Genomic DNA, 121896 nt, shown 5'->3' on the forward strand with positions numbered 1-121896 from the left:
TCTGTATTTGAGCTCCCTCTAGTCTTATCTATCATATGAAAAGCAGGTGTATATGGTACTGAAAAAGCCACCTCAAGTACACATAGGCACATCCAGTACAAACTCATTTTCCATATCTTCTCCTGTGTGTTCTAGAATAATACTAGCAATTACACCTGGGATGTAGCATCATTGACATCAGTATCTCTCAGCAGAATCTCTACTCTCGGGATGCTGATGAGCACTTGGCTGACCTAGAAATGACATTAGCCACAATTTCTGCAGAAACCTTCCTTGCTCTGGAGACCACCAACAGATACACTTATCAGCGAATATCTTCAGGTAGGAATATAACACAAGAGCAACTTAAAATAGCTAGCTTGGACAGCAATAAGACAAGATGCAAACATAAAGGGGATCTAAATAGGGAAAGATGAAGTAAAACTCTCCCTCTTTGCAGATGACATGATCTTGTAATTTAAAGAATCCCATGGACTCCACTCACAAATTACTCAAGCTGATTCAAAACTTTGGCAAAGAAACAGGGTATAAAATTTACCCTCAAAAATCAATGGTTTTTTTTCTGTATGCCAACAATGAGAAAAGCATGGCTGAAATTAGGAAAGGAATTCCATTCGTAATAGCCCCACAAAAAATAAAATACCTAGGAATTAACCAAAGAAGTGAAGGACCTCTATAATGAAAACTTTAAAAACCTGAAAAAGGAAATTAAAACAGAACTTAGAAGGTGGCAAAACCACCCATGCTCCTGGATTGGAAGGATCAACATTGTGAAAATAGTAATATTTCCCAAGGCTATCTACAAATTCAATGCGATACCTATCAATACTCCAACCTCATTCTTCAAGGAAATAGAAGAGGCAATCCAAAAATTCATATGAAACAATAAAAGACCCCGAATAGCAAAAACAATCCTTAACAGAAAGAACAGTGCTGGAGGGATATCAATACCAAATTTCAAACTCTACTACAAAGCCATAGTAATCAAAACAGCTTGGTACTAACTCAAGAACAGACCTCAGGACCAATGGAATAGAATTGAAAACCCAGAAATGAACCTAAAGACCTATAGCCATCTAATCTTCGATAAGGGAGCTAAAAAAAATAGAATGGAAGAAAGACAGCCTCTTCAGTATATGGTGCTGGCAAAACTGGTAAACAACTTGTAGAAAACTAAAGCTAGATCCTTATATATCACCCTGCACCAGAATCAACTCCAAATGGATCAAAGACCTCAGAGTCAAAGCAAACACTCTGAAAACAATACAGGAAGGAATAGAAGAAACCCTAGGTCTCCTTGGCACAGGTGGAAATTTTCTTAATAGAGACCCAGAAACACAACAAATCAAAGAAAGGTTGGACAAATGAGATTGTATGAAATTGCAGAACTTCTGCATGGCAAAGGACATAGCTAGCAAGATCAATAGAAAGCCCATGGATTGGGAGAAGATCTTCACTAGCCATACAACGGACAAGGGTCTCATATCTAAAATATACCTGGAGCCGGGCGCTGGTGGCTCACACCTGTAATCCTAACTACTCAGGAGGCTGAGATCTGAGGATCGCGGTTCAAAGCCAGCCCAGGCAGGAAAGACCATGAGACTCCTATCTCCAATAAAAAAAAAAAAAAAACACCAGAAAACCAGAAGTGGTGCTGTGGCTCAAGTGGTAGAGTGCTCACCTTGAGCTGAAGAGCTGAGGGGCAGCACTGAGGCCCAGAGTTCAAGCCCCACAACTGACAAAAAAAAAAAAAAAAAATATATATATATATATATGTGTGTGTGTGTGTGTGTGTGTGTGTGTGTGTGTGTGTGTGTGTGTATACACATATATACACAGAACTCAAAAAATTAAATCCCCCAACAACAAATCCTCAAAGAAACAACTGCCCAATAAATAACTGGGCTAAAGACTTAAAGAGAAACTTCTCTGAAGAGGAAAGAAGGATGGCCAATAGACACATGAAGAAATGCTCAACCTCCCTAGCCATAAAAGAAATGCAAATCAAAACAACATTGAGATACCACCTCACCCCAGTTAGAATGGCTATAATCAAGAAATCTAATAACAGATGCTGGAGGGGATGTGGACAGAAGGGACCCCTACTGCATTGTTGGTGGGAATGTAAACTTGTTAAACCACTTTGGAAAGCAGTATGGAGGTTCCTCTAAAGACTCCACACAGAGCTCCCCTATGACCCAGCAATCCCACTTTGGGGCATTTACCCAAATGATCACAAACAAAACCATACTAAAGCTACCAGCACAACTATGTTTATTGCAGCATTATTTACCATAGCTAAAATATGGAATCAACCCAGATGCCCCTCAGTAGATGAATGGATCAAGAAAATGTGGTATATACACACAATGGAATTCTATGCCTCCATCAGAAAGAATGACATTGCTTCATTTGTTAGGAAATGGAAAGATTTGGAAAAAATTATATTAAGTGAAGTAAGCCAGGCACAAAGAAACATAGTCCCATGGTTTCCCTTATTTGCAATAACTAGTATATGTCTGACACAAGCAGAAAAGGTCAGATAAGCTGATGTTAGGTGAAATGAACGCCAAGATAACTATTCAAATGTTTTTTCTTTCATGCAATTGTTTCTAACATATTTATAAGATGATTTCTTGTTGCTTTGTATGTCCCTCCCCCACGGTATAACCCCTGCTTTCACTGTATTTGATATTGGTATCATTTGTGGAGGGGAAGGGTAAAAACAAATCGTTTAAATAGGGATACAGGTGGACCCATTGCAACAATGAGATGTACAAGTCCTTAGGTCGAAAAACGAACTTTACAACTTTGGGGGGGGGCGAGGAGAAGGGGTGGAGATCGATATGGGGGTGGGGAGGGAGATGGGAAGGGATAGAAAGGGGAAACAAAGGAGGAGGCAACAATGCTTGATAAGAAATGTACTCATTATCTTGCCCATGTAATTGTAACTCCTCTGTACAGTATTTTCATAATAATTTTAAAAAAATCTAGCTTGGTCAGGCGCTAGTGGCTCATACCTGTAATCCTAGCTCCTCAGGAGGCTGAGACCTGAAGATCACAGTTGGAAGACAGCCCATGAGACTCTTATCTCCAATTAACAAGCAAAAAGCTGGACATGGAACTGTGGCTAAAGTGTTAGAGTGCTAGTCTTGAGAAAGAAAAAAAAGCCCGGGGACAGTGCCCAGGCCCTGAATTCAAGCCCAGGACTCACACACACATACACACACACACACACACACACACACACACACACACACACACCATTTAGCTTAATTTTATGTCACTTTTCTTTCCCTTGCTGACAAATGATTTTGCTCTTCATTTTTGCACAACCTAAACCTAAAGTATCTTTTACACAAATGTATAATTCTTTTTTCAGATAAAATATTATAGGTTTATTTAAAACTTAATTCTCACCTTGAGTATGCAAAATACAAACGCCACAAAATGTTTGATTTCTTTTTACGTTGTATATAATATATATAGTAATTGTATATAATAATATATAATTCTTAATTCACAAGTTATTTGTAGTTCTTGATCATTAAAGCCTAACAACATACTTACTATATTTGGCCTGTAACAAAATACACTAATTATTAATGTTTTAAGCAGTTAGTTGCATAATAGCTTATTATGTGGGCAAGAAATGAACATATTCCTCAGACTTGAAGGTAGAGGGAAGCAACTCCCTGATACATCAGATCTGGCTGTGTAAGTCTTCTAAAGGAACTGGCTCAACTCCAGTTCTGTGGGGCCTGAAGCTTCTGGACAGACAGGCAGAAAAGCTGCATTGTGGGTGCCCCCAAGTGGGTAGACTTTGATGTGCACACTGAGGATTTTCAGTCAGAACCTCTAGCATTAGGTCATGTCTACACTGTGTTCTCTGAAATGAGAAAGAGCTTAAAAAGTATATTTCAGTGTATATTTCTCAACATCATATATTAACTAGGACATTATTTAATGTCTTCGTTTACTACAGATAATTTATTTTCTAGCAAATATTTTAGTTGGAAGGTTTTTAAGTGAGGCTGCCTTATGAGCACATAAAGTAGAAAAAGATAAGCTTGACTCTAAAGAAAAAATATAAAGCTTCCTTTGAACACTGGTTTGATCACTTATGATATTGGGAAATCTACTTAACCTTCCTAGATGATTATCTAATTTTTTTAATTTTTATTTTTTTATTGTGAAAATACTGTACAGAGGGGTTACAATTACATGGGCAAGATAATGAGTACATTTCTTATCAAGCATTGTAGCTTCCTCCTTTGTTTCCCCTTTCCATCCCTTCCCATCCTCCCCCCACCCTCCCCACCCAATAATTGTTTATTTGTAATAAAGTAGCAATATTATTATAGGATAATGTTACTGTAGAAGACCCTAACTTGGTAATGCATGGTAGCAATATACATTTATTTTTGTTTTCTTCTTTTTAGTCAACTGTTAGTAAGAATTTTAATCACAAAAGGTTTTTTAAAGCATATGTTAGTTGTACACAGGGATTTCACCCATTTTCACTGTATTCAATGTAGTCTATCAAACCCATTCCATATATGTGTGTGTCTGTGTGTGTGTGTGAGTGTGTGTGTGTGTGTGTGTGCGTGTATGTATATACCCTCTGTTCCCCAATCCCCTTAGAACAATTTCAATAGGTTTCACTGTCTTATTTTCATATGTGTGTATCAAATACTTCAATTAAATTCACCCTTTCTTTTTTAATATATTTAGGAATATCCCATAATGCTATATATTGTATGTGACAATACATGTAATAGGACAGTGTCCAAAATATATAAGTGCTCAGTATCATTCATCATTATTATTTGTAAATATTACTGTTATATACATGTATAACATATATTCAAAGTTATATGTATTCATTATGATATTTTTATATTCAGACTATAGATGCTCCCTAATACCTTTTCAATAAATTCCTTTTGTAATCACCCAGAGGCAACTGAGAAATGAGCAATATATATAATTATAAGATCAATATTAACCAGTAGTTTTCAAAAATGTCAAATCATGATATATGAACCCTTTTGTGTAATTAATATATGCTAATAAAATTTTTACAATTCAATTTTTATAATTTTATAATGTAAAAACTGTCACTAGCATGGAATAAAGAAGGGCTAGTGAAATGTTCTATATTATAATAAAGAGATATAGTATGTGATTTTCTACTGGATCCTAAGTTAGAGAAGAAAAATCCCATACAAGACCTTGTTTGGATAATAGATAAAATTGGAATATGGATTCCAGATTGGATAAAGCTTTAGCTGGGTGCTGGTAGTTCATTCTCTTAATCATAGTTACTCAGGAGGCTGAGATCTGAGGATTGTGGCTCCAAGACAGCTCAGGTGAAAAAGTCCATGATACTCTTTTTTGTTGTTGTTGTTGGTCATGGGGCCTGAACTCTGGGCCTGGGTGCTGTTCCTCAGCTCTTCAGCTCAAGGCTAGCACTCTACCACTTGAGCCACAGCGCCACTTCTGGCTTTTTTCTTTTTGCTTATGTGGTACTGAAGAATCCAACCCAGGGCCTCAGGCATGCAAGGCAAGCGCCCTACCACTGAGCCACCTTCCCAGCCCCCAGGCTGGCTTTGAACCGCAATCCTCAGATCTCAGCCTCCTGAGTAGCTAGGATTATAGGCATGAGCCACCAGCACCTGGCTCCATGACACTCTTATTTCCAGTTAACCACCAAAAAGCTAGAAGTGGAGCTGTGGTCAGGTATCGCACTAGCCTTAAGCAAAAAGCCCAGATAAAGTGCCTAGCCCTAAGTTCAAGCCCCAAGAGCAACATAAAATAATGTTTTATATCAATGTTAAATTGTAACTGTACTGTGGTACTGTAAGGAAATCTTGTTTTTAGGGAACAGGTACAGAAATATTGTAGCACATGATGCAAACAATCTATTTTCAAATGGCTTAGAAAAATTAATAAATATATATATAACAGCCTATATGCATATAGATGCATAGCTGTGTATGGATGCAGATAATACTGTATTGTATATATGATATATAAGGAACATTTAAAATGGGGCTGGGAAGGTGGCTCAGTGGTAGAGTGCTTGCCTTGCATGCCTGAGGCCCTGGATTCGATTCCTCAGCACCACATAAGCAAAAAAGAAAAAAGCCAGAAGTGGCGCTGCAGCTCAAGTGGTAGAGCGCTAGCCTTGAGCTGAAGAGCTGAGGGACAGTGCCCAGGCCCAGAGTTCAGTCCCCACGACCGGACCCAAATAAATAAATAAAAAAGAACATTTAAAATGAAAAAAAAGATATAAAAAGAATTGGTGAAGAGTAAATAGAAAATATTAGTTTTGTTCTCTGTATGAATTTCCTTTTTATTTAAAGATTTTTAGTTTGAAATCTAATTTTTTTTAATTACAGAAAAATTTTAAAAGATAGTAAAATAATCTCTGGAAAAAAATCATCTATCTAGAACTGTGAAACAAATCCATAAAATTACTGCAAATTCTTTAGCAAATAAAGTGTACTGTAGATTAGCTTACCATCTAATCTTCAAAGAACAGCGGAGTATATTAATTGATTTTCATTTCGAAAATTGAGAATTAAAAAAATTACTGAACAAGAAAAGTTATAAACTATAAGAACTCATAAAAGCTTAATTTGTTTCTTGTTATTTTGTTTTGTTAGTAGTGGGGGGAAGGGTTTTGTTTTGTTTTTGTGCCAGTACTGAGGCTTAAACTCAGGGCCTAGGAACTGTCCATTAGCTTTTTCTGCTCAGGCTGACACTCTAACACTTGAGCCACAGATCCACTTCTGTTTTGGGGGGGTTAATTGAAGATAAGAGTCTCTCAAGTTTGTCTGCCAGGGCTAGCTTCAAACCAAAATCCTCCTTTCTCAACCTCCTGAGTCGCTAGTATTGCAAGCATAAACCCCCTCCTGGCAAGAGTTTGATTTGTAAGATGTCATCTCACAGAACAGCCAGTCCAGATCTCTTTCAAAGGTGGGAAATGATCCAAATTCCCTTAAATAGGAATTTCCCACTGTTACTTTATGGGATGGATCTTTCTGTCCTTATTTCCTGATGATTCAAAATTATATATCACTCATTCTGAAAACCGGTAAATAAAGAAAATAGCCTGCTATTTATCATGGCTTTTCTGTTCTAATTGTAATATGAGGTTAAAAATACCCATCTAGTTAACAAGGGAAAATTCTTTGTGAAATAATTTCAGCTGATAAGTGAAAAAAAGACATGATAGGAAAAAGAATGTTATTATTTTTAATTCTAATTGAAATCATGGATTAGGCAATAATTATCAATGAGCACTAAAATCACGAAGTAAAAAGTTAATGGGCACTTGACGATAAATGAGGCTGACCTCACTGATCAATTTTAACATCAGAAGAAAGACAATCAGATATTTGCATTTCCTAAATGGTACCTCCTAATGGAAGTACCCCATCCTATCTGTGTAAGCTATTTTAGTAGGCCTGTAGATCTAACTACCAATTTATTGGAACTCTGATAAACAGGTTAAGTGACATGAAGAAAAATTGCCACCAAAGTTCATAATGTACAAAACTATATGACAACACAATTTTTTCAACTTATGAACTTAAAAGAGGAAGACAAGATAAACTATAGATTAAAACTGAAAAGCATATAAACCAAAAGTAGATAGCCTACAGCTATAATCCTAGCTACTCAGAAGGTAGAGATCTGAGGGTCGTGATCCAAAGCTAGCCCTAGCAGGAGAGTCTGTGAGACTTTACCTCCAATTAACCACCAAAAATGAAACTGGGGCTCAAGTGGTAAAGCCCCAGCCTTGAGTGAAAAGCTCAGTGATGGTACCCAAGCCCTAAGTTAGCTATATGTTTAATGAGACTGAACATAGACCCTGGGTATCTAGGTAAATGGTTCCAGGGAGACATGTTGAGTTAAAAAAAAAAAAAATCTCAGGATGTATGGAGTTCGGTCAGTGTTGCTGATGCTTGATTCATCTTTTCCTATCACGCAACTTCTACTCAAGACAACAAACTTGAAATTTTCACTTTATCACTTAAATGAAATGCATTTGCTTTTATCTTATTTTTTGAGCACTATTTGCTTTGGGGATCTATATTTTTACAAAATTAAAGGTCAAACCAAAATCCTCAAAATCCTCCTGATTTTTTTTTAAAGATCTGAAGAGTGACTGTTGGTTTAGGGTTGCTTTGTTTTGTTCTGTTACAGTTTATGTTATCCAGGCTGGCCTATAACTTATGATGACTTAGTGGTATACACTTGTAACTCTGACTTTTTAGGAGGCAGAGACAGAAAGGTTGCCAGATTTGAGTCTAGAATGAGGAAAATTAAGACTATGAAGAAAGAAAGAAAGAAAGAAAGAAAGAAAGAAAGAAAGAAAGAAAGAAAGAAAGAAAGAAAGAAAGAAAGAAAGAAAGAAAGAAAGAAAGGAAGGAAGGAAGGAAGGAAGGAAGGAAGGAAGGAAGGAAGGAAGGAAGGAAGGAAGGAAGGAAGGAAGGAAGGGAGAGAGAAAGAGAGAGAGAGAAAGAAAGAAAGAGAGAGAGAGAGAAGGAAGGAAGGAAGGAAAAGAAAAAGGAAGAAAGAGAGGGAAGGAGGGAGGGAAATCAAAGGCCTTTATAAAGTTTCATTGGTACTTTAAGTCTTCACTCTGACAGGAAGTCTGTCTGTGATCTTTTGCAGGTAGGAGTTCCCTAGTAGAACAAGTTGAGAAAACTCCCTTAAACAGTCAAGAAGGGCAGAGCATATAGAATCAGACCAAAATCAACCAGGAATAACAGAAAGAATTTGCAATTAACTAATATGTGGTCATACAGAGCACACAGAGCCACTCTCCTGAAATCATGACCTGCTGGCTAAGATGGTCCAAAGCTGAGTAAAAATATAATAGATAGAACAAGCACTTTGCAGATGGGAATTTTCATAACTCAGTGAAGGAATCTAACCTGCTACATTAAAGCCTTTATTTTCCATATGCTTTGCTTAGTTCTTGCTTGTGGATGTTCATCTGTTCATGTTTCTGCTTCAAGCTCAAATATGTTTGTATACCTAAAACTTGAAGCATTTGCTTAGTTCTAAACAAGAAAGGCAATCTCAGTAGCACCTAATTTAGCCTATAAACAAAACTTGATGATTACACTTACAGACCCTATTTTGTAGCATGTTCCCTTTATTGATTTACCTCCAAAATCACATTTTTCTTAAAATTATCAGATAGTCATTATTACTTTAAGCCAAGTTAACTGGCTTGAGGACATGGTATAGGAAACTAACCTAATTTTTTTTTTTTTGGGGGGGGGGTCCAGTCGTGGGGCCTGAACTCTGGGCCTGGGCACTGTCCCTCAGCTCTTCAGCTCAAGGCTAGCACTCTACCACTTGAGCCACAGCGACACTTTCAGCTTTTTTCTTTTTGCTTATGTGGTGCTGAGGAATTGAACCCAGGGCCTCAGGCATGCAAGGCAAGTGCTCTACCACTGAGCCACCTTCCCAGCCCCCAACTTAATTATTGAAGTTCATAGATCAGAAATTCTTATGAGAGTGAGATGGGTTAAAAAAAGGTAGATGAAAATCAGTCAGAGAGGGTTGGGGAGGTGGCTCAGTGGTAGAGTTCTTGCCTTGCATGTATGAAGCCCTGGGTTCAATTCCTCAGCATAAACAGAAAAAGCTGGAAGTGGTGCTGTGGCAGAGTGCTAGCCTTAAGCTGAAGAACTGAAGGACAGCACCAAGGCCCAGAGTTCAAGCCCCATAACCAACAAAAAAAAAAATCAGTCATAGAAAAAGGTGGCAAGCGAGGCATGATTTAGTACTGTGTAACCATGTTTATTCTTTTCAACAACCATGATGATTCAAAAGTGGATCATCACTTTTACAATAGTGAAACTCCAGAAATTCTCTAATTAATCTAGCAGCCTCATACACAGCCCTCAAGTACCTCACTGGGACTAGTGTTGAAGGCAAAATTAGTATCAATTGGTATCAGAATGTTTTGTTTGTTTGTTTGTTTTTGGGTCTGGTCGTGGGGCCTGAACTCTGGGCCTGAGCGCTATCCCTCAGCTCTTCAGCTCAAGGCTAGCGCTCTACCACTTGAGCCACAGCACCACTTCCAGCTTTTTTCTTTTTGCTTATGTGGTGCTGAGGAATCGAACCCAGGGCCTCATGCCTGCAAGGCAAGCGCTCTACCACTGAGCCACCTTCCCAGCCCTCTGAATGTTTTGTTAGTGTTATAAAATTCTCATCTCATAGCCAGAAGTTTAATATCTGGGTTTGCTAAAAATACAGATGGTCTTAATTTCTTGAAGGACAATGAAGACTTAAACTATTTGCTTTCTTTTTTTAAAATGATAGATAAAATTCATATAGTGCCCTTCTATAGATAAGTAACACCAGGCAAAATATTTAGGAGGGTACATGTGTGTGCACACATGTGTAGCCACACACACACACACACACACAGTCACACACTTACAGTGCTTTCAACAGACGCGTAGTCAGATATAAATAAAGAACTTGAGCATAATTTGAAGAGCACTTGAGAGAGCTATTACCTAAAGTGTACCCAAGTCCATCCTCAGAAATGAAAATGTGGGCTGGGAAGGTGGCTCAGTGGTAGAGTGCTTGCCTTGCATGCATGAGGCCCTGCGTTCAATTCCTCAGCACCACATAAACAGAAAAAGCCTGAAGTGGCACTGTGGCAGAAGTGGTAGAGTGCTAGCCTTGAGCTATAGAGCTGAGGGATGGTGTTCAGGCCTAGAGTTCAGGCCCTATGACCAGCCAAAAAAAGGAAAGAAAGCAACTGAAATGTAGCATTTAGTCATACTTACCATTGGTTGAATAATGTAACCAAGGGTTGCATTATAAATCTTATCATTTCCACACACAGTTTTTAGTACTGTAAATTGCAAAATTCACATATAACTGCCTGTGTGTGCCAATCCTGAATTCCATACACAACTGTGTGTGTGTGTGTGTGTGTGTGTGTGCGTGCGCGAGCGCGCGCACACGCGCCAGTCCCAAGGCTTAAACTCAGGACTTGGTCACTGTCCCTGAGCTTTTTTGCTCAAGGCTAGCGCTCTACCACTTGAGCCACAGCTCCACTTCTGGCTTTTTGTGAATTGCAGATGAGTTAAGTGTGTGTGTGTGTGTGTGTGTGTGTGTGTTTGTGTGTGTGAATTGCAGATGAGTTAAGTGTGTGTGTGTGTGTGTGTGTGTGTGTGTGTGTGTGTCTGCCAGTCCCAAGGCTTGAACTCAGGACTTGGTCACTGTCCCTGAGCTTTTTTGCTCAAGGTTAGAGCTCTACCATTTGAGCCACAGCTCCACTTCTGGCTTTTTGTGGTTAATTGCAGATGAGTTAAGTGGACTTTTCTTGTCCAGGCAGGCCTCAAACCATCATCCTTAAATCTCACCCTCCTGATTAGGTAGTATTGCAGGCATGAGCCACCAGCATCTACTTAAAATACTATTTCTGAAAATGTTAAATAATGTGTACTTACTGTAATGCATAATACAGTGATGTTAGCATCTTCTCCTTTCCTTTTCAAACTTCGTTTTTGAGAAATTTATTGAGTGCTTATTGATGGACCAAGCAATGAACAAAACAAAATCGCTGCTCTCATGGACTAATAGTCTAATGAGAGAACCAACTAGATAATAAATAAATGATGCCCTGTAGCAATGAGAGCTGAAGGAAGATAAAAGACAAGTAATGGAGCCAGAAAAGCCTCTTTTAAGAGGTAACATTTGAGCAAAGACCTGAATAAAGTGGGATTGCCATCCAAACCACCCAAGTAGATATCTGGGGGACAGGTATTCTAAGCTGAAAGAATCAAAGTACAGTTCTCTGAGGTGGAGTGTGGTTGGTATGTTCGAGGAACATCAAAGAAGCCAGTGTTGAGGGGGCAGAATGAGCAGGGAGTTACTTTCTATACTTTCATGCAAACTCATTTTGCTCTGTGTAACATGCTACCAACTGTGTATGGTTAAGTTCCTTTATTTTCAAGTAGTAGAGATTGTAAAGAGTTTAACTTTCTTCCTGATTGTTCACTTGCCCTCAGCTATGGATAGTAGCTGTTCCCACAGTACTATGATTGTACCCTTAGAGTCCATAATATGTCTTTTAATAGACACTTTTCAGTGATTAGCAATGTTTTTTAATATCAAATTGCCCCCGTTTTAATTTCAGTAGTTTTTGTCTCTTGATTGGTCCATAGCAGATATATCATTGAACAAGGAAGAAAGGACAGATGTAAAATAATATAGTTCTATGGGAGATAAGGCACTCCAGCTGTGATCACAGCCTAAGACCAAACAGCTCAAAAGTACAAAAACCTGTAGAATTATTTGTAGTTATATTTGGTTGCATATAACAGAACTGAGCTTAGAGGCTTAACCAAATAGAATTTTTTCATGTACTATTAAATCCATTAATACATAGTTATGGGCTGGTGTAGCTACTCAAAGGGAAAAAAGTTAAGACATTTCGTTTCCAGCTTTTCCATACTTAAGGTATGTCTGTTGCCTTTCTAGCAGCAGAATTGTTTCACTTTCATTCTTTGGATCCAAATTCCAGCTAAAGAAAAGACAGGGTAGTAGGGGGAAAATGAGCCATTTGAATTAATCTCCTTTCAAAAATTTCACCAAAGAATTCAACTCTTATTAACAATTTGGAATTAAGGAATCCTAAAAAATCAATATTTTTGAAGTGGGAACAAGACTCTGTATGTTAGTTACCTATTATTTTCTGACAAACTACCTTAAAGTCACTTCAAACAACTACTCTCATTGCTCTTGATTCTTTTGATTCAGGAATTTGGGTAAAGTTCATTAAAGATGGCATAATTCTGTTCCCGGTTGTATTGACTGGAAAGGCTTGAATAGAGCTAGAGACTCCAAGATGGCTTCATTCACACATGTTTGAAATCCCAGTTCTCTTTTATGAGGCCTTTTGGTTTTTTTGTCCATTGTGGTTCCTTAACATTCAGCAGTCTAACAGAGTCTTAACATAGTGGTCTTAAACAAAGGAAAAAATGAAAGCCACAAGATCTCTTGAAGCCTAGGCATAGGCCTAGACATAACATTGTCACTGCCAATGTATCCTCTGGCTCAAAGCAAATCACATGACCAGCCTAGTCCTAATGAAAAAAGAAATAGACTTTACTGCTTGATTAAATGAGTGGCAGAAACACATTGCAAAAAGGTATAATGAGCTGAGAGTCAGTGGCTCACACCTGCAATCCTAGCTACTCAGGAGGATCAGATTTGAGGATTGCAGTTCAAAGCTAGCCCAGGCAGGAAAGTCCGTGAGATTCTTAATTAACCACCAGAAAACTGGAAATAGTGCTGTGGCTCAAGTAGAAGAGCACTTGCCTTGAGCTGAAGAGCTGAGGGACAGCGCCTAGGCCCAGAGTTCGAGCCACACAACTGGGGGGGGGGGGGGGAAGGTATAATAGATAAAACAGATTAATGGAATTGTATTTGGAAACTATCATTTTTTTTTGTATTGAGCTAATCTTTTTTCTTCATGACATTATCATTTGGCTCTATTATGTATTAACAAATTATACAGTATCATAACTTATAACTGCCCCATTGTCCAAGAAAAAAGAAACAGAAAATTAGATACTTTTCAGTCAGACACTGTGATCCTCAGCTCTCATACTCCTGAGTAGCTAGGATTACAGCTGTGAGTCTGGCACTCAGATAAAATTTATTTTTGCCAGGCACTGGTGGCTTATGCCTGTAATGCTAGCTATTCAGGAGGCTGATCTGAGGATCTCAGTTTGAAGCTAGCAGGGACAGAAAGCCCATGAGACTCTTACCTCCAATTAGCCACCAGAAAATTGGAAGTGGCACTGTGGCTCAGTGTTAGAGTACTAATCTTGAGCAAAAAAGCTCAGAGACAGCACTCAGGACCTGAGTCCTAACCCCATGACCAACAAAACTATATGTGTATATACATACATAGGTATACCTATTATTATTGTCTTTAAATAGTTGTACAAAGAGGCTTTAATTCAACAAGTCAGTTTATCAGTATAATTAATCTTGATCAGTGTCACCTCTTCCATTGTTTTCCTTCCCCATGTATATCACCCATCTGCTCAAGTTACCTAGTTCCGTTTTCACACAGATACATGACTGAATTCATTCACATATGTACATTGACTGTATTCATCCACCATCCCTCTCTCCATTCATCTTCTCCTTCCTCTTAAGCCTACTTCCTTCAGACAAGACTTCTTATAAATTTTTAGTGTACCTGTCCTCTCTCTAACAACTCCAAGATCCAGTCAAGAATGCTAGTGAACCTGTAATCCCAGCAATTGAGAGGCTAAGGTAGAGGGATCTCAAGTTTGAGGTCAGTTTGGGCTATATAGTGATACCCTTTCTCAAAAAAAAAAACAAGGGGCTGGGAAGGTGGCTCGGTGGTAGAGCGCTTGCCTTGCATGCCTGAGGCCCTGGGTTCGATTCCCCAGCACCACATAAGCAAAAAGAAAAAAAAAAGCTGGAAGTGGCGCTGAGGCTCAAGTGGTAGAGCGCTAGCCTTGAGATAAAGGGCTGAGGGACAGCGCCAAGGCCCAGAGTTCAGGCCCCAAGACCAGACCCAAAAAAAAAAACAAACAACTAAAGATACCATAACAAAAAGAGAAAAATCCACTCCCCACCTCTTATAATGTAAATTTTAGGATGCAAAACCAAGCAAAGTTTTAATTAATCTATCTGGAAATGCACCATAAAACCATGGCTGTGGTCAAGGCTCTCAACATAACAAGTAAGCTGGGCTTCAGACCCCTAAGTTGGTCCCTGTCAAAGGCATCTAGTGTCTATTTAACCCAATGAGATCATTAGGCATCCAGGCTCTCTCATGTCTTCTTTTCAACAGGTAATTGTTACTGACTTTGTGCTGAAGAGACAGTAATGTCATTTAAACTAAATCTGTATGCCAATGGATGTAGAATAATTCCAGGGATCAATTATTTAAATATAGAGCCTAACTTGCATAGTAGACACCACAGGACACTACATACTTTACAGTTGAACTGAGTACTTGAGAAACTATGCTAATAATCTTTTGTCCAACTGTACATGTGAGTTATCTCTATTTTGTGGGCTACAGTTTGTGTCTAAACTATTAACATTCATGTTATTTTGAATCACTGCAGCTGAAGGTGGATCAATAAAGTATTCTTTATAAATTTTTGTTCTAGGGCTTTCTCCCTAGAGTTGCTGCTAGATAATATACTACCTTTGTGCTAATCAGTTAAGATGCTCTGGGCTGATACTAGTAAAACAACATTCTAGGTAGAGTTCAGCTTCCAGCCATTACCTGAGCTAAACATTCTGGATGTTTTGCTATTGTTTGGTTTGTTGTTTTGTGGCACTGGGGATTAGCTGTGAGTTGGAAAAGCATGTTAGGCAAGCACTCTACCACTGAGTTATATCCCCAGCCTTGGGATGTTTAATCTTTGGGGTTGGCTTGTATCACAGTAGTTATTATAAAGTCAATGTATAACATGATTTAAGAATCTTTACAAGAGCTATCTTTTTCTGAGACATTTCTGTACTTATCTGCAATAATTGTTTGTCCCAAAATAGAAAAAAACAAAATTGGGTAAACACCCAGACTTTTTTTCTTTCAGTCTAACATTCTACATAAAAATTATTTATTTAGAAGTTGTACAGAGGAGTTGCCATTAACAAAGTAGCTCATGGTGACAATCCATCTTGACCAGTGTCACCCCTTTCAACATTTTCACACACACACACAATATAATACCTTAATTCTTCCAGTTCTAGAAGTGGATGAAAAGTTTACCAATCTCACTTTGCCTAGAGACAACGTTTAGATTTAGTCATTTGCTCATACTTCTGTCCTAGCACTTCCAGGTGAGGTCTTCTTTGGGCTAGAAGGGTTAGTCATTATCATGACTGTTTTCCCTGTTGGTTCCTTGAAAGAAAACACTTTGGGGATGGCAAATTCTTGTCAAGTATTAAATAAAGCCTCCGCTTCAAGGATCAGGAAAGGGGCCGTCGGGTAAACTGCAGTGACAATCTGTAAAAGGCCACAAATTACAAAGTGTGAAAATAAAGAAAACGGATCTCTTTTGTCTACTCAGCTCAGATACCAAAGGCGAAAGACACCGTTCCGTTCTCCCTGAACGGCCAGTCTGTCCGTGTACTTTTCGGCGGGACACCAATAAAGTTATTACAAAGTGACCTTGAGCTTCTTCCTTGTGCACTCCATACTCCGCCTTCTCCATCCGGGTGCTGCGGCGCGGATAAGAGCCGGACCGCGCCTGCGCGCCCAGCCCCTCTGCTTCGACCTCTGCCGCCGCCGCTGCCGCCGCCATCTCCCTGGAAGGTAAGTGGAGGGCGCGGGAGTCGGGCCTGGCCTGGCCGGGGCGGAGCAGCGGCCTGCAGGGACCATTCATTCGGGTAGCGTGTCGCTGGGCACGGGGCCCAGGCTGACGGGGCTTGCACGGGAGCTCTTGGGGCCTGGACGGGAAGGACAAGCCCCTGGAGGGCACTTGACCTTAAGCCTCTTTACCTCCGCAGAGGGGAAGCGGGAGTGAGCCCACGTTGCCTGTCACCCACATCCAGCTGCCGCGCCGCCCGAGAACCGAAGATGTTCGCCTGCGCCAAGCTCGCCTGCACCCCCGCTCTGGTGCGTGACCCGGGCCGGGCCTCGGGACTGAGGGCCGGGCCTCCGGGCCAAGGCGTCCACGTTGTTGAATGGGCAACCCGTGGGCGGGCGGGGCGTCCTGTCCTCTCCCGGCGCGGCTCCCACCCTCACCCTCACCCCCGTGCCCTTTCCCTCCCTTCCTCTGGGTCCCGGGGCACCTCGGATAGCCCCTCTCCCCCTCTCGGGTGACAGAGAGCAGCCGAGGCCTAGCTGTCAGGCCCCACTAGGGTAGGTCAAATCCTCCTCACTCCTGAACCGGAAGCGCCTCCTCCCGCACCTTATCTGTCAGAGTCTCGCACGGGTTGGGGGTCGAAGCAAAGATTGGGGTACTGGGTGAGGGAGGAGGCCGCTGAGGCCTAGTTTCATTGCAACCGTGCTCTCCTAGGCCTATCTGTAGGTCAAACTCGCTGCTGCAGAGGGAGGGACTTGGGCTCACCAGACGTGGGCGGGCGGGGGGCAGCCCGAGGCTTTCTCTCTGCCTCTGGGGTATTGTTTCCATGACCATTTTGGAAGGTTTATATCTGGAGGATTTGTCTTAGGAAATTAGATTTTGGTTCTGAAGGGATTTTCTGTGACCTTAGTGTAGTGGACACTCAAGGACAGAGAAGCCACACTGGACTATGTCCTTATGAGAGTATTTCACTTAAGATTCTTAAACAGATGTAGAAATGCTTAAGCTCCTTTCTAAAATATATGCTTAGTGGGCTTAGAGGAATGTGTGAGAATTCCTGTTAACTGATGGGCCATTTTTAATGGAGTGCTCATACTGACATTCCTAATATACTTAATGATCCACAGTAAGGAAAGTATGTAGGGTGTCAGACAAACTGCATTGTGACATTACAGTAATTAAGATGTCAAAAGCAATATTATATGAACTTTTGTTCAGAGTATTACAAATACTTTATAAAGCAAGTTTTGCAATTTCATTAGAATGAAGCTTTATTAAAATTGCCTCAGTTATTAAAAAATTACCAAGCATGATTAAAGTTAATACATAATAAGTCTCTGATCCATTTTTGCTGCTTGCTGTTTTAGAGCTCATGGTACAAGAAAGGTCCTTGGAGTCCTTTCTGTATTCTTAATACTCAGAATCTTTTTTATTAATAGATCCGAGCTGGATCCAGAATGGCATACAGACCAATTTCTGCATCGGTGTTAACTCGACCAGAAACTAGGACTGGAGAGGTAAGAACCCCATAATACTAGAAATTAGGTAACGCTAAATGAGTACATTTTACCACAGTTCTGACTAGAGATAGCAAGGGGAGTTGGAAGCTCATTACTGAATGGTTTCAGGGGAATTTTCTGCACTTGTTTATCAAATAAAAATATGTAGAGAATGATTCAATGAGAGAAACTTCTATACCCAAAGATTTAGCTGCCTGAGTTAGGCCAAAAATAATTGTTCTCAGTATTTAAGTCTACACTTTTGAGTTGCTTGTATTTAAGATTAGAATAGCCAGTTATTGAAAGGCCTACTCTATTAAAAAGCATATTTTTCTTCATTTTTATAGCAATTTTTTATTGTGATTAAGTGATTACATAAATTTCACAGTATTGTGGGATCGTGATACTTAAAGTCACAAACACATTCTAACCTTCTTGGGGCAAATTGTCTTTATTGTGGTCTATAAAGTTTATGAGTTCTATGAGCTTTGACAATACAGTTATTTCTTCCACATCAGATGATATGTACATTTCTTTCCTTTTGCTTAATGTCAGCTGTTCTCTCTTTCCCGCTCATTCCCTTACAAAATATGCATTCACACCTTCAGAATCAGTTATTCTAAACTGATTTTTTTTAGTGTGTTAAGACAGTTAACTTTTCACACTTAGCTATGATACAGAGTAGTTATTTTGACAGTACAGTAATTAAAATACCTGTGATTACTGATTTAACCTTTACCTTTATTTTCTTGTTCTCTAGGGCTCTACAGTATTTAATGGGGCCCAGAATGCTGTGTGCCAGATTAACTCAAGGGAATTTCAGACCAGTGCAATCAGCAGGGACATTGATACTGCTGCCAAATTTATTGGTGCAGGTGCTGCAACAGTAGGCGTTGCTGGTTCTGGTGCTGGTATTGGAACAGTCTTTGGCAGTCTTATAATTGGTTATGCCAGGTAATCAGTTCCTTAATAAATTAATAGTTGGAAATGGTGCTTATAATAATTAGAAACAGAATGCTAGCCATTTTATATTAAGTGCCTACCGTGTCTTACATTATATTTTTGTATGTATTATCTCAATCAGAAATAAGAAGAATGTCAGCAGGTTATGATGGTAAACACCTGTGATCCTAGCTACCCAAAACATTTGACACAAGAGGATCACAGGTTTGAGGTCAGCCTTGAAGGAGGCAGGATGTCAAAGTGGATGTAAATGAATGTAATATAGATACATGTACATACAGATAGCTCCCCACCTTTTTACCATGTGGTTAAGATTGAGGAGAAAGGAATATGAGAGGTAAAAGCAAGAGATCTATGTGGATACTCTTGTAGTGGATGTCCCAGTTTACAAAGATCCTGTTAGTAATCTTTAACATTTACCAAAGAAGTTGAAATTATTTTAAAGTAACAGTTCTGTGTTATATCTTTTTTAGAAACCCTTCGCTGAAGCAGCAGCTGTTCTCATATGCTATCCTGGGATTTGCCTTGTCTGAAGCTATGGGTCTCTTTTGTTTGATGGTTGCTTTCTTGATCTTGTTTGCCATGTAACAGAAATTACTGCTTGAAATGTTGGCATTCATGAAAATTACGGATGTAATTCTGTGTATCTTACTGTGACTCCCAAAACTGTAGTGTTGGTGTCATGGAAGTGTACGTTATTTCCAAAGTCATTTCATTAAAGATGAAAAGTTTAATTTTTTGCTGTGATTTGTACTTACCTAAATTTGGATCATCACAAAGATGATTCATTAAGGTGCATGCTGTCCAATTCAGAGGACATTATAGCAGTTGCCCTAGAACCTAATGTAATTCTCATGACAATCCTTTTTAAGGTTTTCTGCACTTCATTATATCTGGGGCTTTTGTTTATTCATAGAGAAATGTTTTCATCCTGAAGAATATTTTCATTCTGTAAATATGATTAAAGATAGTTGCTCAAGATAATTTGAGTTTTTAAGAGATAACATTAGAATATTTATAAATACCTTCCAAGTTGACTTGGCTGAGCTTACACAGCTGGATACAAAAATTATGTCAGCTTTTTATGACTTGAAACCTTAAACTGGGAGGAAATAAGAGTCTCACGAACATTCCTGTCTGGGCTGGCTTTGAACCGTGATCCTCACATCTCAGCCTCCTGAGTAGCTAGGATTACAGGCGTGAGCCACCGGCGCCCGGCTTTGGCTACATTTTCTTAAAATGAAATGTCAAATCAGTGCTTATAGCTGCAGCTAACATGTTTATAGTTGGAGTCTTAAGAATGGGTATTGTGTTCCTAATACTGCATGTTACTTCTTAGTCAGATTTTTTCTATTAAAAGGAAGAAAATGGTGCTAATTCAGAAAGATTACATTTTTTCCCCTAGCAATTTTTTTTAAATGTATAGTTAGGTTAATTATCATCTATGCTTAAGGTTTATGGGAAGATTAAGAGAACTGGGAATAGGACAATACAAATACTACATTTTACTCCTTTAGTGACTCTGCCTCATTTATTTCAACTGAGAAAGAGTAACCAGATAGAAGAAAATCTGAAGTCTGGTAGCAAGGCCACCTCAGTCAGAATCACTTATGAGCCAGGTACCAATATGATTATAATCCTAGCTACTCAGAAGGCTAAGATTTGAGAATTGAGATTCAAAACCAGCCGATGCAGGAAAGTATAAGACTTTTACTTCCAGTTACCCACCAAAAAAGCTGGAAGTAGAGCTGTGGTTCAAGTGTGGTAGAGCATCAACCTTGAGCAAGAACAGCTAAAGGACAATGCCCAACCCCTGAGTTTAAACCCCAGTAACTGGCACAAAAGCAACAGCAAACGAGAATCATCTATGGTGCTTGTTGAAAATAACAAATTCCTAGTCTCCAGACACTGAATTAGAATCTTTGGACATGAGATTTCATAATGTGCACCTCAACAAAGGCTTTCCAGGTGGTTTTCTTACATAAGAGTGAGAGTCACTTTATATATACATATATATATATACATATATATATATATATATATATGCTACTTTCTTGCAAAGTTCAAGAGAACTAGAGCTATAACTATTTTCAGTTAATAAAAAATTCCTGTAAACTATTTTCTTGAATGCTGCCACATGCTACCCAGTATTTGAACAGAGCAATGTGAAGAAGTGTTATCTTTAACCTAACATTCCATACTAAGATATAATAAAAAGCATTAAAAGTAAGCAAACAAAAATGTATGCACAAGTATTTATCATAGCATAGTAGCCAAAAGATGAAAACAACCAAATGTCTGGTAGAAAAGCAAAATGTGGTAAATCCATATAATGGAATGTTACTGAGTCATAAAAAGGAATGAAGTGCTAACACATTCTAAACATGTAGATCTTGAGAAGTGTAAGATGACAGGTTAAATATGTCTGATTCCCTTTATTAACTGAACTATCAAAAACAGGCAAATCCATAGATACAAAGCTAATTAGAGTTAGGAAGAAGGAGAGTCACAGCTTAATGGGTATGGGTTTGATTTTTAGTTCCCAAAGTGTTCTGCAACTATGTAGTGGTGATTCTTGCACAACACTGCACATGTTTTACCTGTCTGATCTAAAATGTTTAAAATGTCTAACTTGTATTTTACTATCATTAAAAATAGCTGTGCTGTGTAATAAAGTACATAGTAAAATCATAACAAATTTTAAAAGTTATAGAGAAATACCTAGTTTAGTCTTCTGTTCCAGTTCACTTTAATAAAATCATTCTTCATAAAGACCTATTCCTAGTACTGGTTTGGTTGAAAAACACTTGAAACATTGTGATTGTTGCAGGAGATGCCTCTAATGAGGGTATGCTGATTATGAAAAAGTAACACTTGAGCAGGGAGCTGGTGTGTGTGTATGCCTGTAATCCTAGCTACACGGGAGGCTGAGATCTGAGGATCATGGTTCGAAACCATCCACAAGACTCAACTCTACAAACATCAAAAAGCTAACGTGAAGGTATGGCTCAAGTAGTAGAGTACCAGCTTGGGACAAAAAAGCCAAGAACACAAAGCCTTGAATACTAGCCCCAGGACAAACACAGGAGCATGCACATAAACACACACACAAAGAGACTTGAGGCACTTTTTTCATTTTACTGAACAAAGAGTCTAGAAAAAGGTATAGCTTGTGGCTGGGAAGGTGGCTCAGTGGTAGAAGAGCACTTGCATGCATGAGGCCCTGGGTTCGATTCCTCAGCACCACATAAGCAAAAAGAAAAAAGCTGCACGTGGCGCTGTGGCTCAAGTGGTAGAACGCTAGCCTTGAGTTGAAGAGCTGAAGGACAATGCCCAGGCCCAGAGTTCAGGCCCCATGACCAGACCTCCCCCAAAAAAGAAAAAGGTATAGCTCAGTATATCATTTTGTTTTTGTTTTTAGCAAACTAATGACATTGAAAGGATGCCCCCCCCCCCTAAAAAAAAAATACATCTACTTGGGGCTGGGAATATGGCTTAGGGGTAGAATTCTTGCCTAGCATGCATTAAGCCCTAGGTTTGATTCCTCAGTACCACACAAACGAAAAGTCCTGAAGTAGTGCTGTAGCTCAGGTGGTAGAATGTTAGTGTTGTGCAAAAGAAGCTCAAGTACAGTGTGAAGGTCCTGAGTTCAAGCCCCAGGACTGGTAAAAAAAATAAAAACAACACATCAATTGTTGGCAGAAATGCTATTGTGTACCACTTTTATCACAAGTATCACACCTCCTTTAGTTTATGAACTTTACAAATACCAATAGTAAATGGTGTTTACTAAGGAATGGAGGCTGATAGAGATGCACTAAGCAAATATGAAATGTTCTATTGATAATAGTTGGCCTATTTAAAAACTTCACCAGGCAAAAGCACCCTATAGTGATGCATTTGAACATAGTCTAAATGTTAAGATATTCCAGATTTCCAGGCATTCTTCTTACTTGGCAGTATGTTTCCTTACTACAGAAATGAGATTCCTATCACACCTCATCCCCCAAGAAGTGAGGATCAAGCCCAGAACCTCATCATGCTAGACAAGTACTGTATCAATGAGCTACATCCCCAGTCCAGAAATGGGATATTTCTTAAGTTTCAGAGATTAACTCAAAATAGATTTGAGTGTAAAATTATCTTTGAACTAGCTCTTGTCATCTAGGTATAAACACTAGATATGTATGTGAATAATTCAAATAAATGTCATGAGTAGCAAACATTAAGTTTTGGTAGACATGAGCATGAGTTTTACTCATGTAATTTGCAGGCAGCCATTCAAAGTTCAAAGCTGTGATTTAGAAAGATGAATATGAGACCAGCATGTAGGATGGAGCACTGGCTACTCTAATAGCTTTCTTAATGGATAAAAGGCCCAAACATGAATATTTTAAAGAAGAACCTGCAAAAGAAGTGTCAGTGGGATTAACTGCCAAGATCTCAGGGACAAGTCAGGAGAAAAGATGTGTACATCTAATGAGTTCAACTCTATGCTAATGGCACATATAGTGCCATTTAGCCCTCATAGCAAGCCTGTACAACTAAGATTTGTTTCCAAGATGAAAAGAAAGCTCAGAGAACAAAAACAGTTCCCAAAATTGCATTGCCGTTTAGTAACTAGGATCCAAATTAAGATCTTATTTCAAACTTCATGCTTTGATTTCTAGTGTGACTATGATAGGGATAATAAGGTGAAAAAATTGATTTGAGGGGATGTTGCGTTTTGGTTTCTGTAAAATTTTAAATATAAGAGGTATAATCTTCCAAGTGAGTTTGTGGAATTATAATGAGGAAAGGGCAGGACACCAATGAATCACACCTATAATCTTAGTTACTTAGAGAGCTGAGACCTGAAAGATCATAGTTTGAAGCCTGCCCAGGCAGAAATTTGTAAGACTCCATCTTCAGTTCATCAGCAAAATGCCATCTTGAGGCATGACTCAAGTGGTAGATCACTAGCTGTGAACAAGAAAGCCAAGTGACCGTACGTTCAAGTCCAGGCATTGGCGTACGTGTCTGCACACATGCACATGCACATGTACATGTACACACACATACATATGTGCACAAATGTAAAGGAAGAAAGAATATGCTGCGAAGTACATGTAATTAGCAGCCATGTGCTGGTGGCTCACATCTGTAATCCTGGCTACTCAGGAGGCTGAGGTCTAAGGATCATGGTTTGAAGCCAGCCCTGTTAGAACTTTTCTGAGAATCTTTTTTTTTTTCTTTTTGGGTCCAGTCGTGGGGCCTGAACTCTGGGCCTGTGCACTGTCCCTCAGCTCTTCAGCTCAAGGCTAGCGCTCTACCACCTGAGCCACAGCACCACTTCCGGCTTTTTTCTTTTTGCTTATGTGGTGCTGAGGAATTGAACCCAGGGCCTCAGGCATGCAAGGCAAGTGATCTACCACTGAGCCACCTTCCTAGCCCCTTTTTTGAGATTCTTATTTCCAAATAGCCAGCAAAAAGATAGAAGTGAAGTTGTGGCTCAAGAGGCAGAGAACCATCCTTAAGCAATAAAGTGAAGCGATAGCTCCCAAGAACTGAGTTCAAGCCCCAATACCAGCACACACACACACACACACACACACACACACACACAAATATTCACAGCACCAGTAAGAACGCTGCTCTACATAAATAACAAATCTGCAGTGAACCTTACTAACCTAGACTTGTGATTTTTCTGGCAGGGTTGTAAAGCTTATGAAAACAAACTGATAGAAAAAACAGCATGTTATCAGGGCTGTGTATTGGCTAAGAAAACAGGCTGTAGAGATTACAGTCAGAAAACAATAAGTATATTTTTCAGCAAATTGGTGTAAAAGTGAAGGGTCAAGTACTCAGAGTTCTCAGTAAGGTTGAAGAACTCTTTCAATAAGCTAAAGTGTGACCAAAAACTTTAAAGGATTTCAAAGCTGAAGATTTTAGACAATATTCAAGACTTAAGTTTAAGAAATTAGCTCAATTTGTGGCCAAACTCATGTGGTACTAAAGTTGGGTATAAAAACATGTCATTTCAATTAATCTTAATGAAGAATTGTATATAAATAAGAAAAAACTTTTAAGAACAAAATTAACTATAACTGTGCTTCGGCTGGTATTTTTAATTTCTGTTAGGTAAATTTAGCCAATATGGTTTGGTTTGAGTATTAGGTGTTTCATACAAAAAAAAAAAATCATTGGGGGGGGAGGATTGGGTGAGGAGGTAGGGGGGGAGGGGGGAGGCTGGGAAGGGATGTGAAGGGTAAACAAAGGAGGAGGCTACAATGCTTGATAGGAAATGTACTCATTATCTTGCCCATGTAATTGTAACCCCTCTGTACAGTATGTTCACAATTTAAAAAAATGTTAAAAAAAAGCATTGTTATAGTGCAAACCTTTTAAATATATGATTAATACATAGGAAATTATAATGAACTGTTAAATTCTCTACGTGATAACAATTTCATGTTATGAAATTACTAATATGATGTCTATAACACCTAAAAACATGGTCCATTGGTTACTTGTCCAATTCTTTACATTATTAAGGACAAACTTTTTTTTTCAGGTTTAACACCAGCCTCCTCTCCCTCAACAAACGTCAGTTGCATTCTGTGTCTGCCACCAGCAACATTTGTTTGCTTTGATTTGAGATAGTTATAATCGCCAAAAGTTGTCCTAGTACAGAGTTTAGGTTTTTTTTTTTTTTGTCGGTCATGGGGCTTCAACTCTGGGCTTGGGCACTATCTCTCAGCTCTTCAGCTCAAGGCAAGCGTTCTACCGCTTGAGCCACAGCACCACTTCCAGTTTTCTAGTGGTTTTATTAGAGATAAGAGTGTCACCGACTTTCCTGCCCAGGCTGGCTTTGAACTGTGATCCTCAGATCTCAGCCTCCTGAGTAACTAGGATTACAGGTGTGAGCCACCAGCGCCCAGGAGTGTTTAGGTTCTTTAAAATATATATTTAATTTTAATGAAATTTTAGATAGTAGGTAGCATGAGTTTACCCTCCCCCTTTTTCTTATGTATCCCTATCTTCCTATCCTTTCACATGCTTACCCTCCACCCCTCACCCCCATTTTAGCCTTACTTCCACATTCCTATTATGTAAATAGGAAATAATTTTTAAGAACAAAATAAACTTTTGGTGATGTGTATTTCATAATATACTAGAGATCACTAATCCAAGCAAGATCCATGAATTGGATTCATCAACATTGGCATATTATTGGCATCATTTGGCAGCTTGCTAGAAATGCCAATTTTAGAGTTTCATGCCAAATCTACTGAATCTGCATTTGAACAAAGATCTCAGATTTTTTGTGTAGTTATTAAACTTAGTGAAGCATTGTACTAGAATATTACTTCTCAGCATGCCATGACCCAGACTCTCTTTTTCAAAACACAGTCAACTCATTCATGGGGAGATTTTTCTTCTGCATTAGAATGTACAGCTAGTCCATGTTCAAACTATTGTCTGATGACTCCTGGCGGCTTTAAAACCCTTTCAGAGGGTTCAAAGGATTCTTTTCCACCTAAGTAAACTTAATTATACCCTTCAGTATATCATATTACAACTGATTTTAAACATAGAAGCAGCTACAAGAATGCAATTATCTTCTAAGCATGATATAGAAACTTACAAAAATGGAAATGCCATTCTATATTTTAAGAAAATACAATGTTTTAGAAAATACAGGGTTATAATATGTTAAGGGGTCCAAAATCTCAAAATAAGAAAGTTGAAGACACATTAGTTGAGAACCATTAGTGAGAAAAGGCTCTAATATATGAAGTTTCACTTATAACTCCAGAGAAATGTCAATTTTGTAAACGTATGGGAACCATAGCTCCCTAGGTCACATTCTTTAAAATACCAATCTGTTTATATGGTCTAAAAACTGGCTCTGCTTCCTAGCAAGACTTTATAATTTTTGTTCCTGAATGATATAAATCATGTATCTCCTCTGAGATGTTCAGTATCAGAGGTTTGTTGGTTTTGGGTTTTTTTCCTCTAAGGAAGTAGAGGAACTGATAAGGTCTCATAAATCCAAGGGCTCTTAATCCTTCCTTCTCTTATCATAAGCTAACAACCTATAGCTGGTCTTGGCAGAGATTCCTGGGAATATCTGTGGTTGTTAGTAGTGGCTGCTGTTAGTAGTGGCTGCTTTTCAATAGCGTTTGGTCTTCACTTTCCAACCATGGAGATTCCACTTGTTATAGATGAGTTGGAACTAGACAACTAGCTACACAAGTTGTCTGGATCTCTCAACTCCTAGACAACTCAATATTACTTCCAAAGATTTTTTTTGGGGGGGGGGCGGTCAGTTATGGGGCTTGAACTCTGGGCCTGGGTGCTGTCTCTCAGCTCTTCAGCTCAAGGCTAGTGCTCTACCACTTGAGCCACAGCACCACTTCCAGTTTCCTGGTGGTTTATTGAAGATAAGAGTCTCATGGACTTTCCTGCCCTGGCTGGCTTTGAACTGTGATCCTCAGATCTCAGCCTCCTGAGTAGCTAGGATTACAGGTGTAAGCCACCAGCTTCCAGCTTATCTCTCAAGATTTTTATGTAAAGAACAGTGAACAGAATTTTCCCACCTTTCTAGAGGTATCTAAACTGTCTGCTATTCTCAAGCTCTCTGAAATTATGTAAAAAGATCAAGTGTTATAACATTGCATGCTATCATATACCTGCTCTATTTTCTTTTCTTTCTTTTTTTTTGGGGGGGGGGGGCGGGAATCTGGTCATGGGGCGTGAACTCTGGGCCTGGCACTGTCCCTCAGCTCTTCAGCTCAAGGCTAGCGCTCTACCACTTGAGCCACAGCGCCACTTCTGGCTTTTTTCTTTTTGCTTAGGTGGTGCTGAGGAATCGAACCCAGGGTCTCAGGCATGCAAGGCAAGCGCTCTACCACTGAGCCACCTTCCCAGCCCCCCTGCTCTATTTTCACCATAGTATTTGACACTATTTCAATTATCTTGCGGTTTAGTCAGTGCATTCCCCAACCACTACCATGATTAAGGGATTTTGTCTTATAGTTATAGCTTCAGAGCCAGGAACAGTGCTTGTGATATTCACGCTTTATAAATACTGAAGCTTTGAGTGGAGAGACAGCCTTCAGTTGACAGTTGACCTAAAAAATTGTATGCAAATAAGAAGATAACTGTCAAAAGCAGTATGATAGTCTAAGCACCTAGGAGGATCCAGGAAGACTTTCTTGTTTTTCAACACACATGGCTTTGGCATTAAGTGCATCTTAGGTTGACAAATTGACTGGTTATGGGTATCCATGAAGAATAGAAACTGAAATGCTAGAAACGATACTAGAAATTGTTCCATCTAGTTTTATTGATAAAAATATGCAGAGACTTTTATGAAGCCATTATAGTACAATACTAGACACAGCCCAATAAAATACATTTGATGGACTAAAATGTGTGTGTGTGTGTGTGTGTGTGTGTGTGTGTGTGTGTGTAGAACAGAGTATAACCCCTGGAATGTCACAAGTTGGTAAAGGAGATATACCAAGATATAGCGCTACCAAAAAATCAACAGAAATGTTTGTTCTCATCTCTCAGATACAGGAAAACAATCATTTCTTCCTTTTTGCACCCCTTTTATATTACCCCTTGATTCCCTTCTTGATTGCACTATTAAAGTCCTAGCTATTCCAACTGAATTGGTCTGTATTTGGAGTATAGCATAAACATGTGAACGCTCTTTCCCTGAGCTTGAGACTACTTGTGCAAGTCAGACACAAGAGGCTGTAGAGTTCTCCATGTTTCATTTGTTTACACACATAAATTATGTTTTACAAATATTTCCCTCCCCATTTATACAGGAGATGATAGATAGGTAGGCAGATAGATAGATAGATAGATAGATAGTTAAAGCCAGGTTTTAGTAAAAACTTTAATGAACAATAACAGGCTGATGGATTAATAGCTTTATCATATTGCTAAACAAAGTTGAAATACCACATTCCATGGCATTTGGAACCATTTAACAAGGAGAACTTTCAGGATAGTTTTCAAATAGCTTCTTGTATCTAAATATTAGTTTTTCTAATTTCTATTTTCTTAATTACCAAAGTAGTTGTACAAAGTTGTTTCACTTCAACATGTCAGTTAATGAGTGATATGCATGCTGATCAATGTAACCCTTTCCTTCATTCTCCCCTCATCTGTCCCAACCCCATACATCCCATCAATAAGAAATTCAATTTTTTCCAGAAGTCATGCTTTTCTTTGGCCCGATAAAACTTTTTGTGGGCTAACATGCACATTTTGTACATAAGAGCAGGTATAAACACTGACATCTGGAATAACTATCAGAAAAGAATGTTTCTGAGACATTAAACAAGAGGATATCAATATACACTTACACAATGATATTTTAAACATTTTGTATCCTGATATCAGAGCACCAATAAAACTAGAAAGAAACAGCAAAGAACAAATAAATAAAATTAAATGCATATGTATGGACTAACCATCATTCTATGTTGAATTCTTAAAGGAGATTCACCAGATTGATTCTCCTAGAAATAAATTGGGTATATGCATTTATGGAACAATAAGACAAGCTCAGAAAGGATCCAGAAGTTTCTTGCATTGTAAAGAGAAAATTACTGAGAACTTTAGGATACTGAGGGATGAAGAATGAAAACTGGAAATGACAGAATTTTATGTAGACATGGATAGTGAGACTGGTTCACAGGATCAGAACTGAAAATAATAACTACACACCCTTAGCTTTTCCCACTGGAGAATAACTATAATAAAAGCCTTCTTGTAGAACAAGATGTACACTGAGAACTTTTGCTTACTGCCATGGCCAATGTGCACTGCAGTTTCCACCTATTGTCCCCCCACCCCCACCTTATCAAGCCTGTTTTTTGTTTTCTTTCTTTAGGGATGCATACCTTCTGGATTTTCTTTAAATTTTTATTTTTAAATTGTTCTTATAAAGGTGATATACAGAGGGGTTACAGTTACGTAAGTCAGGGAATGACTACATTTCTTGTTGGACAGTATCACCGCTGCTGCTGCTTCTCTAGATCCCAGTGTTTCCCTCCTATTCTCATCCACAAGTTCTATAGTTCATTTTCAACATAGTATTTACTAAGTAACACTGCTGTATTTGTTCACCCTTTTCTCCTCCATTTCTGTGCTTCTCCTTACCCGCTCAAGGACAGAAAACCGAACACGCAAGACAAAAAAACAACAAAGTTCTTCTTTCCATTCTTGGAATTCATTACAATAAATGTTATTTTGTATGATCAGAGAACATACCTTCTGTTTTAAAAGTTAGCTTTTAAAAAACATTAGAATGTTTTTTATGTTTCAAACTCTAATGTTTTTTCAAAACATTAGAGTACTATTCATGTTACTGCATTCCTCTGGTTTAAGAGTTCTTGAAATGTTAAAATAACATGCTTCTCTAGTATGCTGTATAATTAACTACTTGATTTAGAAAATTTTAATAACAAAGGTATTGATTGCCATTTGAGATGAAAATTGAATTAACATAGAGGAATCTTGATTTTTTTTAAATATACTTGAGGAGAAAATTATTTTTTATTTACTCTAAGTGGCTTAAAGTTCTTATGAAATGCCTTAAATATTTATACTTGTTTCTCTTTTTCCTTATTTGTCAATTGTAGTGCTTGAACTCAGGACTTGGGCACTATCCCGGAGTTCTTTTGCTGAAGGCTAGAACTCTACTATTTCAAGGTATAACTTCACTTCTTGTTTTCCGGTTGTTAATTGGAGATAAGTCACATGGACTTTCCTGCTCAGGCTGGCTTTGAACCATTATCATCAGAACAGCCTCCTGAGTAGCTAGGACTGCAGGCAAGAGCTATCAGCTGGCCTGTGGTTCTTTCTTCTTTCTTCCTCCTCCTCTCTTTCTTTCTCCCTCCTCCTCCTGCTCCCCCTCCTCCTCCTCCTCCTTATTCTTTCTTCTTGTCAGTTGTGGAGCTTGAACTCAGGATCTGGGCAGTCCCTGAGCCTCTTCATGCCCAAGGCTAGCACTCTACTACTTCAAAATATAACTTCACTTCTTGTTTTCTGGCTGTTAATTGGAGATAAGTCACGTAGACTTTCCTGCTCAGCTGGCTTTGAACCATTATCAGATCAGCCTCCTGAGTAACTAGGATTGCAGGCAAGAGCTACCAGCTGGCCTGTGGTTGTTCTTTCTTTCTTCCTTCCTTCCTTCCTTCCTCCCCCCTCCCTTTCCTCCTCCTCCTTCTTCTTATTCTTTCTTCTTGTCAGTTGTGGAGCTTGAACTCACTTGAACTCAGGGTCTGGGCATTGTCCCTGAGCCTCTTTGTGCCCAAGGCTAGCGTTCTTCGTTTTAAGTGATTAATTGGAGATAAGAGTTTCACGGGGACTTTTCTGCATGGACTGGCTTTGAACCATGATTCTCGGATCTCAGCCTCCTGAGTAGCTAGGATTACTGGTGACCATTTGTAGTCCATTATTGAAGGAAGCAAGCACCATTTCAACATGTCAATCATACATTTTGTGTATCATCATTTAATCATCAGTAAATAGGAACAGCTGAAGCTTTGTTTATATAATTCATGTTACACTGCATTAATGTTATTAATATCATAGGATCGCTACTTAAGAACTAAACCATGTTAATAATTTGGCTTCTTTCAGGTTTCTCGAGTAATTAAAATTGGTTTTAAAAGAAGATTGAGTTGGCTCAAATATTTGTATACTGGCCAGAAACCTATTAAAAGATCCAGTGCCATTACAATTTCACTTTCATGCCAGATGTCATTATTGAATGGTAGGTTCATTAACTCTCAAATGCCAACCTACACAATCTTCCAACAATTTCAGTTTCACTTTGGTGTGAAGAGTCTGAAAGTGCATTTTATGCAAATACATAAACTTCACAATTTTATAGACTAGAATTCAACATTTGACAAATGAAAATACATGACGTATAGGAAAAAAGTGCTCTATTTTGAATAATTAGTGTAAATTACTCTTCTGACCATATTTTCAACTGGTGCCTATTTACTTGGACAACTAATACCCCTAAAATTAGTACTGAAATTCAGTTGTGCAGATAATCATAAAACAAAATTACGAAATATTTATAACATGTACCTTTTCTCTTTATGTTTTTAGGAGTGCACTTGTGTCAGTTGCACAGCTGCAAAGATTATCTCTTTTCCCACATAAATCTATTAATTCTTCTTCTTGCATTCATTATTTTAAAGCTATTTTTCAAGTTTAGCAGACATTTCCCTGGCAGTACAACTACCGCCCTAAGCAGCAGGATAGTGTGAAAATAATGCCATTTCGGTGCCATGTTCTAATTCGGTGTTCTTTGGTTATAAACCGTTAATATGGGGTTGTTGGAAAATTCATCGGATTAAAATGATTTCTGTGAAACGTGTAATTTTTTCTTTATAACGAAGGAAAACTGATGAACTAAAATAGGCTATGATATGGATGGTTTTCTCCCAGAAAACTAGTCGTGGCATTGTTGTTTTTATTACGGTGACAGGGTGGAAGATGCTGTATTTCCTCTCCGTGCGATCGCATGTAATATCCTGCGCTCGCTCTATTTGGTGCCGGGAAAAGCAGCCCTAAGATACGTTTCCGTTTCAGCTTTGTAAAACTGGAGGAAAGGTTATTTTATTTATATTCGGAACTGACTTATTTGGCTTTCCCCCTTGGGGGGGGGTGGGGCGGAGGGGGGGGGGGCTGATAATTGCCGGCAAATCCTTTCTCTCTCAAACCTTAATAGAAGCTCCGCACTGGAAGGTTCCTGGTGGCCACAGGGTGGACTCAGTGACGTTCCTACCCCCCCCCCCCCCCCCCCCCCCCCCCGCCCCAGGCTTCACCCACATCCCCGGAGAGGGCCGGGAAGTGACAGAAACGGAAATGCCCGACTGCCGGGCTGGACTCTGAGAACGCACCTGCTCTCAACTCGGCCACTAGCGACTCTCCCACAGCTTGCCTCCCTTTCCATCCCCCTTCCCGCGATCTCCACAGCCACCTGCTCCCGCGCCGCAGCACCTCCACCCGCCTCCAGATGGCTGCCAATCACAGCTTTCCACAGCAACCTGGTGAAGAAAACAGTGGTTTGGCTAGTCCCGCCCCCTCCAAAACTACTTCCCGCCCTTCAGGCTCCTTTGTCCAATCATCAGTGCCTAAGTGCCCGTCGGTTCCCGCCCTCCCACGGGCTCGCCCCTTTGAGCCTGATGGAATCACCAGACCCGGAGGCGTTCCCTAGGAGGACAAGCCAGAAGGGGCGTGTGCTTGGAGGGGAGGAGCGTGAGGAGAAAGGAGGGATGCCGGGAGTGGGGCGGGGAAAAAGGTTGTCAGTCGGATCTCGCGAGAGAGGACGGAAGCCTGTGGGAGCCCGTGGCCTTTAAAGTAAGGTTCATCCCTTTCCTCCAGGGTAGTTTGTAAACACGGCTGTGCGCGGGGCTCCGGGGTGGCCGCCAGGATCCCGGATTAGTGACTGGGAAAGGTGAGTCGTGACGGGGAGAAGGCCTCAGGATCGGAGACTAGGGGGATACTGAGAACGAAGGCACTAACATGGCGACGCCGCTCCCCACAGTCCCCACCCCCCGCCGCCCAGCCCCTCGGCTCTCCGACCGCAGACCCCAGCCCCCTGGGCGGTCGTGGCCGGGCCGCCCCCTGCGCAGAGCTTCGCCGTCAGCTTCGGGGCCGGGCGGGCGCGGCGGGACCGTTAGGTAACCGGCTTCGTTGTTCCGGCCCCTCCCTCGCGCGCTTTCTTAACCGAGAAAAAGGAATAACGGCTGCTGTCAGACCCCTCCCTCCGCTTTATTATCTCCTTCCCTGGTCACCCTAGAGGGCCCCGGGTGGGGGTGGGGGGGCGCTGGGTACCCCAAGAGACCCTCAGTCCTTGGATGGGGCCGGAAGAGGGCCTACACTCGGGTCTTTGCATCCAAGACTCAAGCAATTGAGGACCGTGTGTGTGTGATGGTGGCGGGGAGGGGGATTGGGAAGCGCCTCTGAAAACAGGGTCAGTGTCCCCGACATCGATGGGAACCGGGTGGAACGAGTGGGATGGAGAAGCTGGAGGTCTCGGCCTTTCCTGTCCTTTCTGCCATCCTTACACCATCACCTCCCCCACCTCTTTCCAGGTGGGGCGGGGTTGAGGTGTGGGTGCAATTGATTCTGGTATTTTCCTCATTTATTTTACCTCCTAGGCAGACCGCAGACCTGTAGAGAAAGAATCTTTTTTGCTTTTGTTTTTTTAAATCAGTGTCCTAGCCACCGGAGCTAGGGGTGTGTGTGTGTGTGTGTGTGTTTGTTTGTGCGTGTGTGTGTGTGTGTGTGTGTGTGTTAGGCTCACTGGTTGAGCCGAATAGGGAAGTGCTAGGGAGTATTTTTACACCGTAGATAATGTAGAGTTGTCTTTCCGTAATTGGGGATGCTTAAAATTGTTGAGGCTAAAACGAAACTACCCGAGTATGATGGAGTAAAGCAAAATGGAGTACTCCTGATGACCTTAGGCCTATCGATCAATCCTAAATTATGTGAGATTTACAATCATAAGCATCATAAATTATGGAGACAGTCACATACATATATGTTATGCATATGTTTGAAATCAGAACAAATACTAACCTTTTTTCTTCTTAACACTTTTTGTCCTGCTTAAATAAATTTTTAACCACTGGCACTACCATTGTCAGTAATAGCTATTAGACCAGATGGCCTTGGTCTGTTGTTCCAAAATTGTGAAAGTAAGAGAATTATAAACAATTTATAAAGCTTGTTAAAGGGTCAGAGTTATGTGCCCTGATATACAAACAAGAGCAATTTGTTTTGTATTTAAATTTGTTTCACCTACTTGAGGAATCTATTATAATAAACACTTTTTACCCCCAAAAACTATAGGAACATCTTTGTAAAGCTTTTTTTTTTTTTTGGTCCGTCGTGGGGCCTGAACTTTGGGCCTGGTGCTGTCCCTCAGCTCTTCAGCTCAAGGCCAGCTCTCTACCACATGAGCCACAATGCCACTTCCGGCTTTTTCTGCTGTGGTGCTAAAGAATCAAACCCAGGGCCTCATGCATTCAAGGCAAGCACTCTACAACTGAGTCGTCTTCCCAGCCTCTGTAAAGCATCCCTTAAAAACATTGATAAACCTGCATGTCAAGAAAAATAATTAAGACGTTACATTGATCTTTGAGACCATTCTTAAGCTTCCTACTTTTTTGTAAAATAATTCCTAAGAACCTTTGAAATTTCCAAGTGATATATATGCTGCTCTCCTAAACTTTAATTTTTCTTTGAGGATGCTGCTGCCATCAAGTTTTTTAAAAATTGTTTAAAATGTAATATTGTAATACACTAGACCTAGTTTTTGTATCTTGTCAGAAAGGAGCTTTTAGAGACGTTTTCTGTGTGTTTAAGATACATAATACCTCCTGTAGATTGATTGCATTTACTGGAAAGGTATTTTAAAAATAATTTATTAGAATGTTATTTTGTATTAAGTGCAGTGTGTTAGGTATTAAATACATAAACCAGGGGCTAGGAAGGTGGCTCAGTGGTAGAGTGTTTGATTGCATGCTTGAGGCCCTGGGTTCAGTTCCTCAGCACAACATAAGCAGAAAAAAAAAGCCAGAAGTGGCGCTGTGGCTCAAGTGGTAGAGTGCTAGCCTTGAGCTGAAGAGCTGAGGGACAGTGCCCAGGCCCAGAGTTCAGGCCCCATGACCAGACCCAAAAAAAAAAAAGAAAATTTTAAATACATAAACCAGAAATTCATGCATTTATTTTTTATGTGAAGTATTTTCTCTCTCCTTCCCTCCCTCCCTCCTCCTCTTCTTCCTCCTCTTCCTCCTCCTCCTCCTCCTCCTCCTCCTCCTCCTCCTTCCCCCTCCTCCCCTTCTATCCCCCTCTCCCCCTCCCCTCCCCCTCCTCCCCTTCTTTCCCCCCTCTCCCCCTCCCCCTCCCCCTCTTCTCCTCTTCTTCCTCTTCTTCTTCTTCTTTTTTATGCCAGTCCTGGGGCTTTATTGAACTCAAAGCCTGGGCACTGTCCTTAAGCTTCTTTTGCTCAAGACTAGCACACTCTACCACTTAAGTCACAACACCACTTCTGCATTTTTCTGTTATGTAGTACTGAGGAGTCGAATCCAGGGCTTGCTTCATGCATGCTAGGCAAGCACTCTTACCACTAAGTCACATTCCCAGCTCTATTTCTTATTTTAAACAACAAATGGTTGTGTTAGCTCCAAAGTAATTGAAGGGATACTTTTGGTTTATATTCAGGAATTGGAAACTATATATGAATATTTTTGAAAGCATTATCCATCTAACAACTTTATGCAATAACCAGCATAAACTCAAAAAAACCCTACATTTTTCCTACCTAAGATCTTTGTATTTTTAAAAACTTGGGTTTTAATGATTTATATCTACTTTGTGAGTCAATTAAATTGCAAGATTAGGTAAACAGTCCCACTATATATGCTGGTTACACTCATTTTGTCTTCAGGTTCTTCCTTCCAGTATGAAATATGTCTATAAACTGGTATTCCTCTGTTATTCTTATTGATTAGGAAAGATAATTGGAATTAGGAAAGATAAAGCCGTTAGGTCTTTTTTTAAAAAAACCCACAATTTCACCAAAACTTCCTGTTTAAAGCACATAAAACAGTAAGTTGTTTCAATTTATCTTTATAAAAATGATGCATGTAGCCAGGCACTAGTAGCTCACCCCTTAATTCTAGCTACCTAGCAGGCTGAGATCTGAGGATCAGGTTCAAAGCCAGCCCAGGCAGGAAAGTCCATAAGACTCTTATCTCCAATAAACCACTCAGAAAACTGAAAGTGGCTCTGTGGTAGTAGACCACTAGCTTTGAGCTGAAGAGCTGAGGGACAGCGCCCAGGCTCAGAGTTCAAGCCCTACAACTGACAAAAAAAAAAGAAAAAAAAAGATGCATGTAGTATTTGTCTGTTCCCTGCTTCACTGTGCATTGTTATTATCAGTAGCCTAATTTAACATTCTTGTGTTTATCTTGAATTCACACTTATTCCTTAAAGCTATGAACTTGTCTGAGATCGTGTGTGTGTGTGTGTGTGTGTGTGTGTGTGTGTGTGTGTGTGTCTGTGTCTGTGTGTCTGTGTGTGTCTGTGTGTGTTATGGGGGATTGAAGCTACGCCTTCACCCTTGCTAGACAAGGACACTACCACTACTACTGAACTACGTCCTCTCATCCTTTCTGTATATTGATTTTAATGTTTAAGTAATAGTGACAGTAATCATATGCACATATGCGTACGTTCTTGCAATAGTTGTAAAAGCATTTTAAAACATTTCAGTAAGCTGGGCTCTGGTAGCTCACACCTGTAATCCTATCAACTTGGGAGGCTGAGATCTAAGGATTGTGGTTCAGAGCCAGCCCAGGCAAGAAAGTCTGTGAGACTCTTATCTCCAATTAACCACCAGAAAACCAGAAGTGAGCTGTGGCTCAAAGTGGTAGAGTCTTAGCCTTGAGCAGAAAGTACTCAGGGACAGTGCCCATGTCTTGAGTTCAAATCCTAGGACTGACAAAAATAAGACAAAAAACTTTTCAGTAAGATGCTTTGGGGTCTACATGTTTATATCTTAAAGAGTGCTCCAACCTTTTTCCCTCCAAAGGAAAGGAAATCATTATAAGATAGTATTTGCTTATTCCTAACAAGATTGATAAAAAAAAGAATGGCATTTTTTTTTTTTATTGTGAAGATGCCATACAGAGGGGTTACAATTATATGGGCAAGATAAGGCAATTTTATAATTAACAAAATACTAAATGGACTTTGCTTATTTTAGGACTGTATATTTACCTTAAATTTATAAATGTTTTTCAGTCTGATGTACCTACTGCAACCTATGTTGTTGTTGTTTTTTTTGTTTTGGTTTTTTTTTGGGTCCGGTTGTGGGGCCTGAACTCTGGGCCTGGGTACTGTCCCTCAGCTCTTCAGCTCAAGGCTAGCACTCTACCACTTGAGCCACAGCGCCACTTCCGGCTTTTTTTTTCTGCTTATGTGGTGCTGAGGAATCAAACCCAGGGCCTCAAGCATGCAAGGCAAGCGCTCTACCACTGAGCCACCTTCCCAGCCCTGGAACCTATGTTTTTGCATTGTAATTTTGTAGCTTTGTTCTCCAATCCTATATTTTTTTTTCCAAGTTTACTTTTTGGGTTAGCATACTTTAATTTGTTCGACACCTATTTGAGAGATTTAAGAACAATTGTAATTTTGCCATGGTAACAAATAAGAGTTCTCATTTTCTAATTTGTGAATATATACTATAGTTTTAGAATTTTAATATCATAAATGTGTGTGTGTGTGTGTGTGTGTTGTGGGGCCTGAACTCTGGGCCTGGGTGCTCTCTTTCAGCTCTTCAGATCAAGGCTAGCTCTCTACCATTTGAGCCACAGTGCCACTTTCAGCCTTTTCTGCTTATGTGGTGCTGAGGAATCAAACTCAGGGCCTCATGCATGCAGGACAAGCACTCTACCACTGAGCCACCTTCCCAGCCCGATAAATTTTGTTTTATGTTTCTAGCATTATGTTTTTTTAAATTTTGTTTTATGTTTCTAGCATTATGTTTCTCCAATACAACCTCTATTATAACTTTATCTGACAATCTGATCACTTTTTAAGCTTCCTTAATTTTAAATGACCAAAGAAAATAATTATTTTTATTTTGTTATTTGAGTATTGACTTGAATATCTCTGTGTACATTCCTTTTTTCTTTTGTATTGATTCAGTAGGATAATAATCTCAAAATGAATGCTTCTAAAGATGCCAGATTTTTGCTTTTCCCCAAAAAGAGTTGAGCAAGTTTATTGTCATACAAGTATGAATGCAGTAGCTGTGCTATTACTTTGGAGTTTATTGTGATTACTTGATTAGGAATTATCAATGAGACTAAATCGTATAATCTTGTAGTTTTAAAATTATTGAGTTAACCATACTTTGTATTTATTAATCATCTGTGTGATGAGACAAATATTACATATTTTGTATTTTGACGCTTATATTTTACTAAAACTTTTGACAGTTCTTTAACTAGGCTTATTGTTATAAGCCTAGTTTATGCCATTTTACATACTTAGTTCACTGAAGGTATTACGCTAGTTTTTTAAACTTAGGAGCTACTATCTGGGAACTATAGATTTCATATGACTTCATTCTTGGTGAATTTGTCATTTTTGATTGCTGAGATTCATAATGACAAATTAATTGCCATGTACATAATTCTTCAAATTAAAAACTTGTGTATTATAGCCAGTTTGGCTAGAGTTTTGTTTCTTTGGTATCTTCTAGCACATAATATGTAATCAGTGTTTTAGAATAGTTATAAGGAGTCATTTATGAGCTATATTTATATCTGAGGCAAATTAGATGCCTTCTCTGTGTCTGTTTACTAAAGGAGAATAACAATTTTAACTCATAGCCGTGTTGTAAGGATTCAAATAATGTTTATACTAACCTTAAAATTGATCAGAAAATAAGTACTTGGTACCTGCTTTGGTAATGACTATTGTTAAAGTTCAGAAAAAATCTAGCACTGTCTCCCAGGCATGTTTATGATGTGGCTGGAAGACAACATAGCAGCCATCCATTTGGTAGCTTTGGCAACAAAGTTGGGTTTCCCCTAGAAACTTGTAATTTATGGTGGGATTTTCTACCTTAGAATTTCATAAATCCATTAGAGATAACGTCATATAGTTTTCTGTATGTGCCTGTTTTCTCCAACTCAGACTTCCCTATTTCAGATTCATGTAGTGTTCTACAGCTATGCATATATACATGTCCCTATTTCAGATTCATGTAGTATTATATATCTATACATATATACGTCTGTATTTTGAATTGATAAAATAATGATACTGTAGTTTCTGTAAAGTTCAGTTACCATTTTTTCTCTACTAAACATTTTTGTGAAAATCTTTTTACCCAGAGTGGAAGAAATTTGGGTTAAACCAAAATGCCACAACTCTAGTATTTGTTCTTTTGAAGTACAAATTATTTAATTAAAATGATTACATTATCAATTCTCAATCACTGGATTGAAAGTTACTGGTATCTTTTCATTTGCAGGAAGTGTTTTTGTTTGTTTGTTGGTTGTACTTGGGTTGAATATAGTACCTTGCACTTGGTAGGTAAGCACTCTAACACTTGAGCCATACCCACAGGCCTTTTCTTTAGCCATTTTTCAGATAGGCTTTGTGTCCAGGTCCATCCTAGCTAGGTCCAGTCTACGACCAAAGCCCTTCCTACTTCTGCCTCCCACATAGTTCATATTAACAGGTGTACACCACCACACCAGGATTGAGATAGGTTCTTCCTAACTCCTTGGTACAACTATTCTTGAACCACAATCCTCCTATCTCTGCAGGACTACAGACATGAGCCACTCTATGCTCAAATGTCAGGTAAATGTAAGTTTAAAAGATGGTTGAATACAGAAGGTAGATTGAGAGTTATTTCCTATAGTAATAATAATTTTGCTCTTTACTTACATGAACAACTGCATACTCTGAGAAGGAGAAAATAGGTGAACTTACCAGTGTTGTAATGGGAATTATCGGGTGAACTAGTGTGATATATAAAAGTCTGTAGTTTATCTTGTTTGTATCCTCTTGGTAATGAAATGGTAGTGACTATTAACTGTTGTAATTATTTTTTTTAACTTTTATAAAAAATAAGTTTTTAGTGAGGGAAGCATTGAGTAGCATTGAGTATGTTTTACTTATCTACTTTGAGCAAGTAATGCTGTGACTGTTTTATGTCATTATAGTTACAAAATCTAAAATGACTTTATTAGTAAAACTTACACTACCACTTTTGGGGTGGGTATGTGTACTGGAGTTTGAACTCAAGCCTCATTGCTCTCACTCACTGCTGGCACTCTACCACTTGAGCCACCTTTTCAGGCCAGCTTATTTGCTAGTTAATTTGAGAGAGAGTTTTGGGGACTTTTCTACTTTCACTGGGAAGAACTGTAGTGAAATCATAGTATTTAAATTTCCCTACTAAGAAACCCAAAGATATTTTATGAAATGATAAAATGTGACTAAGTCATGCTTAAAAGCTTTTCAAACTCTTGGATTTAGATTTGTCAATAGGACCATATTACTGTCCCCACAGTGAATTCTAGGATTATAATTTGTATTTTATGGTACCTGACTAAGATATAAAAAGGAAATTAAAACACAAATTAAGGTATCAGGTTCTGCTGCCCTTGAAGTTATGGTGCACAAGTCCATCTTCCTGATACCCAAAAATAGTTGCTTTTGGTAATTATGTTCTTTGTGTCTCACAGATTACCACACTCATAATATCTTGAGATAATATAAATTTATTGTCACAGGATTTTGTTGTTGTTGTTTTTGTAAGTCAGGTGGGTTCATCTTGAGTTCTCTGCTTGGGGGAAATGTGTACTTCTTTCTGAGAACATGAAAATGGGATTTTGTGATGCATGCATTGTATCATTTAAAAATCAGATCAAACACCTGTCTCCTTGATCATTTACCATTTCTTCATAGTGAAAACATTCAAAATTCTCCTTTTTTTTTTAAATACACAGTACATATTTGTTATCTATGGTCGCTCTACTATGCAGTACCACTATCTAACTGTAACTTAATACCTCTGATCAACCTTTTCCTCTCATCCTCACTCCCTCTAGTCTCTGGTAAGTAACAGTGCATTCTCACTTTCTTGAGTTCAGGTGTTTGGGGGTTTTGTTTGTTTTCGTTTTTATATATGCATAAGATCATACAGTGCTTGTCTTTTTGTGCTTGGTTTATTTCAATTAACAATGATCTCTAGTTCCATTCACGTTGTTACAAGTTAACAGGATTTCTTTTTGTGCTTAGAGTCTTAGAGAGCCAAAATCAATGTGTTGGCAGTACTGTAATCCTTTTTGGGACCTCTGGGGAAGAATATACTTGCAAGTTCATTTACATTGTTGACTTTGCAGTTGTACAACTGTCATCCCTCTTTCCTTTGTGATGATCATCCAAATGTTGCTATTTGCTGTAGAATCTGAAATGCTTTCCCTGGGGCCACTTCTAGTAATGGCAGGTCAAGTCCTTCTCATGCTTCTTACCTATCTGATTGCTTTTCTGACTGAATCTCTGGTCCTGGTGGAGAAAGTACTCTGTTCTAGATTAAGTCAACCTGGTACAGTCTCCCTGTTTTTTGATCTTTATTGTTTGTACAGCTGAAGAGTTTCTTCTGACATATAGTGTCACCTACCTGTTCACAGGTGCCAAAAATTAAAGCAACATTTTGAGAGGGACTATTCTACCTACTATACTCTCTTGAAAATAAACTTGATAAACATTTTGCATGTCTCTAGTTGATGCCTAAATTTTTCACCATAAGGTTAAATAAGTATAATATTTGGCTACTCTAGCTATGGATACCGTGTGTGTGTGTGTGTGTGTGTGTGTGTGTGTGTGTGTGTGTGTACTTACACATATAAACTTGATAGCTGCTTTCTAATAAATACAAATTTAACTTTCCAAAATTCCTTGTCTCCTGAAACTTCCTCTCAGAACAGTGTATTTTTAATACTATTTCACTAATGAAAGAACCATTAAGTTATCATTGTTATTGTTCCTATAATCACATTGTACAGTACATCTGAATTCAGAACATTCTTGACCACAAATCATTGTTAAAACCAGGCTTTATTTTTAGTAGAAATACAAAGAATTAACCTGAAGTTAATGGCACCTTGATTGATGGAGACTAAGATACACTCTAAAGTATCCATTTGTTTTGTTCTGTGTAAGTTTTGAAACCTGGAACAAGCGTACAAGTAAGATTTGGAATCAATGAAAAGTGGATGGAACATAAGAGTGAGAGCTCTGGGAAAGTAGATAGGTTAGGAAAGTAAAGCAAAGTTGAAAACATAGATGTTCAGGTATCCCTTGGAAACACTTTGTGTACCTTCATTTATACATACCTGAGTTTGCTGTGCAATGTTTGGCACTTCCCAGAACACTTATATAGAATAGTACCCTCTGTGGAACTTGTGTCCCTGCTATCGGGTTAGTTAAGTCCATTATAAAAAAAATACATGGACAGTGGATAGTAAAGTGGAGTGAAGAATGATTCCTTACATTTGTGGCAAAACAGTATTTATGAGTCTCCCTGCTAATTTTGGCCATGTGACAAAGTTCTAACCCATAAAATGTGAGTAGAAGTTTTTCCATGAGATTGCTGAAAAGTTTCCTTAAAGGGAGGCTGTTGCTAGTTTGCTCTTTCTCTTTGCCATTTGATCACCAGATATGTAGACTAGACTTTGAGTTATTTTAAAACCACGAAGGGGAAGCTACTTGTTGAGAGTAACCACAACAAAATAGAATGAAGAACAGCCCTATTTCTTAACAATCATTAAAGATCATAGATCTGAACTGCCTCTACATGTAAGAGTTAAACTTCTAAGTAGTTTAGGCTATTATTTTATGCCATTAGCAGCAGAACCTAATCCGAATACACAGGTAGCAGCTATGTGCCAGTGGGTCATGCCTATAATCCTAGCTACTCTAAGGAGGCTGAGATCCGAGAATTGTGGTTCAAAGCCAGCTTGATCAGGAAAGTCCATGAGCCTCTAATCTCTAAGCACCCAAAAAAAAAAAAAATAGCTATTAGTGGAGCTGTGACTTAAGTGGTAGAGCACTAGCTTTGAGCACAAAAAGCTCAAGTTCAAGCCCCAGAACCAGCACACAAAAAAAAGTACAATTGGGTTTCCCTGTCTTACAGATTTTATTGTTATTTTCCTAACACAGGAAAAACTGCTAATCTCCACTCTGAAGATGTGGTACTTAGATTCATTACTGCCATTTCACATATTATCTATTCTCTCCTCGAAGGTTTATTATGATTTTCTCCTTTTCCATGGTCTCTTATCCTATTTCTGTCTGATACAGCAGTTTCAAGAGTAGAAGTAGTAAGAAGCTACAGGATGAACATCTTTCTGGAGCCTTGAAGATTTTAGAAAGAACTTGAGTTTTATATTGAATAATATTAAAGACAAATATCAAATGGCATCTTTTAAATGAAAAATAATTTTAAAACATTTTGTATTCAGCTGGGCACCAGTGGCTTACACCTATAATCTTAGCTACTAAAGAGGCTGAGATCTGAGGATCGCAGTTCAAAGCCAGCCTGGGCAGGAAAGCCTGTGAAACTCTTATCTCCAATAAACCACCAGAAAACTGGAAGTGATGCTATGGCTCAAGTGGTAGAGCCTTTAGCTGAAGAGCTGAGGGACAGTGCTCAGGCCCAGAGTTCAGGCCCAGAATTCAAACCCCATGACCACCACCAAAAAAATAAAATGTTTTCAAAAGAAATTTTCACTAGGAGTTGAACTGCATGAGGCTATTTTTTCAGATTCTACAGGGTAACAAATTCACTCTTTTCTACTTCTCTTTTCCATAGAGTTACTAAATGGAAACTTGAAGCACTGCGTAAGAGCTGAGGGATTCTTCACAGCAGAGTGAATGAAGCTCACGGCCCACAAGCTAGAAAGGTAAAGATGAAAGATATTAAGTTTATAATGCAAAGGTTTTTTTTTTTTGTTGTGGTTTGGTTTGGTTTGGTTTGACTGTTCCTCAGGTATTACTTATAAGAAAAACACTCAACCTATCTAAGCTCAGTGAACGAACTTGGAGACACAAAATACAGCATAAACGAGACTTTAATGGTTAATGACGATCTTGGCAAGATCAGATGTCTGGTAGGCAGAGATACTCAAGAGTAGTTATAGCAGTCATTTTATCCTAGTGCACAGACCCCTCCCCTGATTACTCATTGGCTAAGTACTAGGTGACATCTTCCCAGATGTCACCCAAGTTTCATTTTTTTCTATTGACTAATTTTAACATATGCCCCTCTTGGGACTGGTTATATTTTACAAAGCAGGCTTTGGTTGTGTCCACTGTTTTTTCTCCTGTGGCAGGAAGGTATATCTATAGTTTTTGCTTTCTCCTTTCATGGTAATCCACCTTTCTTCCTGTTAATTGGCCTCCTTCTAACATTCTGTTTGCTTAGGTTGCCACTCACAGAGGATCAGGTCAGATACCTAGCTTTGAAAATAGACCAATACTCTCTTACATTACTGAGTACAATAGATGTTTCCATATACTAGTCCTCAGAATACTAATGTGTTTAGTAAAACAGATTCTGAGGGTCAACAAATTTGGAAACATCTTTTTGGAGAAAGAATGTATTTCAGCCCCATGACCGACCAAAAAAAAAGAAAGAAAGAATGTATGTCAGCATGTAAAAGCATACTGAAGACTTACTTTAAAGTGTTTGCTTATCTCAGAGATTCTTAAACTTAACTGATTAGAGTCCTCTTTCACAAAGGTTCCCAATATAAACATCCTGATTCACCTATGAGTTCAGGAGAATAGTAGCAACAGTTAATCATGAAATATTTTGTCCACATTTTTGAAATATTTTGGGCAAAATGTTAACAAACTAAAATCTCAAATTTATTTGCATTTGTATTGAATTTTTATCAAATAAGTTTATTACATGATTGCCTCAAGTTAATCACACATATTAATTTGAAATTAAAGAGTTCTTTGTATATTCTTTTTATACATCTATGTACCAACCACAAGTCATGATGGTAGAGAAGTAGAGTACAGTGAATTTTTGTTTCAAGCTATTTATTTATACTTTTGAGATACAGCTTCTGAAAAGGAAAGCAGATAAGGTGGCTCATGCCAATAATCCTAGCTATTTAGGAGGCTGAGATCTGAGATTCAGAGCTAGCCCTGGCAGGACAGTCTGTGAAACTCCTATGTCCAATTAAACACCAAAAAGTAGGAAGTGGACCTGTGGCTCATGTGGTACAGCACTAGCCTTAAACATAAAAGCTCAGAGACAGTGCCCAGGCTGTGAGTTCAAGCCCCAGGACAAGCACACACAAAGAAAATAGTAATAATAAAAGAAAGGCAGATGTTAGGTCAGTAAAAGTCATCTGCCATGTAAAGTCTTTCAAAACATGGTAGTCAAATGGTAGACTTTATCAGATATGCAAGTACCTGTGTTCCACTTCTTTTCTCAATCAGAAACATCTTTATTTTTCCTTCCAGTTTAACAGCATAAACATTTTTGTAGATTAGAGGCCAGCTATTTGACAGAATTTCCCTAATTTGGGCTCTCTAATATTTCTTCATGATTAGTTTCAAGTTCTGTATATTTGGCAGGATTGTCATGGAAATGATGCAGTTTCTACTATATTCTACCAGGGGAGCATGTTTTTGCTTTTCCTTATTTCTGGTGATATTAGTTATAGAACGTTTATTAAGATGTTTCGTAGATTTTTGTACTGTAAGTTACTTTAGTAATTAAACTTTATTTTATAGAAACATAATATAAATATCTTGTTCCTTTCCTATCAAGCTTTCATTTTATCCTTTTATATCAGTATGGATTTATAGAACCCTGTTTTATTCACAATATGACCTAATAATTATCCCCAAAATAATGTCAAAAAGTTTAACTACTTTCTGGGCCAAATCTGTGGACCACAGTCTCCTCATTTGTAAAGAATAGATAAGATTGCAAAATTAGGAGCTCACTGAGGTACATTATCCGAAATCCATACTTTTTTTTTTTTTTTGCCAGTCCTGGGGCTTGATTGTACTCAGGGTCTGGGCACTGTTCCTCAGCTTCATTTGCTCAAGGCTAGCACTTAGCACTCTACCACTTGAGCCACAGTACCACTTCCAGCTTTTTCTGTTTATGTGATTCTGAGGGATTGAACCCACGGCTTCATATATGCTAGGCAAGTACTCTACCACTAAGCTACATTCCCAGCCCCATACCTCTGTTTTCATTTTTTTTTTTTTTTTTTTGCCAGTCCTGGGCTTGAACTCTGGGCCTGGGTGCTGTCCCTCAGCTGTTCAGCTCAAGGTGAGCACTCTACCACTTGAACCACAGCGCCACTTCCAGCTTTTTCTGCTTATGTGGTGCTGAGGAATGAGGAATTGAACCCAGGGCCTCATGCATGCAAGGCAAGCACTCTACCACTGGGCCACCTTCCCAGCCCCTCATTTTTGTTGGTCATGGGCTTGAACCTCAGGGTTTGAGCACTGTCCCTGAACTTCTTTGCTCAAGGCTAGCATTCTACTACTTTGAGCTCCACTTAGAAATCCACATTGGTGAGCTAGAGTTATAGCTCAGTTGTAGACTGCTTACCTACCATGCTCAAGCCCTGAGTTCAACCTATAACAATACACATGATAAAGGCCAATGATCTATATTCAAGAGAAAAACTTTTAGGCTTTTTTTTTTAATGACTAAAGAAAGGCCTGGCATAGTGGCATACACCTGTAATCAATCCTAGCTACTTGGAAGGCTGAAGAATTCACAGTTTGAGGCCACCTTCAAATAGTGAGACATTGTCTCAAAAAGAAGGGAAAAAATAAAGAAAAAACACAAAATTCAAAGATTATCTGCTTTTAGTGACAGTATTGAGAAATGAGGCCTTCTTAAATTGATGTTTGTTTTAGACAAAATTTTACTATGTCCTTAAACTGGGGAATCCTCCTGCTTCAGCTTCCCAAGTGGTAGGATGAGCCATCATTGTTTGTTTGTTTGTATTTTTGAACTGATATCTTGCTACATTTGCCCAGGCTATTTGAAACTCCTAAGTTCAATTGATCTTCCTGCCTCTACTACAAGCTCCTGGTTGTATTTTGTTTTACAGTATTGAAACAGGCTTTACAGCTGCAAAGCAAATATTCTACTACTGAGCTACCACCCAATGAATGTTCTTTACTTGTAAAGTAGAAATCAAGACTACAATTTAGCAATGTAAATTAAAAGCTTTCAAAATATATCCTCATTTTGACATAGTCATTTAACATCATTGCATAAAGATTTGTTATAAATGTATTCATAAACGATTAAAAGTCAATACCAAATAGTTATCTGTGCTCTGAGATTACAGTTAGAGTCAGCCACGGCAGGAGGCAGGAAAGTCTGTGAGACTCTTACCTCCAGTAAACTACTCAGAAAAAGCCAGTAGTGGTGATGTGCTGGCCTCGAGGAAAAGAAGCTCAAGACTGTGCCCAGGCCCCAAGTTCAAGCCCAGGACCTGCACAAAAACAAAACAAAACAACATTCCGAGTATAATTTTAATGAGTTTGAGATTTAAAGTTCTTTGAAGAAATAAAATGTTGGAAATAAGAACATTATTTATATGTCTTAGGAAACTGGAAAGAAGCTTCACTTTTTTTACTGATCTACTTCAGCAACATCAAGCACTGTCAGTTCACAGGCCTCTTGTGCATTTATTAATTATCCCCAAATATATATTTTTCTTTCCTTTGAAATTTGTAGGAATTTGCTCTTCTCAATTTTTCTACCTCACCTCTTTCTCAAATATTTGAAGCAGTTGTTACTGCTCCTTAGCTTAGAGCTGTCTTTAGCAATAATTCTCATTTGAAGTTTGAGAAAGTAGTTCATGTGGAAGAACAAACATTTTTTTCTAAAATAATGTATGTATCATTCATATTAATGACAGTATTTTCCTAGCAGTAAGAGTTATAGATGCTTGTAGATGCTTGCCTCTGAGAGAGGTATGGTTTACTAACAGTTTCTATCTGCAATCATGCACTTCTCCAATAACTTGTAGCATAGCGTAGCCTTCCTCTTGGCCACTGTTATATTTCCATCGTTGTTGTGAAAAAAAGGTAATCTTGGACTTAGAGGCTTGAACCTCAGTTAAATCATCAAATTGTATTTTAACTTTATATTCTTATCTTGTAAACTAAAAGTTTCTTAGGTATAGCCAAACAATTGCTTGTTGTTATTTTTCTTCTTTGTATCTGTGTATAGTTATTGTATAAATTTTTCTTGAACTGAACCTAGTGAGGCACTATTTTAGGTAGTTAAATTATCTCTTTAAGATAAGTCTCTTCCCCTCACTGAGCTCACATTTTACAGGCAATGACAAAATGTAATTGTTATAGATTTCCTTTGAATTATCCTAGTGTTCTTTTCACTCTCATCACAGGCAACATTGAATAGTTGGATGTAATGGAAAAGTGGAATCCTACCAGATGCAAGTTTGTATGAAGCAGGGGATGAAACTTTATTCTTCCTGTCTCTTACACAGTGGACTTTATTCCAGGACTCAGAACTGTAGCTAGTTACACATTTCTATACAGGAATCATCCAGTTTTACTAAGACATTCTTGAAAACATTTATAGCAAAAGTATGAAAAATATAACTTTCTTCTATTACCATGGGCTTATTTTGATGAGAATAAAGTGTATCACCAAATGGAATTTCAGTGAATCTAAGTTAAAGTATTTGTAGAGTTTAAAACTAGCTCACTGACCTTGCTAGTTTCAATATGCTACATTTGTATTGTTCTTAAACTAGTATCAAATAACCAAATTGTAAAGTTATGAACAAAGTAGTTGTTATACTACTTTTTTTTTTGGGGGGGGGGGTCCAGTCGTGGGGCCTGAACTCTGGGCCTGGGCGCTGTCCCTCAGCTCTTCAGCTCAAGGCTAGCGCTCTACCACTTGAGCCACAGCGCCACTTCCAGCTTTTTTCTTTTTGCTTATGTGGTGCTGAGGAATCGAACCCAGGGCCTCAGGCATGCAAGGGAAGTGCTCTACCACTGAGCCAACTTCCCAGCCCACTACTTCTTCTTAATTTATATAAATTAACTACATCTTGAAACCCATTAATTATGATGACTTATGCTGAAATTCTTACCACCATTGAATAAATACCCTTTTCTGAGTAGATCTTGGTTTTCTTGTTATCTTATTCCCTTCCTCTCCCCCCTTCCCCATAAGACTTGGTTTTGTTATATATCTCAGACTGGCCTCAAACATGCTATAATAGCTAGGCTGAGCTCAAAATCATAGTCCTCTTGCTTCAGCTTTCCTAGTCCTGGGATTACAGGCACTATATCCCTCTTAGATTTTGTTTCTCTTGTCTTCAAGGTAGAAACTTACTCTTTTAATGATCTCTCTTAATTGTATCACTAAAGAGATTATATTTTTGACAGAGATGTATTAATACTTATGGTTAAGGCATTTTCATATTTTAGGAGCAATATTACAAAATTACAAAAATCCTTGGCAGAGCTGGGAACTGGTGGCTCATGCCTATAATCCTAGCTACTAAGGAGGTTGAGTTCTGAGGATCACGGTATAAAGCCAGCAAGGGCAAGAAAGCCTCTGAGCCTTACCTCCAATTAACCACTAGAAAACTGGAACTGCCACTGTGGTTCAAAGGGGTAGAGTGCTAGCCTGAGTGAAAAAGCTCACGGACAGCACCCAGGCCTTAATTCAAGCCCCAGGACCAACAACAACAACAAAAATTTCTTAGCAGTGACTCAAAACTATAATTCTAGCTACCTAGGAGGCTGAGATCCATGGTTCTAGGCCAGTGTGGGTGGGAAATGTGCAAGACTCCCATTTCCAAAAATCACCAAAATCAGAGTTGGCAGTGTAATTCAAGTAGTAGAACCAGCCAAGCAGATCAAGCTCAAGACCTGAGTTCAGAATCCCAGTATTAGCAAGACAAAATTAATTCTCAATAGTAACTGAAATTTTGCATGTTGGTAGTGTCACAGTATAATTTGAGTGCTTTTATTTTCTACCATTTCCAAGAAATATTATTAGTTTGAAACTACTTTGTTTTTTCAGTGTCCTTGCCATGAAAAAGAGGATGTGATAAGTTGTTCAACTTATGAAATTCAAGTTACATGTGAATTCTGCCAGGTATGTGGACAGTAGTTGGTATTTTTCAACTTACTGTTTATATTTTATATAAAAATTATCATAGGTTATTTTACTAGATAAATATTGAATGTTTTCTCTATAAATAAGAGATCATTTATTAGTGTGTATTTAGCTAATGCCGCTTTTTTACATTATCAAGAATATCAAAACATACTTAATATAATTGTAATATATAATATCTATAATATTTATACACAATATATCACATAATATACATGTTGTATATATTACAATATATTTAGTATTTTCCTTTATCATTTTTTGCTCGTAAGCCTCTTTTTATTTCTCCCTCAGTCCAGAGGCTTGAACTCTGAGCCTGGGTGCTGTCTCTGAGCTCCTTACTCAAGGCTAACACTACCATTTGAGCCACAATGCTACTTACAGCTTTTTTTTGTGATTAATTAGAGTTAAAGAATCTTATGGACTTTTCCTGCCTGGGCTAGCTACAAGCGGAGATCCTCAGATCCAGTCTGGTGGCATGAGCCATCCATGTCCAGCTTGGTAAACCTTTTTTCTATAATTAGATGGTACTAAACTATTACTTAAATCAGATGCTCTATATAACACAGAAGGTTTTGTTTTTTATTTCTTGTTTGAGGTGCTGAAGATCTAAATCAGGGCCTTGCACATGTTGAGCAGTGCTCTTCTAATCTATATTCACTGCCATTTTCTTTGTTGAGTACTACAAAATCCAGAACTCAGGGCCTCATGTTTGCTCAGCTTGCTTGCTTAGCCAACAGTCTACCACTTAAGACAGGGCTCTGGCCCTACTTTTTTTTTTTTTTTTTTTGGCTATTTTGGAGATAGTCTCACAAGCTTTTCTGTTCCCACCAACTTCAAATCGTGATCCTCTAGATCAAAGCCTCCTGAGTAGCTAGATTAGAGGCATGAGTCAGTGGCTCTGATTCAGTGTTTAATATGATGGGAGACAGGAGTTAAGGATCTTTTTTTTAACTTATGAATACTTACTTGGTTTAGAATTTAATGGGGCTGGGAAGGTGGCTCAGTGGTAGAGCACTTGCCTTGCATGCCTGAAGCCCTGGGTTCAATTCCTCAGCACCACATAAGCAAAAAGAAAAAAGCCAGAAGTGGCGCTGTGGCTCAAGTGGTAGAGCGCTAACCTTGAGCTGAAGAGCTGAGAGATAGCGTCCAGGCCCAGAGTTCAGGCCCCATGACCGGACCCCCCCCCCCAAAAAAAAAAAAAAAAGGAATTTAAGGCTCTACACCAGCTTTGAGCTGAAGAGCTAAGGGACAGCGCCTAGGCCCAGAGTTCAGGCCCCATGACAAACTCCCCTCCCCAAAAAAAAAAAAAAAAAGAATTTAAGGCTCTAAAAGCTCCTACAAAAATAAAGTTCACATATTTCAGCATTTTCCATGGACATAGATAATCTTTTTTATAGTAACTACTAATATCCCTATAGAATATGCTTTGTGAGGGCTGAGAAGGTAGCTCAGTGGTAGAGCTCTTGCCTTGCATGCCTGAGGCCCTGGGTTCAATTACTCAGCGCTACATAAGCAAAAAGAAAAAGCCAGAAGTGGCACTGTGGCTCAAGTGATAGAGCGCTAGCCTTGAGCTGAGGGACAGCACCCAGGCCCAGAGTTCAGGCCCCACGACCGGACCCCCCCCCCCCCCAAAAAAAAAAGAATATGCTTTGTGAAACATTGTTCCAAAGTTAGCCAGTATATTAAAAGGAATATGCTATAATTTATTAGTTGAAAAATACTCTTGAATATCAATTTTCTAGAACCAATTAATTAATGGACAAATTCCTAGAGACAAACTGATACAAGAATATGTGTGTGTGTGCTTATGATTAAGGCATTTTTCATAGAGTTTTCATGTTTTAGGAGCAATATACTACCATTCCAAAAATAATTGGCAGAGCTGGGCACTGGTGGCTCATGCCCATCCATAATCCTAGCTACTAAGGTGGCTGAATTCTGAGGATCACAGTATAAAGCCAGCCAGAGCAGGAAAGTCTCTGAGCCTTACCTGCAATTAACCACTAGAAAACTGGAACTGGAACTGGTTCAAAGGGGAGTGCTAGTCTTGAATGGAAAAGCTCACGGACAGCACCCATGCACTGAATTCAAGCCCCAGGACCAATGGGGATAGAAAATGTGCAAGACTCCATTTCCAAAATAAGAAATGAAAATCAGAGTTGACAGTGTGGCTCAAGTAGTGGAACCAGCCAAGCAGTTATGCTGATCAAATACAAGGTGACACATGCTGATAATCAATGAAAAAGACAAGGCGAGAGAATCAGGAATTGGGGATCAGCCTGGGATACAAGATTAGATGTGTGTCAGAGAGAGGCAGAAAATACAAGAGAGATTGAGAGGGATTTTGGTATTTATACTGTATATTCTCTGAGCTTCCAGATTCTGTGATGTGATGTTTTTCAGTATTTTTGAGAAATTCTTACAGCCACTATTTCTTAAAATATTTCTTCTGTTACTTTCTCTTGTTGTTCTTCTGATATTCTCATTATGTATAATACTGTTTATCATTGTCCCACAATTCCTGCATATTCTATTCCTGCATATTTTTTCTATTTTCAGTTTTTGAATTAATTGTATATCTTCATCATCATTGGTTTCTTAAGTCTTATGCAATCTAATTTGTTACAATATTTTTTAATTTCTTTTTTTTAAAATTTCTTACATTTCCTTTTCTTTCTAAAGTTTTCATCTCTAGTATTACCCTATTACCCATGTGTTCTTGAATGCTTTCTAGGAAATTAGAGTAGCATCTTATCCATAGTCATTGAAAATTTCTAGTACACTTAAAATTTCTAGTCTATCCAGGTTTTTTTGTCTTTCTAGTGTATCATTATAATATTTTATTGAAAGCTGAATATGGTGTTTCAGGTAACATGAGCTGAGGTAAATGAGCCTTTGACTCAATGTGGGTTGTGTTTATTATTTGCTATAACTAAGTATTTCCTGTTTTCTTTCTCTGTAACCCTTACTAAACCAAACAGGACTCCAAGAAGTTATTTCTCAAGCTAGTCTATATTGAGTCTCTGGCAATTGATCAGTTAAGAGTTTTTATATCCTGACCAGGACTAAGTCCAGCAGTAGGCTTCCACTCTCAGTCAACTGACTTTGTTATCTGCCCTTGTTCTATTGTGCATTGTCAGTTTGCCCTTGAATTCCAGTTCTGTGGTGTGGCTATAATAATAAAGGATTTCAGCTTGTTCAGACTTTTTAAAGTTTTAACTACTTACATAGTATTTATGTTGTAAGGACAGAAGTGATGACTTCCAAGCTCTGTGTGTTGAACCAGAAAACAGAAATTCAGACTATTTTGCCCACAAATGTCTTTCCATGGAACGATACTGAGAAAGCAATCCAAATCACAAAGTTTTATAAGTAAGACTGCTTATGACTACTTTGAGTCTTGAATATTCTCAGGGATTATTCTATACATGCTTAAAACTTAAAGTAGTGCCTACAATGAACCCACATGCTTAAAACTTAAAGTAGTGCCTACAGTGAACCCACATGGGTTTTTTATTTTATTATTATTATTTTTTTTTTTTTGGGTCCGGTTGTGGGGCCTGAACTCTGGGCCTGGGCGCTGTCCCTCAGCTCTTCAGCTCAAGGCTAGTGCTCTACCACTTGAGCCACAGCGCCACTTCCGGCTTTTTTCTTTTTGCTTATGTGGTGCTGAGGAATCGAACCCAGGGCCTTGAGCATGCAAGGCAAGCGCTCTACCACTGAGCCACCTTCCTAGCCCCCACATGGGTTTTTTAAAGTATATAAACCCTCTAACAATTTTTTGATAAATTAGGAGGAAACAGCATAAAATATTGGTTAAAAAATTGAACCTTTGGAAGTGGCGCTGTGGCTCAAGTGGTAGAGTGCTAGCCTTGGGCTAAAGAGCTGAGGGACAGCGCCCAGGGCCAGAGTTCAAGCCCCATTGCTGACCCAAAAAAAAAAAAATTTTGAACCTTTGCTTAGAAGACTAGCTGTGCTACTAATAGAAGGTTACAAACTTAAGAGTTTGAAACAGATCAGAGTTGCCGGGCTCCAGTGGCTTATGTCTGTAATCCTAACTACTCAGGAGGCTGAGACCTGAGGATCGTGGTTCACCAACAGCCCAGGGAAGGAAAGTCCGTGAGACTCTTATCTCCAGTAAACCACTAGAAAACCAGAAGTGGTGCTGTGGCTCAAGTAGTAGAGCACTGGCCTTGAGCTGAAGAGCTGAGGGAACAGCGCCCAAGCCCAGAGTTCAAGCCCCACAACAGACAAAAAAAAAAAAATCAGAGTTAAAGAGGGACCCTCTGATTCAACCTCACCCCTAAATACAGTAAAAATAGCATTTACATTGTATCGGGTATTTTAAGTAATCTACAATGATTTAGAAAATACAGAGGAAAGGATACTTGTTTATTTGCAGATACTATACATTCTGTATTAGGGGACATGGGCATCTGCGTATTTTTTTAAGTCCTTTAACCAGACCCTAATGGACTATAATGTTTTATCTCCTTTACCTAGGAACAGAGATTTCTGTATCTCATCAAAAGGAGTAACTTTCAGAAGAGTTTTAAAATTTTGGTTTTAGGACTGGGAAGGTGGCTCAGTGGTAGAGTGCTTGCCTTGCATGCATGAAACCCTGGGTTCGATTCTTCAGCACCATGGAAGCAGAAAAAGCCAAGTGCTAGCCTTGAGCTGAAGAGCTTAGGGACAGCATCCAGGCCCAGAGTTCAGGCCCCACGACGGACCAAAAAAACATTATTGGTTTTAGACAAATTAGTATTTTGGAGGAATAGCATAGACATTAATAGACAATAGCAAGAAAACATTTGACAAGAATTTAGGACTGGAGATAGAAATCTTGCTGCACTATTTCTATAATTATATAATGTGATTCTCAAAACACTGCATTGGCTGGGCGCCGGTGGCTCATGCCTGTAATCCTAGCTACTCAGGAGGCTGAGATCTGAAGATCACAGTTCTAAGCCAGCCCAGGCAAGGAAAGTCCGTGAGACTCTTACCTCCAATAAACCACTATAAAACGGGAAGTGGCGCTGTGGCTCAAGAGGTAGAGCGCTGCCTTGAGCTGAAGAGCTCAGGGACAACGCCCAAGTCCCGAGTTCAAGCCCCATGAAGAGCTCAGGGACAACGCCCAAGTCCCGAGTTCAAGCCCCACAACCGACCAAAAAAAACAAACAAAAACACTGCATAGTATGAATGAATGAAATGTGTTTATTTTACAGTTACTATTGAACTGGATTTTTTTTCTGTCAAACAAATTCTATATATTTCATGTATTTGTCTACTTTCATAAAAATAAACTGGAGGATAATTATGATGTCAGTCTCATAGAAGCATTACAAAGGTTAGTGGAAATCAAATCTTGAGATTAATATTTGAAATTAGTCTTCATTTAAAAATATAGTCGGGCACCAGTGGCTCATGCCTGTAATCCTAGTTACTCAGGAGGCTGAGATCTGAGGATTGCAGTTCAAAGCCAGCCCAGGCAGGAAAGTCCGTGAGACTCTTATCTCCAATAAACCATTCAGAAAATGAAGTGGTGCTGTGGCTCAAGTGGTAGAATGCTAGCCTTGAGCTGAAGAGCTGAGGGACAGCACCCAAGCCCAGAGTTTAAGCCCTACAACTGATAAAAATAAATAAATATAATAAAATATATATACTGCCAGGCAGTGGAAGTTCATTGCTTGTTACTTACTCAGGGGGCTGAGATGTAAGGGTTACTGTTCAAAGCCAGCCCAGGCAGTAAAATCTGTGAGACTCTTTATCTCCAATTATTCATCAAAAAGCTGGTTGCTGTGGTTCATGTGGTAGAATGCTAGCCTTGAGCATAAAGCTCAGGAACAGCTCCCAGAGTTCAAGTCCTATGATTGGTGTTCATGTGCCAATACACACGCTCTCTCTCTCTCTCTCTCTCTCTCTCTCTCTCTCTCTCTCTCTGTGTGTGTCTCTCTCTCTCACACACACATACACACACTGTAGACTTGGTATAGTAATATATACATACACACTGTAGGCTTGGTATGGTAATACACTCTCTCTCTCTCTCTCTCTCTCTCTCTCTCTCTCTCTCTCTCTCTCTCTCTCTGTAGGCTTGGTATGGTAATACATACCTGTAATCTCAACACTTAGAGGCAGAGGCAGAAGATTCTGAGTTTTAGGTCAGCCTAAGCCACAGACTGAGATTACCTCAAAGTGTTTGTGATGTGTAATGTGTTTGTTTTATACAGTATTTATAGTATAAAGCATTTTACTATCTCTGTGTCTTATTGTAGGCAATACAAGGACCTGTGGAATATGAGTGATGACAAACCCTTTCTATGCACTGCCCCTGGATGTGGCCAGGTAATATATTTGATATTTTTTAAAATACCAGTTACTTTAAATATCATGTGTCTCACTTATTACAACCTAGAAGACAGACTGTTCTAATTAAAAGGATTTTCTAAGAAAACACAAAAAAACGTTTTGGAAATTATTTTTCTTCAGTAGCATATCTACAAGCTAATATGGTATAGTAGAGGGAGGCTATTTTGTAATTGAAAAGTGGAAACTATGATAAAAAGAAATTCCAAGATTTAAAAATATATTATTTTGGGGCTGGAAAAGTAGCTTACTGGTAGAGTGCTTGCCTAGAATGCATGAAGCCCTGGGTTTGATTCCTCACTACCACATAAACAGAAAAGGCCAGAAGTGGCACTGTGACTGAAGTGGTAGAGCACTAGCCGTGAGCAAAAGAAGCTCAGGGATAGTGCCCATGCCCTGAGTTCAAGTCCCAGGACTGACCAAGAAAAAAAAAAGTATATTAATTTGACTGACTATGGTTGACAATCATTGGTAAATTGCCTGCTTTGAAATCAGAAATATATAAAGATTGTTGTGCTTATTAACTCATGAAAACAAGTTATTTACCTCTAAGAGAATGTCACTAATGTATTAATGTTCATAAGTCTAACATCTTTGATACAGAGCATGTATTGGAGCAGTTTCAGAAAAGTAATAATTGACTTTTTAATAAGCCACTCAACTATTAATCTTTGCTGTTATAATCTTAAAATAGCAATAGACACTAAGGGAAAAACAATTTAACATGTAAAATTATAAAATACTTAAATATACAGATTATAAATCATAAATATTAAAGTACTTCATGGTTCTTATATTTTCATTGATATTTCAAAGCAAGATAATTGACATAGAATATACTATATTCTTTTTTTTTGGGGGGGGGGGTCCGTTCATGGGGCCTGAACTCTGGGTCTGGGCGCTATCCCTCAGCTCTTCAGCTCAAGGCTAGCACTCTACCACTTGAGCCACAGCACCACTTCCGGCTTTTTTTATTTTTGTTTATATGGTGCTGAGGAATCGAACCCAGGGCCTCATGCATGCAAGGCAAGCGCTCTACCACTGAGCCATCTTCCCAGCCCCTATACTATATTCTTATAGTATACTATTTAACATTTTAACATGCTATATATATATATATATATATATATATATATATATATATATATATATAGTAGGGAACCTTATATAGGCTTATGAAACCCAACACGGTAAAAAAGTGACATACAATACAATATTGCCACATATTCATCTGTAATTCCTTTCACCCTTATCGATCATTGAGCTGCCTTTTTAGATTTGTTTATATTTTGTAGAACTTTATATAAATGGAATACTTTATATACATTTGGTTCCTTTCATATCACATAGTATTATTTCTCAATTGATCTAATCCATATACTATTGCTATAACTAGAAACCATAGACTGGAGGCTGAGTAATTTGTAAAGAAAAAGAGGTTTAGTTAGCTCACAGTTTTATAGGTTGTAAGTCCCAAAGTTAAGGAGCCGCATTGAGTGAGGATTTTCTTCATAGGAATCCTTCAGAAATCCCTAGATAGGATTGAATATCACATAAGACAGAGCAAGCTTGCTAACTTGTTCTCTCTTCCTCTCATTATAAATCTACTAACTACATCATAGAAAGCCTACCCTCATGACCTCATTTAATTCTAATTACTGTCCAAAGGCCCCACCTTCAAAACCATTAACATATAACTTCAAAAACCATTAACATATGACTTTCAGGGTTAAGTTTCTAATACATGGATTATATAGGTCATCATTCATGTCCATGTCTTATAATCAATAGATAATTCCTCCTCATTTTACTATTTCACAGTTTATCCATTCAGATTTTAGTTTATCAGAAAGAAAGATGGTATGAATTGTCTTTGTATGAATGCATACAGAAATGTATAACATAATCATGTGATAGATCCATTTTTAACTTTTCAGGAAATTGTCAAATTGCTACCCAAAAAAGTCATTTCACATTCACTAATTTATGAGAGGCTTAATTATGCCATATCTTTGTCAGTGTTGGTGTTGATAGTCTTAAATTTTTATCTTCATGAGTGGAGATCAATATTTCTTTCTTTCTTTTTTTTTTTTTTTTTGGTCCATCGTTGGGCTTGAACTCTAGGCTTGGGTGCTGTCCCTGCACTCTTCAGCTCAAGGCGAGCTCTCTACCGATTGAGCCACAGCGCCACTTCCCATTTTCAAGATAAGAGTCTCAACAGACTTTCCTGCCTGGGCTGGCTTTGAACCCCAATCCTCAGATCTCAGCTTCCTCAGTAGCTAGGATTACAGGCGTGAGCCACTGGCACCCTGATCAATATTTATTTTGAGGTTGTTGCTCAGCTCTCATCTTTTGATGTAATTAATAGGAGTACAGAAATAGTTTGTATAAATCTACTTAATTTCTCTTTTCTTTATCATTTTTATATTTAGTTGTACAAAAGTGTTTCAATAATTGACATTTCTTTTACTTTCTCTTTTTGTTGTATGCGAACACACACACACATACACACACACATTCTGCTTCTGGCTTTTTGCTGTTTAATTGGAGATAAAAGTCCCACAGACTTTCCTACCCAACCTGGCTTCAAACGGTGATCCTCAGATCACAGCATCCTGAGTAGGTAGGATTACAGGCATGAATCTCCAGCACCTAACTGTATACTAAATTATTTTTGTGAAGTATATTTTCAAATCTTTGAACTCTTATTGTTGAAACAGCTCCCCACTCTCATAGTAATATCTTTGGATGAACAAGTATTTCTGATTTCAGTAAAGTCTAATACCTCATGACTTTTTTCTCTTACAGTTTTTGCATTCTGTGAGTCATATAAGAAACTCTTACCTATTCTTACATAAAAACAAAAAAATTGTTTTTCTATGGAAGCTTGTTTTTCCATTTAGGTCTCCATCATCTTGAAGTAATTTTTGTGTCTTTATTTACTAATACTTTTTTTGCAACTTGTTGAAGCATTCTTCTTTCTCCATTACACTACTTGCATTGTTTCTGGAAAATCGAATGGTTTTACATGTTCTGGGCTTTTGTATTCTGTCTAGCAACTCTTAATGCCAGAACCTTTTTGTCTCGATCACTCTAGCTTTGCAGTAATCATCTCCATCAGAAAATGCATTTTCTGATGAGATGACAGTTGAACAAGGACATAAGGAAAGTATAGGAACAAACCTTGCACTTATTTCCTGTGGCAAGAACATAGAATGATCAATGAAGAGCAAAGTAAGGGTTTAGGTGGAGAAGTAGAAAAAAGAAGGCCCATCCTATAGGGCTTTATAAACTGTGATAAGGTGTATGGTTTTTGTTTTGTTTTGTTTTGTTTTTTCCACAGAGCAGTGAAAAACCATTCCTGAAGAAACAGTGGAAGCAGGAAGACTAAAGGCTGGCAGTGGCCAACATGTAGGCTGAAACAGGATAGTAACTGTGGACATAAAATAGAAAACACTGATTTAGAGATATAGTTGATACTCATTTTTCTCTGACATTAAAAAAGCTAAACATGTATAATTTCTAGATTCCAACTAGAATTCTAGGTATGATTTTAGGTTCTAAAACCAGTTTTGTTTCTAATACGTAAAGTCATACTTTAATTTCTTGAATTTAGAACTAAATAAAATGGGGGAAAAGGTTCTATTACTGAATTTACCCATTTTGCTAGTTTGAATTGAATGAACACAGAAGACAATAATCCCTGGATTATAGCTGTTATTCGCCTTCCTGTCACATTCACAAAATACCTGAAATAATAAACTTAGAGGAAAGATTTATTTTGGCTCACAGAATTGGAGGTTTCATTTATGATTGGTTACCCTGTTACTTTGGGTCTGATACAGGGAAGCCCATCATAGTAGCAGAAGGTGGGAAAAAAAATAGCGTATATTATATGCTGCGTAGTGAAAGGAACAAAGAAAAGACTAGAGCTCCTCAGTCCCCTTTAGGGCAATACCTCTTGTGACCATAGAATCCCTCACAAGGCTCATACCTCTCAAAAGATTCCACACCCCTTTAGCACTGCATAGAATCCCTCACAAGGCTCATACCTCTCAAAAGATTCCACACCCCTTTAGCACTGCATGGAGAACAAGACTTTTAACATGTGGATTTTTGAGGGATGTTCAAACTGTAGCAACAGCTAATAGAATATATTTCTGTATATTGAGAGTTTTGCTATATTGTTTTGGGTGTTCTTGGAGATTTGGCCTCAAATAAGCCCTCATGTGATTCTTTTCTGCATAAAATAGTTAGAATGGGTTCTGTTATCTTGTGATTAAATCCTTACTAATATACCAGTATTCTTTTGAATTTAAAAAAATCTTCACATACATATACTTAAATAGATGATAAAATAGCCAGGCACCAATGGCTCACACCTGTAATTCCAGCTGCTCAAGGAGGCCAGGGTTCAAAGCCAGCCTGGGCAAGAAAGTCCCTGAGACTCTTATCTCTAATAAACTACTTAGATAAAGCCAGAGATGGGGCTATACAGTGGTGAAGTGCTTTGAGAAAAACAAGTTTAGGGATAGCACCCAGGCCCTGAGTTCAAGCCCCAAGACCAATAAACACACAAACAAAAAAGACAAACTAGCCAGGTGCTTGTGGTTCACACCTGTAATCCTAGCTACTAAGGAGGCTGAGATCTAAGGATCATGGTTCAAAACTATCCTGGGCAGGAAAGTCCAGTGTTATCTCCGATAAACCACTCAGAAAACCAGAAGTGGCTCTGTGGCTCAAGTGGTGGTAGAGTGCTGGCCTTGAGCTGAAGAGCTGAGGGACAGTGCCCATGCCCAGAGTTCAAGCCCCATGACCAGAAAAAAAAAAAAAGACAAACTGATTGCTGAATACTTTATATATATGTGTGTGTGTATCATGAGATTGATTTCTTTTTATTTTTTAACTGTTTAACTTTTAAAAATTCTTTTGTCAGTCATGGGGCTTGAACTCTGGGCCTAGGTACTGTCCCTGAGCTCTTCAGCTCAAGGTGAGTGCTCTACCACTTGCCACAGTGCCACTTCCAGTTTTCTGGTGGTTTATTAGAGATAAAGAATCTCACAGACTTTCCTGCGCAGGCTGGCTTTGAACCACAGTTCTCAGATCTTGGCCTCCTTAGTAGCTAGGTTACAGGCATGAGCTACCAGCACCTGGCTAAGAGATTGAATTCTCAAATGATATTAAATATATAATATATGGGAAAATATTGACAAGTTAGAATTCTTTTTCAGATTCCACAATATAAAAGAAAATAACATTCCTTCTTCCCATTTTCATCTCCTAATATGTCTCTTTATTTTTGCAGTCAAAATTTTGTAATTAGTGTGAGATTTAGAAATATGAAGATTCTTATCAACATTGATTAAAAAACATTAGTAAAGTGCCAGGAACAGCTGTGCGTGAAAAGAATGGGATACAGAGAATGGGAAGAACTAAAAGTTGAGACGTTGTAAGGCCACTCTTTTTTGGGCTGGAGTAGCTGGAGAAGGATATAGGATTGAAGATTGCTATGCATTTTGATTGCTATGCATTTCAGGATTAGAATATCACAGCATATTTAACACTGCACAGAGAAAGGACCATTGGAGGAATGGGGTCCATAAGTCACTAATGGTGGATGGAGTCCAGTGCTCAATTGGAGAGACTGACCTTAGATAGGATTATATAGGTCACTTATTCATAGTAATGAGGGGAAGAGGTGTAGAAGGTTTGATTAAAGAGAAGAAAGCACACCAAAATTTAGACACAAGCATTTCCTTCACTATATTCTTTATTTAAAAACCACATTTCAGGCCTGGTGCTGGTGACTTATGCCTATTATGCTAGTTACTCAGGAGGCTGAAAGACAGAAAAGTCTTTATTTTTTATTGTGAAAATACTATACAGAGGGGTTACAATTACATGGGCAAGATAATGAGTACATTTCTTATCAAGCATTGTAGCCTCCTCCTTTGTTTCCCCTTCCATTCCCTTCTCACCACTGTGTCCCCCCCCCCCCCGTGTCCCCCCCCTCCCCCCGCCTGCCCGATAAGACAGAAAAGTCTTAGCTCTGATAAACTGCCAAAAACCTGGAAATGAAGCTGTGGCTCAAGTGGTAGAGCACTAGCCTTGAATAAAAAAGCCGGGGCTGAGAAGGTGGCTCAGTGGTAGAGCGCTCGCCTTGTATGCCTGAGGCCCTGCATATGATTCCTCAGTACCACATAAGCAAAAAGAAAAATGCAGGAAGTGGTGCTGTGGCTCCAGTGGTAGAGCGCTAGCCTTGAGCTGAAGAGCTAAGGGACAGTGCCCAGGGCCAGAGTTCAGGCCCCATAACCGGACCCCCCCCCCAAAAAAAAAAAAAAGCGCCAAATACCTGGGTCTTGAATTCAAGCCCCAGTTCTGGCACAAAAGTAGAAAAAGAAAAAAAAAAACTTTTTTCTGTTGGTGGTGGTGTTGTTGGTGGTGGGGCTTGAACTCTGGGCCTGGGCGCTGTCCCTCAGTTCTTCAGCTCAAGGCTGGCACTCTACCACTGGAGTTACAGTGCCACTTTCAGTTTTTTGAGTGGTTTATTGGAGATAAGAGTCTCACCAACTTTCCTCCTGGGTTTGCTGTGAACTGCAATTCTCAGATATCAGCCTCGATCTCAGCCTCTTGAGTAGCTAGGATTACAGGCGTGACCCACCAGTGCCCACTGGGGGGGGGGGGGGGGGGACAAAAATTCTATAAACACAAGTGTAGTGGCAGTAGTGCAAGTTACTTTTTCTTTCTGATAATCATTGACATTGTTTCAATTTAATTTTAGCTTTAACATACTTCATGGGCTTGAATTTCTAAATTGATTTTTATAAAAATATATTGTGTTACAGGCTTACACCTGTAATCCTAGCTGAAGGCCAAGATCTGAGGACTGTGGTTCTAAGCTAGCCAGAGCAGGAAAGTTCATGAAACTCCAATTAATCACAGAAAGAAGTTGAAATGGCACTGAGACTCAAGTAGTAGTGTTAGCCTTGAGCAATAAGGAGGTCAGGGACAACATCTGAGACCCAGAACTGGCAAATATACATAGAGATATAGATCGATCTCTCTCTCTCTCTCTCTCTCTCTCTCTCTCTCTTTCTGTGTGTGTGTGTGTGTGTGTGTGTGTGTGTGTGTGTGTGTGTGTGTGTGTGTGTGTGTGTGTGTGTGTGTGTGTGTGTGTGTGTGTGTGTGTACACACATAGTTGATAATAGCCCTTAAGAGGGACTGTAGAAATTAGCACAAAGAGTTTACCCAAAGACTCTTAGTATTAGATTTTTTTAAAATAGTAACTGTTAGAGATATTCCACAGATTATTAGTTTCATTTGTATTAAAGAGGTGTTATTAAAAGAGTCATTTATTCTAGATGCCAGTGGCTCACAACTGTAATCCTAACTACTTAGGAGGCTGAGATCTGAAGATGGCAATTCAAAGCCATCTTGGACAGGAAAGGCCATGAAATTCTTATTGCCAATTAAGCACCAACACAAAAAAGGATGGGGCGGGGTGAGGGAGGCAGTGTGCAGAAATGGTAGAGTGCTAGCCTTGAGCAAAAGAAGTTTAGGGACAGCATTCGGGCCCCACATTTAAGCCCCTCCAAAAAAAAGATTCATTTAATATTGCTACTCCTCTACTTTATTGAGAATATCTTTGCATTTGATGCCATTCTCATTGAAAAGTATTTCTTTGGCAAAATAATTGAGCAGTACAAGCTATTTTAGAAAGGTGATATAGATAAGTTTTAGACTGAAGTCTCAATGGACTTTGGAATTTGTATTAATCAGTAACTTCCTGATACTGAATAGAATTTTTCAATTAATGAAAAATTAGTAAAATGTACTATTGGTCTGAAGGCTTGAAAACTTAATGATTCCTATTGAATAATACACTGGCTAGAAATAATAATCACTATAACTAGGATATGAGTGTAAAAACAGAATGTTTCTTAGGAAATTCTGTAAGAGTAGCAGAAGTTTGCAAACAGATTTTTCAGATATCTGGACTTCCTTTAATTGCTTACGTTAATTTATTATGGAAACAACTAACTTTGATCCCACCTCTCAGGTTATTCTTCCTTTTTAACCTTTTAAGAGGTGAATTACCTGTCCTATTAAATTACCTATTCAACCAAAAACAAAAACAAAAAATCTTTCACTGCCTTTCCCATTGTTCATTAAGCTATATAAGATCTTGTTATGTGCATAACTTTTGGGTTTTGCTTTGGGGTTGCTTTAGGTTTTTATTTCCTAAAAGAAAGAAATTGTATCGATTTAGTATTTTTATTTTTGCCCATCGGGTGCCACTTTTATTGAGAAAAAAAAAGCTCACTTCATCCAGGAACTCGCATGGAGGTGGCCTCATCCCTGTGACACTGCACACCTTCCCCACCCCCCCACCCCCCATACCCGGAAGCAGAACTCAAAAGAATGAATGAGGCAATCATAGGGTAGAGTGACACTTCAATGCAGGGCAGAGTTAGGAAAGACAAGACAGTGATTGGCTCCTCAGCATTGCATTTGGCCACATTTGCTTTTTACATACAATATTCTTTTTGTTTGTTTTTGTTTTTGTTTTTTGGGGGAGGGTCCGGTCGTGGGGCCTGAACTCTGGGCCGGGCGCTGTCCCTCAGCAGTTCAGCTCAAGACTAGTGCTCTACCACTTGAGCCACAGTGCCACTTCCAGCTTTTTTCTTTTTTGCTTATGTGGTGCTGAGGAATCGAACACAGGGCCTCAAGCATGCAAGGCAAGCGCTCTACCACTGAGCCACCTTCCCAACCCACAATATTCTTTTTTAAAGCTAGCTAAAGAAAATACACTTGAGTGAGGTTAGTTCTTAAAGCAATCAGCAGAAACATACATGTCTGGATATATAATGAAATCAAATGATAGTACGCTGGGCGTGGGAAGGACTCGGGTGTGGGCAGAAGCTGCCAGGCACAGAGGAGGAGGAGAGGCAGAGTTTGAAGGCATCTCTGTAAATTCTGGCTGGCTGAGCCATGAGATTTAGTATGTTGATATTGCTAATAATATGATTATAATTTTTTTACAAAACAAACTTGTTTGATAAGCCTGTTACCTTAACCAGAAAGAATTTCACATATATTCTCTCTAAAAAAAAAATCCATTTTAGGGCTGGGAAGGTGGCTCAGTGGTAGAGCGCTTACTTTGCATGTCTGAGGCCCTGGGTTCGATTCCTCAGCACCACATAAGCAAAAAGAAAAAAGCCGGAAGTGGCGCTGTAGCTCAAGTGGCAGAGCGCTAGCCTTGAGCTGAAGAGCTGAGGGACGGCATCCAGGCCCAGAGTTCAGGCCCCATGACCGGACCCAAAAAAAAAAAACAACAAAATCCATTTTACAGTATTTTCACAATAAAAAAAATCCATTTTAGCATTTTTAATTGCTTTATTAGTATTTGTTGAAAAAATACATGTTGTGTGTATAATATCCCTAGTTAGTTATTTAACCAGAATACCTTTTCATGCTTTTTAAGTTTCTTGTTAAAAGTAGGTAAATTTTCTCAGTTGGCTGTCAAGGTCAAATTCATCTATATAAAGAGCCAATTCAAATGTATTTAGTCCTTCATGTTGGAAAGTGTGTGTGTGTGTGTACGTATGTGTGTGTACTGGGGCTTGAACTACGGGCTTGGGTGCTGTCCCTGAGCTCTTTTGCTCAGGCCTAGTGCTCTACCACTTTGAACCACAACTCTACTTCCAGCTTTTGGGGGTTAATTGGAGATAAGAGTGTCTTTGAGGGCTAGGAGTGTGGCTTAATGGTAGAGTGCTTGCCTAGCATGCATAAAGCCCTGAGTTCAATTCCTCAGTATCAAATACACAGAAAAATCCAGAAGTAGTTCTGTGGCACAAGTGGTAGAGTGCTAACCTTGAGCAAAAAGAAGCACAGGGACAGTACCCAGGCCCTAAGTTCAAGGCCCAAGACCTGAGGGTGGGGGTGGGGAGACTGACTTTTCTTGCCGGGGTTGGCTTCAAACCTCAATCCTCATATCCCAGCCTCCTGAGTTTCTAGGAAAACATGTGTGAGCCACCAGCACCCAGCTACAGGTAATTTTGTTGTTGTTTGAGGTATGAGATCAAACGTAGAACCATGTGCTTAGTCAACAATCATTCTACTAGTGAGTTAGTTATACCACCAACCTCAGTTGCTCTTTGATTTGAATATCAATGGTCAAAATCCAAACATAGAGGTTACTGGTATACTAAAAATCCTGCAACCTTTTCCAACTTTTCCTTATCTATTAATTTTGTCAACTTTGAAATACATAATATATACCAAAATGAATTTATCTACTCATGTTTAATGATTGCCTTCAATGGAAACACCACATTGTAAGATTCTTTGGAACATAAAATGAATCTTGCCTTAAGATACTTTTATTGTGGAATATAAAACATACCTTAAACATTTTAATATAAAATATAAGAAGCAATAAAAATAGCTGAGTGTCTTTGGTTCATACCTATAATCCTAGCTACTCAGGAATCTGAGAACTGAGTTCAAAGCCATCCTGTGTGGAAATGTCTATGGCTCTCTTATCTCCAATTAACTACCAAAAGCAGGAAGAGGAGTGTGGCTTTAGTGGTACAGTGCTAGCCTTGAGCAAGAAAGCTCAGAGACAGTACCCAGACCCTGACTTCAAGCCCCAGGACCAGTAGGGAAAAAAAAGCAATGAAATAATTAGCCCTGTAGTAATGTTCAATCTCTAAGAATTGTATTATTCAGTAATCTTTTATTTTAAAATGAACTGATTTATTTTATTGGCTGCTGTTTCTTTGCTGGATTATGATACATTCTTTATGTAGCAACATAAAGACTAATTTATTTCTTAATTTGACCAGAACTGGCATTTTTAAAGGAAAATTGTTATTAAAAATTGGTAAGTAACTTTAAGTCTAGGTAAATATAGTACTTTCTTCAAAAGTCATTCACTGTAACATGGAGTATATATTTGTACTCTGATATTTTTTAAAGTCCATTTTTGTTATCCAAATTAAATTTACATAAAGTTTCCTTATCTCAGGCTTTATTTTCAAATAAGTTATGTGATTTTAGTAATACATTGGTATTGCTTATTCTTTGGTAATGGGTCTCTGATTTACTTGAAATCTAGTGTTTATACCAACAATAAACTTTTAGAGTTTTCAAACTGCAATTTCACTGTTAATGGTGGTTTTACATGTTGTGGAAATAAATTTCCTTATCATTTTACTATTTGATCAAGTTGAAAATCTTAACTATATTTTAAAACTTTCTGCCACAGCGTTTTACCAACGAGGATCATTTGGCTGTCCATAAACATAAACATGAGATGACACTGAAATTTGGTCCAGCACGTAATGACAGTGTCATTGTGGCTGGTTAGTATATGCTTTTATTAATAGCTTATATACATATTTCACCTACTATGTGCACAATTTTTGTGTATTCTTTGTAAATATTATAATCTGGTGATATTCCAGTGACATCATTTACAGTAAATGTTGGCAACATTATTTTAGCCATCACATTTCCATGTTTCCTTCTGACCATTTCATTTTTTTGTGTGCTTTACAAATGTCAGTTAATTAGAACCCTTGGAATATTCATAGCATCTATAGATTTTGTACTTAACTGAGAACTGAAGTAATGTGGTATTTAGTGTTTCTTCAGCTGACTGTAAGGCTGTGTAAACATAGAAAGTTGTCAGGCTTTTCCTCTTAGGAGAGAGCAATTAGTAGTATTTATGTATAAAGTATTAAAAAAAAAAAAGTCTCCATAACAGAGGTCTAAATTCAGTGGGTTTTTTTTGTGTGTTGACCCCATGACCATACCACATCATCAGAAGCAGATGATTATTTTTCATAAATGGGAAAAAGAGAAACCTCATGCATGTTTTGGTTTGTGTTTCCATCCTGTATTAGCTGTCTGGTATTTATATATATACACACACACCCACACATAAGTGTGGGTATGTGTGTATATATATTAGGTATCATTTTTATACTTACATATTTTGTAAGTATTATTAAAAAGAGAAAGCTTTATATCAATTTATATAAATTTTAGACTGTTTCTGCCTAACCTCAAATTTACATATCATAAAACAACTTTGTGGATTGTTTTGTGAAATACAGGTTATTCTATTTGCAATTCTGGAATTACACCTGAAAACTATTTTAAGTTATTATTCATTATAATTATCATGTACGGTCCTTTGGGTAGGCAATAAGTCAGTTTCAGATAGTTCTTCCTGTACTTACAGTAGCGAAATTTTTGTAATAAAATTGGAAGTAATAAAAAGTAGGTAATTTACAGTTATGTAAGGGAACTTGCACTATGTCTTTAGCTCTGCAAAAAGCAGAGTGAGGTATTCATTTCTTTGTAGTATTGTAAATCAGATATTAAGTACTAAAGCAAAAAGAAAACAAAATAACTTGCCTGGAAAATTTACTCTCCTTGGCATGAAAGTCTTACTCTCTTAGGCATGAAGGTCCTTGTTTCTTCCATAGCTACTTACAGTATTTTCCCTGTAAACTTTGTTTCTTTTGTTTCTTTGTAAACCTTTAACTCAAAAAAAAAATATTTTTGTTTCTTTGTACACGTTTAACTCAAAAAAAAATATTTTGAAGTTGGTTCCTGGAAATAACTTTTCTATCTAATTACATTTTATACAGTATAAAAATAGAACACATTTAAACAGCACTTGAATATCTTTTACTAACATATATTTAGATGAATAGTATATGTTGTGTAAATAAAATGCATGTTTGTAGGATATATTTGATCAGTAATCATATGCATTCTACATGTTAAGCAGTTACACCATATTGACTTCTCAAGCTTGACAATTTCAATAAGTATCAATAAAGTAATTTTTGCTTCTGAATTTTATTTTTAAGACTTTTCCCTCCCATAACATAATGTAATGTAATGTATCATAACAGAGCATGACATAACCATGAGACCCTTATTTTCTATGATTTTAGAGATTATTGGGCATTAGAGACTAGGAATAGAGTATGTTAAAGATTAATAGGTAAAGTTATGACACTAGAATCCTTACAATAATCCCTACAATAATTCTGATATTACTAATAGTATCTGAGACAGGGCAGCATTATGTTTAATATGTATGACAGATGTGTCATTTTAATACAAACATGTTTTTATAGAGTAAAAATATTACTACTATACTAATATGTTTTTATAGACTAAAAATACTATTATAAAAATACTATTATATGTTTTTATAGAGTAAAAATACTATTATACTATGCTTCAACACAATACTATTATATTAATTATAGTATAGTAAAAAGATACAATACTATTATAGTATAGTAAAATGCTTTTACTCTGGGTATTACTATTAAATATGGAGGCAAAGAAAAAATAGTAATACTGTGAGAACACTGTACTTAAAAATTAGGTAGTTTTAGCCAGGTGCCGGTGGCTTACTCCTATAATCCTAGGTACTCAGGAGGCTGAGATCTGAGGATCGAGGTTCAAAGCCATCCCTGGCAAGGCAAGTCCGTGAGACTCTTATCTCCATTTAACCACCAGAAAACCAGAAGTGGCGCTGTGGCTCAAGTGGTAGAGTACTAGCATTCAGCTGAAGAGCTCAGAAACAGCACCCAGGCCCAGAGTTCAAGCCCCACAACCAACAACAACAAGAAAAAATTAGGTATTTTATCTTAAGCAAGAAATCTTTCTTAATTGAGTCCTTTTTATTTAGACTATTACTGACAGAACCTCTAAAACTGATTTTCTAAAATATATAAAATGCAACAAAAATTTTAGCGTACTACCAACACTAAATATGAACAAGAAACCTTGAAAATATTATGACGAAATCATCAAAACTTGTAAGTTTGCTGTTTTCCATTCAACATGGGCATCATTTGGTGATTGTTCTACAAACAGTATGTGAATACATTGGTTAATGTATGCAAAATTTTAAGGACATTTTTTATGTTTTAACTGTTAGTACAGTTGTCATTTTTTCAAATAAATTAATCCACATCATTGTTTTGACATGTGACATATATTGCTCTGAGTAATCTTACAAAATAAAATAGATAACTTCAGTAGATAATAATAATGTTTTGTTTTTATGTCTCATGTTTTAATTTTTCTTCCCTTTACTATTTTGATATATCTACTAAAGGTTATGTTTTAAGCTTACTTCCAATATAGATTATAAACAACTAACTGGTTAGCCAAGTTTTAAAAAATAATGCTCTTAAGCTTTCCGAAATTGCATGTATTTATTTAAACAATTGTATTTAATAATGTAAATTAAGAAAGATTACAGTGGTTCATGCCTGTAATCCTAGCTACTCAGGAGGCTGAGATCTGAGGATTATGGTTCAAAGCCAATTCAGGCAGGAAAGTCCATGAGACTGTTAATCTCCAGTAACCACCAAAAAGCCAGAAGTGGAGCTATGACTCAAGTGGTAGAACACCATCCTTGAGTGAAAAACTAAGGACAGTGACTAAGTTCAAGCCCTAGTATCAGCACAAAATAATAATAATTTTTAAAAATTTATAATCATGTTAGATCATGCAGTTTATTTCCTATAATTTATGCCACTCTATTCAGAAAGAGTGGACTAAGAAGCAAAAAATAACTTCTTTAATAATCCTACTGTTCATGATATTGGAACAGAATTTAACCAAGCAATGTTTGCTTTAAAGGAAGAGCTCTTTTCAAAGAAATAACAACAGATCTGTTAATTTATTAATTTACTAGTATATTTTTGAATTGTAAATTTAAATCTGTATGATTACTTCTCAAAATTTATTTCAGATCAGACCCCAACACCAACAAGATTCTTGAAAAACTGTGAAGAAGTGGGTTTGTTTAATGAGTTGGCAAGTCCATTTGAGAATGAATTCAAGAAGGCTTCGGAAGATGACATTAAAAAAGTATGTAGTTAATCATGAAATTCAACAAGAGTTTACTTCTGATGGAAAAGTAATAATAATTTATGATTTCTGTTTAATTTAAGTATTGTGATTGGCTGATTTTGATCTTTGATGTTTTCTTTATTATTTTCATTAGATGCCTCTAGATTTGTCCCCTCTTGCAACACCCATCATAAGAAGCAAAATTGAAGAACCTTCTGTTGTAGAAACAACTCACCAGGATAGTCCTTTACCTCACCCAGAGTCTACTACAAATGACGAAAAGGTTAGAAATGCATTTGTGTAGAAAAGGGGGAAAATTAATAATCCCAAGTAAAGTTTTAATGATTTCATTACCATGAAATGTTAAGGTATAATATATATATATATAATTAGTATTGTATATATATATATTAGTATTAACATAAGAATATTATGTTTAAAAAAAAACTTGTGAATAATCACATACTTCAGGAAGAGTCTACCTTTATAAACAGTGTTTACTTTTTGTTTGTGCCAGTACTGGGGTATGAACTCAGGGCCTGGGCACTGTCCCTTAGCTTCTTTACCATTTGACCACAGTTCCAATGCTGGCTTTTTTCTGGCTAACAGGAAATAAGAATCTCTAGGACTTTTCTGTTCAGGCTTGCTTAACCATGATGCTCAGATCTCAGCCATAAACAACAATACCCAGTCCATTTTTTTTGTAATTTTTTATTTTCTAATAGCATCTTAAAAGATAGGCACAAGTTCAGCTATACAAAAAAAAAAAAAAAATACTCATTTTTATACCTTATCCTATAATCTTTTTTGTGTGTGTGTTTTTCTTTTCTTTTTTTTTGGTCAGTTGTGGGGCTTGAACTCTGGGCCTGGGTGCTGTCACTGAGCTGTTCAGCTCAAAGCAAGCGTTCTACTACTTGAGCCACATTACCACTTCCAGTTTTCAGGTAGTTAATTGGAAATAAGAGTTTCACAGACTTTCCTGCCCGGGCTGACTTCAAAGCACAATCCTCAGAGCTCAACCTTCTGAGTAGCTCTTAGAATTACAGGTGTGAGCCACCAGCACCCAGCTAGTGCCTTTTTTCTTTTTATAATTTCTATTTACCTTTTTTTTTTTTCTGGCTAAACTTTTGTTAAAAACTAAGGTACAAGTACATCGATTAGCCTAGGGCTACTTAGGATCAGAATCCTCAGTAGAGCTGTCTTCTGCCTCTGCATCTTGGAAGGTCTTCAGAAACAGTGACATGTATGGAGTTATCACTTGTGGTAGCAATGATTACTTCTGTATCCCTACCAAAGGACCTGCCTGAGGCTTTTCTTGATGTTGTCAGAATTTTCAGAATTTCCTGAGGCTTCCAAAAGCTTCTACCAAACCTGCACTGTGAATTGTCTTTACCTCTCTCTCTTCTTTCTCTCCTCTCCTCTCCTCTCTCCTTCCTTGCCTCCTTGCCTCTCTCCCTCTTTTCTCCTGTCCTTCCTTCAACAGGTCTCAACCATGTATATAGCCCAGGCTAGCTTGGCATTTTCTGTGATGTCCCAGTTGGGCTCATACTCAAAATTCTTAGCAATTCCTTTTCTTTTGCCTTTTCATCTAGGCAATAGGAATTTTTCAGTTCCACTTATACTCTTAGATCATCACCACCCTTTTGAGGTCTATTTACCAAAACTCACTATGTAGCATATGACTTCAGAAAAAGTAACTTGTTAGCAAGAATAGACACATGGAATTTAGTTTGTTTTTGTTTTATGTTCTTGATTATAAAAGTATGTACTCTATATAAAAACTTTAAGAATTCTGATAAACATGAAGAAGGAAACTGAAATTACCTCATAGCCCATAGTTGAATGATAAGCATTACCAATATTTTGAAGCATTTTTTCTAGATATACATAAATTTTCTACATACAAATATATAAGTGTTTAAGTTATGTAGAAGATTAAATGAATACAAAGAAAGTTCCCAGCTTATTGTTAATGATTGTACTTTTATTGTTTTTTCTGATGCTATGACAAATACTATTAAATCTTTTATGTTTTGCTTTTTTGTGCTGGTTCTGGGGCTTGAAATCAGGGCCTGAGGTTTTTTTGCACAAGGCTAGTGTTCTGTTATTTAGCTACAACTGCATTTCCAGATTTTTTTGTGTGATTAATTGGAGATAAGAGTCTCACAGACTTTACTGCCTATTGTTGTCAAACCAAGATTCTCAGAATAGCTAAGATTATAGCTGTGAGCTCCTGGCTTAATTTTGTGTGTGTGTGTGTGTGTGTGTGTCTGTGAGTGATACTTGGATTTGAACTCAGGGCCTTAAAGTTGTTAAGCAGCAACTCTTACCACTGAGCTACAGTTTCCATAATTTTGCTTATTATTTGGAGATAGGGTGTTGCTTGCTGCCTGCACATACACTTGGGTATAATCTAAATATATTAGGCTTTCCAGTAGTTAGAATAATGGGTACATGCCCTTGGATTTACCTCTTTGTTGAGAAGAGGTCTATTGGGCATTTTTCTGTCCATGCTGGCTTCAAATCATGATCCCAACAATTCCTGCCTCCCAAATAGCTACAATCTGTAGGTTTGAATCCCTGACACTAGGCTTTGAAATAAATCCTTTTTTCTTATAAAACACTCCAGTTCCTTCATTGTTGATGGCTGCTTTATCATCATTTAAGGGTATTCCTTCTTAACCATATTCTTTGTCGTTAGCTTCATCGTCATGCCAAGTTGTAAAACATCAGTTCAAGACTTCTTTCTTTGCTATGATTTTCTTAGGTAAAGCTTGTACCAACCCAAGTTTTCCTCCAGATCATATTTATAGCATATTTGTACTATTGAATTTTTATTAGCAGGATATAGTCTAGTATAATAAGAGAAGAACTAGGCATTGCCCTCTGGATTCTGTGTTCTGTTGATAAGAATGGATTATATTTGTATGATTTACTGAAATACTACTCATCAACCTAATTTATTTCTGGATTGAAAGGAAAACTAGTTATACTGAAAGATTTTTAAAAAGTAAAATATTGAGCATTGAAATTGAATCTTTACAACTACTTTTAAAATATGTCTCTGTGTCAGTCTCTGTCTCTTTCTCTCTCAACAGTACTTGAACTCAGAACTTGCTAGGTAATCATTCTACTACTTGGGCCATGCCTCCAACCCTTAAAACCTTGTCTTAATTACTTTGACATTATATTTTACTTTTGCCTGTTAAGCATTATCCTTGAATGCCTTTAGGAATATTACATTCTGTTCACTAAAGTACATGAATTGATTTGTACTTTAAATGCCACCATTTCTTTATCTCATTATTAAATAGGATGTACCATTGGCACAAACTGCACAGCCCACATCAGCTATTGTTCGTCCAGCATCTTTACAGGTTCCCAATGTGCTTCTCACAAGTTCTGACTCAAGTGTAATTATTCAGCAAGCAGTACCTTCACCAACCTCAAGTACTGTAATCACCCAGGCACCATCTTCCAACAGGCCAATTGTGTAAGTGATTGGGTCAGTTATTGACTCACGTAAATTGTTAAAGTCTTTAAGATTTTCCTAAGCTATTTAATTGCTGAAATTATGATCATAGGTAGTTGTGTGTTTGTGTGTGTGTGTATGTTATATCTGTGTGGTTTAATTTTTGGAACATGAATATTCTTTTTTTAATTATGAATATCACCTAATAGATTGGAAAAAATAGTTAAAAACAAATTTTAACATAGAATGTGAATTTAAGATGGTCTTTTTATGCTCTTTCAAACACACAAAAGAAGTTACTCAATCACAAGATGACATTTCTTTTACTCCTTTCAAGTAGATCCTGACAAGTAGATCCTGATCTTTTTTGTTTTTGTTTCATTTTTGTTGTTTAGAAAGGATCTTGGTATGCATCTTAGATTATTAGCCTACATCTCAATGTAGCCTATTCTGGCCACACTCACCTTACTCTCAAGAGCTTTCTGATAAGAATTTTTCTCAATTTATAAATTGGAGAGTGTACTAGGAAATTTATAATTTTCCTTTTTTAATTCTACATATATTATATACTTAAGATAAAATAATTAAAATTTTTTGTTTTGTAGTGGCTAGTAGAAATTATTTTTAAATCATAATATGAGTAAAATTACCTTTGTATTTTGAGAGATGGTTGGTATGGATCTATTCCTTACTTTTTTTTTCTTAGCCCTGTGCCAGGCCCATTCCCTCTTCTATTACATCTTCCTAATGGACAAACCATGCCTGTTGCTATTCCTGCATCAATTACAAGTTCTAATGTGCATGTTCCAGCTGCAGTCCCAGTAAGTTGGAAATTTAGATAATTTGTCTTAATAGCAAAACTAGTTTTTGCAAAGTAATTAGGAAATATAGTTAAAGCTACATGATTGACCTTTTCTGTTTGTTAAACTGAATTAAGTGAAATACATTTTAGTGGTAGGTAATATTTACTGGTATTTATGGTAATATAATATACTATTGAAAGCTGGGCACCGGTGGCTCACACTTGGAATCCCAGCTACTCAGGAGACTGAGATCTGAACATCATAGTGGCAAGCTAGCCCCAGTAGGAAAGTCCCTGAGATTCTTATCTCCAATAAACTACTCAGAAAAAGCCATGGCCCAAGTGGTAGAGCACTAGCCTTGAGCACAAAGAGCTTAAAGACAGCACCTAAGCCCTGAATTCAAGCCCCATGACTAACCAAAAAATTTTTTTCTCCCCTCCCAGGCCTGTTTTCTCTCTTTTTTGTACTAACAAATATACCTTTATTTGATTCATATTGAATATATTTTTATAATTCAAATATTTCAGATTTCTGATTTTTAAAGAGACATTTGTAGTAGAATGCTATCAAAAAACTATGATTTGGCTTTATAGACATTAAGATTATTTTTATTTTTAATAGAACTAAGGTTTGAATTCTTGGATTCTTGTTTGTTAGACCCTCTGTCACTTGAACCATGCCTAGATGTTAAAAATTCTTTATAAAAACATACTCTTTGATTCTTTGTGGCCAGGTGAATTTTACAGTTGAGTTTAATGGGTTAAGAAGCATGTTAAAGTCTAACTCATAGTCTTCTAGTTTGTAATGAGAAGATCCAGCATTGTTTTTTTAGAGGCATGTTAAATAGAATTTGGGGAGACAGATAAAATAACTACTTATGATATTTAGTTTAAAAACACATTTAGAACAATGTATCATCCTTAATTATTTTTTTTTCCAACTAAAACCAGTAGAAAATTTTTATCAGACCTATTTCCAGAGTATATCCCAAATCCTAACTTTAAAAATCTGTTCAAGTATAACTAGTAAGTCACCATTATCTTTCACTTGTATTATTAACACTTTTTTTTTCAATTGCGGAAATAGGACCAAGGGCTTCAAGTATAAACCCTATCACTGAGTTCTATCCCTAGTCCCCTTTGTTTTCTTATAAGAGACAGGTTCACAATTTGAGGCTAAGTCCTCAGTTTCTCAGATTGCTGGAACCACGGGTTCAGAACATCATGCTAAGCTATCATCTCTTTCTTACTAGACTTTTCTGCTTCTATCTCCAGGAGTTGTACTACTGGAAATCTTATCCCAAGCCTTAGAGATATACTCAGATAATAAAATGGTGGTAGTGTGGTTTTTTTTTTAATCTTAGAGATACATATTGTTGGTCTATATGCCAGCATTTTGGGTTTTTTTTGTTTTTGTTTTGTTGTTTTTTTGTCGTTTGTGGGGCTTGAACTTCTGGGCCTGGGGCCTGTCTCTAAGCTCTTTAGTTCAAGGCAAGCACTCTACCACTTGAGTCACAGCACCACTTCTGGTTTTCTGAGAGGCTTATTGGAGATAAGAGTCTCCCAGGCTTTCCTTGCACATGCTAGTTTTGAACCTTGATCCTCAGATCTTAGCTTCTTGAGTAGATAGGTTTACAGGTGTGAGCCGAGCTTATGCCAGCATTTTTGAAGGAAGAAACATTTCTCACCTTGTATTTGGTTGCTGTATTAAATGTACTCATAATGGAAGTGACTATGAATAAAGAGATAATTTTTGTATAATTATTAAAAGCAAGAACTAAACTGGAAAATTCTGTCACAGATTATTGTGAAAACATGTTAGAAGTCATCAACTTGTTATTGTACTGTGTATTAATACACCAAAGAACTCATACATTTTCTAATTTATAAATATTTTAGAAAAATGAAGTTCATTGTTAGTTTTTATGCCTCATTGTTACAAATTCTGAAGTTTTTTTAAGTTCAAAATGAAATTAACATTTTTCATTACCTTGAATATTATGTGTGTATAAACCAAGAACCACTTAAAAAAGAAATTGTGGAAATAGTATTGTAGAAAAACTGACAACTTTTGGGAGTCCTAGCTCAGGCCAAAAGGCCCTGAGTTCAAATACCCAGTACTAAGGGGAAAAAAGACAAGTTTTGAAGGTTAAATCAGGATATAATATTAATAAAGGTTTAGTGTAGAAATATCAACTGGAGAAAACATTTTTTATTCTAAAGTTTCAAATTATTATGATAGTCATTGTGCAAGTAAAAGAAAAATCGCATTTTGAAAATAATCTGTAGAAATGAGTATTTTCAATATCTTTGTGCAGCTTGTTCGTCCAGTCACCATGGTGCCTAGTGTTCCAGGAATCCCAGGTCCTTCCTCCCCTCAGCCAGTGCAGTCGGAGGCAAAAATGGTAAGCAAGATTTTATTCTGCACGTTTGTTTTTATTTGTTTTTTTATCTTATTAATAGTACTTGTACAAGACATTGTATAATTTGTAGTTGTACAAATTTCCTAAGTCAGGTTATGAATACAAGTTACGCCTTCCATCATCCCTCCCCCATTTTTTCCCCCTTCTATCCCTACCCAGTTATTAGTTCATTTTTTTACATAACGCACATCAAATATAACGACTTTATTTGCTCACCCTTCATCCTTCCATTCTTGTGGCTCCCCCACCTCCCCAAAGAAACACTATTTTGAAGTGTTTTTCCCCCACTGTTAAAGACTTTGTAACTTAGTTTAGACTTTTTATAGTTTTGGATTATCTTATACTATAGAAGAATGAGAAAATTTGGAAAAAGAAAATTCTATTAGTATAGTGACTAATAGTGATACTTTAAATGGATGAATTACTAAAGTTCTACTTCTAGGACTTCTCTCTCATTTGTCTAGTTTTAGCTGTTACTAATCAGACCATCACTCTCCTCCTGGTGGTTGCTAGGAGTATTACAGCTGAAACTAGATGTAATCATCTGAAGATAGTACTGAGTGAACGGTTTTAATGCCATTGAGATTTAAGTCTTTATTGGTCATTCAAGTGCAGCAAAATTCATACAAACTGAGTGTCTTGTAACTTGTTAGAGGAAAGAAAATTGATTTACTAGGAAGTTGTACATGATTTTGGAATTGGAACTTGTAGTTTTTGTAACATTAAAAAATTTTATATGTTTTAAATTTTATTAGAATCCTAGTTGTCAGCCTATCATTTTATCCCTGCTAAAGTAGTGGTGTTTTCTTCAAAGACTCTTCTGGACAGTAATTGATTGTAAAGTAACCATACAGTTAAATTATGGATTTATCCCAGGAAGTATAGGGTTAATAATTTATTAAGTAAATGGAGCTGTTAAAGCAAAAAAGAATTTTGAAATAGTATACACATTAGCAAACATTGTATGTGACACTTAGAAACTATATTTTTCTATTGTTTAAAAGAATAGGCTATAGATTAGTAATTGGAAAGTTTGGCAGAGGGAAAGGAGGTTGTCTGTCTTGGGACTTGAACTCAAGGCCGGGGCACTGCCCCTGAACCTTTCTGCTCAAGGCTAGAGTTCTACCACTTTGAGCCACAGCTCCACTTCTGGTTTATGGGTGATTAATTGGAGATAAGGTCTGAGAAGGTGGCTCAGTGGTAGAGCGCTTGCCTTGCATGCATGAGGCCCTGGGTTCGATTCCTCAGCACCACATAAGCAGAAAAAGCCGGAAATGGGACAGAGGCTCAAGTGGTAGAGCACTAACTTTGAGCTGAAGAGCTGAGGGACAGTGTCCAGGCCAAGAGTTCAGGCCCCACGACCAGAAAAAAAAAAAAAGAGTTTCCACACTTTCCTGCCCAGGATAGCGATTTACTACCCTTAATCAATCCACTTTTTTCCCCCTGAGATTCAATTTTTTCTCTATGAAGTGCAAACATTAAGCTTTAATTTCACTTAGTCCCAGATCTCATAAGCTAACTTTCTTTATAGAAGACATGAAGTTCCCTCCCCATTCCCTCTCTCTACCCCTCACTTTTTTTTTTTTTTTTTGGTGCCAGTTTTGGGGCTTGATCTCAGGGCCTGGGTTCTGTCATGAGCTTTTGGGCTCAAGGCTAACTACTCTACCAGTTGGCCCACAGCGCCACTTCCATTTATTTTTGGTAGTTCATTAGAGACAAGAGTCTGACAGGCTCTCTTGCCCAGACTGGCTTTGAACCAGATCTCAATCTCCAGAATAGCTTGGATTACAGGGAGGAGCCACTGGCATCCAATTTTTTCTCTTGTTTTTTGTTTTTTGTGGGTTTTTTTTGACAGTCCTGGGGCTTGAACTCAGGGCCTGGGCACTGTCTCTGAGCTGCTTTTGCTCAAGACTAGCATACTACCACTCGAGCCACAGTACCACTTCTGGCTTTTTCTGTTTATGTGGTACTGAGGAATCATACCCAGGGTTTCATGCATGCAAGGCAAGCACTCTACCACATTCCCAGCCTCTCTCTTATTTTTAAAATTAGCTTATAGTATTTATACAGGAGGCAAATTTATTGTTACATCTCTAGACATATTCATACTGTATTCCAACCAATCTTACCCCCACTATCCCTCTTTAAATAAGTATAATTCTCCCTTCTATGTCTAATATAATACAAGACCAATTCTTATCATCCATTAATGTATCCTAAGGAAATCCATAGGTAGTAACTAAGTACTTGTTTAGGTACTATATTAATACATATTTTTTACATTAAAAAATTAGAAGACACAAACTTTTTACTGCTATTTTCCACCAGGACAGTTCTGAAATTTGTACATTATAACCTCTCAAACAATAAAATTAATGTACCATCTGAATGAAGAACAAAAATTAGCTCATTTTGGGGCTGGGAAGGTGGCTCAGTGGTAGAGTGCTTGCCTTGCATGCATGAGGCCCTGGGTTCGATTCCCCAGCACCACATAAGCAAAAAGGAAAAAAGCTGGAAGTGGTGCTATGGCTCAAGTGGTAGAGCGCTAGCCTTGAGCTGAAGAGCTGAGGGACAGTGGCCAGGCCCAGAGTTCAGGCCCATGACCGGACCCAAAAAAAAAAAAATTAGCTCATTTTGTTGATTGTGGTGAGAATAGAATGTAATAGCTGCAGGGGAAACTGTACATGATAGCATATTCAGACCAGACTTTTGGAAAGTTAAAGATGAATCTTAACTTGATAGCAGAAATACTTCACTGGGGATGTTTAAATACTTTCTATTTAAATATAGTAATAACTGAGTAGAATAAAAATAATCAGAGAGATCCTATTGTATATTACATCTAAAGATATGTTTACATATGGACTATTTTTTTTTTCTTTTTGGCAATAGTAGGGTTTAAACTCAGAATATGTGCTAGCTAGGCTGATACTTACTGCTTACCTATATTCTAGCTGATTATTTTTGAAAAGGATCTCCCTTTTTGCTTTGGAATGTACCTCGACTGCAAAATACCTATTTTCGACTTTGAACAATTGCTGGGATGGCCTGCCTAGGCTTTTGCATCTACGGATGGGTTGAGATTAGTCTTGAGAACTTTTTTGCCTGGCCGGTCTCAAACCACAGTCCTCTTACTGTTACCTTGTATAGTATCTACAGTTATAGGCATGAGCCACAGATCTGGACTCAAGATGAACAAATTCTATTTAAAGAATTTCCTTGGGCTATATGAGTAGGCTATATTTCTCACAGCTATTAAATATCACACTAACCTGAATAACTTTCTTTTAGGTCACTAGGAAATTAAATTTTAAAATAGAGACATTTTAAACATTTGTATCTTAAAAATTGTCAAAACTATGACTTTCATTCATTTATATATGAAAAATAATCATTAGTTTAAAACCCAAAAATAAAATGAGGATTAGATTGCCCCACTTATTTAACATCCAATTAAATTTGTTATTAGAATTTTACTAATGTAAAATAGCTATATTTTTCATGATTGCCTATTTTAATTGGAATAGCAAGTAAGATTGCTGTTTTTTTTTTATTAGGTTAAAAGACTGAAATTATTCTGCTTCCTCTTTTTTATCCTTCCATGATGAAAAATTTTAAACATAAAGAAAACAGGATAATGAACTCTTATGTCCCCATCACCTACCTTCAGTTATTATATATATATGTGTATATATATACTATATATATATATATATATATATATATATATATATATATATATATATGTACTATATTGCCATTCTTGTTTTATGTACACCTCAGTCCAACCAACCCCTATCTCCATTCAATTATTTTTCTAAGTTTTAAGATAAGATTTGTGGGCTGGGAAGGTGGCTCCCCTTGCATGCATGAGGTCCTGTGTTCAATTCCTCAGTACCACATAAACAGAAAAAGCCAGAAGTGGCACTGTGACTCAAGTGATAGAGTGCAGCCTTGAGCTGAATAGCTCAGGGACAGCGCCAAGACCCAGAGTTCAGGCCTAACAACTGACCAAAAAAAAAAAAGATTTATATACATTGAAATGAACCAATTCTTTTTTTTTTTTGGAGGTGTGTGTGTGTGTGTGTGTGTTACTGGGTATTAAATTTAAGACCTCATACTTGAAATTAGGCAGGTACTCTGCTACTTGACTGTGCCTCCAGCCCCTTTTTGCCTTGATTATTTTAAAGGTAGAGTCTGTATTTATCCTTGGCCAACTCTTACTCATGCTTTACCATGTTGTTGGGATAATGATGTGTACCATCATACTCCTTGTTTCAGATAGTCTCATGAATTTTTTTATATTTGGACTGGTCTTGAACCATGGTATCCCAATCTAGTAGTTCTTAGCCACTGTGCTTTGCAAAATAACGAATTTTAAATGAAGTTTTGATAAATAAATACTTCTCCCCCACTTGTAAGATAATATAGAACATTGATATCTACCCACAAAGTTTTTCTGTTATCAGAAAAGTCTGATCAGTCCTCTTTATAGCTGTTCCTCTGTTTTGGCACCATAAATTCTAAATTATATAAATGGAATCTGTATTCTTTTGTGCCAGTTTAGCATTCATCTGTGATATTTATTCCGGTTGTTACATGTATCATGCTTTGCTTATTTTATTGTAGAGTATTATTCCATTATGTGAAATAGACCACGATTTTTTGTCTATTTTCCCAATGATAGACACTTGATTTCTAGTATTTAGCTAATATACACATTTTTTGGTTGGTAGTTTAGTTTCGCTTCTTGTATTTATAATGTTAGGGGTTGTATATAGGTATTTACACATTCTTTAGAATGTGTAAATAAAGAATCTAGGGCTGGGAAGGTAGCTTAGTAGTAGAGCGTTTGCCTTGCATTCATGAGGCCCTGGGTTCGATTCCTCAGCACCACATAAGCAGGAAAAAAAAAGAAGCCGGAAGTGTCACTGTGGCTCAGGTGGTAGAGCGCTAGCTAGCCTTAAGCTGAAGAGCTGAGGGACAGCGACCAGGCCCAGAGTTCAGGCCCACGACCAGACACCCCCCCCCCCCCAAAAAAAAAAAAGAATTTTACCACTGAGCTGTATATTCAGCCCTACTACTTAAGTACATTGTACATTCTTTTATATAAAAGAACTCTTTGTGGCCATATGTTTTTATTTTCTTTGACAAATTAAAGAATGCAATTCCTAAGTCAGAGAATAGATACACATTTAATTTATAAGAAATTGTCAAATTTTCCTAAGAGTTTTATATCTTCTAGTGTATGGAATTCTGTTTCCACATTCTTGCCAACATTTGCTTTTCTTTGTCTTTTTAAATTGTAACTGTTCTGTGAATATGCAGTGGTCTCTTAAGGTTTTAATTTATATTTCTTCTTGGGCTAAACTGTGAAGTCTGTTGCCTATTTTTTTTAATTACACAGCCTTTATTATCATTCTGTAGAAATTCTTTGTATGTACTGGTTACAGTTTTTGTTAGCTTTATGTAGTGTTAATTTCTTTTTTGGCCTGTGGATTATTTAGAACTATCTTATATAACTTCCAAATACTTGAGGGCTTTTCAACCTTTTTTTAAAACTTTTTTTATTTTAATTACATTGTGACTTGGAAATGTAATCATCTTTGGTATATTGTGCTTATCATGTTTGTCTTGTTCCATTTACTAATAGATCATAGTGGGGTGTTTTGTTTATTTTTGTTTTAGTATGGGATTTGAATTCAAGTCTCCTTCTTGCCCAGCTGTTTTGTTCACTGCTGGTGCTCTACCACTTGAGTCATACCTACAACTTGGCTTTTTTGCTGCTTAACTGGATATAGATAGAGTCCCTTGGGTTTTTCTGCCCAAATTGACTTTGACCTATAATCCAGATATCAAGTAGCTGGGATTACAGGGGTGAGCCATTGACACTTAGCCATAGCTATTTATTTTGACTCACTTTTGCGAACACTATTGCTATGCTGTTTAAGTAATAAGAACTGGCAGCTTCAAGTATTAATTACCTAGAATTCAAGGGAATTCTGATTAGTGGACATTCTTGTTGCATAACACATACCATTTTACACTTCAGTGTTAAGTGTATTCTGTATTTATATACCCACATACCTAGATAAGTAAGCAGGTAGACAGACAGAGAGATCAATCTTATAGAAGGAAATTGAACTGAGAATCAAACCCAGGGCTTCATATATGGCCAAGCAAGCAGACCATCACTGAGCTATATATCCTCAGCCCTGTGTCTTCTGGGAATCGTTCTTTAAGACTTGTGTGTCAAACTGAGAAATATCTTTGTACACAGTGGGTAGCCAGTAGGTTTCCTGTGGGGGATTTCTACTGAGAGATTACAGAGGGCATCTTGGCAAATGTTCAGAAACCTATATAATCTTGGTTGGGCCCTGCATGGAACCTCATGTTCAGCAAAATTCTTCTGACCTGCCTCTGCATGCCAAGCTAATCAGCAAACACCTAATGAGCCCGCACCAAAGAAACAGACCCTCTCCCAATTTACTTCATTTTCATATGTTCTCTAGGGGTGGGGAGACAAGACTTCATGAGGACTGATGATGCTGCAAAGATCACAATAATGATAATTAACTTGCTGAATTTAGAAGATTATGCTGTTAATTAGTTGCAAAATAAAGATAAGTAATAGAGCAGCAGATGGTAGGATAACACCCAGGAGAAGGAGGGTTATTACTCTGATGAGCTTTTGTGGTACATATGAAATATGAATCTGACTTTTTCATAAATTGTTCCAGAGAACATTATCTCTTTTTTGAACTATGCTGGAGTAGTTTGTTTCTACCAACTTGTGGCAGATGTAATATAATTTATTTTCAAGGGTGCAACATAAACATAGAACTTGAATAATAGATGATTTTGAGCAATTTCCTCTGAAAATGAATTGGTTCAGATTGGTCAGAGCAAGAAACCCTTAATCCATTAATTGGCATAGCCTGTGTCACTAAGATAAAAAGCTTTCAATATCATAAACTTCACCTAACTGAAAAATTAACTCTAAACATTAAAACAGTACTCTGCCTCTTCAAAATATAACTATAAATATATTTTAGTTTTCTGCCAGTGTGTGTCTTTAACTTAAAATTATATATTTCCTTTATTGTCAATGTTAGAAATTATAAACCTTTTAAGTCTTATTGAAATTTTTCTTGGGTGCTTTCTACTTATTTTACTGAATACTAAAATTTTATTTACTTATATTTTTCTACTAGAAAAATTTTGATCTCAGTATGAGATGACCAATATTTGATATTCACCTTAATTTCTTATGTACTTAGAATACTTAATATTAAGGCAAAGCCATTTTGGTAAATCTTTTCTTTAAAATATTTTCAATGAACTGGAAGTCAACAGAATTTCTGGTTTTATCTCCTCTGCTAATTCTTGGAAATTTCACTTTCTATATAAGATAGTTATTAGACTGATTAAAAATATCTCTTCTAGCTTCAAAATTTTATTTCCAAAATGTTAATTACATTTTTTTCCATTTATTTTTAAGCCGAAATGTTGGCTTTCTTTAACATGCTCCTGATAAACATATAGGAGAGTATTTATGTATCCTTATATTAATTGTAAAATTTATGAATGTTATAAAATCAGTTTTTTTACTTGGCTCTACTTTTTAACATACATATATTTTTGTTGTGTACTTTTAAAAATTGATAATTCAGAGTAATGTTAATTAACCCTTTAAAGTTTCATTTTTACATTTTATACCCAGTGGCACACTTTCCAAGTCAGACCCACTGTAATCAATGTAACAGCATGGAGCAGACATTAGTGCTTCCTCACTGGATGAGTACTGTATACCCTAGGGCAGTCAAGGGAGATAATGAGTGAATACTGATGTTGCTTTTAAGTGTTCTATAAGGTAGTAACTTGCCCTACTAAAGATTATTCAAGAGAGTGGTGTTTATGTACTTCAGACTCCCCTATGTGCAGTTACTGTATTTCATTAATTCTAAGAGTTAAGCTCTTCGCTATAAAACTTTAAATGCTCTTCAATTCTGTGTTTTCTGCCTAAGGACTTAAAATGTTTTACCAACACATAATTTTCCAAGCCTCACAGCTCAGTCTCTAGTTATGTTCATACATATTTTATATCCAGAAATGAAAGCCCATACTTAGATCTGTAGATTAAAGTTCTATTCATTGTATTTTTTATATCTAGCATTCTGTATATAAAAGATAAAAATTATTAATAGCTGGAGATCACAGACACAGACTGCTACACCCAGACTTCTTTGCTGAGATGAGGCCTTGCTACCTTTTACCTTTTCTAGTCTCAAACCATGATCTTCCTGATCTGTGTCTCCCAAGTACCTGCTATTACAGTTCTGAACCACTATGTCTGCTGTTGTAATGAATCTTCTGGAGCATTGAAACTGGATTTTATAATAGATTTTTAAGAGGGTTATTCCAGAAAGGTGGAATATTCTTGCTAAATACCAAATGTTTTGCTTGTTTTTAGGTGAGCAATAAAATTCAAAGAAAGGACCAGTTGCTAAAAGGAATACAAAGAAATATAAAACAATCTCTATCTACTCTTGCTGAAGAAGCAGTACCGTGGGGCTTGAACTTAGGACTTCATGGTTGTTCGGCCAGCACTCTACCACTTGAGCCATTCTTCCAACCCTGCTTTTTGTCCTACCTATTTTTGGAGATAGTTTCTCAGACTTTTTAGCCTAGGCTAGCCTTGAACTATGATCCTCCAGATCTCAGTCTTCTGAGTAGTTAGGATCCCAGGCATGAGCCATGTATAGCTAAGATAGTCTCCATTCTTAAACAGCTTGATATTTGAAGCCAGATGCCCATGGCTTGTACCTGTAATCCTAGTTACTCAGAGGCTAAGATCTGGGGATCACAGTTTGGTGTTAGTCCAAGCACAAATATCTGAGACTGTTATCTCCAGTTAACTAATCAAAAAAACAGAAGTAAAGATGTGGCTCAAGTTGTCATGCATATGCCCTGGGGTCAATTTACTGGTTAAATACATATTTTTTGCTAATAGCAGAAGCTTCAATATAAGCCATAAGCGGGGCGCTGGTGGCTCACGCCTGTAATTCCAGCTACTCAGGAAGCTGAGATCTGAGGATGGTGGTTCAAAGCCAGCCCGGGCAGGAAAGTCCGTGAGACTCTTATCTCCAATAAACCACTAGGGAAAAAAAATGGAAGTGGCACTGTGGCTCAAGTGGTAGAGCGCTTCCCTTGAGCTGAAGAGCACAGGGACAGTGCCCAAGCCCAGAGTTCAAGCCCCACGACCAACAAAAAAAAAAAAAAATATATATATATATATATATGTGTGTGTGTGTGTGTGTGTGTGTATATATATATATATATGCGCCATATATAATACAGTATATGCCATAAATATATAGGGCCTCATTCTAGCTATATCTATTATACTATGAAAGTCGTTCAAATCTCAGTTCAGTTTAACTGCAAAATAGAACATATTAGAAAAAATAGATCTACTTATTGGGAAAAGGAGAGACCTCTAGGTGATAAACTCAACTAGCTGTAAGTTCTAAAATTTAAATTGAGCCTAGTCTTAACAGCTGCAACATCAGGCCATTGTCCAAGTAAATGCTGCATCATACCTGGAAGCAGACATCAAATAGGCCCATATGGAAAAGTATAGGAATGAGGTAGAAGACAACAGGTCATAGTGTATGTAATAATTATTTTACATATTTTAGTTGAACAAAACTAGTAACTTTCAGCTCTTCTTCTGAAAATGTATTTAGGACAGCAAAGTATAGAATCCTCTGATAGTACTACACAAAAAGTCAATGAAGCTTTTCAAAAGTCTTTTTTATTATCATATTGATATTTGTAATAATACAATTCAGTATAATAAATGAAAATTGAATTTCAAGCGAAATGTATATTCATGTATTCCTTAGCAAGTACTGTATTTTAGATTAACCCAAAGAATATGTTGAAATTTAAATGTAAAACAGAAAACTTTCTTATAATGCTGTTTGCATTTCAGAGATTAAAAGCTGCTTTGACTCAGCAACATCCTCCAGTTACCAATGGTGATACTGTCAAAGGTCATGGTAGTGGATTGGTTAGGACTCAATCGGAAGAATCTCGCTCACAATCATTACAACAGCCTGCCACATCCACTACAGAAACCCCGGTATGTATGTTTTTATCATTCATCACCCTGTTATCCTTAATAAACAAATACAGTGTAATCTATATGACTTTTTTATATACTTAAAACATACTTTTAATCATGTTATTTCAAAACTAAGAGAAAGTAGATAGGGTATAAAGGTATAAGTATTTGGTACAAAAGTAAAAATAATAGATGAATTGTTAGTGTTAAGGATACCTATAAATAATTCACCTCCTCTATTATTATTTCTTCGTTTTAGCCCACTTCTTAAAATTTTTTAACAGGTTTCATATATGAGTATAAAAAAATTAAGTCAGGTACTGGTAGGTCATGCCTGTAATCCTAGCTACTCAGGAGGCTGAGATCTGAGGATTGTGGTTCAAAGCCAGCCCAGTCAGGAAAGTCTGTGAGACTCTTAAGTAACCACTAGAAAACTAGAAGTGGCACTGTGGCTCAAGTAGTAGAGTACTACCTGTGAGCAAAAAAGCTCAGGGACAGCAGCCAGGCCTGAAGTTTAGGCCCCCACCACTGGCAAAAAAAAAAAAATCTTTATTTAAAAATAAATATTTTCAGCCAGGCGCCTGTGGCTCATTCCTGTAATCCTGACGACTCAGTAGGCTGAGATCTGAGGATTGCAGTTCAAAGCTGGCCCGGGCAAGAAAGTTTATCTCCAATAAACCACAAGAAAATCGGAAGTGGTACTGTGGCTCAAGTGGTAGAGTGGTAGCCTTGAGCTGAAGAGCTCAGGAACAGTGCCCATGCCCAGAGTTTAAGCCCCACTACCAACAAAAGAAAAAATATGTGCAAGTTCTTTATTCAAGTATCACAACTCCAACCTGTGAAAAATCTTGGATCTCTTTTTTTTAATTATCATTGATTTCCCTATTTCTTAAGATGCCAGGTATTCAAAACTAAAAGGTATATCATATTGTGATAATCACCTCTGTGAATATTTAAGTGGAAAGAGCTATTTATTGCTGAAGTGGTTGAGATGCAGATTTTTTTTTCTCAATAATCATTCTTGTTTCTGCCTTAGTATTTGTTCATTAATTGTAAAGCATTGTATCTTTGATTTATGTAAGTACTCTTACCTTTAAAGAAATCAAAAGCCTTTTCAAGAAATGTGTAGATTAGGTGTATGCATTATATCAGTATTACGTTATTCACATAAATATTTCTTGAATTAAAACTAAGGGAATCTACCAAAGGAGCAACTCTGCTATGTGACAACTGTTTTACTAAGAACCCTTCTCACTAATTTTAGTTTATAATTCCTGTCATGTTTGTTCTTTCTCTTTTTCTACAGTAAAAGATTCAATATTTCTGTTAAGTATTTCAAAACTGTGTAGCTCTTCTATATTCTGTATTTGAAAAATATTAGCACTGACATCAAAAAGCAAAAATTTCTAATTAAAGTAACACAGATAAGGGCTGGGAAGGTGGCTCGGTGGTAGAGCGCTTGCCTTGCATGCCTGAGGCCCTGGGTTCGATTCCTCAGCACCACATAAGCAAAAAGAAAAAAGCCAGAAGTGGTGCTGTGGCTCAAGTGGTAGAGAGCTAGCCTTGAGCTGAAGAACTGAGGGACAGCGTCCAGGCCCAGAGTTAAGGCCCAACAACCGGACCAAAAAAAAAAAGTAACACAGGTAAACAGCAAGTTTTAAATTGCCATCTAAACACAGGTATTATTCATAAAACATGAGATAAAATGGAATGTAGTGGTAGTTGTCATCTACTAAACAGGTTCACTCAGGAGCCAAGTTAAAAGTGAGTGATTATGTATAAAACTGGTTTATGGCCCAAATGTAGCCATTTGTTTTTTTATATGATCTGCAAACAAAGTATTTTTCCCACTTGAAAAGAAACGAGTGTGTGTTTTTATTAATTTTTTTTAATAAAAGACACATTTACTTGTAACAGTTCCTACTCTGATAATGAAATTCACATTTCCCCCAAATAGTCCAGATCATCCCCTCCCTCCCTAGGCGAGACAACAGCATTCAAACCCCACTCTCTACTCGGAGATATGCCGTAGACCAAAGTGTGCTGGCCATAAATCCTTTATTTTTATATATTAACTGCAGTTACTCTGGATTTGTAACTTTTTGTTTTATTGTATTGAATGGAAGCTCCATTAGGGCAGGACTTTATCCATTTGTTCACTATTGTATTGCTAAATACTAGAAAAATGCTTATATTTTCTAAATAAAATGGAATGAATAACTCAATGGAATTGAGGAGAGAAGATACAGTACACACTTAAGCAGCTTCAAATCCTCATTAGATACAAAAATAGATTAGTCTTTCCCATAATGACTTAAATCAATTAAAAATACAAACCAACAAAAAAAACCCTGTGACTTCTGTTTCCAATAAGAAAGATGAAAATTTATATTCTCCTAACTAATAAACATTTTATGTATAAGCTCAAGGTAAGTTCTGTAAATAACTTATTATTTCTTCATCCACCTATAAGGAAAAATATTTTAAGTTTGCAGTTCATGAAACCAGTTATAGAAGTATTTTCCCTAGCAAGGCACCGGTGGCTCACGCCTATATTCCTAGCTATTCAGGAGGCTGAGATTTGAGGATCACCGTTCAAAGCCAGCCCGGGCAGGAAAATCCGTGAGACTCTTATCTCCAATACACCACTAGAAAACCGGAAGTGGCGCTGTGTCTCAAGCAGTAGAGCGCTGGCCTTGAGCTGAAGAGTACAGGGACAGCACCCAGGCCCAGAGTTCAAGCCCCACGACTGACAAAAACTAACAAAAAGAAATATTTCCCCTAAATAAGCATTCTACCACAGAACTAAATTCCCAGCCCCAACTCTTATGTGTATGTGGGTGTGCATGTATGTGTGTGTGCATGTGTATATGTGTGTGTGTGTGTGTGTGTTGGTCCTGGAGCTTGAATTCATAGCCTTCAATTTGCTTAAAGCTAGCACTCTATAACTTGAGCCACAGCTCCACTTACAGCTTTTTAGTAGTTAATTGAAGATAGAGTGTTATGGTTGCCAGGCATTGGTGCTCACGCTTGTAATCCTAGCTATTCAGGAGGCTGAGATCTGAGGTTCCAGCCCAGGCAGGAAAGTCCATGAAACTCATCTCCAATAAACCACCAGAAAACCAGAAGTGGTAGAGCGCTAGCTGAGGGACAGTGCCCATGCCCAGAATTCAAACCCCATGGCCACAAAACAAAGAGTCTATGGTCTTTCCTGCCCAGGCTGGCTTTGAACCACGATCCTCAGATCTCAGCCTCCTGAGTAGTTAGGATTGCAGACTGTATGCTGGTGGCTCACATCTGCTACTATTAAGGGTTTTTTTGTTTTGTTTTGTTTTGTAATTTATAGTTAACAATTTTCAAAGAATTGAATAGAATAAAATTTGTTTTAAAGTACACTCGGAAAAAAAGATCAATGTATGATTATTTTTATTGTAATTTCATGGTTTCAGTATTTCTACATAAATGAAAATGCTATACAGACTTTAAAACCTATTCTGTGAGATTACATTAGTGAGAATTTTTTCTATAGCATGCTTGTTTCAAGGAAGAAATTAAACTACATATTACCACATGTTCAAAACTATACCTATGTATTTGACATTTATTTAGAAAATAAAGTTAGAGTAGTACTCTCCCTTTTGTGATACCCTATCTATCCTGCTTGACTAACTTTAAACACAAATATAACAAAATTTATCCGTTTTTGATATAGGCTTCTCCAGCTCACACAACTCCACAGACCCAAAATACGAGTGGTCGTCGAAGAAGAGCTGCTAATGAAGATCCTGATGAAAAAAGGCGGAAGTTTCTGGAGCGAAATAGAGCAGCAGCCTCTAGATGCCGACAAAAAAGGAAAGTCTGGGTTCAGTCCTTAGAGAAGAAAGCAGAAGACTTGAGTTCATTAAATGGACAACTGCAGGTAGGGTACATAAATTTTGTTTTATTGATTTCTAGTAGTTGTGAATATAGCTTCCCTCCCTGCCTTCATGTATGCTCTCTCCTCTCTTGTTCCCTTTATTCTTTTCTTTCTCTTCTCTTTCCCTCCCTTTTTTCCTCCTTTCCTCCTTCCCTCTTCCCTTTCTTTCTCCTTCCATCTACTTTTCTTTCTCTCCCTTCCTTCCCCCCTCTCTCTGTCTTTCTATCTGCCCCCTCCCTCTCATAGTGGACCAGACATTTTAGGACATTGTTCTATATGTATGTGGATTCTACCTAGTATGGAATCATAGTTTTATAAATCTTTTTTAGTGCTAAAATGACATAACATAGAACTTTCAGTACAGATACAATAAAGAAATTTAAAATAGAAATGTTTACTTGTATAGTACACAAATACCTAAACTATCTTGAAGTTTATAAAGTTGTGATAGAAAGTACCAAGAATTTTAAAATTTAAAAATATCACTGGTATTTCACTTTTGTTGCTTAATTTTGGTTTATATCATAACCATAAACTTCAGCAAGTTTTTATTTTTAAATTCTTTCATTTGAATTACAATTTTATTTTGTTTTGTTTTATTTTAAGTGAATGTAGTGCTCGTGAAAGTGCCAGATTGACAGCTTTGGAAACTGAAGGACTCTAATTATCCACAGAACAGGTACAATATGGCCAGTGGCAGTGCAAATCATTTCATACTGCCCTGCCAGTGTGCCTCAAATACATTTTAGGACCTTATATGGCATAAAAGTTCTGAGGCTTCCTCCCTGTTCAGTCTTTGGTAAGATGTCTAATGACCATATCAGGCAGCACCAAAGGTATTTTCTTCCTTCTGTTCTTTTTTCCTCCCTTTTCACTATTTTGTTTTTAACATTGTGAATATTCCCCACTAAAATCTTTTAAACTACCAATTGATAAATAGCAAGTGGAAATCATTGTTAATGATTTGTAATTGTTACTAATAGAGGTCAGTCTAGTTTTTTTGTTTTTTTTCTTAGAGATTGAACCCAGAGCCTTGCTTATGGTAAGCAAGTTTGCTACCATTGAGCTACAATGCAGATTTTTTTTTTAATAAATCATTATTTTTATCTTGAGATAGTGTTTTACTAAGTTGCCTCAAACTTGTAATCCTCCTACCTCAGCCTCTGGAGTAGCTAGGATCACAGTCCTGCCCCATCGTGCCCAGGTAGGGCAAGGTTTTATATATTCTCAATCAAAATTGAATCTTCCTATATAGTAATAAATTTTTTTTGCTGACTTTAAAATATTTATTCTTTTAAAAATTAGTTGTTTTTTATCCAGCTATACAAAGTTCTTAATGTTTCTTTGGCATTGGAGTAGAATGGAATTGATTCTAAGAGAGACCTCTGTTCCTTAAGTCTGTCTGTAAAATATAACCATGTTAAATATTGTCATCACTCAATAGGATTTTTATTCAGTAGTTTATACCTGTAATCCTGGCTACTTGAGAATCAGACATCTAGGGCATCATGGTTCAAGTGCAGCCTGGGCAATGAAGTCCGGGAAACTGAATCAGCAAATGGAAGGCTGGAAGGTTTTATTCAAGTGATACGAGCACCAGCTGAGAAAGCAACCAAATAAGCATGAGGCCCTGAATTCAAATGCAGGTTACTACCACAAAAAAAAAAAAAATCAAGATTATAAGTACTATTTATGCCTAGTACAAAAATGACTTTTTTGGCCATGCCCTCACACTTGTAATGCTAACCACTCAGGAGGCAGAGATCTGAGGATCGTGGTTCAAAGCCAGCCAGGACAGGAAAGTCCATAAGACTCATATCTCCATTTAACTACCACAAAGCTGGAAGTAGAGCAATTGTTCATGTAGTAGGGTGCTAGCCTTGAGCAAAAAAATCTCAGGGACAGCACCCAGGCCCGACTTCAAACCTGAGGATTGGCACACACACACAAAAAAAGAAAACAAAAGGCTAATTTTTAGTTAGGACAATAATAATCATGTTATATTAACAGCTACTTAAACAAATATTTGTTGTTTTTAACTTAAAAAACTTTCTGAGTAACTTGGTTGTCTTAAAATTGTGTTATATAAAATCAGTATGTAATAGCCTCAGTTGTCTTCATTGTAGATAATATTTTCTAGTCCTACTTCTTAGATGGTTGTATAAATCAAAGTTAAATGAAATGTTTTTCTAAAAAAAAGTTTAATTTTCAAGACAAATTTATGAATATTTTCCTTTCTAATTTCACCTAGTGTTTAGGAACTGAAAGTATTTGAAAACTAAGTGGTACAATATCATTTAGAATAATTTAGGTGGGACCAGTTTTCTGCCTGACCCAAGGTGTACCAGAATTAAACTGTTTAGATAAATACTGCTATTTCCTGAATTATGCTGCAGTTCTATTCACCACTTACTATTAATTACAGAAAATATTGAAAATTCAGTATTGACAATAAATATAGCCTTCATTTGTTTGGGGGGAGTTGTTTTTATTTTTAAGTTGTTGTACAATAGGGAGTCAATTTCACACAGCAGATTGATCAATGTCACCTCTTCCATCATTCTCTCCTATCTTCATTTGTTTTGTATGTTTCTGTGTAAAAATACTATCACTATAGCACTGTGCCTTTTCATATTTTCTAATTTGGGTAACAATTTCTCATTTTTGTATATTTTTTAGGTTATCTTTGCTTTTCTTTTTTTATCTATGCTTTTTATTGTAAAAATACTATACAAAGGGGTTACATTTACATGAGTAAGATAATGAGTACATTTCCTATCAAGTTTTGTTACCTCCTTTGTTTTTCCCCTACCATCCTTTCCCTCCCCATCTCCCCAACTTCTTCATTCCCACCTCTACCCGCCCCCCCCCCCTCCCCGCAAGTTGTAAAGTTCGTTTTCAACATAGTATCTTGTGTATTTCGTTACAATGGGTCATCCTATAACCTTACTTCAGCATTTTGTTATTTCCCTTCCCCTCCCCAAATTAGAAAAACATATTCAAGATTCAGAGCACTGGAATCAAATACAGTGACAACAGGGGTTATACCATGGGGGAAGAACATACAAAAGAAACAAAAAAATCACATGGTACATTATAAGTACATTAAAAACTGCTAGAGGGCTGGGAAGGTAGCTCAGTGATAGCATGCTTGCCTTGCATGTATGAGGCCCTGAGTTCAATTCCTCAGTACCACATAAGCAGAAAAAGCTGGAAGTGGTGCTGTGGCTCAAGTGGTAGAGCACTAGCCTTGAGCTGAAGAGCTGAGGGACAGTGCCCAGGCCCAGAGTTCAGGCCCCATGACCTACCCAAAAAAAACACAAAGATAAAACCACATATCTGTGCGGTATTTTCACAAATAAATAAAATAAAATAAAAACCACCTGTGGGGCTGGGAAGGTGGCTCAGTGGTAGAGCGCTTGCCTTGCATGCCTGAGGCCCTGGGTTCGATTCCTCAGCACCACATAAGCAAAAAGAAAAAAGCCGGAAGTGGTGCTGTGGCTCAAGTGGTAGAGCGCTAGCCTTGAGCTGAAGAGCTGAGGGACAGCGCCCAGGCCCAGAGTTCAGGCCCCACGACCGGACCCAAAAAAAAAAACCAAAAAAACAAACCACCTGTGTTTCTATCTTGGGGTTCATTTTGCTTAGCATCATCTTATATGGTCATAATGTACATAGCTTTTGAGCTTTTCTGCTTATCCTAGACATCTACGAGTTATTGCAAATAAGGAAACCATGGGACCTATGTTTCTTTGGGCCTGGTTTACTTCACTTAATATAATTTTTTCCAAGTCTTTCCATTTCCTAACAAATGAGGCAATGTCATTCCTTCTGATGGAAGCATAGAATTCCATTGGGTTGGTTCCATGTCTTAGTTATGGTAAATAATGCTGCGATAAGCAGAATTATGCTGGTAGCTTTAGTATAGCCTTGTTTGTGATCGATGGGTAAATGCCCAAAAGTGGGATTACTGGGTCATAGGGGAGCTCTGGAGTCTTTTGAGGGACCTCCATAATAATTTCTTGATTGGTGAAATAAAGACCAGTTTCATCTATGTAGAAATTAGCTGTCACATAATTTTTGAAACATCAGACTTTAATGAAAGGCAAATTTAAAACATCACTGAAATAAGCTCTACAATTGAACTGCCAAATTTCAAACAATATATATATATATAAATGTGTGGTACTAGAGTTTCAACTCAGAGCTTCTTGGTTGTTTAGCTTGCTTCACTAGCACTCTACTACTTGAGCCAGGCCTCTAGCCTTGCTTTTTTTGATGGTTATTGTACAGATCAAGTCTTGAAAACTTTTCTGCCTGGACTGACTTTTTACCTTGGTCCTCAAAACCTCACCTTCCTCAGTAGCTATAATTACAAGCATGAGTCACCAGCATCCAGCTAAAGTAATCTTTTCACAAAAATTAAATGATGATACTATCCTTTTAAAACTCATTTAGCACATCATTTATAAAACATACTTTTAAAATATGAAGAAGTAAAATACTTCTTGAGAAGTATTTTAAAGGGCTAGGAATGTGGCTTAGTAGTAGAGTGCTTTATGCCTGAAGCCCTGGGTTCAATTCCTCAGTACCACATAAACAGAAGAAAGCCAGAAGTGGCATTACGGCTTAAGTGGTAGAATGCTCACTTTGAGCAAAAGAGACTCAGTGACAGTGTCCAGGCCCTGAGTTCAAGTTTCAGGACTGGCAAAAAAAAGTTTTTTAAAATAGATTCACAAAAAAAAAAAGGAAAGTTGCTGGAAACCTAAAGGTCCATAAGGGATGAACAGAAAAAAATTATAAATTATAAACTATAAATTATTGTGTTTACATAGAATTTCTCATAAAAGAGAAAGAAGTATATATTGCATCATGGATGAACTTCAAAACTTTAGAATTGGTGAGAGGAGCCAGAAGAAAAACAAGGTAGTTGCACAACACTATGAATGTTCTAAATGCCACTTTAAAGTAGTTGTGTTTGTTAGTGAATTTTATCTCAAATTACTAAAATGTGCCATATTTTTAAATGTAGTGTAATTTTTAATTAAGTGTTTATAGAGAGATAAATGTACAGATGTACAGAGGGTATAGAAATGACTCCCAGCATATACATAGAATTTTATGAATGACATGTACAGGACATGAACAATGGTAAGCTTAGGATTGATAAACATAGTTTATGAAGAAAAGGGACATTAGCTTTGACATTCTGCAGTTGCCTCAAGTCAATATATGGTTTTTACTTTTTGTCATTTTTAAGTGAAATATTGTAGTTTGCAGAATGTAAAGAATTAACATAGAATAGATATAGAGAGCAAAAATTTCTTCCAAACTGCCAACAGCAAAACCATCAACTGTGAAGAACAGAGTGACTTGTAATGAAACTTGAATATGTAAGAAATAATTAAACTCCATTTGAAACTTTAGTCAATTCTGTATTTCCTTAATAATCCTTCATATGATTATAAGCTTAGCAACTCAATGTAATTACCTATATACACTTAAAAGTTACTCACATACAATTAAAAGTTTAACAAGGGTTGGGATATAATAGTTTGTATTTCACCAAGTAGATTTTTTTTTTTTTTTTGTCGGTCGTGGGGCTTGAACTCAGCCTGGGCGCTGTCCCTCAGCTCTTCAGCTCAAGGCGAGCGCTCTACCACTTGAGCTACAGCGCCACTTCCGGTTTTCTGGTGGTTTATTGGAGATAGAAGTCTCACGGTCTCTCCTGCCCGGGCTGGCTTTGAACCTCGATCCTCGGATCTCAGCCTCCTGAGTAGCTAGGATTATAGGCGTGAGCCACCAGCGACCGGCTCACCAAGTAGATTTTTTAGTTTAAAGAAAATAATAATTATTCAACCTCATTGCCCCATTTACTACATTAGTAAAACTTAAATAAAATTTGGAAAGATTCTTGTGGCTTTTACTTTAAAAACTTTGGAGCATGCTCAAGTAAAGTGCCTGGATAAGAAGCATGAGACACTGAATTCATTATGCCGGAGGAGAGGGGGAGGGAAGGGATGGCATATTTAAATACTTTCAAGTCCCTTACACCATTTCATCTTCAGAATGACCCAGAAGATAAAGAACATATTCTGCAAGTACTAAGTCACAAGTAGCAGATAGTACAACTAGGAGTGATTTGGAGTCTGAGTCAATTAAAGCACTTTACAATAATCCACAGAATAGGCTGGGAATGAATGAAGCTCTGGGTTTGATTCCTCAGTACCACATAGCAGAAAAAGCCATAGGTGGTGCTGTGGCTCAAGTGGTAGAGTATTATTAATCTTGAGCAAAAGAAGCTCAGGGACAGTGGCCAGATCCTGAGTTCAAGCCCCAGGACTGGGGCACCCAAACAAAAATTCAGAGTAAATGATAGAGGGATAAATATTTATTTTACAGTTAATATGAAATCTGTTTATAGCTAACATCCCCTCAGCTTTATTTTGGCTTAAGCAAAAAGAATAAAACCTTTCTATTTTTACTTAATATCTGTATATATGGGTCTTCATGTAATATTTGTTATATAGCAATGTCTCCTTTTGCCTGTCTTCTGACCTTTATAGAAAATTTCATAATTAAAATCATGACTTATGCAATCACATTATCCAAGTATTAATGTAGTTATATTTTACAAAATATGTTCTTTGTAAATTGTGTATGAGACAGTTCTTGAATTTATTGAAAGTGTTTTTTAATAAATGACTTAGAAATCAGTTGATTTTAGCCTCTTCTGACTATTCTGTTATAAGGTTTATTTGCATGATCATGTTGTTTCAACCTCTACTTACCTGGTCTTGACTACCACAATTAGACATTACAGTTAGCCCATTCAAGCTCTATTAAATTCTCTTCCTTCAAGGCTTGGCCCATCTCATGCCTCACCTATACTCCAACTGTGTTTGTATTGTAGTGTTATAGTCCCAGTTCTTTGCCAGAAACTATGTCTCATTTTCTTCTTTTAATCTAGAGATAATACTTTTAAAATCAATCATTAAGGCGCAATTGTTTGTACTACAAAGTATATCTAATTTGCATCTTTTCATTCACTTTTGAGCTCAGAACCATCATTAAGAATATCTGTTAAGGGCTGGGAAGGTGGCTCAGTGGTACAGTGCTTGTCTCCCATGCATGAGACCCTGGGTTCGATTCCTCAGCACCACATAAACAGAAGAAGCCAGAAGTGGGTGCTGTGGCTCAAATGGTAGAGTGCTAGCCTTGAGCTGAAGAGCTGAGGGACAGCACCAGAGCCCAGAGTTCAAGCCCCATGATGGGGTGGGGGGTAGGGAGGAATATCTGTTAGCATTTCAAAATGTGTAGATTACATTGATATAAAAGATGGGACTGAGTTTGTAATGCATATACCTTGAAATTAATGGTTTTTTTCTATCCTTTCTGTCATGCACAAGGTGCCAGGAAAAAAATAGGTTATTTGAATTTTGTATAAATATAAGTTAAAGCATATTTACTTACTGTGTCTTTGAAATACATGTAAATTTATATAAACATATGTGTGTATATGTATATGGTAAGTGTATATATATATATATATATATATATACATAATTATATATGCACACATAGGTTTTACTTTAATTTCTTCTTTTTTCCCATTGATTACTCCAAGTATAACTCCAGTTAAAATTCTATGTGCATAAATATATATTGCAGTAAGAATAAAGTGCCTATCTCTTCAGTCCTTAGTGTTCATTACCCATTATGAGATCTTCACATTTGTTTAGTTGTTAATGGACCAGGTAATTTAATTAGATCAACAACCACATTGCCACCTGGTAAATTTGGGATACAGACATTGGTGTCCTATTCGTCAATTTCAAACCTGTATTAAAGAATTTGAATGGATTTGTTTTTATTTGAGTGCATAGGAATGTTAAGTTTTTTTAATTACAGTTGGTTGCTTGGCTGCTTGCTTGCTTGCTTGCTTGCTTGCTTGCTTGCTTGCTTGCTTGCTTGCTTGCTTGTGATTTTGAGACAGGGTTTTGCTGTGTAGCCCAGGCTGGCTTCAGACTCAATGATCCTGCTATTTCAGGCTTCCTAAGTGCTTGGATTACAGGTATTCGTGGCCAGCAATATTTCTTCTATTTTTAATCCTCATAGAATACTTAAATCATATATTGTTATCAATCAGTTCATAATTACTTTTGTTAAGTTTATCACATACTGCATTTTGTTTCATAGTTTGGTTTGTGATGAATGCTTGTGTAGCACATTTAAGAGAGAAGACAGTTATCATTTTTAAATTTTTATACCTTAGGTGATTACAAAGTCTGTGCCAATTTTCCTTTCATAACTGAGAATACTAACAGATAACCATAGTGGTGGTAGGGGTAGTATAAATAATGAAATTAAAATTTCAGACTAATAACACTTAATGCTACTTTATTTCACCTCTTTGGTAGTTTGCATTGCCTGAATATTGAATTACTGTTTTAACTAAAATGTAACTACTTCGCCTATCCTAGACTTTGTACTGTGCTCCAGGGATACTTAGAGAATGATACTCTGTGTCCTCAAGAAATTTTCAATCCAATAGATGGAGCAAACTGGTATACCAAAAATTGTAATCTAGATTGATATGTACTGAATCAAATAACTTTTTCCTAAATATGTATATGTCTGGGGTAACACAGAATGGAGGCCTCACTTCTTGAGGCACATTGTTAATGTTTTAGTGTGGCTAAGGACTAGTGATTTGAAAGATCAATGAATTGAAAACAATATGAACATATTTACCAAAATTTTAAAGATAATGGGCAGTGGTTTATGTCTATAGTCTAGATACTTACAAGGATCACAGTTCTACTCAAAAAGTTTTTGAGAACCTAGCTCAGCTAAAAAGCTGGGTGTGATAGTCCACACCTGTGATTTCAACTACAAAGGCTTAGATAGGTTCATATTCCAAGATGACACGCAAAAATAGGGGATGCTACTTTTAACTAAAACAAAATGAACTGGAGCTGTGGCTCAAGTGAAACAGCATCTGCTTAGCAGCTACAAGACCCTGATATCAAGCCCCAGTATTGTGTGTGTGTGTATATATAATATATATAATATATTAGTGGTAAGTATGTGTGTATATGCCCACGTACACATTCTTAACTAAAAGTATCTACCCCTATTTCATATTATAGCAGTTAATGAGAGAAGCATAGACATCTGTGTCAAAATCAGGTTGATAAAGTGGGAAGTAGGGGAGCTTGGTAATTTGTTTTTAACATATTATTTTTAACATAGTTTCTCATCAGTTGTGTCAGTAATAGGTATATTAGCAGTATTGACACCAGTAGTTGGAGTATTACATTGAAATTAGTTTTCTAAATAATTGCTTGTCTTTTAAAACAAAAGTCCCTTATTTTACCTTTGTGCTTTGATCACTATTCACCTATTCTTAACTACAATATTCTAAATAAATAAAATTTAACCCATTTTTAGGGCTTGGAGTTATTATACATTCAGGGTTTTTTCTGTGCTTTAGTAGAATACTGTATTATTTGATCAGCTTTGAGATTGTTTGATTTTTATTCTTTTGATGTTTATGTTTCTGTCACTTAAGGAGACCCAGTGAGGCTAGTCTCCTAACTATTTTGCATTCACCTTTCTAGTTGAGATCTGATGGCAAGTGGCATGCCTAAGCTTTTATCTATAGTTGTTTACATACATTCTGATTAGTTTGAAGTTCATTGGTGAAATCTAAATAGTTAAAGTAAATAGAAAAGTCCAAATGAGTAGAAAATCTTGTAAGTAAAAATTATTTTTAAATGTTACCAGATTACTAAATTCACTTTATATCTAGCCCCTAACTCTTGCTTATTGATAATTATTACTGATTTATATGTTTGTAATACTTGAAGGTGACCTACTAAAATTAGTTGGACTCAGCTTGGAACTTTTATATAGAACTTAAAAATGAATGCATCCCAAACAAAGGTCCAAGTATTCATTCCATTGTAAAGAATAGAAGAAATTAGTCTTGACTTTTTATTTATACTTAAGTTCAAGTGTATATAAAATTGCCAAAATCAAAGATGGTTAAGCCTTTTGCTTCTGGTACAGTATACAACACAATGTCTTGCAATGAATTTTAGATGTCCCTGATTCTTTGTTACTGAATTTTCCCTTGTGGAGCATTCCCTTACTTCTGGGAAACTAGAAACTTGCTAAATTGAATTCCTGGGTTGAAGTTTTAATTTTCAGGTAGATGGAATCAGTAAAAATTCATCTTGACTCTGATGACTTTTTCAGCTTTTCATTAATCAAAAGAGCATGTAACATGTAAAGATAAGAAATACCTTAACAAGGGCTAGGAAAGTGGCTTAGCAGTAGAGTGCTTGCCTAGCATGCATGAAGCCCTGGGTTCTAATCCTCAGTACCACATGAACAGAAAAAGCTGGAAGTGGTGCTGTGGCTCAAGTGGTAGAGCGCTAGCCTTGAGCACAGAGAAGCTCAATGACAGTGCCCAGGCCCTGAGTTCAAGCTCCAGGAACGGCAAAAAAATAATAAAGTAATACCTTAAGCAGATAACCTATAATATATAAGGAGTAACAAAGCAATGGTAATGTAAAACCTTTGAAACATGCTACCCATTGTAGCATTATCTTATTTAATATTTTTATCCAAATTGCAGTTTTTGTATAAATACTAACTTATAAAAACTGATATATACTGATTAGATATTAAATATTCTATGAAAGATGTCCAATTTTTGTGTCTAAATCCTTGGCTTGTTTTAAACAGTAAAAAGAATACATTTAGTCTAATGCTGGTAAGGTATATGAGTTGTTTCTTCTCCAGAGCGAAGTCACCCTGCTGAGAAATGAAGTGGCACAGCTGAAACAGCTTCTTCTGGCTCATAAAGATTGCCCTGTAACCGCCATGCAGAAGAAATCTGGCTATCATAGTGAGTAATGTTCCATTACCTACAGCCTTAGGCTACATCAGTGAAATACTGCCAGAGTGAGCAGAGGCACCATTAAAAAAAAAAAAAAAAAAGTGGCTACTGCAGTTCTAATATTTAAGATTAAATATCAGAATTGCTGCACAGTTACAGAATGGAGTGAGTATGGTAGACTTTACAGAATCTCAAGTTTTTGAGTATGGGATAGAAATAGAGTTTTTAAAATCTAGAGGGTTTTTTTAATTTTCTTTTTTCTAGTCACTAGGATTACTAAGAATTTTAAATACATTGTGAAGTACTGATTATATTTTGTTTATCCTCAATGAATAAACCTATCCTAGATTGACAAGGAAAAATACTACTTCCTTTTTAGTCCTCATTCAGTGATGGTGAGGTTTACTTTTTAATTAGCTATCTTTAGTTACCAAAAATGTAATACCCACTTGCAGTATTGTGTCCTTTGCTCTCTCTCAGCTAATACAGCATTACATAGTATTTTTATTGTCATGAAACTTTATGTGGAACTGTCTCATAATTTTTAGTCATAAAAATTATCTATTTACACATTTCTTCCCAAATGTTTTTCACCAAAAAACGAAGTTTTTGTTTCAGTATTTCACTGATTGTGCTTTTTCCTTTCTGTAATGTCTTCCTTTTGTGTTCCTTTCTGTAATATCCTCCTTTTTTTGATAAGATGCACAATGTTGGAACCAGCTGTTACTCCTGAACAAATGGCCAATTTTGTCCATTGTATACAAATCTGTAACAAATGACAGGAATGCATTAGGCAACATTCATAATATATAACCCACAGCTTTTGCTTTTATGATTTAGCGGTATTTCAGGATATTTGTAAATGTGAAGATGGTTTATACCATATGTATCCACTTCGTTTTAATTTGCTAGTGTCAGTAATACAAAAGAAAGAAACATTTGCTAGTGGATACAAACAGTTCCTCAGGTGTTCACGATAACACTTAATGGCTGCCATCTTGTAGTCATTGTAAGCAGTTTCATCAGAATGGGCAATATTTTTTAATTTAAAAGATTCAGTAGATTTAGCAACTCTCGGTGGCCATATATATTTAAAGCACTGATTTTTGTCAGTTTTGAGTATACAAATATTAGTTATTTGATATCTCATCTTTTTGACAGGACAAGGGAACAAACACATTGTAGAGCAAATTGGAACCATATAGAAATATGTTTGGGATTTACATTAACAATGATTGCTGCAGGGATGAGGCTATTATGATTCCCATTTGACTTAACAATGTAATTTCCTGTAGAAGCAACTGAGTTTAGTATTATGCATAAATAATTTCCTTCAACAAGAAAACTGTCTTGAATTTTGATAGTTTAAAAGGAATGTTTGCTGGGAAGGTGGTTCAGTGGTAGAGTGCTTGCCTTGCATGCATGAGGCCCTGGGTTCGATTCCTCAGCACCACATAAGCAGAAAAAGCCAAAAGTGGCGCTGTGGCTCAAGTGGTAGAGTGCTAGCCTTGAGCTGAAAAGCTGAGGGACAGCACCCAGGCCCAGAGCTCAGGCCCCATGACTGGCAAAAAATAAAAATAAATAAATAAATAAAAATAAAAGGAATGTTTCTATAAACTGGAAGAAAACTCTTATCTCAAGCTACTTTTAATTTGAAATATCTTTTTTTTTGAAATATATTATTTTTAATCTTTGACCATTTATTGGATAATCCCAATAGTTTTAACTGTTATCCAGACAGTACATATTCAGTAAATGCAAGCTAATTATTCATTTTTAGCAGAAATGGATAATTTTTATTTATTTCTTTGTTTGCCAGTCCTGGGGTTTGCACTTGGGGCTTAGGGGCTGTTCTTTAGCTTACTTGCTCAAGGCTTTCACTCTACCACTTGAGCCACAGCTCCAATTCCTTCCTAGGCTGGCTTCAAACCGCGATCCTCAGATCTCAGTGTCCTGAGTAGATAGGGTTACAGGTTCCCAGCAAGATGTTTTTATTGTTTGGAAATATATTTAAGTATGTTCCTACCTAGTCATTTAGCTGAATTAACTGAAGTAAATTAATTTTCTTCACTTCTTATGAGATAACTGAAACTTAAAGTAATTTTAGAAACTTAAAGTAATCTTAATTTATAAATTTATACTGTTTGAAATTTGACTTCTAATCTGTTAAGTGAATAAATTTCCAAGAAATTACCAGATTTCATATTCTTGATCATATTTTAGCATATAACACTTGTTGGTGAGATATGCTGCTACTAAAGCCTTAAAAACGTGTGAAAGAGCCGGGTGCTGGTGGCTCGTGCCTATAATAATAGCTACTCAGGAGGCTGAGCTCTGAGGATCGAGGTTCAAAGCCAGACGGGCCAGAAAAGTTTGTGAGACTCTATCACCAATTAACCACCAGAAAAGCAGAAGTGGTGCTGTGGTTCAAGTGGTAGAGCGCTCACCTTGAGCTGAAGAACTCAGGGACAATGCCCAGGCTCAGAGTTCAAGCCCCACAACTGACAAAAAAAAAAGTGTGAAAGAAAACTAAGCTTAAGTAGAAAGTAAAGAATATTACAGTCTTGCAGGTAAAAATGATAGTACTAAGTCACAGCTCTAAGGCGTTAGTTTTAACACCATGCAGCCCAGTTTCAATTCTGAAAGTCCTATACCACACAGTAGGAAACAACTCAGTAATGGGAAAACAACAACTATCAGTCACCTCAAATACTAAGTAATATAAAACCTGAATAAAAATAGTAATAAAGTTTTAGTATTTAATTTTCATTAGGAAATGATCTTACTGCCATGAGTTTATATTCCCTAGATTTGAACATACATAATCAAAGTTATATTATTCTCTCTATAATTATAAATGCAAAAAAAGCTTCATGGTCCCTAACTACTAATGATTTCATTATTTGAAATACCTGTGAGTATGGGTAGGAGATTGACTTGTCATACATCTGGTTTCTTTTAGATTAAATAGATATATTTTAAGCTAAAAGTGGTTCTTTGAATGTATTATGACATCTTTCGTGTGCTTCTGATTCTACTGGTAATTTTTCTCCCCTCGCTTTCTAGAACAAGGCAAATATAAATATGTCACATCACAAAGGTAATTTATATGAATAAATTATGATTACATAATTCATAAGTGACCACGATGGTTTGTACTGCCACTGTTCACCTCACCCTTTCAAAAAAGCAGCCTAGAAGTTAATGGTATCAATGCAATTAATTTTCCGTGAGTATATTTTATTAATAAAATAACTATTTAAAGTTCATTATCTCTATACTCTGGGCCTTTGCTGAAGAATCAAAACATGGCTTAAATGTGCTTCATTTGCATAAGACTAAGTTGAGCTCAAGGCAGTTGAAACTCACCATTGAAGGAAGTGTTTTCTGCCTTGTTTCATGCCTGCCCTGTGAAGACAGAGCCAACAGCAAGACAAGTCTGTGTCCATAGACCTTAAGGAGATGGTGCCTCTCTTTCATGACTTCACTCATATGTATCAATACTTCTTACTCAAAGCCAATTAAAAGGAAAAAGAATACACATACTTATTTGAAACATCTTCATTTTTTCCCTAGGGTCATTTTAAATTTATTTTGATGGGTTAACACACAGGAGACTTCCTTATACTGGCTTAGTTAACTGGGGCTTCTGTAATTGATTATTGTGATTTTACTGATTTAGGGAGAAAGAGACCCTTTCAAAGTTGATTATGTGACACCATCCTACAGCATCTCCGTTCTGCTTTGGGCAGTCCTAAAACTAGCTACCAAGCTCAAACTCTTTTCCTTCTTTTATTACAGTGTAGACATGTCCTCCTGTACAATCTGTTCAATCTATTTTCAATGAACCTCAGTGCCTGTTAATATTACCACAAATTATTACTTTTTCCCTTAAAAAAAGAAAAATTTGCTTAATTATGAAAGTCTGCAGATAGCATTTTTTCATTATATTTACTACTTATTTTGAGCTATTGTCTCCAGAATATATTTATACTTTATACTCTGCATCCCAACTGGCATCTTTGTGAAAGCTGATGTATCTCTAGGATTTAGCATTCAGAAAAGGTCAGCTTGTTGTTCTATTGAAGAATAGTAGTGTAATAAACAAATAGTACTGTCTTTGTTTTCTCTTCAGCTGAACTGTCATTGCCTGTTTACTTGTCTTTGAACATGTAACTGTTGTATTGGCTATAACTGGTTTATAAGTGTTTGTTAATACTCATTATTGCTTAATTGTATTTTTTCTGTTTTGTGTAATCTTTAAGGATATGATATGATTTAAAGATATGATTTAAAAAAATCCTATCTCAGGATCTGGTTTGATCCAGAGAAACAGTTCTTCATTTATAGCATATTATAGAAGAGGCGAGATTTCATCACACTAATATATTCTATAGCATTTTATAGAAGAGGCGAGATTTCATCACACTAACATATTTTAAAAACTGCTTGCAGAGGTACATAGATGGGTCAGAATTCAATAAAAACAACTTGTATTTCAGAAAAACACGCAAAATGGAGAATTCTATTTGAGCTTAAGTTTTGCCTGTTAGATAACTTACACTTCTAGCTTCTATAATTACATATCATAAGTCTGTTATTGTTGAATTTTTTAAGATATAGTCTAAAAAAAGTAAATAAAACTAAAAATTTTTTTAAATTAAAGAAAGGGTGCTGTAGCTCAAAGTGGTAGAGCGCTAGCCTTGAGCAAAAAACTCAAAGACAACACTCAGGCTCTGAGTTCAAACCCCATGATTGGGACAGTGGGACATGGGGGAGTCTGTGTAGCTTTAGCTGACCTGAACTCTCTGGGCTGGGCCCAAATTTGTGTTCCTCCTGCCTGTGCCTTCTAAATGCTGGGATAAATACAAATTATTAATGTTAAGTGAAAAAAAGTCAGGCTCAAAAGAATATGTTTGATATGGTAATGTTTTTATAATGTTTAAAAGTAAAGCAGCTGGACAATGATGGCTCACACCTGAAATCCTAGCTGCTGAGATGAGGATTATGGTTCCTGACCAGCCCAGGAAGAAAAAGCCTTGAAACTCTTCTCCAATTAATGAGCAAAAAGCCAAAAGTAGAGATATGGTTCAAGTGGTAGAACTCCAGCTTGGAGCACAAAAAACAAGCAAAAGCAAGAGATGCTAATTGTGGCATGTACACATTCACACAGAAATAAAACTAAACTACATATATATTTGGATATGTATCATATTAAATCTACAAAGACGGGGCTGGTTGAAGAAATGTCAGAATAGTGATTTCTATTACAAGGACACAGTCCTAGAAGGAGCAGTATCATTGGCAATGTTCTTGTCAATGTCCACTGTATCTAGGATTTACGGATATTATGAATATTTGCGTTACATTAACAAATTTCCAATAAACTACTGAGTTATAGTCTTCTAAAATAAGGAAAATGGCAGCAATTTGTTATTCGGTTCTGAATATTGTAGATTTATTTTCATAAATACTTAGAATGCCCTTTCCTAAATATCCTTACAGTTGCAATATCTAGAGTTTTGTGTAGCTTTTTATTTGAATCCTTATTAATTCATGCAGTTTTAGCAGCTGGTGGCATTTAGACTCTTAACTATTGCTTATTCTCATGTGTATGCATTATTAGAATCAGGTGTTGTAATCATCCATGGCTGCAGGAAACAAAGTCAGCCAGAATAAATAGTTTTGGAAAATGCAGAATACTTTGAAAATAAGACCCATTTTGTTTTTGCATGTAGTTATAAATTCTTTTTTACGTTTAATAAGAATAACATGAAGGCAAAACAGAGTAGTTTTGTTTAATATGTTGCTCAATAAATGTTTGATTATATTCATAAGAAGCTATCTCCTATATTCCTTCCTCATTTTCTTTAACACTGTTTAGCAAATATTTATTCAATTCTATTCTGGGAGGTACTGAGCACCCAGATATTCCCCTATGCATGGTTATTCCTTTGTTTGACCTATTTCAAATACAATTGCCTGCTTCATGACTTATACTCAATTACTCAGGTACGCAATTTTGTGTAACACCTTCTAACTTTTTACTCTGTGTATTGACTTAATTGGTACTTTTTTTACTTTATGAAAATGAATAGTTTTTCTCTTTTCCACTTAGCTGCTGATAAAGATGATAGTTCAGAAGACCTTTCAGTACCAAGTAGTCCACATGCAGAAGCTATACAGCACAGTTCTGTCAGCACATCCAATGGAGTCAGTTCAACCTCAAAGGCAGAAGCTGTGGCCACTTCAGTCCTCTCCCAGATGGCGGACCAGAGTACAGAGCCTGCACTTTCTCAGATCGTCATGGCTCCTTCCTCCCAGTCACAGCCCTCGGGAAGTTGATTAAAAATCTGCAGTACAACAATTCCAGATATTCATTAGTGACTTCAAGGAAAAAAAATCAAGGAAAGACCAGTTTCCATTTATGCGAAATCTGTGGTTGTAAATTTTTTTTTTTTACTTGAAATTAAATTTGGCTCTAAAGTTGGTGTAGCAACAGTAGATGATCAGACTGAACAGCAGTTTTTAGTCTCTGAAAAAAAGACTGATTTTGCTTTTCTTTTTTATAATGTTAGATTTATTATTTTTTCTGTGCTCAATGTGTAAATTGCATCATAATTCATTGTGGTTTGTTTCACTTTAATTTGATGGTTTTAATAAATGGGGGTGTTACTGAATCTCTCTTCCCACTTCCATTTCTTTTGCCCACCCTTAACCCTCAACTGTGATGGTAGTGTTGTTATCATTTATACCAAAGTTCTGCATTGTCCCTATTGGCTTTGCAATGTGAACAAAGTCGTAAAGCACTAGGCAAGAGAAAGATAGAAATTTGATTTTAATCATTTTGCCTTTTATTTTGCACATTATTGCAAAAGGAAGAATATTAGAGAACACTTTTTTTTAAGTGAATGAGAACATAGTAAAAGTGCTTTTATGCACACTCTTTAATCAAAGTCATTCATAATATTGCATTTTTTAAAAGACTTTAAGTAGACAAAAATTGTGGAATCTTCAACATTTCAAAAATGACTTTATTTTTTAAGTCTTAAGCTCAGTATTTTAAACCTATGTTTTGAGGCTGAAAATATGAAATTATGTAATATACGATACAGGGTTATCAGATATCTAGTAATTTTTGAAATTAGCTCTTGTTATTTTTTGAGGGGGTTGGTGGGGGTTTTTTGGTTGTTTCATTTTGTTTTTCCAGATTTCAGGTTACAAACTGAGAAGTTTGTGCATAATCAAGTATGGTATGGTTGCCAGAAAAGCCTAAAATTACTACTTAGAAATTTTCGGACTGTTTACCCCCATTGTCTTGTACTTGCGAGCTAACTTGTACTGATTCTTGTGAAAGCACTGTCATCTTTTAGTAGCAGATTTTGATAATGTTTCTTGTGGGGAAAAAAATCAGTATCTTATCTTTAGAACAATGTAATTATAAAGTGGAAGTATGAATGAGTGAGAGAGTGTGTGTGTTTGTGCGTGTGTGTCTTTCAATAGTTTAAGCCAGCAATCTTTGCTTGAATGTTTAACAATGCCTTCTGTGTGATGCTGGCCAATATGATTGCAGTTTAAAATGTCATTACTGTGCAGGCTTGGATAACTAACATTCCATGATGTAGCTTGTTTCTGATGAGATGATTGTAGGTACACTTTCCTCATTATCCAGTCATCTGTGGGATACTGAGTTTTCTAATGTGCCATTATCTATTTTTATTCTGCAATTATGTTCAAGATACAGTACAATATTTTAAATGGACTAAATTGTTAAACACAAAAATTTAACAGTAGTAAGTGTGCGTAAGAAACCTTTGTAAAATAGTTGAGTCTTATCCAGTAGTAACTTCTGGCATTCAAGCAGGATTCCATTATGTAAATATCTGTAATGCATTTATAATAAGTTGTGCAGTTTGTTCTGCATCCATACCACATTATTTGCTAAAGTCTCAGTGCCATCTCCTAATGAGACTGACATTTTAAAAGCCTGTGTGGAATATACTTGGTAATTCAAGAGAATATCCCACCTGCCTAAGTTCCAAACTGGGAAAGATGCAAATTATACAAACGACATTTCAGGATTTTTAAGTATGAAGATAATAGAAATTTTTTTATTGTTTGGCTTGTTAGAGTTGAAAAAAAATTTAGTTGGTAATTCTAACTTTATTTGTAACTGATTTCCTAGCTTTAAAGTAATCAATTTCTAATCCTGATTTTGCCATAGTTATGCTAAGGAGTTGATCTCAAAGGCACAAAATACAAGAATACAAAATTCTTCAGGAAGGCTATTTTTTATTGTAATTCAGCCTCAATTTTCACTCTCCTAAATCCTTCATTGCATTTTTCTTTCATCTTATTATTTATGCAAATTCAAGTTCTTTGTTAACAGAATTCTTGCAACTGTAAAATAAAAGTACATAGATGTAAGAAGTCATGTAAACGGTTAATGAGCTTACCAAGGTTAGCAAAACTTTCATTGTAAATCTGTCTGTACTCAACAAATAAAAATCATTATTAGTTGTATAAACACAAATTCCATTTGACTTCCAGGATGTCACACTACTTCTGTACCTAGCATTTTGAGTCCTTATATTTGCAATGTTACACAAACTGTACTATTTTCTTTTTGTGCAGTTTGCATGAGTAAACCATCAGAGAATAAATTCTATCTTTAAATTATGTTCATAATCTGCTTGTTTTTATGTCTTTTATAGTGTTATCTATAATGATTTTTCTTTTCCTGTAAAAATCATGAGACGCTTTCTTCTTTGCATTTCTGGAAGACCTTTTAACTGCATTGTGTTCAGATCTTGTTCCTTTTGTCTTATTCACTTCAATTCCCATTCATAACAGTGAACTTTTAACTCCCCAGCCTGGGACACTTCCTGGATTTCAATCTCATACTCACCTGCCCACTACCGCCAACATTCTAGTTATTTTTTTAATGAGAGTTTGAATCAGCTGGAAAATAATTGCTGTGTTCAAAAATTCTGTTTCAAGGAACATCTTAAATGCAAATTACCAAAGATAGAAGCAGGGAAAAGCATTATAATCATGACAAGGAAACTGATAGAAATGAGAGTAATATATAGTCTTCTTAGAGTGCTGCTGCTAGAACCCAGTCGTAGCTTAAGCCTGTAAGCCCAGTGATTTGGGAAGTATAGATAAAGGGGTTTCAATCCAAGGCTATCCCAAGATAAAAAGAGCCTCCAAAGTACAATGGCTGGGTGCAGTGCAGAGTGCCTGTCATCTTCAGTGACATGGGGAAGCAAAAGTAGGGAGGCTAAAGCCAAGGTCAGGCCAGAGAAAAAGTAAGACCTTATCTTCAAAATTACCAAGGTAATAAAAGAGCTAGAGGCATAGCTCTAAGTGGCCCAACAAGTGTGAGGCCCTGAGTTCAATCAGTTGTACCACCAAGAAAGAAAAGCCATGAACATTTGAGGAAAGAACAGGCAAACAACTGGCCTGTTGCTGGACACATGGTTTGATTACTATGATAGACTCAAGATACACTGTGCATGTGTTTTTGTGTTGTAGGTCCTAAGGGCAGTCTTAACACTTTGCTTCTATGAACATCCAAGTCCCTACACACCTATATACACATGTATATTACTAATAATTGGAAGGTCTATAAGTTTAAAGAAATTATATACTAGACAAGAAACCATATAACTTAAGTTACCTCCAAATTATTCTGTGGTCAGGATAATCTAGAGATAGCAGATTTTTTTTTTTTCTTGAATTTAGGACCTGGGCACTGTCAGTGCTCTTAACATCTGAGCTACAGCTCTGCTTCCAGCTTTTTTGTGTGTGACTTTCCTGCCCAGGCTGACTGAACAGCGATTCAAGATCACAGCCTCCTGAGTAGGTAGGATTACAGGAGTGAGCCACTGGTGCCCAGCTGGAAATAGCAGATTTTAAAACTTAAGTCCTTCCAACCAACCACCAAAAAGCCAGAAGTGGAGTTGTGGCTCAAGTAGTATAGCACTAGCCTTGAGCAAAAGCTCAGAGTCCGAGTACCAGAACTGGCACAAACACGCAAAAATAATTAGCTTAGATTTTTCCTATATCTTGGCCCACGTAGTAACATGGAAAGACTTTATTAGATACCTATTGTGCCTATTTGTACCAAAATGTTAAATTCTACAGTAAAAATAAAGACCAGGACTCTCCAAGTGGGATCCATTTGGAAAGACGCCATAGTTAACTACACTTCTCACAGGAAAATAATTATAGTCTAGCTACTTAGGAAACAGGTTTTCTTAGTTTAGAAAACTTGGAGATAACTATTAGATTTAGGACTTCTGAAATTATGGGTAAAATTTGGATAAAAGAAAACATAAGGCCAAAGTTTGGATTTTTAAAAATGTGTTACATTCGATAGGACAGATGGGGAAGCAAGCATTTTAGTGGAGAAAAATGAAGTTGTATAGAGGCCTTGAAAGCATTTTAGATATATGGTGGCTCATTGATTTTTCAGAAAAGGGCAATGAGAAAATTAGTGTCTAAGTAACAGACAATGCATGGCCTGCATGGAAACCAGCTAACAACTTGTTACAGTATGTCAAGTTCCAATCAAGATGCTTCAGTCAGTGTGGACTGTCAGAGAAAATGCCATCCGGCATCCATTTGCGGAAAAGAAGTGAGTACAGAACAAAAGGAAATTTCTTACAGTCGGGAAGTTAAGAATTCTATATATAGTGCAGTGACAGATTGCTCTTACATTACATGTGCAAGGCTCCTGATTTACTTCCCCAGCACTGCAAAAATAAAAACAGGTGTATGAAGGTTTCATTGAATTGCTACTTAATTTTGCAAATAAGGAAATCTTTCATGATCTTTAGGAACATTTTTAGTGGGTAATGATTGGTACTAGTGACAATATCTTCAAGTAGTTAAATCTTAGTTCCTATATAGAGATGGGAGAAAAGTTTAGAAAGCATGGAGTTTCTGAATTTGGAACTCCACTTCGACATCAAACTGACACTCTAGAAAAGTCACACCCACAAAGAAATACAAAAGGAAGCCTATCTGTCCCTGCCTATGTTTTATAGAAAGTCTGTCCTGTTTAAAAAAAAAAAAAGTGGACCTCCATCCCCACTATCCTGTGCAGTTGAGCTTCATATGTGCACTAACCATATGGTCTGGGAATCCATTATGGAAAACTAACATCATGTCATAACATGTGCATGTAAGAAAATGTCAATGAAACTATAGATAGATGGATAGATATATCTATATGTACATCTCCTCAGATCTTAACTTCCTGAATAGCTAGGATTCCAGGCATGAGCCACTGGTACCCAGCGAAACTGTATTTTTACAATTAATATATACTAATATAATAATATACCAAGTACAACAATCTGTATAAGTGAACATTTGCACAATCCCACTACAGTGTCAGCAAAATATATATATATACAAATATATATAGATATATATACCCCACTAAAAATTGGGAAATTTTAGAAAGAAAAGTCCACAGTAAACTATGAAAAAACTAAATATTTCTTCCTTTTAAGTTGATTATCTCAGGTATTTAGTTACAGTGATGGAAAGCTGACAGGTAGCAATCAGATTTTTGTTGGTTATAAGTGAAGCTCATAAACATTTGAGTCATTGTATAACTATGCTTTTATATTTTTAATATATGTTTTTATTGTAAAGATACTGTACAAAGGGGTTAGTTACTTGAGTAAGGTAATGTGTACATTTCCTATCGAGCATTTTACCCACTCCTCTGTTTTTCCCTTAGCATTCCTTCCCTCTGAACCTCCCCACCTTCTCCCTCCCCTCGATGCTTTTATGTTTCTTGGATAATTACCTGGGATTGGGAATCCTGGGTTAAGTGGCAATTGTGTATTCATAAGAAACTGATCGATTGTTTTCCTAAATGCACCATTTTTGCATTCCTACCAGCAACATTCCAGTGGTTAAATTTTTATTTATGATTTTTAATAGATAAACTCATGAAGATTATTGGTTTTTTAGTTTTCGAACAAGGGGTTTGAGTATACGTGTAGAGTTGGCTATAAAAATCAATTGACAAGTATTTACTATTTTATAAGAGTTTGTGTGTTATTTCTAACTTAAACACAATGTGGGAAGTATTCCCAGTGGATTGGGTACACTGAGCTGAGGCATGGAGGCAGCTGGAGTGTGCTACTCCTGAGCCCTGTAGACTGAGAAAGTGAGAAGAGGAAAAAGGGTCATCTGGGAAGAGCCCTGGGCCTCTAATGAAGGTAAGGTTTTCTTGCTAGTTTTTTGTTTTTTTCTTGGATGTGGGATAGTCTGGGATTTGAATTGTTTTTGTTTGTTTAGTTTTTTTCCCTTCGTGGTATCCTCCACCACTTCCACCCTTCTTTATTCCAGGACCTGCAGCAAAGTCTTATTAGGTTTTTATGTTTGAGCCAGTCCTATGGCCTGGGCTGTCCCTAAACTTTTTTGCTCAAGGCTAGTGCACCACCACTTGAACTACAACTCCACTTCCAGCTTTTGTGTGTGTGTGTGTGTGTGTGTGTGTGTGTGTGTGTGTGTGCGCGCGCGCGCGGCTTGTGTGGCTAATTGGAGATAAGAGTCTCATGGACTTTCTAACTTGGGCTGGCTTCCAACTGCAATCCTCAGATCTCAGGCTCCTGAGAAGCTAGGATGACAGGTGTGAGCCACTCACACCTGGTTTAATTAGGTCTTTTTAAGTTTTCTTAACTGGTCTCAGCTCTCCCTGGGTATGAGTGGGGGTCAAGACAGTGCACAGAGGGCAACCATAGCTGGAGAACATAGTCCACCTTCAGGCTAAAGTGCCAGAGACACTCAGAGGCCTCTGGCTTCTTAGTGCCCTTCTTGATACTTTCTTCAGACACAGTATCCATGTATGCTAACCAACAAGAGCCTATGTGCTCTAAATAGCAGTCTCTACAGTCACGTGACCAAAGAGGCTTCAGATTCACAGCTCATCGGCAGCCGGCCTCCCTGCTCTAAGAGGTAAAGACCAGAGGCCAAGAGCTCTCTCTATAGCCAGATTTTGTACAAGTGATGTTTGTGGTAGAAGTTAAATATTGATTTAGAAGAGTTCTTTATGCAAAGCAGCTAGGGGACACAGAGGAGGAAAAGCCTCCCTAAAACTTGCATCCTCATCAAAGAAGCCCTGGCGTGAATTCTTTGGTTTGTTTCTTATCAACTGCTCCCAAACCATCCACTCCTCCAACTTCCTCTGGTGGGATGTGAACGACTGTAGGGGTGGAGTAGATAAGCAGTTAGTACATGTGGGGGTGCAGGAGGTCATTTTCTTTGCTGACTCCTTTTGTTTCCAGCTTTGTCTCCTGGAGATCAAGAAGGGACTGAGTTCAAGTTGAGTTGTCATGGTGCTCCAGACAGAGACAGTGGGAACTGGGGATCTGAGAACCTAAACAACAGACAATGGCCGCTCACTTGGCTTCAGGAAATTAACTCTGGGCTGGTGGAAGGCTTTGGGGGTCCCTACTCTGTGTCCCCCTCTCCACCCTTCACATCACAAAGTGCTGCATGTGTCCAGAATTCTGAGAACAACTGAGATGGATGGCACTTCCCTTTTGGGTATGAATCAAGTTTGAACTAAGGCCTAGATTCTAGAGTGGCAGAAAAAAAGAATGCAAGGGGTGGGAAAGCTTTTGAACCCAACCAGACCCTGAAAGTTGTATCCAAGCCAAACCTCACCAAAACGTTCAGAGGAGCTCAGAGTTCCTGCTTAATAAATACCCTACAGATATTATGGTGGCTGGAAAATTAGCTTCATGTCTGGCTTGCTGGAACCCAGCAGGAAAAGGATGCCACATTTTAATTAGCATCCACCCTTCGTGTTTTGCCTTCTTGTGGATATCCCCTTCCTTTCCATATCCCATCACAAATTGAAGTAGTATAAATAAGACTCTCATCAGAGACAGCCAGGGGATTCGGCCCTTTCCAGCCTCTGGAATAATAAGAGCAAATAAATCTGTTTTCTTTGTAAAATATCAGGTATTCTGTGCTAGTAGTAGTAGATTTGGAGTTTACACCCAGGTTGAACATAGAAGGAAAGGAAGGCTTTGAGTTATCACCTAAAATTCTGCCTTGCATCTGTAATGAGGGGCAATAGTTATTTTACTGAAAGAGTTGTTACTTTAGCCAAGAATGCTTTCCTAAGTGATCCATAATTAAGTAGTTTGTTTAGTTTAGTGAAGGGATTTTACTAATAAACTTGTAACAGAATTAATATGGCTAGCATAGGAGTGGTAGAAACTATTAAAGGTTAAACTATTTAAAAGGTAAGTATCTTCTGTTAAAAAGAAAGGAGGGAAGGAAGAGAGAGAGAGAAAAGAAAAGAAAGAGAATTTGACTCAGGCCCTGGTTGCTCACAACTATAAACCTAGCTCTTCAAGAGGCCAAAACCTGGAGGGTTATCCTAGCAGGGCAGAAACCATAACCAACAAAATGCCAGACTGAAGGTCTGGCTCAAGTAGTAGAGGCCCAAGTGTAAGCAAGGAAGTGAAGTGAGAGTACAAAGTTCTGAGTTCACGCCCTGATAGTGGCCCCAAAATAAATGACTTTTTTCTGTTTTGTATGTCAAATGAATAATAAATTTGGAATGTTCTCTTAAGCAGGTAAATATTCATACTTTTCTGATGTGAGATTTGTCTTTTACATCATTGTATTCCCCTGGTCTTTCTAGAGAGAGAAAAGCAGGGCTAGAGATATGGTTCAAGCAGTAATATATATGCCTGATGCCTGCCCAGCAAGTACAAAGTCTTGAATTCCAATCTTCATACCACCAAAAGAAAGAGAAACACACATTTCCATCTCAGTAACTTACTGTCAGTAACTTACTGACAGAACAAGATAAACAACTTGAAAAGGCTGACCTAGAAAACTGAAGGGAGTCAGAAAATTAAAAGACAAAAATGCAGCCAGTTGTATGTTTACTTTTCAGAATATTTCCTTCCAAAACAGAAGGAAAAAGAAACTTTTATATTGAATTACTTGAACAAAACACCACCTAGTGGTAGTTGAAACTTCTTTTAAGTGAAGAAAATAGTTGTTTCTTGTAGAAATTTTGTGGTCAATTTCACTATCAGTTATTTTACCAGGTCACTGTTATTTGGGGGTTGTTGGTTATGGTGTTTTGGCTACCATTGTAACTAACTGGTGCTTATTTCTTTACATGTGGGTGCCAATACCATATAGCTAGCCAGTAGGATACATACAGGCTCAACTTCAAAGTCTCCAGAACATCTTCCCCAGATTTGACATTTTCAGAATGAGGCCCACAGAACCCTTATCTGTGTAGCCTGAGAGTCATCTCCACTCTTTTTGTTTTGCTTGTACAAGGGCTTGAACTCAGAGCCTCTGCTGGTATTCTATCATTTGAGCCACAACTCCAGTCCAGCTTCTTTGCTAGTTACTTAAAGATAGCACCTCATGGAGTTTTCTCCTCAGGCTGGCTTTGTACAGCAATCCTTCAGATATCAGCTTCTTGAGTAGCTGGCACATTGCTCATCTCCACTCTTGCGAAATTTATAGCCAGGTTCTCAGCTCTCTGAAGAAGGTGGCTCTGCCATCCTATTGCACAGAGAAAAGATATATCATCAGATGGGCCCCCACCTCAGCTTTCTGCTCCTAAATTTGTATGCTAACCTGTACCTGCACCTCACCCCACCTACCTTCTCTTTTTCCTTCCTATTAGGTGGAAGAGGTTTGTTCTTCTACTGAAGAAGCTAGAGCCCAGTGCTTCCATCTGAGGCTGGGCATTCCCCAGGCCTCTTTAGGATACTCTTTGGGCCCCTTTCACAGAGCCCCAGACCTCTCCACCTTCCTCTCTGCCTTCCTCCTGACTCATTCCTATCTTAGAAAAACTGGTTTGTGGGCTGGGAAGTTGGCTCAGTGGTAGAGTGCTTGCCTTGCATGCATGAGGCCCTGTGTTTGATTCCTCAGCACCATATAAGCAGAAAAAGCTGGAAGTGGCGCTGTGACTCAAGTGGTAGAATAGTAGCCTTGAGCTGAAGAGCTGAGGGACACTGCCCAGGCCCAGAGTTCAGGCCCCATGACCAACAAAAAACAAAAAAACAAACAGAAAAACTGGTTTGTCTCTCCCAGCCTAGGAGCAGACCAACCTCAAACTTACACAGTGACTCCTTCCTTCTACCTTTAGTCCTATTGTCTTTAACATCCAGGTTTTAAAAAATGTTTGTACTTGCTGTTCCCAATCCTTCCTACCCCATAATGGGGTTTGAACTCAGAGCCTGTAAGTTTGCTAATCAGGCTCTTTTTCCCTTGAACCACACTCATACCCCTTTTTGCTTTGGTTATTTTTCGGGTAGGGTTATCTAACCGCTATCTATACTCTTCCACTTGGCATTACTAAGATTTCTGACGACTTTCAAATTTCCAAATCTAATAAGCATTTTATGTATTTATTGCATTTGGTATATTGGAAATATTTTTGTTTCATTTTTTTGGCTTAAATTTGAATTTACTACCAAAAGTTTCATTGTGCAACAAAATAATTCAAGTAGTCTTTCTACCACAAGGCAGAGAGGCAGATTCTCATGACTTCTTCATATTAGGTAAAAAAAAAAAAAATTGCAAGCAAAGAGTCAATCAGAATTGTTTTTGTTTTTTATTAAACTCTGGCACCTCCATCCTTGTGGCTATCATTGCATATGCAGTTCTTTCATGAAGCCCTTTAGCTATGCCAGTGCATGTATTCCCTTCTCTTAGAAAATTATTTTTTATTATCTGTGAATAGTTGTACAAAGGATTTACCATTACAATGCATGAATACAATGCATCTGGATCAATGGGCCCCTGTAAAGGTATTTCATACCTTTGGCATTCCCTTCTTTTTAAGACAACCACTTCTTTTCTTTTCTTTTTTTGCCAGTTCTGTGGCTTGACCTCAGGACCTGGGCAATGTTCCTGAGGTTCTTTTACTCAGGACTAGCACTCTAACACTTGAACCACAGGCCCACTTTGGGCTTTTTCTGTGGCACTGAGGAATCAAACCCAGGGCTTCATGCATGCTAGGCAAGCTCTCTACTGCTAAACCACATTCCCAGCCCTCTTCTTTTGATTTATAGGTCACTATACTCTCCCATTTTTCTTCTACCTGCCTTAGTCTCCTTGCCAGTCTTGCAGTCTTATCTTGTATTCCCAAAGTAACTTTTAAGGTCTTTCTCCTCCTCCCCCTCCTGTTCTTCTTCCTCATCTTCTTCCTCTTTCCCCATCCTCCTTGTGCCTCTTCCTTCTTCCTCTTCCTCTCATCTTTCTTCCTCTTCTTCTTCTCTCTTCCCTCTTCCTCCTCCTCTACTTTCCTCTTCTTCTCTTCCTCCTCATCCTGTAACCACCCTCCCTACCTTGTTGGCTAATTGTTCCCATGCCCAGTGACTGGAATCCCTACCCTGGATCTCTCTCCTGAACTCCACACCAGATGTGCAGGTGTCTGATGAGCTTCTCCTTTGAGTTATGCTTATCAACTGAACCCCTATAAGATCTGCCCCTCTCTTTCTCCAATTGCAGTAGTGGCATTCCACAGGGTAATGGCATGGAGATAGACTACTTAGCTTTGTAGCCAAATTCCAATAGCTTCTAACTAGTAAGTTTTTTAGGCTAGTTAATTAGCTTCTTTGTGTCTTAATTCCTAAAATGTATACTCTGGTTTCTCTTCAGATTGTATAAATCTTTCATATTGTACTAAATTCCTAAAATGCAAATAATAGCACTTCCTCCTCTAGAGAAGTATGATGAGTGTAAATGGGAGAATACAAATGAAACACTTAAAAGTAATGCCTGGCATACATTATATTCTCAGCAAATCTTAGCTATTGGTATAATTGGCCCTAGGAGAGTCCTAGGACTCAGGCACTGGTGGCTCAACCTATAATCCTAGCTATTCAGGAGGCTGAGATCTGAGCATCACAGTTTGAAGCCAGACAGGGCAAGAAAGTCTGTGAAACTCTTGTCTCCAGTTAACCACCAGGAAGCTGAACATGGAGTTGTGATTCAAGTGGCAGAACACTAGCCTTGAGCAAAAAAGCTCAGGGACAATGCCTGGGCTCTGAATTCAGGCCCCAGTTTATCCTGCCCCTCACAATTAGAATTAACCGGGCACTAGTGGATCATATCTATAACTCTCACTACTTGGGATACTGAGATCTGGAGAAGTATGGTTTTCAAAGCTAGCCCAGGCTGATAAGTCTGGACAGTAAGGATACAATTCAAGGATGCTCAACACCTTTGATTCATAATCTCAGGATTTTGTTTTTTTTACAAAATTATAGGATTTTTTTTGAAGATTCTAGAAGTTGCACCGATTCTATATTTCAGAAAGTTTGCCATATTTAGTTTACAGAATCTCCCCT

General features: G+C 37.4%; 2 protein-coding genes across 2 annotated transcripts; both read left to right on the top strand.

Annotated features, from left to right (window-relative positions):
- The first annotated feature begins 16254 nt into the window (after positions 1-16254).
- Atp5mc3 (ATP synthase membrane subunit c locus 3) lies at positions 16255-19551 on the top strand. The gene is made up of 5 exons (XM_042694137.1): positions 16255-16363; positions 16558-16666; positions 17795-17872; positions 18615-18808; positions 19291-19551. The coding sequence occupies exons 2-5, from the start codon at positions 16628-16630 to the stop codon at positions 19403-19405; spliced, it is 426 nt and encodes a 141-aa protein (XP_042550071.1). The 5' UTR covers positions 16255-16363; positions 16558-16627; the 3' UTR covers positions 19406-19551.
- A 13591-nt stretch (positions 19552-33142) lies between these two features.
- On the top strand, positions 33143-112204 carry Atf2 (activating transcription factor 2). The gene is given in 14 exon segments (XM_042694057.1): positions 33143-33208; positions 44262-44352; positions 56888-56957; positions 68249-68345; positions 71777-71895; positions 72032-72160; positions 75192-75370; positions 76056-76170; positions 78470-78556; positions 88572-88721; positions 92416-92622; positions 103429-103534; positions 109644-109849; positions 109851-112204. Coding segments are annotated over 13 exon segments (1518 nt in total). The 5' UTR covers positions 33143-33208; positions 44262-44323; the 3' UTR covers positions 109875-112204.
- The last annotated feature ends 9692 nt before the right edge of the window (positions 112205-121896 follow it).

The sequence above is a fragment of the Dipodomys spectabilis genome, unplaced genomic scaffold (genome assembly GCF_019054845.1).
Source record: "Dipodomys spectabilis isolate Male_0828 unplaced genomic scaffold, ASM1905484v1 ptg000174l, whole genome shotgun sequence".
In the NCBI taxonomy this organism is placed as follows: domain Eukaryota; kingdom Metazoa; phylum Chordata; class Mammalia; order Rodentia; family Heteromyidae; genus Dipodomys; species Dipodomys spectabilis.

Coding starts and splice junctions, on each gene's coding strand:
- Atp5mc3 (XM_042694137.1), top strand. CDS start 16,628: ATGTTCGCCTGCGCCAAGCTCGCCTGCACCCCCGCTCTG. Junction 16,667..17,794: donor TCGCCTGCACCCCCGCTCTG/GTGCGTGACCCG, acceptor TTTTATTAATAG/ATCCGAGCTGGATCCAGAAT. Junction 17,873..18,614: donor CAGAAACTAGGACTGGAGAG/GTAAGAACCCCA, acceptor CTTGTTCTCTAG/GGCTCTACAGTATTTAATGG.